The following is a 144,179-nucleotide window of genomic DNA, read 5'->3' as shown; positions in this document are numbered from 1 at the left end:
CCACAATGGAAGAGCGGGCCAAGGTGCCTTCTTCTTCTAGTGTAGCCTAGCTATCAATCCTGTCGAGATGTGATATGCTACTTCCTACATGGCGAGTATGTCCAAGGAAATTTTTGGTAGAACATGCAGAGGCTTATCCACGCTGAACATTTGTATGAAGGTGCCGGATAGTGAGGCATACCAATCATAAATGTCTATCAGTGCCTCCATTGCTTACTTTGACACGCAGGGTGGATTCTGTAAGAATATCATCTTATAAACTTGGGTGACAAAATGATTGGACAACCAAGTGATTACTCCTCTGAAGTTGCATTCGGACAACAACTTACAATATGTGTTCTCAACAGTCTTCGTCGGTGACCATGCCCACTCCAAGCTGGAGAACTCCTGTCGGGCACAAATTGCATATAAGATGTAGGTGTACATGTAGATCTCTACTTGCATACCTCCGGGTGACTGTCGAGCCTTCGGTACCTGTTCCTTCAGCTGATGAGCGAACATGTCAGACTAGTTACATGGTTTACCCTCTCTGGCCAGTTGGTCCAGCACGATCACCCAACTCTGTGGGAAGGTTTTCGTGCTTTCTTGGCCACATAGTCGACATGCAAATATGACCAAGTATTGATACGCCTTTCACAGTTTCTTCTTCTTATAGATCTGGTTGGGTGTCATCCTGAACCTAGTTGGCTCCTTTACCTTGTTCTTCAGAATGTCTCTGAAGTTGGCACTACTACTCGGTAAGCTGAAAGAAGTCTCCATGGTAGTCATGGGCTTTGACATTTGATAAATCTCATCATAATCCTGTGCCTAGAAGGTGGCAAGCTTTGTCCCACTGACACTGCTGAGAGCCATCGTCTCAGGATCAATGTGTGAGACGATCGAGTGTATCATGTCTGTGCATGGGAACACGGGGTATCTGCATGCAATCTGGTATAAGCCAGACTTGTGAATGTTCACATACACCTGACGGTCTTCGAGGTCTTCCCCAAAAGTGCCTGCAAATGCTTCATTGACCTCTTGCCATTTTAGCTTGATGTCCTTGTCTAGAAACAACTTGGTATCTTCATAGATCGGTAGACATGTGGACACCTACTCAACTGCTGCTCCAATTGCACTTCTATCAGTGTCCTTTGATCCTGCTCTCTTGGAGGCCATTAATCCTGTACTACTAAGAGGCATATGAAAACCTAAAATATCTGGAGACAAATCAACATGTATGGCAAGAAATTTGTCAGCGAAAACCAAAGAAAATTTGGGGAATGACATAACACATACCTGGGGAATGATAGGCAAAGATTGCACAATTTTCTCTTGGAGGCTGGCTGCCAGAACTGTGCAAAAGGCAACCTAGGCTATCTAGGAGGCAAGACTGGCTGCTAGATTTGCGCAATCCAAGCTGACTGCTGACTACTGGGATTGTGCAATGCGCAATTCCAGCTGGCAATGACTGTAGGCTCAGGGACTGCATTGCGCAATTTTCTAGGCAAACAGTCACTGTCCCTCAGAAATATGCAAAGCAGTCCTGGAGGATAGTGCATGGGCAGAAATGCACATTTTTGGAGAGGAAGACAGAGCCTTCCTTCTCCAGATTGCGAAATGTTTTCTAGGGAGGCAGAGTTTGAGCCAAGGCTTCCTAGATCCATTGACGAGCAACTGAAAAGAAAATATGAAAGTGAATGCATGGCGACACTAAGTGAAATCAGAAGTGATTGATCGTGCATGCAAACATCGAATGAAATATTTTGTGAACAGATCAACATGCATGTGGGTGAAGTGAGTCGTTGAATAGGTGACTGTTCGTGCAAAATAGTTTCATGCACGCAACAACAGTGAGATAGGAACGAAAATTGAAACGGTGCTAGTACAAGCTAGTATGCACGTAAATGATAGCAAGTGTTCAAAGAAATCAAGCAAACAACACTCACACAAGTGAAAACACAAAAAGCGATAGAAATGCTAAAAAAGAGAAGTTGAGACCACTTACCCATGAATAACGGAGCCAGATGTGTCGAAGAGTCCTGGATGTGCTGTGGGATGTCAGAGTGCCAAGATCGATGTTAAATAATGAGCTCTGATGCGTCGAATAAATAAGTTTGAGCTTATGATGCACATGCCACAAATCTAGGAAAAAGCAACACTTGGAGGAAAGTTTCTAAAACGAACTTTGCATGTAACCTCCAGCTGCTAAAAGTAGCTCCCTCAATCATGAGATGCTTTTTGCATGTTGCCTTTTGCTATTCTGGGAAAATTCAAGTCATGCATGCAAGTGAAGTTTCCTTGGTCTCGGGTGGAACTGGTCAACCCAATTGCTCATGCATGAGGTTGCTCAACTGCTGGGAGAAAATGCACATTTCTCGATGGGAGTTAGGCTGGCTACCCAGGAAATTTGTGGAATTTCTGGGCAGAGCAGCTGACTACTACCCAGGATTGTGCAATTCCTGGGCTGAGTAGGCATGCTGGGAAGGATTGCACAGTTTTCTGGGTGAAGCCTGACTGGCTGGATTACACAATTCTGGAGACCAGTAGGCTGCCAGACAGAATTCCGCAATTTTTGGAGAGAAGGCTAGTTTCCCTCCATAATTGTGCAATTTCTTGGGGGAGCTGCTCATCCTGCAGCTGGACCAAGTCTGGGTGAACAGCCTGTGAGGGGAATGCATCAAGCTTTGATCGACAAGCTATCTTTGTGCAAGAAAAATATTGAATCTTGTGTACTTGACAAAGCAAGACAAGGTGCTGTGAAAAGTTGGTAGGGAGGCTCCAAAATGAAGCTAAGGAAAAATTTTGGAGGGTGGTTGTAGCCACTACAACACACTTGCATCATCCATCTTGCTTACAAAAAACAGCTTTATAGCCAATGCAGGAATATGCAGAACACCAGGAAGTGTTCTAATCCTTCCATCTTGCAAGTTCAGTTTGACTTTTTTGCATCAGATAATTCTTTCTTTCTTGTCATCCCCTAAGAAGACGTCACCACCATCATCTTTCTCATACTTGTAGAACCACTCCCTATGGGGAGTGAAGTGAAAGGAAGCACCTGATTCAATCAACCATGACTCATGATCTACATGTGTACTTGAAGAAGAAGTCAAGTACACATCCCCGCCTTCATATGAGGTGGTTTTCGCCTTTATAGAAGGAGTATCATCGAATCCCTTTCCTTTCTTAGGAGCTTTAGATCTACAGTCCTATTTTTAGTACCCTTCCTTTTTGCATTTCCAACATATCTTTACAGGTTTTCCTAGAGATATATATCTCCCTCTAGATTTAGATCTCCCACTCGTGGACTTATTTTATTTTCTATTCTAGGACCATCCTTGTATAGACAAGGCATCTCCATTCTAGCTTGCCATATTTTTTCCATCTCATCTCCTCCGACAACAAGGATGAGACTATTTCATCAAACTTCAAGGTAGTTGTATTGCTACCTATAGCAACAACCAGACTATCCCACGAATCTGGTAGAGAACACATTAAACTAATGCACTTATCTTCATCTAAATTTTTTATATCAATAGATAACAATTGACTTACGATAGTAGTAAAGGCATTTAGATGCTCTTTCATCGAGTCTCCATCCTTCATCCTCAGGTTATATATCTTTTTTCGTAGGAATAGTTTGTTCACCATAGACTTAGACTAGTACAAAGTCGCTAACTTGTTCCAAAAATCCTTCATCGTAGCTTCCATTAATACATTCAACAGTACTGAATCTGAGATGCACAACCATATTGTTCTCTTTACCTTCTGATCCAACTTTTCCCAGTGTTCTACTGACATTGTCATTGGTTTAGTACTCGGATCTACTGCAATCCATTGATCTTTATCCACTAGTATATCCTCCATCTTGAGCTTCCACAACTCAAAAATTTGACCATTAAATTTCTTGATCTCTATCTTTCCACTGCACTCCATCTTCTTTCACCCCAAGAATCGATCCCGCATATCTCCCACTGAACAGGGTCTAGCACAAGCCTGATAAAAACCCCTCAGTGCAAAAGGCATCCCCTTGAAGCTGAAACAACTATGATACCAAATGTAGGTTTTAACCCTGTACATAAGTTACCTACAGATGAATTCTAAAAACAGAAAATAAATAATGATGAGAATATATAACAAATACATAGACATTTTCCCCTGGATCCCAAAACTGGGACTACTAGATTGATTTTTCATTATGTTCCTTTCAATGTTACAACACATATATATATATACATGTCGAAGAATTCATAAACCCCAATCCATTAACCCTATATTAGGAAATAATTGTAGTTCCCTTGACCGGAACAAAATACCATGGGAAGAAAACCATCATGCCGAAAACCATGTGCAAAACCCATGCACAAAACCATAGGTAGTTCCGCCCAACTAATATAGGGTCCATAACAAAATTCTTGGGGCGCTGCCTCGGACCTCGTACAGGGGGGCTACTGCCCCCCTGAAACCCCCCAATAGGGGGGGTTTGTGCCCCCCTGTTGCACCCAGTGCAACGAATAGTGGGGGTTGTCACCCCCTCGCTCGTGCGACTAGCCGTGTAAAGAATATAACACACACCCAACAAGCAGGTTGTTCTCTCTTTGGGTAAAATTTGATGTTGTCATGGATATGGTTGTCATGCATGGGGTCATGGTGTATAGTTGGTATGGTCATGCATGATGTTGTTATACTGATAATGATTATGATTATATATGTATCACCCTAATATGAGGTAAGGTTTTGATTTTGGTATCTATTTGGTTTATCTGACATGGTACACTTACAGGAAGAAGAGAAAGAAAAGATGATGTGCAAAATGATAGGCTACAATTCCCATGACTCTAACCTACAGATCAGTTAGGAAACAAGGAGGAGAGAATTCTCCTGGTATAGTAGATACATTGAGGATTTTGAGGGCAGAGATCAAAAGTTGCAAAGAGAACAATGACAGATTGGTTGAGGCTCAAGAAAGACTTGCAAGGGTGTAGGAGAAGCATGTAGAGGTCAATGCAAGGATTCTTCAGAGTTTGTCAAAGCTGCAGAGATGGGGACAATTGAGGATCAATCAAGAGAAGGAAGATAAAACTAATGGAGTCTATGGTAGCAGGTCAAGGTTTGGATACAAGTTGGATAGAGAGGATACACATAGAGGTGACAAAACACTGGATACACCTGACAGGAGGAAAGGTATGTATGGGCATCATTCTAGTTCCTCATCAAGGAGACATCATCATAGTCATCACCATCATCATCCTTATAAGAGGGGTGAGTACTTACATGAGGAGTTCAAGAAAATTCAAGCCACCTACATTTGATTGAGAGGTGAAGAATTCAGAAGATGCAAATACATTCTTGCTTGGGATGAAGAAATTATTTAGATTACACAGATATTTAGAGAACATGAAATCCAAGATAGCCACCTTCAGTCTCAAAGGGAAAGTAGATATTTGGTGGGAAGATGTGAAGAATGTCAAGGGAATTTTGGAAGAAGATTTGATTTGGGATAAGTTTGAGAGACTCTTCAAGAAGAAGTACTTGTCAGAGAGGTACTATGATGACAGAGCTAAGGAGTTTTATGAGTTGTATATGGATTCCATGATAGATTATTAGTACACTAGTAGATTCCTAGAGTTTTGAGGTATGTGCCTTATCTCAAGGATGAGAAGGCTAAGATCAAGAGATTCATCTGTGGGCTTCCAGCAGCATATAGAGACAAGATTGAGTTTGATAAGCCTAGATCATTGGAGGAGTCCATCAAGAAGTTAAAGCATTTTTATGATCAAGCAAAGCGCAAATCTGAGCCTAAGTGTGACTTGAAAGGAAATGACAAAGTTAAAGGGCAGTGGCCACCGAAGCAGGGAAGACCTCAGGATGAAATTGAGAAATAAAATATGGTTCCTTACGAAAAGTTCAATATAGTTAAGAAGGGACATGGTTCGCATCCTGGAGAGCAGAAGAACTGAGGTGATGGTAGTTGATCGTTGCAGTGTTGGATATTTGGCAAAGATCATCACAAGAAGGATTTTCCATTGTACCAGGGTGGTAGGCCGCATATCTATAATGCTCACGCCCACTCTTTTCAAAGATGCTAAGAAGTTTTTTTCCAACTGTGATGCTTGCTAGAGGACGGGAAAACCAGTTTCAAGTGATGAAATGCCACTTCAAACCCAAATATCAATTGAACCCTTTGAAAAATGGGCATCAGATTTTGTAGGGCATATTTCTCCTATGTCCAAAAAGAATAGCTTTATCCTAGTCTGTATTGATAATGTGACAAAGTGGGTGGAAGCCAAAGCTTTATATTCTTCCACTGAAAATTATATTGTGGATTTTCCCTTTGAAGATATATTTACTCGTTTTGGCGTACCTAGGGATATTGTCATTGATCAGGGGACACAATTTACTTCTGAACTAGTAAAATCCATCAATGAACAATACCAAATCAAGAACTAAAAGTCTACACCATACCATCCTCAAGAAAATGGTAAAATAGAATTTACCAATAAAGTCTTGGAGCCTATTCTTACTAAAACAATTCGGTTGCATCATGGAGACTGGGCTGATAGGTTACTAGAAGCATTATGGGCCTATAGAATAACATGGAGAAATGTGACTGGGTATACTCACTATGAACTAGTATATATGAAGCAAGTGATGCTACCCATTGAGTTTCATGTGAAAACATTTCGAACTATTGTTCAACTAGGGATGGATCTAGATGAAGCTCAAAAACAGAGAGTGCTATAGTTGAACGAACTTGATGAGACTAGGAAGGATGTTCTCCAAAATATTATGTTGGTACATGATTAGAGGGCTTGTTGGCATGACAAGTATATCAAAACGAAAACTTTTCAACCAGGAGACTGGGCATTATTGTATGACAACAAGTTCAAACATTTCAAAGGGAAAGTTTCAACTAAATGACTAGGACCCTATGAAGTGGAGGAAATTTTTGATAATGGCTCAATCAAAATTAATACCATTGATGATAATCAGAATCCATTTGTGGTAAATGGACACAGGTTGAAGATCTACCACCACCCACTTTCCAAACAAGATTTTTTACAAATTGTCCTACAAAACCTAGAGATGGTGTTGATTACTAAGGGAGATCTAACTCCTGTTGTTTCTTCAAATTGAATTATATATATATATATATATATATATAAGTGGGCTTAATTTTTGTTTTCCTCCATAGGCCCACATAGAATAAGGAGGAAATCTGTCAAGTGTAGGTTTATTCCTTTATCTGAACTTGATGGATTATTTACAGGAAAGGAAAACTTGGAGTCTACTTTGAGCATCTTCAAACTCTCTAAAATTGAATGCTTCTAGCACAAGTTGACCCAAGCTCATTAAATCTAATGGGATAACAATAGCTAGGGATCTTCCAAGTACATATTTGTTCTTTTCTGGGCTTGAAAAAATACTTATGGAAAGGAAGTCCCCCTAGAGTCTAATTTGAGCCTCTTCATATTCCCTAAAGATGAAGAATTCGAGCAAAGACTGACCCAGGCTCATTAAATTTGATGGGTCAGTAGTAGTTAAGGATCTACCAAGTAGAAAGTTGTTCTTTTTTGGGCTTGGTATAATATTTATGGGAAGGTGATCCACGTGGATATTGGTGGCCACCTGCCAAGTCCACTTGGACCCCCACCATTGTTTGTTTCAGCTTTTTAGTTTCCTTAATTGTAGCACAGTTTATTATTTTTAGCAGTTTTTCGGGTCCTGAACTTCCGGAGCCATTTTGACGCCCTAAACGACGTTTTTGGGAAAACTGGGAGAAACATGAATCCATGGACCAATGTTTCTCTTCCCAAAGTTGTATTTCTCGGATAGATCCTTCTAACGAGATATTGTGCTCGTCAAATGGAGATCGTATGCCAAAGTTACAACCCCGGGAAGTTGATGTACCAATTTACCCAAACGGGTCCCACAATTTGGCATTTCATCTTCTAGGGTTAGGTTTTTGGATGTTTAGGGTTTTCCATTGTTTCTCAACAATAAATAGGCCTTTGAGCCTCATTGTAACAGGGTTCAGAGGCATGTAGCGCCACATCTCTTCTCAGAGATAAGCTACCATCGCCCTAGCTGGTTTATTTCCATTGTTGTTTGTAAGCATATTTCATTATTTTACATTAATGAAATGAAGTATTATTTCCATTGCATCTCTGTGTTTATGGCTATCTCTGTAATTTGTTGCGTTCCTGTTTAAATATGGATCAATGGTATCAGAGCGGTATGCTTTTTCTATGTTTTTCTTTTCATGTCCCCAACAAGGTCGGGATATAAGGAGTTAGGGCTTGAACTGGTCGAACCTTTGCAAGACCAACCTCGCAAATCTTGACGGCCTCCCATGGCGGATGAAAAGAAAGACGAGGGGGCAGGAGATCCTATCAAAATCTTGTTCGAAGAAGCCCTCGAGTGACAAAGCAACGCAATGATGGACAACTTTGCCTAGATCCTTTAGTGGTTGCCAAGGGGCGAAGCATCGGCTTCCAACAGCTACTCTGGAAATGTCACACCATTTAAGGTACAAGTTAATTTTGAAATCCCCATATTCAAGGGTCAAAAATATGCAGATGTCGTCGATAAATGGTTAAATCTGCTAGAGGGTTATTTTTCTGTTCATGATTTTTCCAGTCGGGAAAAGATTATTTTCGCTCTTCTCAAAGCAGCCCCCCACGTCAAGGACTGGTGGGAAACCTACTGCGAGCAGAAGGATGAAAGTACAGAATCATTATTTTCAGCCACACCCACTTGGGATTCATTCCGGGATGCCATCAAGGAGTAGTACTACACTGTCGGAAGCTATGAGGATCAATACATAAAGTGGACCACGCTGCGGTAGGGTAGGGACCAAGACGCGCTGAAGTTTACCAATATTTTCCATAACCTTCGCAAAAAGTTGGGTATCAAGGATTCGGAGCAGGATTTGGTACTCAAATACCATGGCTACCCACACAAGTACATCCAGGAAGAAATAGAATTCCTGAACATCCCCTCGCTCGGCATGACATACCGATATGCCGTCAAGGTCGAGCAAAAGTTTAAACAGAAGAAGCGAGACTTTGGATCTGTGAATCCGAAGCAAGGGAAAGGTGCCCCCAAACCACAAAACAAAGGACAAAGCCAAGGTGGGGTGGCCCAAGACAACCCACCAAAGCTGCAAGTAAAGAACAATACCGTGAAGCTGAAAAAGGACACAGGAAAGTGGTGTGAGTTCCATAAGAGCTCCACTCACAACACAAGTGAGTGTTGGGCCAAGCAGTCACTAGTGGCCGAGCTAAAGGTTTCAGAATCAGATGCATGTTCCGACTCTGAGTCAGAACCCGACAAGGGGAATGATAAAGGGAAGTAGATTATCGATGCGGAGCCCAACGCCACCGTTGCCACCACGAAGATCCAGAAGGAGGAACCCGAAGATCCAGAGGAGGAGGAGCGTCTCTTCCACTCCTAGATGTGGGTAAAGGGATCCCCACTATAGTTCATTATCGACAGCGGGAGCCAAAAGAACCTCATTTCGGCAGAGGTCGTGAAGCGGCTGGGCTTACCGACCACAGCACATCCACAACCGTACACCATCAGGTGGCTTCACCAAGGACGAGATCTTCGCGTGAGCCAGCAGTGTCGCCTTCCATACAACATCAAGCCCTTCACGGATGAGGTATTGTGTGACATTGCTCCCCTTGAAGTTTGTGATGTATTATTAGGACAACCATACTTGTGGAAGCGACATGCTGTGTATGAATCAAGGCCCCGTGTTGTTATTGTTACTTTGGGAAATAAGTTGTACAGGATACTGGAGGTAGCACCACCTACTGCCATCTCTTTGATTACTGCAAAACAATGCAGTAAGCTCGTTTCCAAAATTAGGAAGTTTGTTTTCCTGATGATACACCCTCAAGGAAAGAAGAAGACGGTGGCCACAACCTCCAGATAGGGCCCCTTCGCACGACAACTACAGATGGACAAGGCCGTGGAGGAGTACGAGGACATCTTCACCTCCCCCGCAGGGGTTCCTCTGCACTGTCAGGTCAAGCACTCCATTGATCTGACCCCAGGTGTGCCGCTGCCCAATGGACCAATATATCAGCGCTCCGTTCTAGAGAATAATGAAATCAAGAGGCAGATTCAGGAGTTGCTGCAGAAAAGTCACATCCGTCTGAGTTCATCGCCCTGTGGGAGCTCGATCGTGTTGGTACAGAAGAAGGATGAGACTTGGAGACTCTGTATTGACTATCGGGCGCTGAACAAGATCATTGTCCGTAATAGGTACCCGATCCCATGGATTGATGATCTCTTGGACCAACTGAAGGGGGAAAAATATTTCAACAAGATTGATTTGAAGTCAGGATATCACCAGGTACCAATAAAACCCTCCGATGTGTGGAAGAATGCCTTCAAAGCCAAGGAGGGCCTTTTCGAATGGTTGGTTATGCCTTTCGGATTGACGAATGCTCCTGCAACCTTCATGAGGCTAATGAATGACATCTTGCGGCCATTCACCAACTCATTTGTAGTGGTATACTTGGATGACATCCTGATCTTCAGCCAGAGTTGGGAGGAGCACCTCCACCACATCCGACAGGTTCTCCAAACACTGCGGCAACACAAGTTATGTGCCAATTTGGAGAAATGCACTTTTGGCATGACCCAGGTTCAGTATCTGGGATACATTATTGATGAACGGGGGGTGCATGTGGATCTAGCTAAGATCCAAGTCATTCGAGATTGGCCATCTCCAACCACTCTGACAGAGCTCCGCAGATTTCTAGGTCTTGCCAACTTCTATCGCAGGTTCATGTTGGGATTTTCTCATATCACTTGGCCCTTGAGTCAAGTCAACAAGGGAGGAGCGAAAGCAAAATTCTTTTGGTTTGAATCTCAATAGAAAGCATTCATAGAGTTGAAATATTGCCTCTGCACGACACCAGTTCTTGCATTACCAGACTTGCAAAAACCATTTGAGGTCGAGAGAGATGCCTCTGACTATGCTATTGGGGCAGTCCTTACTCAACATGGGCATCCAGTGGCATATCACAGTGAGACACTTTCAAACACAGTCCGAAAGTATCCCATTTATGACAAATAGATGTATTCCATTATGCAGGCCTGCCGACAATGGAAGCATTACATTTTGGGGAAGGAAATGGTCATCCACACAGACCACCGACCCCTGTAGTTCATACAGACCCAAGGGAAATTGCAGAATGATTGCCATCAGAAGTGGTCCACATACCTACAACAGTTCCATTTGAATATCAAGTATAAGAAGGGTAGCACCAATAATGTTGCAGATTGCCTTAGTTGACCACCAATCATGGCGTTAACCACTGTGTTCAACTCTTGTGGGCACGAGACTTCTGATTGGCCACTTCTCTAAAAAAGTGACCCAGAATTTGGCCACACATACCAGACACTCTTGGAGGGTTAGCATGTTCCATATTTTCACCTCTAGTATGACCTATTATGCCACCTGGGTCACCTTTGTGTTCCTTCAAGTGAGCGTGCCAAGATGACTTGGGAAGCACACTACAGTCGGGCTGCTGGACATTTCAGGGTTGAGAAAACGGTGGCAGTATTGCAGAAGTATTTCAATTGGCCGAATCTTCGACAGGATGTCAAGAAGTACATCAGATCATGCACTGCCTGTGCCATTGCCAAACTGACCATCAAGAAGCAAGGCCTCTATACCCCGCTGCCTACGCCTAGTCGACCTTGGGAATCCATTTCCATGGATTACATGTCAGGCCTTCCTTCCACTAAGCATGGAAATGACTGTGTTTTTGTGGTTGTCGACAGGTTCTTAAAGATGGCCATTATGGCTGACTGCAAGAAGAATATCACATCAGAAGCCACTGCTAAACTCTTCTTTGAACGAGTGTGGGTACACTTTGGGAACCCACAGTCTATCATATCAGATTGGGACAACAGGTTCCTCAGTACATTTTGGTCCTGTCTCTGGTCGATGCTCAACACCAAACTCATTAAGTCCACATCCTTCCATCCTCAAACTGATGGCCAGACAGAGGTTGTCAATAGGATGATCGTACACATTTTGCACATGTACAACTCAAAGCATCCACTCACATGGGACGAGAGCCTCCCCTATGTTCAGCACAGCTACAACCGGGCTCTCCACAACTCGACTAGCCACAACCCTTTTTAGGTGGGCTTTGGATTCCAGCCACTATGTCCCATTGATGTGGCCATGCCATTTGCAGCTACTCACACAAATTCGGCTTAGGTCTAGTCCCAAACAGATAAGGAAAACAGCTTCATTGAACACATCCAACATATTTGCCAGCAGGTCCATGACATTATGGAGAAATCAAATGCCAAGTACAAGCAGTGACATGATCAACATCGGGTGCCACACAAGTTTCAGGTGGGCAACAAAGTCTGGTTGCATTTGCAAAAGGAACGCCTTATCAGAGCCTATCGGAAACTTAGACCACTCTGATATGATCCTTACACCATTACCAAGGCTATGGGAGACAATGCATTTGAGCTCAGCATTCCTCCATTCCTTGGCCTGCACCTAGTGTTCAATGTGTACTACCTTCGGCCATACTTTCCACCATGACTAGACACATCCAACATTGCAAAACAGCTCACACCCACAGAGTTAAATCTATATTGTATGGAACAAGCTACAATTGATCGGATCATGGACACACAGATCAAGCACACTCGCCAACAGAATATCCAACTGTATCGAGTTGTCAAAGCAGGCCAATTGCTTCACTAGGGCAAGTGGCTCACCAGGGACCAAGTTCAGCAGAAGTTTCCTCATCTCATGGAGGAACTCAATGCAATGGGGACCATTGCTTCCTAAGGGGGGAGGAATGATCCAGGTGGATATTGGTGGCTACCTACCAAGTCCACTTGGACCCCCACCATTGTTTGTTTCAACTTTTTAGTTTCCTTAATTTTAGCACAGTTTATTTTTAGCAGTTTTTCGGGTCCTGAATTTTCAGAGCCGTTTTGAGGCCCTAAATGACATTTTTTGGGAAAACTGGGAGCAACATGGGTCCAAGGACCGATGTTCCCCTTCCCAAAGTTGTATTTCTCGGATAGATCTTTCTAACGAGATACTGTGCGCGTCAAATAGAGGTCGTATGCCAAAGTTACGACCCCGGGAAGTTGATATACCAATTTACCCAAACGAGGCCCATAGTTTGGCGTTTCATCTTCTAGGGTTAGGTTTTTGGATGTTTAGGGTTTTCTATTGTTTCTCAACAATAAATAGACCTTCGAGCCTCATTGTAACATGGTTCAAAGGCATGTAGCTGCCACATCTCTTCTCAGAGATAAGCTACCATCATCCTAGCTGGTTTATTTCCATTGTTGTTTGTAAGCATATTTCAGTATTTTACCTTAATGAAATGAAGTATTATTTCCACTGCATCTCTGTGTTTATGGCTATCTTTGTAATTTTTTGCGTTCTTGTTTAAATCCAGATCAGAAGGAAACTTTTGAAGTCATATTTGGCACATTTCAGACTCTCTAAAATTGAAATGCCACCAGGCAACAACTATTCCAGGCCTATCCCAAAATCCATGGAATAGTAGTTCTAGCATTTGGTTTGAACAACAATTTTAAAGACGGTCATATTTCAGTTTAATTGATTCTTCTAGACCAGTTCCAAGCTAATTTGAGCGTAATTTTAATAAATTGTGCTCCGTAGTTGTTGTTCCAACACAATTTCAATGGTTCAATATTTTTGTTGTTTCTAGTCTTCACATAAAACACATGGAAAATTTCAGTATTTCAGTACTTAATTTAGTACTTAAACACTACCTAAAAGTTTTAGTACTGAACAGATTCGGTACTCTAGATCATGATCAGGATAATATTAAATTTAAAGTGTATTAGTATATTGAACACCAGTTTGACAACATCAAGTTCAGTGGTGGCACCAAATTCAGAGGCATTAGTTTGGAAACATCAAAATTTTATAATTAAAAGTAGAAGTCTATCTACATCAAATTCAACATTTGAAAAAGTATTAATATTAATTTTTTATAATGCTAAGGGTGTCATATCACTCATTTTTTCCGAATCTCTAGCCATCATTACATAGTCAAATAAAGGTATGGATAAACTTTCATTTATTTGGATTAATACAAAGAATGTGAGTAATGGAGTCTGATTGGTGGTATGTCCTCCATTAATTTGAATTATATGTTATCATGACTTAATGCATTCTTCCCTTATGCCATTGAAATATGCCATCATGAGTGATCTAAATTGTCTTATCTAATGGCGAAGTATGAATATTAGCCTTCTGTCATGATATATGCTTCGATACTTTCGCCATCATTATAGATCGACCCAATTCTTGTCATAATCCAAAAAAAAAACACAGTTTCCCTTCCTAATTGACCCCATTGTCTATTTGAAATATAAAAAGTTTGGAATGAGAAGTTTTTTGCTCCTGATTTCATAGCCTTTCCCAATTCCATAACTCTCTGTGGATCAGCTAGTGACCTCCTGATTCCTTTATTGGACTTGAAATGATTTCCATTGTCAGCATGGTGGCTGACAGACACAAACCCACATTCTCTCAGTTCCGCACTACCCCTGAATGTGCTGCATGTAAACCTAGGTTTGAAGAAAAGTAGTGGATGAATTTTCTCCATAATTTTTGAGGGCACAATGATAAGGTAGCCATGGAATTTGCTCAAAGTTTAAATGGGAAGTCAAAAAGTTGGAGATATTGAGATAGTGGTAACAAAAGAACTAATGAGTGAAGTGATGGGGTTACCTATAACTCGTAAGAAGTATTTCAAAGGGGGCCAACTGGACTAGGAAGAGTGTTTGAAGTTCCTAAACTCGGCGTATAAATTGATCAACTATTCCAAGGGTGTCCTCAAGAGCTTCATTGTAGAGGAATGATGGTCGCTTCTGAATGCGTTGGAGAGGTTTATAACTTTTGAAGGAAGGTATGCAGCCATATTTATTTACCATATAATGCTTCTTCTCCACTTTACAGATGGTCGTGATGCCATTTTTTTTTCTTCCTCTATCGAAGTCTACATAAAGTGGCTAGAAGTGTCCAACCAACTTCTAAAAGTGTTGAAACTAGTTTATGCCATTACAGTCTTGTTAAAATGATTATTTTTCATGAGCTGTAGTAGCAAAAGGAAACTTGGGAACCATTTATGGTTAAGAATTTTCATGGGGAGGAGGACCAAATAAAATACAAGAAGAGACTAATCAGTCTTAACTCAAAGAAGTTGATCAAGGAATTTGAAACCCCTGTGAAATCACCCCCTAAGCATGTGAAAAGGTCTATAAAAACACTAGAATCATAGGTAGGAGAGGGAAGTGCAGCAAAGTCCCCAGATGAAGTGTTCTCAATAAAACCTAGCCCTCCTCCAGAGAAATAAACCCTAATATCTCAAGCGAAGAAAAGAAAAGGAGTCTGCAGACAGAGTATAGATATGCATAGTCGTGAAGAGAAAGACCTGACGTCTGAGAAACCACAATAAGGTAAGGAGAAGAAACCAAAAATAGAGGTTACAGAACCAGTTGTCTTCACATCAAATAAACAAAAAGGGAAACAATCAAATGCATCTACTAAGGAAGGGTGGAGGACATTGTTTCAAGAGAAAGGGAAACAATGTCGACATCAACCTTGTACCTGTCCCCACAGTCAGAGGAGATTTTGAATACATCAAAAAATCCTGACCTCATAGTAGGCTAGGAGGTTTACCTGAAGTATGACACATCAACAATGCCCTCCACACAACATTCAATCTCTTGGGCAAGTGCCCATTTTGTCTTCTCCATAGGAAGAGGTTAACTTGAAGTGTTCCTCTCGATACCTATGAGAAAAAATAAGTCAGATAAATCTTTATCTACGGAAGAGGTACCTATTGATAACTTTGGTGACCTTCACATTAATTCCCCACATAATGATATATGTGAATAGGGGCCTGAAATAGGAAAAATATTGGCTAAAATGATGGTTAGCTAGATCCAAGAAAAGTGAGTTTATGAGGGGAGTAGTTCAAGGAAACATAGTTTGCCTCCTGAAGATGTGCATATTCCTGTTGAGAAGGATTTACAATACCAAGTTGATAAACTAAATTGGAGGAACCTGAGGTTAAAAGATAAGTATCATAACTACAAGAATTTGTACAAAAATTTTAGAAAATAAAATGAGATGTATAAGGCCCAGAAATTGGCCCTGACATTGAAGAATGAAAACCTGACATTGAAAAACAAGAAACTCCTTCACTGGAAAGTGAGACAGATGAGGCCTACCCAAGTATACATTGCTTATGAGAGGATTTTGAGACTTCAGTAGTAAGAAACAAAGAGTGATTGTGGCCTAGAAATTTTGGTTAACGTGGTCGGAATTTGAAAGGAAGGTTGGTCCCAATTTTGATGTCCAGATAGTTTTGTAAGACGGTAACTACATGAGGACATGCATCTTCTCTGGCATGGGGGGATGTTGGGGCCTACTTTTGTCAATTTTTGGAAACCTTATCCTGATACCTTTCGTAATATCTTGTTTCATTTTGATCCTTTTTGACACCTCAAAAGCCATTATGTCCTTGTAAAATGGTTCATGTTAATGAATGGAGGTAAAATTCACAATTAGGCCTATCTTCATATGTCTTTGGTTAGTCTAGATAGATGCCAACTGAGTTCATATTCTTTTGACTAATTTTGACTCTCATTTTACTAGGATTCTTAAGCATGAGGATAGAAACCTGATGGAATTGGCAGATCACTGGTGGTTCAACATTTAAGTTTGTGGTGCACTTGACAGTTGTTTGGTACTTGGTTCTGCACTTCATTCGATACCATGTTCTATAATTTGGTACGAGTAAACTTGATGGTGATTCCAAATAAGCTTCTCATGTTCTTTGACAACAGTGACAACGACTCCCACCTAAAGATAGTACCACCACTAGATCACTATGGATATGATAGACTGTATAGTGATCTTTGAGGATCTAACTTACCTTATTTAATTCCAGATCATATTTGTACTATTTTTCTTGTCAATTCAGTTAACCTATATTTAGGTCGTGATCTCTTTATAAGAACAACTAATAGTGCTACGAGGGCTGGCAAGCGAGAAGGAGAGAATAGTGATCTTCCACATTTTCAACAACTTAGTTTTAGTTAAGCTTGGAGCAATTTTTTATATGTATTGTTGAAAGACTGATTAATATATTAATCTCGACTTGTATTTTACAAGTTCATGTGTTATTAATTTGTAACTCTATTGATGTAGCTTAACTTGTCTAAGGTAGTGGTCAAGGCCCACCACCAACCTTAGTCAAGTTGTAATTAATTCGAGTTAGAGTAGGAATCGATGTGTGGTGATATAACATATCTGTAGTATGTGTATAAATTTTGAATAATATGACACTTATTCACAGAGATTATCTTGATTATAAACTATTGCGGAATACATGCATAATACATAACCTCCTCTACGTTGATCATCAATTTTGCAGTATTAAAAACAATGAAACATCAATGGCATGCGCACATTAACACAGTATGTAACCTGGGGAAAACATACATCTGAAAACCCCACACTATCTGTATATTATAATGATAGAGAACATGTAACAATACATAGTACAATACTCCTCACAAGTACTTAGTACTATCTCCACCTGTTACACACAAACTAGCTCAGATTTGATGCCTCAAATCTCCTCCACTGTTTGCATGCCTCTACTGCGCAATCCTGCATGAGAATAATGATGAATGGTTGAAGCAAATTCATATTTCCTTTGCTGAACCACGCAATCCTCATTGGCATTACTCAATCCCACTGATTGTGCAAATCACATGCACAACTATAGTCACAACTGATAGCAATCTCAACCTCTAACACCTGTCTCCACTGAACTCTCCATGCACTGAGTTAACTGATGTATTCTTTAGTTGCTTTATGAGTTAATAATTAGTGAATTAATTAATAATTAATTCACACAACTCATCACTAGTGTATTCTTTAGTTAGACTAAAACACAACTAGTTCAACCAAGTCAAACTGAACACAACTCCATCAACTCCTCAATCAACTCCACCAAACTCAACCACTTGATTTCTAACTGAAGTCCACCATGGAATAGCTCAACTGACTAATAAGAAAAGCGTATTTCCTTCTGACAGCTGCATGTGCCACATCTGTAGCTCAAACTGAAGTGCTCCAAGAGGATAAGATAATGCTTATAGTCCAAATATTATTAAGAGCAAATAATATTCGACTGTTCTATATTTAGACTTGGCAGTCTAAAAATAGACTCCGCCCATATGTCTAAAAATAGAAGTCCATCTATTTTTACCAACATGACCAATCATCCATAAATAGCATCCTGCAACTCATAGACCATGATCCATATGTCTAAAAATAGACATAGTCTAAAAATAGACTTTGTGCCAAAAATAGCCTGCGGGCCCACTTAGTGAAGGCGACTTCTTTTCACTAAGCTCCATCATCTTGTTGCATTTTCACCACTCCCTCTCAACAAGATATCTCCAACCCCTATCCTTTAACTCTGGAATGTTTTGCATGCAACACATCTACCCAGTCCACTTGCTCCAACAACACTTGGAACAAAAAACACTCCCAACTGACCCCTCTGTTGGGCTAGAAACATACTCTGATGCTGAGTCTCTACCTGCTGCTGACAAGTACTCCCTCTCTGGCATCTGCGCTACTACAACATCTCCATGCATCTCGCACCATTGCACACCTCTCTGTGCCACCTAGCACTGTGCAAAACACTTGTGCCTCTTGCATTGTTGCCGCCTGCTAGCTATGCGTTGTCCTGGGATTCCCTGCACTGTCGCTCTCTCTGCCGCTCCATCCGCATTTGTCTCTACCTAATCAGTCAGTTCCTACTACTCCACATCGGGGCTCCTGTAGCGAGGTCTCATCTAAGAGGTTGGGTACCTCAAGGATCCTGCCCCTCCTCCTTGGGACGATCACTCTATATTGCCCCACCTCCTACCTGGAGGTATGGCTACATGTGATCCCTCAACCCACCTGGCTCGAAGTTTCCCCCTACTGGAGGTCTCTGTATGAGTAGATGTCTCTACTCGATCTCCACTCAGCTTCCCCTATTGTGGCTGCTCCACAACCTCCTGAAGTTGCTGCACCAATCGTGGCTCCTCCACAGTTGTCTGAGACTTCTTCTGACTCTGCATGTTGAGAGGTAATATACCCTCCCTCTCAACCACCAAGTCTCCATCAGTTGCCTTGCTGCTCAAGGCTTTGCATGCATCTTGAACCTCAAGAGCATACAGGTTCTTGACCCGTGAACCAATCTGCTTCACCTGACTAGTGATGATGTGTCTAAGGAAAACCTTTCCCTTACTGAAGACTACATCATAGCCTCTGTCTTCCAGGATCGCACTCGACACCAAGTTTCTCTTCAGTCCTGGTACATACTTGACATCGGTTAAGGTAAAGCGAGATCCATGCTCCCTATGAAAAATAACCATGCCTACACCTGAGACACTATACTTCTCATCATTACCCATCGCTATGAGTATCTGGAGATCTTTCTCCTCCAAAGTACTGAACAAACCCTTGTCGCCTGTCATGTGGAAAGAAGCTCCACTATCAAGAAACTAACCACTTCCAACCATGGATGAAACCATGCATGTGAAGAGTGTGAAATCCAACTCAAACTGTGAAGCAAGTTCCTCATCTTTAGATCATTCCCCGGATCCCTTCTTGGATTTCCTCCGTGGACAATTTGAGGCATAATGGCCCACCTCATGACAACGAAAGCATCGCACTTTCAATTTATCAACCTTCTTCTCATCATTGGAAGAACTGGATTCAGAAAGAGAAACCTTCTCCTTTCCCTTCTTTGCCTTACTCGCTAAGGCACAGTTCTCCTCATCATGCATAGATGAAGAACTGTCTCTGGTGCTCCGTCTGATCTCCTCTTGCACAAGATCCGACCAAAGTCTCTCCCATCCTGGCAATTTCTACTGACCATTCATAGAGTCCTGATAGGAATGCCAACTCTTCGGAAGACCAAGGAGAGCCAAGCTCACCAAGTCCTCATCATCGACAGTCACCCCCACACTTCCCAGCTCATCCCTGCATTGGGTGAACTTCGTGAGATACTTGGGCATACTGTCTCCATTCTCACACTTAATGTTTCTGAGTTTATCCTTGAGCGCCAACTTCCTCTGGTCGCTCTTGCTTTGGAATAGATCTGTCAACACTTTCCACATCAAGTATGGAGAAGCCTCTCCATGCAGGCTAGACACAATGTGATCCTTCACGCCCTCCAACAGAATCCTTCGACACTTTGCTGTCTTCTTTTGCCAAGCCGCAACTTCAGCATCATCAGTAGGTTTTGGGACATCCGCATCTATGAACTCCTTCAACCCATTGTCATATAACACCACCTCCATCCTGTCTTTCCATGCAATATAATTCGAGCTGCCCTCAAGGGCATACTCCAATCGCAATCCGTTGAAAGACATGATAACTTCGACACCAAGAAAAACACTGCTGCAAATTCGAATTCCACTAGCTCAAAACTCAACCGCTTCTGATCTAAAATTCGTGAGAACAAAGTATTTCTTGTACAGAGATCGACTGTATGGGCATTCACCGGATATCTCACCTTCCAAAAGAAGGATGAATCCAGAGTCTACCTGACCCAATTACAGACTCTGCCTAAAGAAATAAAATGTAAACACTTTCTGAATAATAGATCCGATGATCAATTCTCCACTGATATCATGTAGAAATCTCTTCTACAAATCAACTACCTCTGATACCATGTAGAAATTTTGAATAATATGACACTTATTCACAGAGATTATCCTGATTATACACTATTGCGAAATACATGCATAATACATAACCTCCTCTACGTTGATCATAAATTTTGCAGTATTAAAAACAATGAAACATCAATCGCATGCGCACATTAACACAGTATGTAACCCGGGGAAAGCATACAGCTGAAAACCCCACACTATCTGTATATTATAATGATAGAGAACATGTAACAATACATAGTACAATACTCCTCACAAGTGCTTAGTACTATCTCCACCTGTTACACACAAACTAGCTCAGATCTGATGCCTCAAATCTCCTCCACTGTTTGCCTGCATCCGCTGCGCAATCCTGCATGAGAATAATGATGAATGGCTGAAGCAAATTCGTATTTCCTTGGCTAAACCACGCAATCCTCATTGGCATTACTCAATCCCACTGATTGTGCAAATCACATGCACAACTATAGTCACAACTGATAGCAATCTCAACCTCTAACACCTGTCTCCACTGAACTCTCCATGCACTGAGTTAACTGATGTATTCTTTAGTTGCTTTATGAGTTAATAATTAGTGAATTAATTAATAATTAATTCACACAACTCATCACTAGTGTATTCTTTAGTTAGACTAAAACACAACTAGTTCAACCAAGTCAAACTGAACACAACTCCATCAACTCCTCAATCAACTCCACCAAACTCAACCACTTGAGTTATAACTAAAGTCCACCATGCAATAGCTCAACTGAGTCATAAGAAAAGCGTATTTCCTTCTGACAGTTGCATGTGCCACATCTGCAGCTCAAACTGAAGTTCTCCAAGAGGATAAGATAATGTTTATAGTCCAAATATTATTAAGAGCTAATAATATTCTACTGTTCTATATTTAGACTTGGCAGTCTCAAAATAGACTCCGCCCATATGTCTAAAAATAGAAGTCCATCTATTTTTACCAACATGACCAATCATCCATAAATAGCATCCTGCAACTCATAGACCATGATCCATATGTCTAAAAATAGACATAGTCTAAAAATAGACTTTGCGCCAAAAATAGCCTGCGGGCCCACTTAGTGAAGGTGACTTCTTTTCACTAAGCTCCATCATCTTGTTGCATTTTCAACAGTATTATTGATGATATTCTGAGTGCGACTGTAGTTAATTGAATTTTCCATTTTTGAATATTTGATTCTCATATTTATGTTTCAAAATAATTTATGTTCCTTAGATTTATAATTTGCAGTTGAAGTATTGAATTTGTCGTTTGGAGGTTGAAGCACTCTTAATGAACAATTACTGAATTTGGAGCATTTTGGCTTGTACATTTTAAGATCTGAACTAAAGTATTCGAGTTATTCATGAATTAAATTTCTATTTTGCAATTTGAACAGGGTACCGTGCAATAAAAAATTATCAATTCATTGCTTATTGATTGGACAACAAATTAAATTGAGAATGGCTTCATTCTGATATTGGTTTGTTTAGCAGAAACAATAGAAAATGATTAGTATCACAGTTTTTATCTTTGTTGAATGATCTATTGCTTCTGAACTGAATGGCATTTCTTGTCTTCTGCATTATTGTTAGAGCCAAAAAATTTTACAAGTTGGTGTTGAGTGAGATTTGATTTAATTGATGACGCTGGGGTTAGAATTATGAGTGAATGAGTCTTTTGAGTCAAGTCATTGTGAGAATTGCTTGATTAGGGTATGTTATTAATAGACTTTCTTTGAATAAAATATACAACTTGGATTGATTTAAGCAATTATTTTAGTAACATGGTTCTTTGGTTTATGTTATTCAATACTCTTGAGTGAAAGTTAATAGGTTTCTTCACTTCAGTAAGTTTGATTAGAGTAGTGAATGATTTTGGAGTTTGGAGTTAAGACAAAGACTTGAGTTGAGTGTTTGGTACTTCATTCAGTACTAGGATGATCCTAGGATAAAAAATAGTGTGAAATAGATAGTGGATTTGTACCTAAACCGTGATATTTTGCAGCTCGAAGATTACGAACCTCATTTGATACTTTAAGTGAAGGGAATTAATATAAACATATAAAATGCCTAACAATAGATGCAAAAAAACCACCTCCTCTTGCAATATGAAATCAAAAAACCATCTTCACTAGAAACTAGAGTAGCAACATTCACACAATCATTTTTCCCTACATGAATTCATGTCACACCCACGAAATTAGACCCAAGAATAATGGGTTTTGTAATTGGAAACCTTTGCTAATTGTTATTCTTCCAAATTATTTTCTTCATTCCAACTTCCTTGAGATCGGATAGCTAAAAACTATGGCATGTGGTTGCTACAACTAAAAAAATTGAATAATTACAAACACGATTCTCAGTTGTGAGCATTGTATATTTTTCTTTTCTATATTATTAATTTAATTGAATGTTAACATTTAATGTAGACCTTAGTTCACGAGAAATCAATGCAATAATATTTATGGCATGAATATTGCAACTATATCCATAATCCATGGAAATAAATTTGCTATGTAGTTATCTACATGGTATTGTATTATGAAAAGGCTAAAATAAGACCTTTAAGTTATGGTCCAATCACATGTTTAAAAATAACTATTTTAATATATTGAAAAATAAATATTTTTTTTCAAAGCTAAACATTATATGTTGAACTAATAATGGTCACCAGGAAAATCAATTGCTATAATTCTACTTTCTTAGAGATGAATACTATCTAAGTTGGTTATTCAAGAAAGAGTTTCAAAAGGTCTTTAAGGTTAATATGTAGTGTTTATAAACATATGAAAATGTTGAGCAACATATGACAAACATGGGTTTCATGATGTTCCCAAAGAAAACAAGTGGCATATTATCCTCTATGTGAATTTTGTTTCACTCCAATAGCCCCTTTTATCTCAACTTCTCTCCACCTTCCAAATTCTCTCATTAAATCACCTTTTAACTATTATTCTTCATTTTTCCTTAAAAAAGGGTGAACATTTCAATATAACGTTCACTATTAATTACCATACTCACCAACTATGAATAATTATAATACCTCTATAGCATCTTTTAATTATCATTCTTCAATTTTCCTCTAAATTAAAAAAAGACTAGACTAACATTTCAATATTATATTTAATATTATTGACCATGCTCACCAGGGGTGAATAATTACAATAATTTTATATCTTTTAACATATAATATAATGAAAAAGAAGTGTGATATCAATCTTTTTAAATAAAATTAACGCCATAGTTTTTCTATTTAAAAATTTTAATATAATATTTATAATTAAAATCTAAAAATAATAAACAATAACAAATTAATTTAATATCAGACCCTTGTTCATTTTTTATAAGCAAAACAATATAAGATTCTGCTCTAATCACAACTCCGCATGAAGATAATTGAAGCTCACTACCTCATCCTACGTTCCCTCCCCCAAATCAAATCACTTAATAGATTGGGTTTTTTTCGTGAGTACATTAAACGCGTAGAACGAAATATCAATGTACCTAGATTAGTTTTCAATGTTCCTGTATCTTGAAAAATATATGTATTAGTTTTCAATGTTCGCGTATCTTGAAAAATATAACACTACGCCGTTGTTGAAACGGACGATCTGAGTCATCCACACGACTCTTGAGTCAACCAGAAAAAGAAAATCCACGTAATTCTCAAATCTATTTGATATCCACACTGCCAACATTGCTCAGAGAAATTTATGTAATTCCTTCATTTTATCGATCGCCGATCTGAAGAGCCGATGGCAACTTCCCGGGATTTCATCCTCATCACCACCACACTAATGCTCGTCATTGTCTGTGCAAACACCCATCTGATTGATAATTATCAGAAAAGTCGTGAACGAATACATGTCGATATAGCAGCCCTGCAAGTATTCAAAAGCTCTGTCACACATGATCCTTCCCAGGCCTTGGCCAACTGGGATGTTGCCAATCATGTCTGCAATTGGACTGGAGTCACCTGCCACCCTCAGAAACGGCGCGTATCTGGGCTAAATCTCTACAGCATGAGCCTTCAAGGGACTATACCTCCACATTTGGGCAATGTCTCGTTTCTTGGCGTGTTGAATCTCGCAAATAACAGTTTCTCTGGCACAATCCCAAAGGAATTGGGCAAGTTGAGTCGCTTAAAAGGTCTGTTACTTACGAAGAATGAGTTGACATCGTCCATTCCAGAGGCTTTGAAAGATTGCACAGCTCTCAGGCTGCTTAATCTGTCCGTCAATAGTTTGACAGGGAGTATTCCAAGTGGTGTCGGCCAATTGCAAAACCTGCGAAGTCTTTCACTGTACAGAAACGGATTGTCTGGAAAAGTGCCCGGATCCTTGGGAAATTGTTCTGCGCTGGAATTTCTGTTTCTCGGAAATAACTCTCTTAGCGGCACTATCCCTTCTCAGCTTGGCTTGCTCACTCGAATTAAAACTTTGTGTCTTGAAGAAAATCAGCTCAGTGGAGGAATCCCGCAGTCACTGCTTAATTGCACGCAATTACGCATCTTAAACTGGTTTGGCAACAGGCTTTCTGGTGAAATCCCGTCGGAGATTGGGACCAAGCTCTCCAATTTAGAGATCCTTTTACTGCTCACTAACAGATTGACAGGGAAAGTGCCAGAATCCTTGGGAAATTGTTCTGCTATGAAGTTTCTGTATCTCGGAAATAAGTCCCTTAGTGGCACTATCCCTTCTCAGCTTGGCTTGCTCACTCGAATTAACACTCTGTATCTTGGAGAAAACCAGCTCAGTGGAGGAATCCCGCCTTCACTGCTTAATTGCACGGAGTTAAGCTTCTTATACTTGTATGACAACAGGCTTGCTGGTGAAATCCCGTCGGAGATTGGAACCAAGCTCTCCAATTTACAAACCCTTTCAGTGTTCTGGAACGGATTAACAGGGAAAGTGCCAGAATCCTTGGGAAATTGTTCTGCGCTGGAGACTCTGGATCTGGGAAATAACTTTCTCAATGGTAAGATACCCCAGGAGATGACCAACCTCACTCGATTGTTCCTGTTAGATCTACACGACAATTTGCTCTCTGGAGAAGTTCCTTCTGCACTAGGAGGGCTATCTACTCTTCAACAGCTTCAACTCTCTGGAAACAAGTTGGAAGGTAATATTCCCTACGAATTCAGTCAATTAAAAGCTCTGTATGAACTGGACCTTTCCCGAAACGGGTTTTCTGGAGAAATTCATCAGGATTTTTCAAGTTTGCAGCAGCTAAGAAGATTAGATCTCAGCTATAACAAATTCAGTGGTAACATACCGGACAGTATCGGGAATTGTTCCCGTCTCGAGCTTCTGGACCTCAGTTACAACCAGCTAAGCGGCGTGATGCCATCGAAAGTGGCTAGCCTTCATAACCTGCAGTTGTACATTAATGTCTCACATAATGCACTCACAGGAAGGCTCCCTGCCGAACTGGGAGGAATGCCAATGGTTCAAGCAATTGATCTCTCTGCCAATAATTTTTCCGGGAGCATACCTGTCCAATTAGTGAATTGTGCTGAGCTTGAATACCTTAATCTTTCTTACAATTCATTGGAAGGCACCATTCCGACATCAATCGGTCAACTTGCAGGCCTTCAAGATATGGATTTTTCTTTCAATAACTTGACAGGAGAAATACCATCCTCCGGAGCATTCAGAAAACTGAATTTTACATCATTCTTAGGGAACGCTGCACTGTGTGGCAGATGGATAGAGTTGCCCCCTTGTAAATTGACGACAAAGCACTATCATGATTCCAAGAGAAGGGTAGTTTTGTTGGCCACTTCGGTTGGCTTAACATTGCTATCTTGTCTGGTCTTAATAGTTTTGAAAAAAGTTCGTAGTGCAAAGTCTACTTCGGCGAGATTAGGGACGATGCTCAGGAGCGAACTCCGCGAGACGAAGATTTTAAGTGAGGAAGAGGTGAAAAGAGCAACCAAAGGATTCAGCCCGGATAACCTAGTGGGATGTGGCGGCCATGGGTCAGTGTATAAGGGCGTATTAGACAATAGCACAATCGTTGCTGTGAAGGTTATACAGTCAGCCACATCAGGAGGTGCATACAAGAGACTTATAAAAGAATGCAAGACGTTGGGCAGAGTGCGACATCGGAATCTGGTGAGAATGGTGGGCGTATGCTCAAGTTTGCAGGTCAAATCTTTGATTATGGAGTTCATGTCGCAGGGGAGGTTGGATAAGCATTTGCATTGTAGGGATAATAATTGCAGGTTGGGTTTAAAAAGACGGCTGAGCATTCTCAAGGACGTGGCTCATGGAATGGCATATCTTCACCATCACTGCTCGCCAGCCATTGTTCATTGTGATCTGAAACCTTCCAACGTTTTATTGGATGAGATGATGACGGCCCATGTTGGAGATTTCGGTATTTCACGCCTCATGATCTCGCCGCAAGCGCGTGACGATTCAACAGCAGCAGCCTCAGGGGACACCTCCAGTCTTCTAGTAGGATCGATTGGTTACATTGCACCAGGTATATCAGATATATATATATGAGTCGTTAATAAAAGTTATATATATAAATTCATTGCAGAATATGGTATAGCACTTGATTGATTGAGCCATATTATATATCAGATATATATATGAGAGTCATTAATAAAAGTTTTATATATAAATTGATTGCAGAATATGGTACAGGAGGGCGCCCGTCCATGAAAGGGGACGTATACAGCTATGGCATCTTGTTGTTGGAAACGATGACGGGAAAGAAGCCCACAGATCCAGTTTTCTCAGAAGAAGGGCAATCATTGCAGAGTTGGGTGGGCAATGCATTCCCCGACAGATTGTTGGAGGTGATTGACACGACTTTGGTGGAGGAGATTAGGAAAGAAGGAGACAGATTGTTGGAGGTGACTGACGGGAATTTGGTCGAGGAGATTAGAAACGAAGAAGACGATGAAGAAGAGGAATCACATGATATAAGTGAAATTATGGGGCATGTAATTGCTGTGTGGTTGGCGAATATAGGTATGCTGTGTACCACAGGGGATCCCCATGAACGACCAACGCTTCGAGAGGTTGAGGCATCGCTGGAGCAGCTGGTCGCCAAAATCCATCATAGTGCAGAGAATGGGTTGAACCGCTTTGGACAGGTGAGCGACCAAAGCATTTCGGAATCTGATTAGGACATTTGTTGAAGAAAATGATTAGATTAGTACATCTATTTGGAGGAAAATGATTTATTAGATTTTTATTATAGATAGGGATTATATGTTAGAAGAGCACTATGTTAGTTTTTAAGGAGGTTGTTAGATTTACTTAGTTTGTTTCTAGTTAATTAGTTTTCTATATTAATATGGAACTGAAAAATATGTTTAATCAGTGGACTATGCAATCCAAATAATTTCTGTATTTTAAAATAACATAGATGTACTTATATGAATTTTTGTTTTTTAATAAATGTGAAACATGTTTTCTAAATTTCTAATTAAAATATATTAATTTGGTTAATCATTTTATTCAAATAATTTTTTTATGCTATTTTCTTTAATATAAGAAAAGGAAATATACATATCTTCAGTTGAAAATATCTATTTATAGACTTAGGTATTTTTTAGTCATTAAGAATAATGATTATTGATATAAGGTTATTTTTTTGTACTTTAGAATAATGATTATTGAATAAGATATTTTTTGGAATAATGATTATTGAATAAGATATTTTTTTAGTGGTTTGAGAGTAACATAATTTATAATACTAAGTGGAAAGGGATTTTGTTGAGAACAATTTTATGAATAGTTTAAATAAGTGCATTTTTTTTTTTTTTTTATATCGCATTTTTAATTATTCATACTCTTACATATTTAATATTACAATTCACAGACATCATCATACTTTACATCTCCACAAGTGAAATAATGAATAGTATTTCCTTGGATTAACATTTAATTCATTAAACATTAGAATATTGTGTATTCATTGTAAATATGTATCTTGATTCATTAATTTTTTTTTATTATTCTTAATAAGAATGTGCTTGCTCTAGACTTAAGGAGCTTTCAATCTTGTCTAATTGGATTTGTATTCTTAATATTTTTTAAAACTCGGAAAAAGTAAAGATAGCATGTTTCATTTACCTTACTGTTGGTAGGTTGTTTACAAGCTTACAACACTAATGAACATTGTCTACAAATTCTCACCTTTTGTTAATCTAATCATGATGGTTTGTCTATAATTATTGGTATTTGCATTATTTCTATGAAGATAAATTATAGAGTGACAACTAAATATGAAATTGATATTATATGAGAAATGCTCACACAATTGGCTCTCAATTTGCACGAAATTCCCTATATTGCTAATTTCATTAATGAAAATATTGTGAATATGTTTCATTTCTTCTTGGAATACTTCCAATGATTCCTCTTATAAATGATGCAATGTTTCCTTGATATCAATCTTAAGGGATGTATAGATAGTAGTTGCTTCTATGTTGAACATACAACTCCTATCAAGTCAAGGAGTAGCATTAATATACATCCATTGAGTGCTTGGACAAGTAATAAAACTCATAAGTTAGGATTTTCCAATTTTTTTATTCCTTGAATGATCATATTTAGGAGTAGTTATTTTCTCCTTGATGATAATGCTATATAAGTATGTCAATTTTTGTACTCCATTTTTGACTTGTTGGATCTACTCAATTAAATTACGTATAGTTTGTAAATAATTCTTTATGATGATGGAAGTTGAACCATATCATCTTAAATAAATGAACCCATGTCTAAGTCATGTAAATGTCTCATGTCAATTCCTAGTGTATAGCATGAGGCCAACACATAACTAGTGAGTGTTTAAGCATCTAATTGTGCTAAACATGTCTTCTATGTACCATGTGGTAGTGCTTCCATGGTGTACTCAAGATATGTAAATATTATTTCAAAATGTAATATAAAGGTCCAAAGTGGCTATGGAGAGAACATAAGAAGGGCTATGGTTTCACTAACGAGGAAGAGGAAAGTAAGCCCAAGGGTGATGGTATATAACAATGAGAATTAATCAACATGCATGCACTCAAGGATAGTTTCTTCTTTGATTTTATTGCATTGTGACCTATTGATCTCATCTAATCTAATGATTTTCGATTCTCATTGAGTTGTATTGTTAGCCTACAAAAATAACGTTAGAATGTATCAATCACCGTAAATTCATTCCTAATTTGGATATTGACTCAAGCCTCTATTGATTATTCATGGAGCATCCAAAAAGATAACCTCTTATCTTTGATAAATGTAACCATTTAGATTCACTTTGGGACTCCCTTTTCCATGTTGAGGGTATGCTACTTACACAATCTTGGCATTTGCAAAGTAGAACTAGACATTCTACTTTTTGAATTTTTGATGGGTACATTATCTCGATCACTTTTACCCAAAATCTAGCTAGAAATTTAGAAGATTGTTAGTTTTGCAATTATGAGTTATTAAGGTTGTACAAGTTGGGCATGAAAAGTTTTTTCAAGGTATTAAATCCCTTATTACATTAAAAAATGCAACTTAAGCAATGGAAATTGCAATTTAACCAACCACTACTTGATCAGATTTTGGTGATGATTACTAGAAAATGCTTATAAAGTAGAATGTGTAGACTTCTTCATTTATAAAGAGGCAATTATTCTCCAAATTTTCATAATTTGACAAATCCCTATGAAACATTTCCATGTGTCCTTTCTCTATACGGTATTACACCACACCACCTATCATCCATATGAAGCATTCACAATCACTTGATTGGTGGATGTTTGATGAAATATTTCATCATTATTTCCCACTTTCGACCTACTACACTCTCCTTGTATTTAGTGCAATATGTTTGATGTTTTTTCTATTTGAATATCTAGGATTTGCACCCATTGTTGGTGAATAATGGAAAATTGGGCATCCTAAAGCATTCCAAAAGTGAAAGATATTGGTGGGATTTATACTTTTCATATATAAATATTTATTTTCTAATTTCATAATTTTTCCTTCATGGAGTTTTATTTATTTATTTTTGATGTTGTAGAAGAAAAATCATACATACGATAAACTTATGTAATTAGAGGTGCTAAAGAGTTTTGTAATATTTTCAAGAGATAAGCCACAACCATTGATGATGCAGCATTAACTTAATTTATATAAGTTATTACTTTCCACATGACTTTTAACTTGAAGGTTATTCCTTGTTTTGTTATCTTATTAAGATTCTCTCTCTCTCTCTCTATCTCTATATATATATATATATATATATATATATATATATATATATATATATATATATATATATATATATATATATATATATATAATTTTGAATGACATTTAATATCAAAATTATTTTGATTTATAAATATTATAATACCATTAATAATTTGCAAACAATATGTGTAAATTATTATTACAATCATTAAAATATTAATCAATAGTATTAATATCAATAATAGTAGACGATCCCCTCAGATGGGGTGACAAGCTTGATAGAGGGGAGGAGAGAAACACTGCCACCCCACCTAGCAAACATGTGTGGAAACATCGCCTCAACCCCACAAGATGGTAGTGAAGATTAACCTCAAACCTGGTACTTGGGTGATGTGTGGATTATTGGCATCAAGTTTGGATCTATTTCTACGAGATGTGTATGGTGTTCAGAATTGGTGCCCTCGTGTGGAACAATAAAGGGGATTATCACAGATTTTCATTTTAAATTATAACAAGAGGTGGAAAGAGAGTTTTTATAACCCTATTTTCCACTCCATTATAGTGGGAGAAACCCAATATCAACTTACCTCAGTTGTTTGGCTTAAATGCATCCCCTTTCACCTTTTATTTTACTTATGTGAGGTTTATCCCATCATAAAAGGGCGAAATTACATAATTTAGCAATTTCTGATAATTATTTTGCCAAAATATTATAATTATGAGATAATATTTATTTCATAATTGAGATAATTGAGAAGAAACTCATAATTATGAAAAAGGTTTCTAGAGTATTCCATTCCCAATGAGATCAACTTGACCCACTTGTGTATGAGTTGGCTAAGGGTCCATTATCGTAGAAGTTTCCTAACTTCTCAAGCCCCTAGGTGTCTAGATACATTCTCTTGGAGAATGGAATAAGCCTTTATAATCTCACCAAGAGGGAAGGGCGAGAGTGTGAAAAAAATGATAGTGCGAGAGCTTTGCTGCCTTGGGAGAGGAGGCCATACTGAAAGTTGGAGGAGAGTATGTTCCTTGTGTTGATGGTATACATTTGATGTAGTTCCATTTATATGGTTAATAAAAATTTGTATTCCATTCCTTGAATTTGTATTCAATATATTATATGATCGTATCTATTGCTTTTGATCTAACGATCTTTTGAGGAAGATCAACTGTTTTCCTTATTTAGTTTTGTTTGTGTGCAGGGATAAAGATCTGGTGCAGATGTGTTGGATCGCTCGAGTGGAGTGCAAGATCTGCATCGAACTCAAAACACTTCCCGAGATGCGAGGATTCTAGGTGCGATCTCTTATCTATAGCATAGATTTGATTACTTGTTGCATGCATGACCATTTGGATTGAGGGGCCATTATTAGATCGCATTAACCATTATATTTTTTTGTCTGGTGATCTCAATTGGGAATGAGATCATGGAGCAATATCTCCTTGCAGATTTAGCTGCAACATGGCTGGTGCTTTCAATGAGAGCATTTTTATTTTGCCCTCTTTGTTTGAGATCTCCTCTTCTTATTTAAGTTTTTTGGTTTTCTCTTGTTCCCATTGAGTTATCTGTACTCTTTTGTATTAATTTTGATCTCCTTTTATTTTATTTTCTTTAGATCTAAGATGATCTTAGATCTAGAGTTTTATTTTTGTTTTTTTATGAGAGAATAACAGATCCGAGAATTGAAATGAAATTCTAAAATTTTCTGTACATAATTTGATTTAAATAACCATATATCTAAATTATTCTCATATTTCTACCAAAAAAAAATCACTGTAAACAGAGTCTGTATGAGGAAGTTATGGCCAATTGAAAATTGGGCAGTTTTTGCTTCTTCCGCTCTTGCGCACGGCCGTTTTTTAATGTTCTTTTATATAAATAATTAAGTGAAAATAATTATATATATGTAATATTCTTGATTTTTTACCTCAAAACAAAAAAACCACCTAAAACGAAGTCTGTATGAGGAAGATATGACTAATTGAAAAATCAGCTTGTTTTCGATCTGTTTTTCCCAGTTTTTGGATTTTCTTTCATCTTATTTTCTTGATTTTTCAAGTGTGTTCTTCAAAACCTGCTATCGTTTGTTGGATCTATTTATTTTTTTTGTTCATCGCTACTAATCTCTATCAGATCTGAGCCATTTCTTATTTATTAGTTTGGATCATCGATTACTTGTGTTCTTCAAGGTTTCTCTTGCAGAATCCTTTATGTGCTTTGGTTGAGTACTAGTGTTCTCATCTCTAGATCTTTGTTTCAGATCTATTTGGCTTCTTTTGGTGACTTCTTAGATCTCTTTGATATCCCACTTTGGTCTTTTGTTGCCTTTGTGTGGTTTGGTCGTTTTTTTTGAAGTTACTGATTCTCTCTTTTTTGGGTTATTTTGGTCACGTTTAGTGGTGTTATGACCAGTTGTGCATTTGTCATCTAAAAAGTTTCTTTTGAGTGTGTTTTCATTGCTTTGTATCACTCTCATTTGATATTTTTTAGGCCTTCCTACCTCTAGGGTTTGATTTTGTCCTTTGTAGAACATTGGCCTTGGTTGGGCCATTGTACTACAACCCTAGCTTGTTGACATTGCCCTTCCTCTTTCACTTTTGGCTTTCGATTTGATAGCTTCCATTATCTCTTTGATTGGGATTTTTTTTTTCCTAGTTGTGACACTTCTGCAATGCTTTGCGTTCTTGCTTGGGAGTCTTTTCCTTTGGTTTCTTGTCGGATTTCTCGTTTTCCTTCTTAGTTTGTTTTGGGTCATTAATTCACAAAATTTGGGATAATTTTCACTCAATAATATTTAGAGGTACATCATAATAGGCATTGGGTTGTTAGAAGGCTCTTACCCTCTTGTAGTTAAATTCATCGAATTGAAAATTGAAAATTGCATATAGCTACGCTAGGGTGACAAACTAAGAGTCATTCACACCATCTCAGTTTCACGCTGCATCTCGCTTGTGTAAACAATAGGCACTAAAATCAACGCGATAATAAAATTAACTAGATTCGTCTTTTATTTTCACTAGTAGTACACCAACACTAGCTTAGGCTAGTGTCTTGGAGATAGGAGTGTGAGTTAACTGCTCCAAGATTATAAAATTAACTTAGCAGCTTGTGGTAGGGGGTTAAATCCATTTGTAGTAGTACGATATCGGAAGCCCTCCTCACAAAAGGGTCAAGCACGAGGTCACACTTGGGCTAGGCGAATTGACAGAACCCCTTTTGCTTAGTTTCGGGTGGTGCGATATAGCGGAATCTCCACACGTATAAACGGTGTCATTATCACTTGGGGACCACTTGGGAGGTAACTCTCAAGGGGGTTTTGGTCTTAGCTCCTTTTGGGGTTAAGCTTCTTGCCCTTGCGTGTGGGATTTTCCTATGACTGTCCCCCCAGGTCATGTTATTGTACGTGGTTACCATAGTGGCCTATCTTCTTAGGGCTTATACATAGGTGTAGGGTCGGGTTCATCTTCTCTATACCTGGTACAAATATTATTCATACTCTCTCAGTCCTCTTTGAGGGTGCCCTGTGGCTAATAAGGGCACTTGCACCGAGTTTGCAGATAAAAGGGGTCGGAAGCAGGTCACTAGTATAATTGTTCCACCGCCAGCTTCTTTGTATTTTGGCTTGCGTGTGCTATCTTCTAGGACATTTCTAGTGTGTGTTGTTTGGTCCGAGTCAGTAGTTTTGGCCTTAAGGTGTTTGTACTAACATAATTATACTCAAATCATAGGTTACCACCTTGGCTGAATTTGTTCATCGACGGTCACATTGTGTTCATGGTTTGCCTCCTCAACGAAGTGGAATTCTTACCCCTGCATGGAGAGTACCCATAGGTGCTTAAGACTTAGACCACCACATTGACGTGGATTCTATACCTAGTCCTTCTGGTACTGATTTGGTTTTTATCGATGTTTTGGCAGACAACTCTAATGCTCCTTCCAACCCACCTTTGACTGATCCATTGGGACCTAAGTTATTGTAGTTGAACCCTGATGGTTCCACATCTCCCTACATTCACGTGCCTTTGTTCGTACTTTACCCTATGGTGGAGTCTGAGACGTCCTTACCTTCTGCATCAGCAGTATGAGCTGCCATGACATCATTTCCACCTCTTAGTGTGACTATACCCACTCCTCCGTCCACACCTCTTACTTATTCTTAGGGCATTCCACCAGTTTCTTCTATGACTCCTGCAAATTTCTCGAACATTTCCATGCCCACACCATCTCCTATGCCGACTATGGCACCCCATCTTAGTCAGTCGGTAGGTTTAGGAGTCTTTACCCAGCTTTTTACACAACTGATTGTTCATGTCCCTTAGTTAGTCATGGTTACGTCTAATAATATGTGTGGAGGGTCATCTGTTGTCCCTAGTCAGCCTGGGGACAACGTCTCTTCTAGTATTTCACACGCTTGGTACAGTTCGATTTTTGGAGGGGCACCACCTACCAGTACTTTTACTGGGGGGCTAGTTTACGTGGAGGAAACCCTGTTACTGGTACCATTTCTCACACAGGGTATCCTCCTTATGTTTGTCCCACTACACAGAGTGGTCCTTTTCCTATACCTGGGTACAACCCCATCAACAACCATGCTTTTGGGGGTCCTTTTCTCTCTGGTAGTACTTACCCTTGGGGGCAACCTCCATTTACCAATCATGCTGTTCCACATCAGTCCTATGCTGGGGTGAACCCTTTTCTTCACTAGCAGGTGCATATTTCCACTCTTCATATGGGGGGACCACATGGTTGGTTAGGGGCCTCTCCCTCCTATGACCCATTTAGTCAGCTCCAAAATCCTTTCTTATCTTCTCTCGATTTACCAGATTTAGAAAAACTTACTAATGACCCCATACATCATGATCCTTGATGGCCACCTATGCCCATCAAATTACCGTTTGATATTCCCAAGTTTGAAGGAAAGCCTGGGGAGAATCCATCCACACACATTACCACTTATCATTTTTGTTGTTCATCTAATTCTTTAGTGTATGATTTTGTTAAACTTCACTTATTCCAATGTACGTTGACCGGGGATGCCAAAAAGTGGTACATTGAGTTAGATACTGCATCCTACAGTGACTTTGCCTCCCTTGCTCAAACTTTCCTAACACACTTCCAATTACCCACTCAGTATGATATTGATTCTGACCTCTTGTCCAATTTCAAGTAAGATGATTCCACGTTAAATTTTTATCATAGTCATGAGTGGCGTCGTCACAAGAGGTTCGTGAGAACCAAGTTACCTGATGAGATCTTACATAAATGGTTCATTCGATCTCCCCAATCTCAGATTGCCAAGGATTTGTCTATGTTTCGAGCCCTTATTGAGGAACAAGCTATTTTAACTGCCCAACAGTTGGATCTTATCTATTCATAGTCAAGTACACTTTATGAAGCGCTGCTTAACGCCCCTAGGCTTTCCCTTGACCCTCCAAAACATATTCCTGGCCCACATGTCGATGGTGTGATTGGGTTTGTTTCCGATTCCATGAGCCAACTTGCATCCTAACTTGGGAAATTGATTGTTACATCTCAAGCCCCAGCAAGTGCCTCTAGTTCTGCTAAAGCACCCACTCTTAAGCTGTCCACCGATGTTCTCATGGTGAAGTCCACTCAACCGAAGAACAATCAACAATCTGGTGGTAAGAAGAATAATAAGCAAAATAAACAAAAGAATCAAAATGCTCAGGAGTCTCAACCCAACCCTCAGAGTCAGGGAGGGGGCACTAGTGAACATCACTGTAATGTCAAGTTCCCTTGTAAAATTTGTCAAGGTGACCATCTTACTCATGAATGCCCTCGAATGGATGAGGTCCATAGGCTTCTTTCACCACCGTCTACTCAACAGCCTGTTGTTTTAACCCATCCATTCCCTACGCAACCCCAACAACAAATGGTTTCTCAACCTTCTTGCCCTTCGCAAGGGGGCAACGAGGGGTCATCTTCTCATAATTCATCCATCTTCATGTGCAAGGAAGATGTTAATGTGACCACATGAGCCAAGTCTTATGATGTTCCTGAGTCGAGTCCCCCATCTAAGGACTCATCAACTCCACTACCCGCCACTGGACCTCTCACTTTGGATAAGCGTGTGGAACCCGTCTATCGCCCTCCTAAGGGTGTTCTTCAGAAGACAACACACAATCCTTCTACCAGGGTTGCTCAGCACTACAATATTGTTGAAGATCTAGCCCAGTCTCCTTGTGCCATGTATGCTTTAGAGGTCTTGCAATGTTGTCCTCAGCAACACAAAGCCTTATTGTCTTCCATTGATGGCATTGACCCATCTGACTCGAATATCATTGCTTTTAATGGTGATAAAGCTGCTCCTCGCCTTTCCCATCAAATTTCTTTCCAAATCACCATATGTGTTTCCCATTAGAATATTCATTGCACCTTGGTGGATGAAGGCTCTTCAACATGTGTCATGTCTATATCCTGCTGGAAGGCTATAGGCGCTCTAGTGCTCTCCATGTCCAACACGACTCTCCAAGCTTTTTACGAACACAACTTTGTTCCAAAGGGAGTTCTTCCAAATTTTTCCATCGAGTTAGGAGGGAAAATTTTCCATGTTGATGTCGAGGTTGTCAATGGCACATTAGATTACAACCTACTCCTTGGTTGTAGTTGGTTTTATGAAATGACCACAGTCATCTCATCTGTTTTTCCTGTACTTTGCTTTCCTCATGAAGGAAAAATTGTCGCTATCGATCAACTTGACTTATGGGTGCCATCAGTGTTGAAAATGCAACAAGATTATGGAGCTTAGTGGAAAGGAGTTGCCTTCACTAAGTGGGCCCGCAGGCTATTTTTGGCGCAAAGTCTATTTTTAGACTATGTTTATTTTTAGACATATGGATCATGGTCTATGAGTTGCAGGATGTTATTTGTGGATGATTGGTCATGTTGGTAAAAATATATGGACTTCTATTTTTAGACATATGGGCGGAGTCTATTTATAGACTGCCAAGTCTAAATATAGAACAGTCGAATATTATTTGCTCATAATAATATTTGGACTATAAACATTATCTTATCCTCTTGGAGCACTTCAGTTCAAGCTACAGATGTGGCACATGTAGCTAGAAGAAGGAAATACGAGGTTCCTATGGTTTAGTTGAGTTATTGCATGCAGGACTTCAGTTAGAACTCATGTGGTTGAGTTTGGTGGAGTTGATAGTGGAGTTGATGGAGTTGTGTTCAGTTTGACTTAGTTGAACTAGTTGTATTTAGTCTAACTGACAAATAGACTAATGTTGAGTGGTGTGAATTAGTTATTAATTAATTCACTAATTATTAACTCATAAAGAAACTGAAGAATACATTAGTTAACTCAGTGCAGGTACAGTTCAGTGGAGACAGGTGTTAGAGGTTGAGATTTCTATCAGTTGTGAGTATAGTTGTGCATGAAATCTTGCACAATCAATGGGATTGAGTTATGCCAATGAGGATTACGTAGTGTGGGCCAATAACAAGGAATTTGTAGCTTGTGCTTGTGTGATTGTCACTTTGTATTGTGTAGTGGAGGTAGGCAAAGCAGCGGAGGAGATTTGAACCTATGACTTGTTCGGATCTGAGCTAGTTTTGTGTGTAACAGGTGGATATAGTACTGAGTACTTGTGAGGAGTATTGTACTATGTATTGTTACATGTTCTCAATCATTATAATATACAGATAGTGTGGGGTTTTCAGTTGTATGCTTTCCCCGGGTTACATACTGTGTTAATGTGCGCATGCGATTGATGTTTCATTGTTTTTAATACTGCAAAATTGATGATCAACGTAGAGGAGGTTATGTATTATGCATGTATTCCACAATAGTGTATAATCAGGATAATCTCTGTGAATAAGTGTCATATTATTGAAAATTTCTACATGGTATCAAAGCTAGCTGATTTGTAGCAGAGATTTCTACATGATATCGGTGGAGAATTGATCATCAGATCTATTATTTAGAAAGTGTTTACATTTTCTTTCTTCAGACAGAGTTTGTAATCGGGCCAGGTAGCCTTTGGATTCATCCTTCCTTTGGAAGGTGATATATCCGGTGAATGTCCATACAGTCAATCTCTGTACGAGAAATACTTTGTTCTCACGAATTCTAGATCAGAGGCGGTTGATTTTTGAGCTGGTAGAATTCGAATTTGCAGCAGTGTTTTCTTGGTGTCAATGTTGCAATGTCGAATTATATTTCATGGAAAGATAGGATGGAGGCGGTGTTAGATGATAATGGGATGAAGGAGTTGATAGATAATGATGTCCCAAAACCCACTGATGCTGCTCAAGTTGATGCGTGGCAAAAGAAGACAGCAAAGTGTCAAAGGATTCTGTTGGAGGGCGTGAAGGATCACATTGTGTCGAGCCTGCATGGAAAGGCTTCTCCATACTTGATGTGGAAAGCGTTGAAAAAATCATTCCAAAGCAAGAGCGACCAGAGGAAGTTGGCGCTCAAGGATAAACTCAGAAACATCAAATGTGAGAAAGGCAATAGTATACCCAAGTATCTCATGAAGATCACCCAATGCTGGGATGAGCTGGGAAGTGTGGGGGTGACTGTCGATGATGAGGACTTGGTGATCTTGGCTCTCCTTGGTCTTTCGAAGAGTTGGCATTCCTATCATGACTCTGTCAATGGTCGGGAGAAATTTCCAGGATGGGAGAGACTTTGGTCGGATCTTGTGCAAGAGGAGATAAGGTGGAATACCAGGGACATATCTTCATCAAAGGCAACTGATGAAGAAAATTGCACTTTGGCTGCCAAAGAAAAGAAGGGGAAGAACAAGAAAGCTTCTCATTCTAGTGCGAAAGGCAAGAAGCAAGACATGTCTAAGGTGAAGTGCTTTCACTGTCACCAGCATGGACACTATGCCACAAATTGTCCGTAGAAGAAGAAAAATAAGCAAGCTGCTGGATCTGTAGCGGGAGAGGCCTTAACCTCGCAGTTTGAGCTTGATTTTCCATTGATCGCATGCTTGGTATCAAGTGTGATGGGTTCGGTATGGTTCTTGGACAGTGGTGCAACTTTTCACATGACAGGAGATCGAGATTTGTTTTCTGATCTGGAGGAGAAAAATCTTGGAGTGCACATCGAGATGGGCAATGATGGTAGATACAGTGCGACTGGTACCGGTACCATTTCCTTTGAGAGGGAGTCTGGTAAACCCTTCGTATTGAAGGAAGTGATGCATGTTCCAGGATTGAAGAAGAATCTTATCTCTATGGCGATGTTAGAAGACAAGGGATATGATGTTGTTTTTAGCGAGGGAAAGGCTTTCCTGCACAGTAAGACAACTGGAGAAACCCGGAAGATAGGGGTTTGAGTCAGGAACCTTTATCAGTTGCATGTAGATGGCTGCGCAGCAATGGCATGCAAGGCAGAAGGATTGGTGAGCCTGGATGATGGCGAGCTGTGGCACAGGAGATTGGGTCACCTTCACCATGGAGCCTTGAAGATACTGCAACAGATCACTACGGGGCTTCCTAAAGGCACTCTTGTGCAGTCAGATCAGTGCAAGGGGTGTACTTTGGGAAAGTTTGTGAAAGCCACCTTTCATGAGAAGGATAGTCGCGCCACGACGATCCTTGAGAGAATTCACACAGACGTGTGTGGACCTTTCTCAGTAGCTTCTACAGCAAAACACAGGTATTATGTGATCTTTGTTGATGATTTCTCTCGTAAGTGCTGGATCTTCTTCATGTAGAAGAAGAGAGAGACATACTCAAAGTTTTGCGAGTTCAAAGCACTAGTCGAGAAGGAGTCGGGGAAGAAGGTGAAGGATCTTAGGAGTGATAATGGTGGTGAATACATCTCTGACAAGTTCAAGGATTTCTGCAGTGCAGAAGGGATTCGAAGAGAGCTCATAGCTCCCCATAACCCACAGCAGAATGGGGTTGCTGAGTGGAAGAACAGAACGATCGTGGGTGCTGCACGGGCGATGTTGCATGATCAGGGCCTACCCCTTCACTTGTGGGTGGAAGCATGCAATACTGCAGTATATGTGCAGAACCGTTGTCCTCATAGGATACTTGGCATGAGTACACCTGAGGAGGCTTATTCTGGTAAGGAGCCTGATCTTTCTCATTTGAGGATTTTTGGTGCTAACGTTTACATGCATGTGACGAAGGATGCCAGGAAGAAGTTGGAGACGACCGCAGAGGTTGGGATATTTGTGGGGTACACTGATACGCCCCACAACTATCGTGTGTATTTGCCAGATAGTGGCAAGACTGTTGTGCGACGGGATATAAAATTTCAGGAGGAGAAAGCCATGAAGTGTTCTCTTGAGAGGGAGCCACACTTACATGCAGATGAGGAGCTATTAGTTCCTAAAGATGAGCTTCAAGACGTGGATCAGCCACAGGACAAACTTCGTGGAGTGGAAGAGACCACTCATGCAGCGCCAACCATCAGAGGGCGAAAGCACACTACAGAAGCTGAGTGACTGGCTCAAGATGCAGAGAAGGTTGTAGGACCACCTACAGCGCAACGCAGGCAGAGACAGTCACCTGATCGCTACACTGGATACATGGTTCTTATGAGCAAATGTGTTGTGACTGAGCCATCCTCTTTCGACGAAGCTGTGGAGGATCCCACATGGGTAGACGCCATGGTGGAAGAGTATGATTCGATTGTCAGAAACAGTGCATGGGAGATTGTCCCAAGACCGGAAGGGAAATCAGTGGTGGGTTCGAGATGGATCTACAAAGTGATGCAGATGGGGTGGCACATCCATCAGATGGATGTGAAGACTACATTCCTTCCTGGCGGTTGGAGGAAGGAGGATACTACTTCAGCGGAGGTAGTGGATGCCACTGTTTATCGACAGTTGGTGGAGTCGCATGTGTGCAGGCTCAAGAGAGGCACATCGGGATATGAATCTTGGTACAGATAGGAGGATGCAGATTGGGCAAGGAGCTCAACGGACAACATCAGGTACCATCATATCAGAGATTGTGTGTAGCAGAGAATCATGTTACTTTCATACATTCCAACGGAGGATCAGGATGTTGATATCTTGACGAAGGCGCTCACCAGGAGCAAATTCGAATACGACGGAGGGAGGATAGGGGTTGTTGATAATCCATATCTTGTTGAGAGGGAGTGTTGAAAATGCAACAAGATGATGGAGCTTTGTGGAAAGGAGTCGCCTTCACTAAGTGGGCCTGCAGGCTATTTTTGGCGCAAAGTCTATTTTTAGACATATGGATCATGGTCTATGAGTTGCAGGATGCTATTTGTGGATGATTGGTCATGTTGGTAAAAATATATGGACTTCTATTTTTAGACATATGGGCGGAGTCTATTTATAGACTGCCAAGTCTAAATATAAAACAGTCGAATATTATTAGCTCATAATAATATTTGGACTATAAACATTATCTTATCCTCTTGGAGCACTTCAGTTTGAGCTACAGATTTGGCACATGCAGTTGGAAGAAGGAAATATGAGTTTCCTATGGTTTAGTTGAGCTATTGCATGCAAGACTTCAGTTAGAACTCATGTGGTTGAGTTTGGTGGAGTTGATAGTGGAGTTGATGGAGTTGTGTTCAGTTTGACTTAGTTGAACTAGTTGTATTTAGTCTAACTGAAAAATAGACTAATGTTGAGTGGTGTGAATTAGTTATTAATTAATTCACTAATTATTAACTCATAAAGAAACTGAAGAATACATTAGTTAACTCAGTGCATGTACAGTTCAGTGGAGACAGGTGTTAGAGGTTGTGATTGCTATCAGTTGTGAGTATAGTTGTGCATGAGATCTTGCATAATCAATGGGATTGAGTTATGCCAATGAGGATTGCACAGTGTGGGCCAATAACAAGGCAATTGTATCTTGTGTTCACGTGATTTTCACTGTGTATTGTGTAGTGGAGGTAGGCAAAGCAGCAAAGGAGATTTGAACCTATGACTTGTTCGGATCTGAGCTAGTTTGGTGTGTAACAGGTGGAGATAGTACTGAGTACTTGTGAGGAGTATTGTACTATGTATTGTTACATGTTCTCAATCATTATAATATACAGATAGTGTGGGGTTTTCAGCTGTATGCTTTCCCTGGGTTACATACTGTGTTAATGTGCGCATGCGATTGATGTTTCATTTTTTTAATACTGCAAAATTGATGATCAACGTAGAGGAGGTTATGTATTATGCATGTATTCCGCAATAGTGTATAATCAGGATAATCTCTATGAATAAGTGTCATATTATTGAAAATTTCTACAATCACCTCATATGTCCACCACTGTAAATTTTATACCACTCATGGGAGATAACCCTGGTCAGTATGAGAGTGTTGGTGCAAGCTTGTTTAAAATCTCATCTCTTATGGGAGTCATTCCTAAACTCCCTCCACCCAACACTCCTTCTACTTCTACCACAACTCCTATACATATGATCTCTTTTGACACCCGCGAACCCCATAGACCTCCTGATCCTTAGGTGGTGTCCCCTGATTCTATGGAAGTTGATCAAGCTAGTGAGCACCCTTTACCACATGTTTTGGAAGTGATTGTCTCTCCGGTAGTCCCGTTAGTACCTCCTGAGGCTGGTCAAAAACTCCATCTCAATATGGAATATGATCAAAATATTTTTCCCACACGGGCCACCCCTCTATTTTTTCCACATGACTCCCTTGATGACGAGTCTCCCTGTTTAGTCAAAACGGAGGTCATGGATCTATCCATTGATAACCTTAGGGAGGTTACGCCTCTTCATGCCTCTAATCCCCCCGATATGGAACAAGTGGAACCTAGAACTTTAAGTCTTGAATTGACTCAGGAGGCATCGCCTCGGCCTTCGTTGGAATCCCCCCCATGGACCAAGTCAAGTCTTGGGATTCTAATGTTGAACTTGTCAATGAATTGTCGAACTCCTTATCACCTGTTGACAAGTGTCTTGTACCTTATTTATGTCTTGATCCTCCCTTATGTCCCGAGGTTGATTTTGAGAGTGTGGTTATGTTAGACTATGCCTAGCATGGTGAACCTTTCCGAATTGGGAAGTTTGACTTTCTTTGGCATGGCCCCACATTAATGAGCCATATGGTACCTTTACCGTCCATGCATTTGTGTATAGAAACCCTTGGCTTGTGCCCGGTTGTGAGCACACCTTAGTGTGACCTATTAGACTATGTTATGCTTGTACATATTATACATAGAAGTGTGATCCTTTATCTCTAAATTTTTGGTTTGTTGTGATATGTGAGTATTTGTCATGTCTTATTTATGCCAAAAATCCAAAAAATTATAAAATAAAAAATAAAAAAACAAATGATCTTTTTTTTACCTCCTCCATGTTTATTTCTTTCAGTATGTGATTCAACCATGGGTCTAGCCTTTTTGGATGGTTTTTACAGGATAGGGTGGTGTTTCTATTGGGACATCCATTGGGCCTGAGGTATGTTTCCTCTTCTTGGCATATAGGGGTAGGTCATATATCACCATAACTGTTGCATTTTGACCATTAGTGCCATCATTGTGCCTTAGGTCTAACCCTGTCAAGTTGCGACTTTAGCCAATCACCTTTATGCATGTCGTAGCTTGGTGCTAGAGCTTACCCGATCATGGATTCCATAGTTAGCACCTTTTTTCTGAGATGGTGTCCATGTAGTCTTTCTTTACTCCTTGGAATTCCTCCTTCTGACCCACCATGACCTAGAATTTGAGCCTCATGTCCTCTTCTTCATCATATTTCTGGATTTACCCCAGGAGGATTCCACCACTTTTATCCCTTGTGATTGCCATTTTTTATCAGCCTACTTTTGAACGATGAGTCTTGGTTTCTCTCTTCCATCGTCATCATCTGCTTGGCCTAACATCTTCTTTAACTCGGTTTTTACCCTTTCTTGGAGGAACTATTGCAATGAGTGGTCCTATTAGCCAACCTCTTGTCCTCATTATGTCATGAGAAGTTACAATGTTACTCGAACTAGTTGCTACCTTCTATACCACTTGTTCCTCCAAGAGGAATTTTCTTTAAGAACTTTCCAGACTCCTTAATTTAGAAAATATTACTGAGTGAACTTGTCTACTTCACGCTTGTTAAAGTACCTAAAGTGTTGTCCACCCAGTATAATTTTAACCCTTTTCTAGACTAGGATAGACTAGTTACAAAAAAGGAATACCCTAGTCTACTTTGGCTAGGAGGTTCCCCCTTGTATACTTTTATCTCTTTTTCGGGCTTGGGGGACAACTTTACGAAAAAGGAACTTATAAAAAGAGAAGGGGGGGAACATATTTTTCCATTAGTCATCAAAATGGCAGCGTTAGTTGCATCGCCCTTGAACACAACACCTGTCTATCCCATTATCTTACTGTTGGGTTTTAGCTTGCCTACGAGCCGTACCATCCATATGAGTCTCTTTACTCCTCTGACTGGTTACTCTTCCAGTCATATGGAGCGTGCTTCGATGCCACCTACATCATTTCATGATATCACCTGGTGCTCATTAGTCATGCTACCAAGTCACTCTTGTGTCATGGCTCTATGTGTTTAAGGGAAGTCTCAGCCTATGTTGGCCATCTGCAGTAGCCTCTTGAAATTTTTGAGTTGGCCATCCTTGTGTCAGTTTTACTTCACCGCTTCATGACTTCATCCATTCATCACATCATCCTAGTCTATTTTGTGTCCATTGATGGGGGAGACATTAAGGCCCTCCTTCGATGGATCTTCTCCTATCGATTTCAACTCATTATCCAAGAGCTTGATCTAGGAACCAGTAGTACCTTGGAGCTTGCAGACCTCAGTGGTAGACTTCTTCACGATCGACAATGGATTTTCATCATTGGCTCTTGATTTATCAAGTTCACTAGTGTTCGACATTAGCTCATCTATTCACACTTAGTGGATTGTACTAGGTACCTTGGGGTCCATTTTCCCCATTGGAGGATTAACTCACGTCTATTACTCGTTTACCTCAGTGGCTGGTAATCAGGCGGTTTCTACCATGCTCGACTTCATCTCATCTATTCGCACGGTGTACATGCGTACCATCGGGGTTATGTCGAAGACCCTTGATTATGGACATCTCACTCTTATATGGCATCCTTGCTAGGCTGCGTTGGAGTTATGTATCATTTATGTACTTTGAGGGCTATCTTGAGACACTTCTTTGTATGTCATGTGTCCATAGTCCTATTGATGTATACTGTGACATAGATCCATGATTATATTTGTTAGTGGCTATGCTCTATCTGTTGAGTCACATGGATCCACTATGTATGTCTTCGTGGCCATGTTCTAGCATTTCATTTCATGGATCCACAATGTATTTTTTGGTGGCCATGTTCCATATCTTTTTATGACCGAGAATGGGTATGCCTACCTCATGGATGTTATCAAGCACATATGATACTTTAGCACTTGAGTTCCTCTAGTCCAGCTTCATAGTCTTGGCTCCTTCCTCCCATTTTGAGCATTGAGTATTATTATAATGCATTTCGGCCATCAATATTTTTGCTGACCTCATGCATTAGGGGGCATCTTTTATAACCCTATTTTCCATTCCATTATAGTGAGAGAAACCAAATATCAACTTACCTCATTTGTTTGGCTTAAATGCATCCCCTTTCACCTTTTATTTTACTTATGTGACATTTATCCCATCATAAAAGGGTGAAATTATATAATCAAGCAATTTCTCATAATTATTTTGCAAAATATTATAATTATGAGATAATATTTATTTCATAATTGAGATAATTGAGAAAAAGCTCATAATTATGAAAAATGTTTCTATATTTTTCCATTCCCAATGCGATAAACTTGACCCACTTATGTATGAGTTGGCTAAGGGTCCATTTATTGTAGAAGTTTCCTAGCTTCTCAAGCCCCTATTTTTCTAGATAAATTCTCTTGGAGGATGGAATGAGCCTATATAATCTCACCAAGAGGGAAGGGGGAGAGTGTAAAAAAAACGATAGTGCAAGAGCTCTACTGCCTTGGGCGAGGAGGCCATAATGAAAGTTGGAGGAGAGGATCTTCTTTGTGTTGATGGTATACATTTGATGTAGTTCCATTTATATGGTGAATAAAAATTTGTGTTCCCTTCCTTACTTGAATGTGTATTCAGTATATTATATGATCGTATCTATTGCTTTTGATCTAATGATCTTCCAAGGAAGATCAATTGTTTTCCTTGTTTAGTTGTGCTTGTGTGTAGGGATAGAGATCTGGTGCAGATGTATTGGATCGCTCGAGTGGAGCGCAAGATCTGCATCGAACTCAAAACCCTTCCCCGACATGCGAGGATTCCAAGTGTGATCTCTTATCTATAGCATAGATCTGATTGCTTGTTGCATGCATGAACATTTGAATTAAGGGGCCATTATTAGATCACATTAGCCATTATATTTTGTTGTTTGGTGATCTCAATTGAGCATGAGATCATGGAGCAATAACTCCCTGCAAATTTAGCTGCAACAAGAGTTATATGGTAGATTTAATTAATTAAGAAAAAAATCAACTCCTCCATGTTAGTGGGGAAGTCAAGTATTTGAAAGCGTGAGCAGAGAGGGGTGAAAGTCTTTGAGACGCAGGAATTTTTTTATTTACAACTTGGAACGGGGAGTGTTTGTGGAAGCTGGCTGAAGAGATTGGGGAATTGTTCGTTTACAATTTCCTTAGTATCTTGGACCTCTGGGGAAAATTATATCCCAACGTTCAAGAAGATTAGAAATTGGTGGGAATTATTGAGACTTTTCTACTCTCGTGCTATAGAAAGTCCCCCCCTCCCCCATTTTGCAAAAATGTTGGGTTCAACTAGGTGATAGGTAGGCCCATGGTCTCCTTACAACCCCATGGAACACGAAAGTGATGGGTGCATGATTGTTGCATGGAAAGTTGATATTATGCTTTGGGACTACTAGGTATATTATTTCCCTTCATCTTTATCTCTGCTATTATTTCTTCTCGGGAGAACAGGGTTATTTTGGTGCTTGTTGGAAAAGCTCAGGTGCTACGACACTGTTGTGTAAGGATTTGGTTTGATTGGGATCCTAAGGAAAAAGGGTTTTGATTTTAGTTTCTACTATGCTAAATTGGGTGGGGCTGATTGTGTGTGGTATTTGAAGTTGTTTTCTATCAAAGAAATTTGTTTCTTTCTATTTGTGATTGAAGGGGGCAGTAAGTCCATTTGGGTTAGTACTTGTATCCTTATTTCCTGGTATCAAGAAGGGATGATGTCTCCAACATGTGGTGAGGGAATCTAGTTTTTATTATGTTACCTTGTTTTATATTCAGGTCATTGTAGTAGTTTGTCTTATTGGGTTGATAAGGGGACTAGATGGGAGCCCTCTATGTGCATAATTTCTATTGGGTCTTTCGGTTATCCAGTTGGGTCAAAGCCCAAGTCTCTAAGGAATTAGGTATACTCTGGTAGTGAATTCACAGGGTGATGGACAGACTTTATTCTAGGCTTGCCTACATTAACATTGGTATGAGTCTCTCTCTAGTAGTATGGGAAATAGTACATGGGTGATAGTCCAATCGGGGAAGTCCTAGTTTAGAATTGTCTATTCTCTTAGAATATTGTGGGATTATCTTGGGAGGTTTTTCTATTTGACATGGAAACTATATTGGAACCAACCAATTTTTTCCAAGATGCCACAACAACGGGTTAGAGTTAGTAGGGGAATGAATTATTATCAGGAAATGACCAAAAGGGGGAAAATTCACATGCAACAACAACTATAAGACTTTGCAGGTCGATATAGGGCACTTACTGTGGAGCTGATTCAGGAGAAAATTGCTAGAGCAAAGAGTGAGGCCCCTTCCATAGATCTTCCCTTTCAAAGGCTAAAGTGTTGGTTGAATGGGCCCACTGGATCCCAAATACATGGAAAACCAGAGGGTGTTCCACCCAATATTTGCAAACTATTGATTTATACTAGTAGATGAATTTTATTTTGGGGTGAACTTTGATGGATAGGAAGGAGCATAAAGATGATTTCCTTCACTCATTGGAGCACTTGCATAGCCACCTAAATATCATGGATCACATAATGGTGCATATCGAGCGGCACCTTGGACTTCCTCCTATGGGTAGCATGCCTTAAGAGAAAGTCAAAGCATTTGTTAGTATTGTAGTTTTTGACTCAGAGACCTCATAATTTTATCATAATAATAAACCTAACATATTATTATAAGAAAACTTATACTTCATAAATTATTTACTTTAATTTAATCTTTAATATTTTTAATTTCTATTAATTATTTAAATTATATTTTATTTAAATTTATAATTTTAAAACTTTTTATGGAGAAAATTGAAAAATATTTTAATAAAAAATATTACAAATATTTATTTACTTTTATATAATATAATATAGTTAAACTACACCATATCAATTTATTAACAAAATACTTATCATTTTTTTTATTTATTTATTTTAAAAAAATATCAAAATTTTAAAAATATTACAAATCTATAATAAAATTAGTGCAATTTTATTTCCCTGAAATAATATAAAAATCACTACAAATCCATTTTCTTGAAATGATATCAAAATTCGAAAAAGATAAAATCTATCTATAAAAAATTGCAAAAGAGTCATAATTTTGGTCAACACAAGTCTACAAGATTTTTTGAATCGAGTAATTACACCGAAGGTGTTTTCATTGCGGGCTTGGGGTGAGCAAACCCTGTTCACCCTATCCAATCCCATGCTTCGTTTTAGTCGTCCTCGCTCCAAAGAAAATATATACATGGTGTTATCACTCCTCCGGATCTCCAAGGCTGAGGAAGAGTCCAGCTGAGGTAACCACAGACCAATCTTTTGACTTGGTAGCTAGCCCTACCAAGCCGGAGAGGGCTCTCTCCAAAGGATCACAACCAAGAGGGATGGATAGATTAGGGTTTTAGGCTAGATACAACAGCTCAGGGTTTTGTTTGATTTGATTTGGTTGGGGTAGTCACTGGATGAGTGAATTAGGTCAAAGAGTGAACTAGGTCAGGGCAAAAGAGAATCAAAATTGTAGACATATAATGGGTCAAGGTAGGAAAGCTACTTTAACACTTTGTAGTATAGTGATGAAATGGTTTAGACTGATGAGGTGCTAAAAAGAGCATGAAAATCATGAATTCTTTTTAAACTAAAGAAATTAACACATTATGAAGATTTTCCCAAAACAGAGCATAGGAGATGTATTCTGCTTATCACACCTTGAAAATCAAACATACTTAGAGTGAAATGGATCATGAAAGGTACAAAACATTCATACATATGAAACTTAAGAAGAAACAATATCAAAATACCATGCCACGAGAATCCCACCAAAATAGCTGCAACTCATCTAATATATTCCATGCCAAAGTCTAAAACACTAATACAATATCCAATGAAGTCCAACCTTTGAAAAGAGTGAATAAAGGGAAGATATAGACCTCAAAAAAAACTCCTCCCAACCTCAGGGATCGAATCCATGAGAGGAGGAGCAGTTCCACCAAAAACTAAACTAATAGCTAGAGTGTAGGGTGGTCAAAGTGACTCATCCCTCACTTTTGGAAACTGATTCATTACATCATAAAAGGAGCTTTCACCTAATGTATTTACCCTAGGTAATAGTAAAAACATCATTATTACATTTACATCCATCAATTACATTGGTAAAACATGATTTGTAAAGGTAAAAATGTCAAAACTGAGAAAATTTACAAAATTGAGAAACTCAGAAAATTTGTGTCAAAAGCGCAGCGCCACTGTCCTAAGCGTAGTGCCAACTTCAGCTCCCCTTTTAAGGGGGTTCCCGGTGTCCAAATTGAGTCCAAGATATCTCATTGGAAATCTTGTCTTGTCTAATTTCCAGATCCACCCTTAGTTTCCAAAATGGTCAAGTTTGGACCCTCTAAAATTTCATTCGCCCAAGACTGGTCAAAAGCGCAATGCCAACCTCCAAAACAAGCCAGAAACATGATTATTTGGGTGTTTTTTGACCTTTTGACTATCCAGTTGACCCCAAAAATCTTAGAAAATTAGATTTCCTGACTTTAGTTGGCCTTCTGAATCCAATGGTGGTGGTCATTTTTTATTTGGAGGAACCTAGAAAAAGCGCAGCGCCCTAGGGCGCTGTGCTTTTGGTAGTGTTATTGGTGCACAAATTGCCAAAAATGCACAAAATTTCAAAATTCCAAAAATTTGGCCTGAGGAATGCTAATGATGTGTGTCAAGCCATGAGTGATGCCTCGACAAGAATTTCAAGCTTATCTTCTTCCCTTCAATTGGTTAGGGTTTCAATTTTCTCCTTTGACCTTTGAGTTTTGCCCTCGAAATCCTCTCTCTGTGGGCATAGTGTTTTTCAATCTTCTTCTGAATTTCATTATCCCTTTTGGCCTTAATTAGGAGCTTTTCAAGATGGATTTTTACCCTCTCAAGCCAATGCTCCCGGTTCCCATTGATCATCTTGGAAAACTATTCATTTAGGGTAAGATGATTGGCTACTTCAGCCTCTTTTTGTTTTCCTAGCTCCAATACTCTTTTTAGGCCTCTAGTCCTTGGCCTTCTCCTTGGAACCTATTCCTCCAGTTGTTCACCATATTCTCCATATGCTTCATCAAGTAAAGCCTTAGCCTTTTCAGCCTCCCTCTTTGCCTTGATGAGCTGAATCTCCATAAGCTCTTGTTTGGTCTCATACTATTTGTTCTCCTGCTCATAGTATGAAATGATGTATTTTTCACTCTACAAGTTGACCTGGAGCTCTCCTATGAGTGCATCCTTTTCTTTGATGACAATGCTTGTATTTTCAATATCATCATTCTCACTTAGGTAAACTAAATCAAAATCTTTCTCTGTCTCATGGAGGTCCTCCTCCTGCTACTGGATCTCAACCTCTATTATCTTCCCCTTGCCCTTCTATATCTCCTTTTCCGTTGAAGAAGGCAAGGCCCCTCCTACAATATATGGGGAAAACACCTGCCTGTGGCCTCTCTGATAAGTATGTGCCAATGTTCTCACAACTGTCCTCTTAGGTCTGATGACCTCAATTTTGCTAGGTGACCCTGCATGATCATGAAATGGTGATGATGGTGGTGATAATGAGGGTGGTTGATCAGATGGAGGAATAGAAGTAGTGGGTTGATATGAAGGGGGTATGGCTTTAGCATGATGATCAGCGTGATGAGATGAAGAAGGTATACCTTCAACAAGTGGAGCTAGTGGAGCAGTGAAAATTTCATTGGCAATGAAATTGTCCCATGAAATATGCAATTGATCAAGGTGATGAAGGACAATGATTTTGATCAATGAGTGATGGAAAAGGCTATTCCCCTGCTGGTCATAATCTCTCTTTTTCACAATGGAGGCCATTTTATCTATGCTTTTGAACAGATAATATGGGATATTGAGGAAGAAGTACTTCATGATGATTTTCATGAAGGGGGCATACCTATTTAGAAGGTAAGTGAAAGGGAACACCTTCCTCTTTTCATTCTTGTATATTGGTTTGATAAATGGTTCATAAAATTGGTCCTCCAAATCCTTTGATTTAAACCACTTCTCACCCATGTTTGGAATCCCTATGGCAGCAACAATGATAGAAGTAGAAAAAATGAAGGTCACTCCTACTAGGGTTACCTGGTTTCCTTTAAGCTGTGATGCAAAGAGTTTGGTCAAAACTGGGTGGTGCTGAACTCTTTCAATCAATTTGAAAATGTCAAGCCAACCCATGAGGCTACCATTGGTGAAGCCATAAGTTCTTTGATGCTAGTGGGCTCCAACCTTAGGATTCTGCCTCCTTTGTGTGGCCTCCTCTGTTCCATATATTCTTCTTCTTGTGTGTCTTCTTCTTCCATGTAATCCCTGTCTTCCTCCATAATGTTTGTTAAAGAGACCCTAGTGATAAGGTGGGTGAGAATGGGAGGTGGTAAATGGAACTGTGGGAGGTGATGGGGGGTGAAAATGTGAAGGGAGTTGGAAATGAGAATTCATTTGCAGGTTTAGGGTAGAGGCTACCTAGGGATTTTTTAGAAACCTAGGTATTAGGGTTTTTTAGGAAAAGTGTTTAGGGTCTAAGGATAGATAGTGTAAGGGTTGGGATGGTCCCAACAGTGACATAAGAAGGGGTTGTATGGTCTGTGGGCAACAATTTCTAAGATAGGAGTGAATTTAGGGTTGTGTCCCTTGCCTAGAGACCAATTTTTCTTAAGACTTCAAACACTAAGAAGAAATGTGATTTGGAAGAGCAAGTGAGTGGAAGAGAGGGTTTCTTACTTGGTAGAGGAGTAAAACTCACTATTGTGGAGCTTTGAGAAGAGTTGGAGGTGTTTTTGGCACTTTGGAGGCTTACTGGGAAAAAGCATAATGCATCAAGAAAAAGCACAATGCCTAACCCATAAGCGCACTGCCCTAATCTCCAAACGCAGTGCCTGGCTTATAAGCGTAGCGACAAGAAATTGTTCTTGTCTGAGCCTGCAAAACTAATTTTTTGAGCCAAGGGAGTGTGAGCTCGATCTTTGGGAGTGCAAATGGGTTTTATTTTGACGCCTTGGTGGCTTTTATATTTGATGGAATTGATGGTTTAGGCCTTGGGACCCACTTTCTTTCCTTTTTCATTCAATTTACCATTGGAAACTATATCTTTACATTTGACCCTTTCTTGTACAAATTGATCATTTGATATACATTGGCATACTTTGACCTTTGAATTTTGGTCCTTTGGCATTTTGGAAATGAGTTGATAGCTTGAGAAAAGTCACTTATTACATATAAGGACATGAAATTACATGAATATAAAAAAGTATTACATCTTTGCTTTTTGAAATAAAATTACAAACTGGAATGAAATTCTTACTTAAAGTCAAAATTGGAACTTTAGCAACCATGGTTACATGCTTGTAAATCTTTATTTAACTGGAAAAGGGATATTATTTGTTTCACTCACATACTTTACTGGCCTTATGCAGTGAAATGGTGTTTTATTGGACCTTGGAAAATGAAACCTAGAGACCTAATGGGACCTTGAATGGCAGGACTCCGGGTCGACTTGAATGACACAAAACATGATGAAATGAGCTTTTATAGTCAATGTATGCTCAACAAGACACATGAAGGTGGGCCAACAAATATCGATTTTTGAGAGGGGATGGGGTTTTAAATTGGGATACCATCTGTGAGTAAATTTTTACATGATGACCTAGGTGGAATGATAAAAATTTCAACATGGGACACTAATATGATATAAAAGAGGAGTTTTGATCACTGATGGTAGTATGCAAATACTGACTCTAACATCTGTCTTATTTGGGGATAGCAGCTCCTTGGAGGTGCCAAGAACAGCATAGACCAAGTGCCTAACAATATGGACCAATACGGTAAAAATCTCAAACTAGAATGCATGAGTAAATGTTGACAACTCAAATAACTCAAAGTGACTCAAAAATGACTTACATGACTAAGGATTGAATACTAAAAATGGCAGAAAATCAGTGAAGCTCCATGGCCTTCACTTCGGGCTCTGAACTCCAATGGTATTCTACTTCACACTTCCATAAAATTAAAATGTATGTACACTGAAACCAGGACATTTAAGAAAAGATAATGCTTCAGGAGCCTACCATTGAGTAGTCCTCCTAATCATGGTTCTCCATTCATCTCATCCAACAAGAAAGCATTTTGTCTTCGGAAAGCTGAAATTTGATAAGGGCCTTTCCATAGGTTTTCGAATTTACCATGCTTACCCTGTCTTCATTTCTGGCATCGCAACGAAGCACCACATCTCCAATTTTGAAATCATCTTCCTTTGTTTTCCAGTCATAGATTCTCTTTATCCTTTCATGAAGTTTAGAGGTGTTCTGAAATACCTCATCCCGTGTCTGCTCTAAGTGAATCATCTAATTGATCCTGTTAGCCTCCTATTGCAACAGGTTTCATATTTCATGATTGACAGTGGAAGTGCCAAAAATGTTCATCTTTTCCATATTGCAAAAGTTCCATTTTTGAAAGATTCCTCAATTGAGGGAATGCCAAACAGCTTAATCTTGGCTTCCTTAGGTTTAAATTGCTTGTTTTAGAATAGAAAAAGAAAATTTGTCCAAACAGTTTAAGCTTGGTAGATTAGTAGCTAGGTAGAGAATGAAGGAGCCCAACTGCTTAATCTGGGCCCTTGGAAGCAATAAGGGTAGTTTTTAGATAGGTGGGCAGTTAAAAAGAAAAAAGCAATCAGGGTTTGCAAGTATAAGTGCACCCTTCCTGAAGTAACAAAAAATGCTAGGTGTATTAAGCTGGGTAGGTAGCCTGGGGTTGCAGAAGCAAGATCATGTTCAGTTTTGGCCTGGACAAAGAAAGCTCATCTCATCAGTGGTAGAGGTACCAGAGCAGTGTTTTGATGGCAGGATTCTGGAAGCATGTCTAACTTCCCTTCACTCCCCCTAAAAAGTCTCTTACTAACATCCCCCTAAAGGACCTTGGGATCTGCCCAACAAGTCCTAAGTCTTACTTCATTTTTTTGAAACATCAAAGTAAATGTTGGCTCTCCTCAAAGAAAAGAAGCCACATTTCTTGTGTAAAATCAGCCCCCCACTCTCATTTACCCCTATGTCTAAGTTTTACTTCTGAAACTTAGCCTTTTTCTCTACTTTCACCTCATAAACTCATGTTAATTCCTAATTTTACTATGTAGCTCCCTATCTATCTCCCCTTCCCCTACTAAAACTATGTTAATAACTCCCCTATGTACATATTCCCATCTTCTGGCATTATATCCATATTTATCAAGTCCGGGAAATAGTAGTCCATCTGGGGCTACTACTAACCCTTCCGTGTCCTAACCTGGAGTTAGTCTGACATCTGGTCACCCTAACAACCATTTCCCCTAAGTCCTAACCCTACAATACTCATTTCCTGCCCTTATCCTAAGGTCACGCATATGAATATATTTCCCCCGCTTGTATAAAACCCAAAACCCACATTTCTAATGTTTAAACCCCCCCCCCCCCCCCCGCCGCATGAAAAAACAAATAAAAAATAGAGCGGGCCCCATCCCTAACCCTCCACCGCCTTGTCTGTCCCGTCGGCCGTCAGAACTCGTGCGCCATAGATCAACAGTGGGCGGGTCTTTCCATATGCCGATATGCCGATGGTTAGCGCCGGGAGATGGGCAGTTTTCCCGTCGTACTCCCGCCACGCGTCACCCTCCCGGCTGTGGCGGAGCCCCCTCCTCCAAAACCACCTGCGCACAAAAGCGATGCACCTGAAACCACATACCACCTTCCACCCTCCTACGTCAACACCACGTCACCACTGACGTCATCATCTTGCACCGGCCTCCTACCACCGTGTCCTTTCCACGTCACTTCCACCATACTGCCACGTCATCACCTCTATCGTACCGCCACGTCATCCGACTGTACTACTGATGTCACCCTGCCACGTCACCGCCGTATTGGGACCCACCGTTGATGTCATGCTAACGTGATCACACAAAAAAGGGTGCGAAAGCAAAAATTGCAGCACAGGAAGCCCGGAATGAAAATCTGAGGCAATTTTTTATGCGCGATCGCTAAGGAAAATAGGCTAAAATGGAAGCCCCCTTACGGCCCTGTGACCTGCAACGCCCAAAAACTCGAAAATTGGACAGGATTTCTTCATGAAGGTTCATATTTAATCGGCCAGCACAGACAGCGTTCCAGAGGCCACGAATAACAATAGCCATTTTTTCTTGGAAGGGTAGAAAGGAGAGATTTGACAGTTTCAAACACAGCAAGAGAGAGAAACAACCTAATTCAATTGTGAAAGAGTACCAGAGGAAAGATGAAGGGGCAAAGAGTATCAGTTTGGCAACATCAAAGTCAGCGAAGCAGTAAAGGCCATTTAAAAGCTTATCTGGTCGAGATTAGTGCACATTAAATGCCACCGAACAACAGCATAACCGACTTAGAGGTGGAGATAAAAGACAAAGCATAGTTATTACAGAAACACTGCGTCGAGCCACCAAGGACACAATATTAACTCATTTTGATACAACTGCCCTCAGCGCATCTCCAAAGATATTTTCTTGCATTAACTTCTGGACAAGATTAGGTTAAAGAAATCATTTCCATCAAACCTGTTTAGGTCGGCTGTAATAGATAATTTTGGATAATTTTCCCTATTTATACCACCCTCTGTATTGTTTAAAGGGTTGGTTAGTTGTATAGCTCCAAGAGAGACTCGCTCTGTATACCTGATGTTTTACTTAATCAAAGATTGCTGAAAAGCTTGGAGGAATGACTATCTGCTCTGTGTCTAATGGTTTGAAGAAGTGAATGTGGAATTCTTGTGCTGCAATCAATAAGTTTTCCTACCTCTGTTTTCCATTGATATACCATCTAAAATAGCAGAAAGAATGAATAGTTTAGACTTGGTTTAATTGCCCTCTATGCTCAATTTCTGTTGTTTCTTTATGTTTTCATTTGGATTAGTAATAAATATGAATTCCCTGTGGCTCATATTTTCCCTAATTCACTCATGTTTGACAGTTATCTAGGGATTCTTCACTGCTCCTAGATAGAGCTCATTCACCTTCCCTCTGTTAAGCTAAACGAGAGATTCTTAACTGCCTCTCATTCCTTAGCCCTCATTCCATCCTCTTAAGCTTGAATCATTGTTCCATGTGCAACTAGCTTGCTCCATATTCTTCCTTGTGACCAAGAAAACGCACTAGCAGTCCTACTCCTTGACTCCATGCCCAATGGTTCTAAAACTTTCATGCTATCCCTGCCTCTCTACTTGAAAGCATCATTCCTCCCACCAAAATCAAAACAAAACCCCTTGAACTCAATAACTAGCCTAAAATCATCATCAACAAAGCTAAATCATAAAGAGAGAGCCCTCTCTGATTGCAGGTGGGCTAGCACCTGTAGTCCAAAGATTGGTTTGTGGTTACCTCGGTCGTATCCCTTTTAGGAGCTTTAGGGACAACCTGAGTGATAACAGATCCAACGTTGAATGTCATTCTCTTCACTTCCTGCTTCTTGTAACAATTTCATGACCGGTACTACTAATGATGAAGAAAAAATAGTATCTACTCCATACACAATTTGAAAATGAGAAAGCCCAAGAGATTTCTTACTACTCACCCGATCTACCCATAATGCATTGATCAAATTTTTGTGCCAATTGTTTTTGTTAGCCTCCAATAGTTTCTTGATGATGTTGATTAAGGATTTATTAGAGGACTCTGCCAGACCATTTCCTTGCGGATAGTATGCTATAGAATGTCCCAACTTAATGTTGTATTTGTCACAAAACTCAGTCATATTTTTGGACTTGAATGTTGTTGCATTGTCTGTGATAATCTTATTAGGACAACCAAAATGGGACAAAATATTAGTTTCTAAAAACTGAATGATAACTGAATTTGTTGCTTGCCTGGTTGGGGTGGCTTCGATCCACTTAGTAAAGTAGTATGTAGCTATCAATATCCACTTATGTTGTGTCGATGATGATGGATTGATCTCACCTATGAAATCTAGGCCCCAGTGCTGAAAAGGTGCATTAACTGATATTGGTTGTCGAGGCAAAGGAAGAAGATTTATTTTACCTTGGAAAACTTGACACTCGTGACAACTCATTACTGCCTTATAAATATCTGTAAAAATTGTAGGCCAATAGTAACCCAGTCTCAGTACTTTGTTGGCCATGGTCTTCCAGCACAAGTGGCCCCCACAATCTCCTTTGTGGAAGTCATTTATTACTTCTTTGGACTCATCTTCGGTCAAACAGTTCAGCAACACACCTCCGGGATCTTTCCAATAAAGTGCATTGTCCATGATACAATATTTGGAAGCCTTCAACTTTAATGACCTTCTCTTAGCCTTAGACATGCCTGGAGGGGTATTTGGACGCTGAAGTACATAAATAATATTAGAATATCATGGAGATGATAGAAAGATTTCAGATACCTGAATGAGATCCACTTCTTCTTGATTGTCGGACAATGCTGCTACAAGGTTGATGTCTAGAGCATGAAGGTTTGACTTGGCCATGAGTTTGGCTAAGCCTTGACCCTTGATCAGCTTTGTAGGCTTGATCTCAAGATCATATTCTAATAATGTTGCTATCCATCTACCTCTTCTACCTTCCGGGTCATTCTGCACAAGAACTTCTTTTACCGCTGCATTAGGTACATAAGCAAGAGTATGCGAATGTAAAATGTAAACTTTGAAATATTTGATCGCCTTTACCAAAGCCAAGGCCTGTTTCTCAATGATGTTGTACTTAAGGGCTGCATCCCTGATGTTGCGATTGAAAAATGCTATTGGCAACTCGGTTTTATCCCTTTTTGCATTAGTACTGCTGCCATGGTATGCTCAGAAGCAAATGAAAATATAATAAAATCATCGATGTAATCAGGACTAATCAAAACAGGGGTAGTGGTTAAGGCAAGCTTTACTACATGAAAGGACTTGTGGACTTCTTTGGACCATTTCACCTCATTATCCTTTTTCAACATATTGGTCATTTCTCTAAGATGTTCAGCCAAATTAGGAATAAATTTGCGTAAGAAATTCATCTTACCATTAAATTCTTGGACTTCTTTCATGCTACGAGGGAAATCAATTTGCTGAATGGATTCTACTCGTGAAGGGTCAATACTAATGTCATCTTTCGAAATGATGTGGCTGAGGAGTTTGCCTTCCTCCATAGCAAGCAGACTTTTCTTTGGATTGAGAGAGATCCTACACTTTCTACACTTCTAAAAAATGACTCTTAAATTATGCAAATATTCATCATCGAAATGTGAAAATACAGTTACAACATCTAAGTATACAACCAAGAAAACATTTGTTTCATCTGAAAAGGCTATGTCCATGGCACGCTGAAAAGTGGCCCCTGCATTTTTGAGACCAAATGGCATCTTTGCATATTTGAATGTGCCCCAAGGTGTGGTGAATGTCGTATTGTCCTAATGATCTTCATGCATTGAAACTTGATTGTAACCAAAGTAGCCATCCAACAATGACAACCGAGAAGCGCCAACAACCGTTTGAAGGATATGGTCCATTTTTGGATGTGGGTAGTTATATTTCAGAGATACTTTGTTCAAGTTTCTGAAATCTATGCAGAGCCTTATTTCCCCAGTCTTCTTTCTCACCAGAACTAGATTTGATATGCAGTTGGAAAATCTGATAGGAGCAATGATGCCCGCCTTGTAAAGTATATTAACTTCTTTTTCTATGGATGGCAACAGTCTAGGATTAATTCTTCGTAGATTTTGTCTGAAGGGCTTTTGATTGGGCTTGATTGGGATGGTATGCTGAATTATTTTCTTATCATATTCCTTCAAATCTGCATAATCCCACTGTCTAGTCAATTTAACGTATTAAATTTCTCTACATAAATTATCAATCTGGGTATCGTAAACTGATGAAGTGTGGTGCACCATATGTGCTTAGTTAACATTTTTCTTACTTCGTTGTTTTATAGTTTATGTTGTTTTTGGGGTTTTGTTCTTGTTGGTTTCCTAACGTGTTTAATGAAAATGGAAATCCTATTCTAAGGTTTTAAGAATACTTTTAAAGGTCAAGTATGGATGTAGATTTCAAGACAAGGTTTATGTCCCTTATAGTAACTTCCAAAACTTAGCACTTCAAAAGATATCAAAACATGTTATTGATAAAATCAGTACTTGAACAAAAGTGTAAATATGAAGCTACTTAAATCAAGCAAAAGATGAAGTGTTGATCATGAAATCACTGTCTCTGCTGCCCATCTAATTACAGAAATAAAATCTAAACTATTGCACTCAAACAAACCAAAAATTGCAGACTAACGAAAGCGAGAACAATTTACTTCACTTATAATCCGATAGCTCGCCAAGTAGCTTTTCAGGGTTAAGCCATGGCTCCGGAGATAACATCAAATAACATGAAGAATTGATATCTAAATTACCTACTTGCAGATTAATGAAAGAAAAAACAAATTACTTCACTTATAATCCAGTAGCTTGCCAAGTAGCTTTTCGGGGTTAAGCCATGGCTCCGGAGATAACGTCAAATAACATGAAGAACTTGATATCTAAACTACCTACTTGCAGAATGAAAGTAAAATCAAATCACTTCACATATAATCTGATAGCTCGTCAAGTAGCTTTTCGGGGTTAAGCCATGGCTCTGGAGATAATGTCAAATAAAATGAAGAATTTAATATCTAAACTAGCTAACAACAACAAATAAATAAGGTTGGAATCAAAACATAATTGAAATTGAAAAGCTTAAGAAAAAGTTCAGCAGAGAGGCAAATCTCATGTCACTATTTGATGCAAAAAACGTGTAAAGAAAAACTAATGTACAATCAACCGGTTGAACACACTTGCATGAATTAAAATTACATGAATGAAAAATCTAAACTATCAAACTTGAAAGCAATAAAATGACATACATAAATGAAATCAAAGAAAAATTACAAAATAAAATATACTCTACCTTACATTCTAATATGATCCATGACATCTACTTCACATCTCCTTCCATGTTGAGAACATCAAAGATTTATTCAAATTCTTCAAAATTAAAAAGTACAACAAAGCTCTCTAAAGCTTTCCAAAGCCATCAAGGAAGAACTACAAACTCCAAGCTAAAGAACTAAAAATTCAAGCTAAGCTAAGACTAACAAATGAAGGAGAGAGATCTCCTATTTATACAAAAAGATGAGAAGCCATCTCATTAATGAGAGTCCATGAATCTCTCCCTCTACCTCTAGAGTCCTAATCAAAATAGGAACTGATAAGACACATGTCTTCTTAGAGTTTCAATACAATTAGGAGATGTGACACATATTCTCATGATCCCATGATTCTTTCCACTCAAATTCGAATTTGGCCTTAGAGTGCCACATAAAGGTCTTCTAGAAGTCTTCTTTTAACCTACACATGTCAACAATCTCAACCCACTTGTTAGGTATAAGCATATGCACATTATTTTCTAATTTTTAACCACAAATTCACTTAAAAAGGCTAAGAATTAATAAAGTTTGGAAAAACATAAATGTGGCTCAATGATAATGAAAGTGGGATGAATGTAGTGACATAGTAATAAAATGGAGGTGAAATGGAGGTGATATAATGGACATAATAGTGAACGTGTAATGGAAATGAATGACATTTTCAAGACCCAACATACCCCCCAACTGAAGCTATTGCATGTCCTCATGCAATATATATTACATTAATTCTTTTGATCCTTGAGCTTTGGCTTAACTTTGCATGATATCATTTGATAACTTCATATTTATGCAAAGTGTTTTACTTGAATTGCAGCATGGTTGGTTCTTGTGTTACAACCATTTTTTTGTTGTTGTTACATTCTATTTTGATATTTGAACTTTGCATAATGATATTTTGATTATTGTTGCAAAGTATATCTTTATTGGATTGCATGATGGTTGGTTCTTGTGTGACAACCATGATTTTGTTTGTATCCAATTTATCCTTTAAGCACTTTTTCGAAAGCCATTGTATGCTCATAATAACAATGTAATAGTTAATATATGTTGGAAGTATGTGGGCTCCTGAATATGATATGGACATGGAAAGATATGAATATGAATGTATTCCCCCCCCAACTGATGGTATTGGCAATTTTATGAAATTAGGAAGAGAAATGTTTTTCCAACAATTATCATTCTAGCTTTTTATGGAATTCTATGGTCAAAAGTTAGAAAATGACGTACCTTACTTACCCTTTGGAACGGACGAGTTGTATGTGTGGCGGCTGAAAAATTCTGATCATATTCTTCTTCAAGTGGCTGAACAAGAAGAGTCATGGATAAAAAGTTAAGATGACTTTTTATTGCTTCTACTAAAACTTACTAAATCTACTCCAAAATGCTGAAAATAATAGTCTTCATGTCTTCAAAACTCGTTGGCACAATTCGTACTATGTGAAAAGATGTTCTGATGTCGAACATAGTAGGAAATTGTTGACTTAGTGATCATTAATGGATGCCACTAGTCAACACGAGAACTCTCACCATTGATGACAATGAGAGTCAAGATGCCCAAACACATCTTGCTAGGTACGAATAAATTTGCCGATGTCGAGTCACCTAGAAGATCTGATGAACAAGGGACATTAATGTATTCCCATTGTTTGTCAGCACGAGGACTTGCCATTAAGGCATGCAAGCCTCAAGGTGTATTTACAAGGAACTTAGACTCAAAGGACTATGGACTCAATAATTTGCATTGAAGCAGGGCTTATTTGCGAAATGAAAATGACAAGAAATGGAAGATGAAAATGGAAGATGGCAATGGAGAGTAGAAATGGCAATGGGAAATAAGCATGTGAATGAGCCTCTTGCTTTTATTTGTGGGTTATGAATGGACAAAAAGAGATGGAAAGTGTATGTGAATGTAAATGGAAAATATGAAGTGAAATGAGGTGAATGGTTTATTATGAGTTATGAATGTGATGGAGACAATAGTATCTGAAAGTTTTTCAAGTTTTTGGAACTGATTTTGCATCAACATATTTCCTCTTTGTTGCTGATCATCCTCTTACAAAACAAATTGGTCTCTTAGAGAGACACCATTCACTTGTAGTCATTTGTCCTTCCTCCTGGAACCTGCAAAAAAAACTAATTCTTCTTCTGTAATGGAATGTAAGATTATCAAAGGAGAGAGGTGATCAATCTCTCTAGTTATGATATTTACACACAAAATTAAGAATTTGTATTAATGAAACAAGTTCTCAAAGGAAAAATCAAAAGAATTTATACATGTTTTGGAATTAGTGCCTCAAGTTGATGTTGCTTCTTTTCAGCAATTTATTTCATTATTTACCATTTCAAACTCTAATGATGGATTTCTCATTGTGTAGATCTTGTTGAGATCTTTCCAACGATACTTGAATCATCAAAATCTGATTTTGTATGAGAAAGTTAGGTTGATTTGAACAATGAGGTTTTTCAGCTGCAAATTGATGTTTAGCTGCGGAATTGGACTTTAGCTGTAGAATGTGCATAGTTTCTGTAGCTAAAAATCTTGAATAAAAAGTTAGCCATTCATCTTTCATCATCAGTCCAAAATTAATCAATACCTTCAGAAAAGTGAGCAAATAACTTATTCATTTCATTGATTCAAAATTATTATTTTTTTCTTGACATGCGACAACTTAGTGTGGCGACTTAGTGATAACACACACCTTGACTTCCCTTTGACCGGGGTCTTTTTCATCGACTTGAATCAAATGAATATGACTCCATCCATGTACTGACATTTTCCCAGCGACCCATGTGGTTTGTTTCGTCTCTTGACACCTATAACATATAGAAGTATGAAAATGGCTGCGGAATTGCCAGTTAGCTACAAAATCAGGCTGCATTCCATAGCTAAGAGATAGTCAACCGTCAGTTTTCTGATTTAAGTTATTAGAAAAGAGATTTTATGCAGCCAAGTACCAGGGGGAAAGTGAGAGAGCCTAAGATCACAGCTGGTGCACAAGACTAATTATTCATGATCTTCTCTGCTATTTTTCAAAAAAAAAAAAATCTTCACTGTCTGCCTGAAAAATAAAAATTTTGTAAATGGTATATGAAGCAAAATAGTTTTAATGATGAAAATATATCAGAGTAATGGAAATGTATGATCTTTTCAACAACTTTGATGACTCCTTCGGGCTTTTTCCTCACAATGAGACCCATTCTACCTTTTTTACTATGTAAACACCAATGAAGAAGACGGATATATGAAAACAGAGTGGTTATGTGGAAGGAAAATGGTTGTATGAACAGGAAATGAAAAATACCGTGGAGAAAACTGATGGGTATGGAACTGAAAAAATACTAAGTATGAAATGAAGAAATATTTTCGAAGCAAGAAGACTTGTATGAACAGAAATAGATGAAGGCTGTAAAACTTGGTGTACAGACAAAATGTGTGGAGGCAGTGAACTATCAGTTTTGAAATTCAGCACGCAATTCTCCAACCTCTGTATGATCAGTAGCAAGATCCATTGGTACCAAGGCATAGTTCTCAAGGCCGCTGATTAAAGGAATTCTAGAAACTAAATTCAGCTGTATGCTAATTGTTGATTTACTCAAATTGCTTAAAACCAAAGCATATAATCCAACCTAGTTGTAAGTGCAGTTTGACAAAGATGAGGTGGAAAATAGTCATGAGCTTGATCAGTGTTTTTTATGGGATTACAGTTTGACAGAGGTTGTTTCATTGCAGTGTTTTTTCACATCATAATAGAATCAAACATGTACACATCTGCGTTTCAGGTTGAAAGCATAACAAGTGATCGCTCACCCGACCATATTTCTGGGAAAGAGGCCAGTAAACTCACTCTACAACACCAGCTTAGGATCCCTTTCTTTTGACCCAGATCTTTGACCCAATTTAGCCACAAGTACCAACTCTTGTGCCACTGTTTTAGCAAGTAAAACGCCGAGCATAGGAATAGTTGTTAAACATATCAATCGGGAAGATTCGTATTTAATTGGGATATGTCATGTATCTTGGTATAAAACTGAAGTACAAGTCACAGAGATCGTTAGTCATTAAAGACAAGAGACACGACGTAAACAAGATTGAATGCTAGCATACAATAAGTTCCCAAATTGCATTTGTTCTCTCCAAGCACACAGAGTCAAAACAACAGACTGTTCATCAATTAAAATCTGTTTTTCTTCACGCGGCATGCAAAAAGAGGCTTTAGAGAACTAGTAAATTCTCCCAAACCACCGCGAATTTCTTAAAACCGTTTCTGGTTTATCTAACTGACCCTACTGCCGAAAAAAACCCATGTTTTATTTTTTCCAAATTAATTTTCATTTGGCCGAATTGTGCAGTTAAAGTTTGACGTTTTTATTGTTCTGTGTTTTTTTGTGAATTACAGCATTCGGTTGTAAAATAAATTTCGATTTTTTTTTTTTAGATGCAATCACAGCACAGGAAATGATGAATGAACCAGCCAACCTCAAGAAATTCTTGAAGAGATTTTACAATTGTGATAACTCCTGCAAAGACCTTAGAGAGTCCTTTGGATGATTGTTTGAAGCCCTATTGAATGCATACTTTGAAGTTTGCGTTTGATATCGGACGTGGTCAGAAATAAGAGATCAGAGCTAACAAACAAATCCAAAAAATTGAACATGGCATTTGGTAAATGATACTTTGCGAATTTGTTAAAATGCCACCGCACAAATGAAACTTGTCTTGCTTACACAAAAAATTGGATTTGTCTCTCACCATTCTTATTTACAAATCAACGTTTTCCTATTGAACTAAAGCTCAGATGATTTGCACAATTGGATTTTTCATTGACAGGTTTTGATGAAGTCCTAATCACAACAACAGATTGGAATCTAATGGCTCCCAATTTCAGGCAACAAAGGCTTCAAAGTAAATGTGCTAAAAACAAGACTTTGACTGAGGTCTTAAGCTGGTTTTTTTATCAATCTGGGCTGGGTGACTAGGATAGGATCCATGTCAGGACAATTCTGGAGATGCCCATGTGGTCGGTTTCTTCATTGGATGCCTGTAACCTGCTAAACCTTGAAATTAGCTGCAGAATTCACAGTTAGCTGCGGAATTAGACTGCATTCCGTAGCTAAGTTGTAGAATCTTATTAAAACATGACACAGTGTTTTGAGGACCACTACAAACCATAACCAGTCAATCTTGGACAATTAAACCTATCAAATAAGTTGGGTTTCATTTTATTTTTTTTATTGAATCAAATGAAATGATGAAGTTTATTTTGTCCCCTTTTTCTCTCTCTCTCTTTTTTTTTAACATAGCAATTATTTTTCTGATCCTCTAGATCACACAAAGTGCAGGAGGAGAGCATACTCAAGAATTATTAATTTTTTTTTAGATGTAAGAAATAAGGTCTCCTAATTACACTTCCCTGGAAACGGCGCCAAAATGTCTAGTCAATTTAACGTCTTAAATTGCTCTACATAAATTATCAATCTGGGTATCGTAAACTGATGAAGTGTGGTGCACCATATGTGCTTAGTTAACATTTTTCTTACTTCGTTGTTTTATAGTTTATGTTGTTTTTTGGGTTTTGTTGTTGTTGGTTTCCTAAAGTGTTTAATGCAAATGGAAATCCTATTCTAAGGTCTTAAGAATACTTTTAAAGGTCAAGTATGGATGTAGATTTCAAAACAAGTTTTATGTCCCTTATAGTAACTTCCAAAACTTAGCACTTCAAAAGATCTCAAAACATGCTATTGATAAAATCAATACTTGAACAAAAGTGTAAATATGGAGATACTTAAATCAAGCAAAAGATGAAGTGTTGATCATGAAATCACTATCTCTGCTACCCATCTAATTACAGAAATAAAATATAAACTATTGCACTCAAACAAACCAAAAATTGCAGACTAACGAAAGCAAGATCAATTTACTTCACTTATAATCCGATAGCTTGCCAAATAGCTTTTCGGGGTTAAGCCATGGCTCCGGAGATAACGTCAAATAACATGAAGAATTGATATCTAAATTACCTACTTAAAGATTAATGAAAGAAAAATAAAATTACTTCACTTATAATCCGATAGCTCGCCAAGTAGCTTTTCAGGGTTAAGCATGGCTCCGGAGATAACGTCAAATAACATGAAGAACTTTATATCTAAACTACCTACTTGCAGAATGAAATTAAAATCAAATCACTTCACTTATAATCCGATGGCTCACCAAGTAGCTTTTCGGGGTTAAGCCATGGCTTCGGAGATAACGTCAAATAACATGAAGAATTTGATATCTAAACTAGCTAACAACAACAAATAAATAAGACTGAAATCAAAGCATAATTGAAATTGAAAAGCTTAAGAAAAAGTTCAGCAGAGAGGCAAATCTCATGTCACTATTTGATGCAAAAAACATGTAAAGAAAAACTAATGTACAATCAACCGGTTGAACACACTTGCATGAATTAAAATTGCATGAATGAAAAATCTAAACTATCAAACTTGAAAGCAATAAAATGACATACATAAATGAAATCAAAGCAAAATTACAAAATAAAATCTACTCTACCTTACATTCTAATATGCTCCATGACATTTACTTCACATCTCCTTCCATGTTGAGAACATCAAAGCTTTATTCAAATTCTTCAAAAATTACAAAGTACAACAAAGCTCTCTAAAGCTTTCCAAAGCCATCAAGGAAGAACTACAAACTCCAAGCTAAAGAACTAAAAAGCGAAGCTAAGCTAAGACTAATAAATGAAGGAGAGAGATCCCCTATTTATACAAAAGGATGAGAAGCCATCTCATTAATGAGAGTCCATGAATCTCTCCCTCTACCTCTAGAGTCCTAATCAAAATAGGAATTGATAAGACACATGTCTTCTTAGAATTTCAATACAATTAGGAGATATGACACATATCCTCATGATCCCATGATTCTTTCCACTCAAATTAGAATTTGGCCTTAGAGTGCCACATAAAGGTCTTCTAGAAGCCTCCTTTTAACCTACACATTTCAACAATCTCAACCCACTTGTTAGGTATAAGCATATGCACATTATTTTCTAATTTTTAACCACAAATTCACTTAAAAAGGCTAAGATTAATAAATTTTGGAAAAACATAAATGTGGCCCAATCATAATGAAAGTGGGATGAATGTGGTGACATAGTAGTGAAATGGAGGTGAAATGGAGGTGATATAATGGACATAATAGTGAAAGTGTAATGGAAATGAATGACATTTTCAAGACCCAACACCCACGCAAAAACATCAGAAAATTCAGACAGTAAATGAATGTATTTATCTTTTACCTCGGAGATAATGATTTGGACAACTTGATCATTTTTGGTTTGTCTGTTGTTCTGATGTTCATGTCTTCAACACCTTTTTCTGTGGGGACCAACGTAGGCTTCCTTGCTACATCATCCTGATCAAACAAGTCTTCCAAAGGTATAAGACCTTTCGGAATATTGTTATCCTTCAACTGTAGTATGTCAACTTGAGCTGTCTCGATGACTTGATCATCTTCATCATAAACTTCATCCATAGAACAATTTTCAAACTCTCCTTCACTCTGAAGAAAGTTATTCACTTGTTTGTCATCCCAGAATACTTGCCAATATCGCAAGTTATCGGGAATAGAGGCCCGATGCTTCACATGAATCTCGAATTTCTTGTTTGAAAAAATGGGAATTTGGAAATTGCTTGCAGCTGTAGCTAATGAATCTGCCATAATATTCTGAGTCCTTGGTACAGCTAAAAGTGTATACTCAAGAAACATCCTAATAATATCTAAAACCACATTTCTATACTATTTCATTCACAGATGGTGAGCTTGATATTCACCTTTAACTTGCTTGATCACAATTCTGACACAATCTAACTTGTATGAGCACAATCTAACATGTTGAGGGAGCTCACCTTGCTGAAGATGTGGACTTCAAATCCAAATGCCAATACGTACTCCATCTTTCCTAAGAGCACCATCAAAGTCCATGGTCCAAAGGCCATTTTCCTCTTCCAAGTGTTGTTCATATTTTTTTTTTGTTTTGAGTAAATTTTCTTAAATTTCTCTTTAGACTGTTCTGAAGTTTCCATTACCTTCTTTGATGGTTGTTCTAGACCTTTTTATGCCTTGTATGATGGATGTTCAGATGAACTTGGCAGCTCTTCTTTTTCTTGAACCAAAACTCTCCTTATAGAGTTGAAAATCTCTGGTACATCTTTAATTTCCACAAGCTGACTATCTACATCGTTCAGCCCACTATCATTATATAAAATAAATGACTCTAAATCTGTATGTACAACATTTATAGGATGATTATTGGGCTTCTTCTTGTTAGTTATCATGAACTTCATTTTGGTTTCTCGGTACGACTTTCTCAATTGCCCAAAAACCGGGATGGTAGAATAGGAGAAGTCTAACTGCAGTGTGCCTCTTAGTTTTGCTCCCCAGGATCTCGAAAATAACATGCCAAACCATGGTGGTATATCAGCTACCACCACATACATTAAAACATTCTTTGCAGGGATTTGATCCAGAGATAATAACAAATCTTTTATTGGACCAAGACAATGGACCTTATCGGAATCAAAAGAATACAAGTCATGGTACTCACAAGTTATATCTAGACGCAACCTTTCCATGATGTCTTTTGGCATTAAATTATGAGAGGCTCCAGAGTGAAGCATGAAGTTGTGAAGAATGAATTGGTGGATTCTTAAACTGAGATAAAGTGGAGGAACATCACTATCTCTTGACTGACCATCTATCGCTCGACCAAAAATCAATTCAGGCTGGTCATCTTCAATATTAACCATGTCAAACATAGGATCAACTTTGAGCATTTTAATTATATCAGACTTGTAATGGCTATATTTGACTAGTTCAGTAAGAGGGATTGATGCTTTCAACTTTGAAATTTCAATTTCTAGATTGAAAGAACTAGATTTATCTACCTCTCTTTGGAGATTGTCTCTCTTCTCGGGTAGATCTCTTGGTGTTTGATCCTTCTTTTGATTGTCATGATATTTGTTTGGACTACTTGTAGATGGTTGTTTTCCTCTTCTTTGATCGACTATTTCCAGATCTTTACCTTTGCTCTAATTACCTTGAGGATTTGATTTTAGTTGGGCATCTTTCTACTGTGATCTCCTTTTTTGAATACGAGTGATAAGGACATCTCTATTCCTCAAATAATATTGCTTTTGTTGAGAACTGAGTGCGTTCAAATATCTTCTTTGATAATCATTGGTTTGGGTCTCCAATGCATTGTCACTTTCCAGTATGTAGTCCTCATCTTCAAGATCCTCCACCTTCTTGACATACTTCTCATTTTCATTCAAGAAAATGGGATGGTAATCTTCCCTAAAGAAGTGATTTTCCTCAACAACCGGGTATGTTTCATCATCAAATTCTCTTTGAGCATAATTCTGCTGCAAGGGTGTCCGAATTTGCTGCTAAGACGTCGATGCTTCAGAAGCTTTCTTCTCTCTTTGTTTTATCCTGTACTAAGGTTGCTGTTGATTTCCGAAATTAGGATTTCTAACTTGGGGCTCCTGAGGTCTATCCGAATTTATCATTGGGTCGGCCATTCTCTCCATGGTTTTGATCAGTGCATCTAGCTTAAGATTGGTGGAAGAAGAAGGTTCTTCTTTGATGGTTACTCTCTTTTCCGGTTTCTCATGTTTCAAATGAGACTTTTTAATCATTAAGTTTGCTTCCACACTTAACGCATTGTTCTACATGTCTTCCAGAGTTATGGGATCTCTTTCCCTCAATTGATAAGCCATCTCTGTATCAAAAACATCCAGGTAATGCTGAAGTGCCAAATCAGGTGGAGGTTTCATGTTATCCAGAATGGAATTGTAGATCTGATTGAACCTTATAGTGAATTCCTAAACTGTCTCATTAGGATTCATTTTCAATGTGTTGTATTCCGCTAAGATCTGCAATGGATTCTTCTTTTCTCGCCACCTGGCTAAGAAAAAATCATTCAACCTCTGAGAAGTATCAATGGAGCCAGCTGCCAAACCACGGAACCATTTCTTGACATCTCCATAAAAAATTTGAGCCATTAGTATCATTTTAGCATCATCTTCATCGACTTCCTCTAAGTTAATGAAATCAAACATATTATCAATATGTTTATGTGCTATGACTCTTGGGCTACCATCAAAAAGAGGAAGTCTCTGGCCATAGGTCTGAGGTAAAGCTGCCAACTGACTAGGTAATACTAAGGGTGCAAACCTCACCATAACTCCTGGAGAATGGTGAATGGAAACTGCAATGGGTTGTGTTGGTTGAGATGAATATGGAGGAGGTGATGTGGATGTTTACGGAGGTGTAGTAGAGGGTATAGTAGAAGATAAGATTTCAAGTTGATATTGAATATAGGACTTTTCAGCAGTGATTTGTAATTGATCAACTATGCTTTGAAGTTTCTCAAAATTAGACCAAATCTCGTGCTCAAGTTTTGAAGACTGAGAAGCAGCAGAAGGCTAATTAAAAAGAGACTTTAAGGCAGGAAGGTATGAGTAAAATTTTATGGGATCAAAAACTTCTTCTGTAAGACAAGACTCAGATTTTGAACAGAATAGGGATAACTCAAATTTAATGTCTAAAGGTATATCCTCAATACTAAGTATTTGATCTGGCAAGGAAGTGGTCCTTTCCAATTTTTTGGTTTCAATCTCGGGGAAAGGGACTTTAGGCTTTCTTAACAAGCTTTCAGTATTATCAACTGGAGAAGGGCGATTTTGGTCACATTTTTCCCCAGTATATCTTTCCGAAGCCAGTATCTTAACAGGGTCACAAGCTAGATGAGGTAAAAGACCTAAGACTTTGAGATTAACAGAGATATTTTCAAAGTAAAGTCTTCAATAGCGAAATTTAAAATTGGTAATGATTGAGAGATTACAAATGGAATGATGTCTTTCTGAACTTGTGATTTGTAACCTTTTGAACAATTTTTGATTGTCTTCGATTGAATCAACTAGATCAGGATGCAAAATTTGTCCTATTTGTCTCCTCAAAGCCAACTCTACAATCTTGACATTGCAATTACTGAATCAACCTTTATGAAGCTTAGTCCCATCATCCAGAGGACCAAACTCCAATGAGAACTAGTCATACACTCAGGAAAAATGAACCTTTCATTCCCCAGCAATGACACCAATATGTTATCACTCCTCCAGATCTCAAACACTGAGGAAGAGTCCAACTAGGTAACGACAGACCAATCTTTTGACTTGGTAGCTAGCCCTACCAAGCCGAAGAGGGCTCTCTCCAAAGGATCACAACCAAGAGGGCTAGATAGATTAGGGTTTTAGGCTAGATATAGTAGCTCAAGGTTTTGTTTGATTTGATTTGGTTGGGGTAGTCATTGGATGAGTGAATTAGGTCAGAGAGTGAACTAGGTCAGGGCAAAAGAGAATCAAAATTGCAAACATCTGATGGAGCAAGGTAGGCAAGTTACTTTAACACTTTGTAGTATAGCGATGAAATGGTTTAGACTGATGAGGTGCTAAAAAGATCATGAAAATCATGAATTCTTTTTAAACTGAAGAAATTAACACATTATGATGATTTTCCCAAAACAGAGCATAGGAGATGTATTCTGATTATCACACCTTGAAAATCAAACATACTTAGAGTGAAATGGATCATGAAAGGTACTAAGCATCCATACATATGAAAAATGAAGAAAAGACAATATCAAAATACCATGCCACAATAATCCCACCAAAATAGCTACAAGTCATCCAATATATTCCATGCCAAAGTCTGAAACACTAATACAATATCCAATGAAGTCCAACCTCTGAAAAGAGTGAATAAATGGAAGATATAGACCTAAAAACAAACTCCTCCCAACCTTAGCGGTCGAATCCATGAGAGGAGGAGCAGTTCCACCAAAAACTAAACTAATAGCTAGAGTGTAGGGTGGTCAAAGTGACTCATCCCTCACTTTTTGAACTTGATTCATTACATCATAAAAGGAGCTTTCACCTAAAGTATTTATCCTAGGTAACAATAAAAACATCATTATTACATTTACATCCATCAATTACATTGGTAAAACATGATTTTTCAAGGTGAAACTGTCAAAACTGAGAAAATTTACAAAACTCAGAAACTCAGAAAATTTGTGTCAAAAGCACAGTGCCAACTTCAGCTCCACTTTTGAGAGGGTTCCTAGTGTCCAAATTTAGCCCAGGATAGCACATTGGAAAGCATGTCCTGTCTAGTTTCTAGATATACACTTAGGTTCGAAAATTGTTAAGTTTTGACCCTCCAAACGTTTATTCTCCCATGATTGGTCAAAAGCGCAGCGCCAGCCTCCAAAACAAGGCAAAAGCATGATTTTTTGGGTGTTTTTTGACCTTTTAATGCCTAGTTGACCCCAAAAAACTTAGCAAAGTTGTTTTCCTAGTTGTAGTTTTCATTTTGAATCCAATGATGGTGGCCATTTTTCATTTGGAGGTCCATAGAAAAAGCACAGCGCCTAGGGTGTTGCGCTTTTGGTAGTGTGATTGGTGGTGTGATTAGTGCACAAATATCCAAAAATGCACAAAACTTCAAAATTTCCCAAAATTTGGCTTGAGGAATGTTGATGATGTGTGTCAAGCCATGAGTGATGCCTCAGAAAGAATTTCAATTTTATCTCCCTCCCTTTGCTTGGTTAGGGTTTCAATTTTCTCCTTTGCAGCTTTGAGTTTTGCCCTAGAAATCCTCTCTCTATAGGCATAGAGTTTTGCCATCTTCTTTTGAATTTTGTTATCCCTTTTGGCCTTGTCTAGGAGCTTTTCAATATTTTTGTTTACCCTCTCGATCCAATGCTCCCAGTTCTCATTGATCATCTTGGAAAACTGTTCATTTAGGGTAAGTTGATTGGCTAGTTCAGCCTCTTTTTGTTTTTCTAGCTCCAATGCTCTTTTTAGGCCTCTAGTCCTTGGCCTTCTCCTTGGCACCTATTTCTCCAACTGTTCACCATATTCTTCATATGCTTCATCAAGTAAAGCCTTAGCCTTTTCAGCCTCCCTCTTTGCCTTAATGAGTTGAATCTCCATGAGCTCTTGTTTGGTCTCATACTGCTTGTTCTACCGCTCATAGTATGAAATGATGTATTTTTCCCTCTGCAACTTGACCTGGAGCTATCCTATGAGTGCATACTTTTCTTTGATGAAAATACTTGTGTTTCACTATCATCATGCTCACGTAGGTCAACCAAATCAAAATCTTGCTCTGTCTCATGGAGGTCTTCCTCCTGCTGCTGGATCTCAGCCTCTGTTATCTTCTCCTTGCCCTTATGTATGCACTTTGCTGATGAAGAAGGCAAGGGCCCTACCACAATATGTGCGGAAAATAATTGCCTGTGGCCTCTCTGATAAGTATGTGCCAATGTGTTCACATCTGTCCTCTTAGGTCTGATGACCTCAACTCTACTGGGTGACCTTGCATGATCATGAAATGGTGATGATGGTGGTGATAATGAGGGTGGCTGATCAGATGGAGGAATAGAAGTAGTGGGATGAGATGAAGGGGGTATGGCTTCAGCATGATGATCAGTGGGATGAGATGAAGAAGGCATACCTTCAGCAAGTGGAGCTGGTGGAGCAGTGAAGATGTCATTGGCAATGAAATTGTCCCATGAAATATGCAACTGATCAAGGTGATGAAGGACAATGATTTTGATCAATGAGTGATGGAAAAGGTTGTTCCCCTATTGGTCATTATCCCTTTTTCTCACAATGAAGGCCATTTTATCTATGCTTCTGAATAGATACTATGGGATATTGAGGAATTTGACCCTTGTGAAGTGCATAAGTAGTCTAATATGGTAAGTATAGAGCCTAGAAAACCTACCTTCACAGGAGAAGTACTTCATGATGATTTTCATCAAGGGGGCATACCTATTTAGAAGGTAAGTGAAAGGGAACACCTTCCTCCTTTCATTGTTGTATACTCGTTTGATAAATGGTTCATAATACTGATCCTCCAAATCCTTTGATTTGGACCACTTCTCACCCATGTTTGGAATCCCCGTGGCAGCAGCAATGATAGAAGTAGAGAAAGTGAAGGTAACTCCTGCTAGGGTTACTTGATTGCCTTTAAGTTGTGATGCAAAGAGTCTGGTCAAAAATGGGTGATGCTGAACTCTTTCAATCAATTTACAAAAGTCAAGGCAACCCACATACTAAAAACATGAGGCTGCCATTCGTGAAGCCATAAGTTCTTTGATGCTAGTGGGCTCCAACCTTAGGATTCTGCCTCTGTGTGGCCTCCTCTGTCCCCTGTCTTCTTCTTATTGTGTGTCTTCTTCTTCCATATAATCCCTGTCTTCCTCCATAATGTTTGTTCATGATACCCTAGTGATAAGGTGGGTGAGAATGGGAGGTGGGAAATGGAACTGTGGGAGGTGATGGGGGGTGAAAATGTGAAGGGAGTTGGAAATGAGAATTAATTTACAGGTTTAGGGTAGAGGCTGCCTAGGGATTTTTTAGAAACCTAGGTCTTAGGGTTTTGTAGGAAAAGTGTTTAGGGTCTAAGGAAAGATAGTGTAAGGGTTGGGATGGTCTCAAAAGTGATGTAAGAAGGGGTTGTATGGTTGGTGGGCAACAATTTTTAAGATAGGAGTGAATTTAGGGTTTTGTCCCTTTCCTAGAGACCAATTTTGCTTAGGACTTCAAACACTAAGAAGAAATGTGATTTGGAAGAGTGAGTGGAAGAGAGGGTTACTTACTTGGTAGTGGAGGAAAACTCACTATTGTGGAGCTTTGAGAGGAGTTGGAGGTGTTTTTGGTACTTTGGAGGCTTACTGGGCAAAAGCGCAACACCTAACCCACAAGTGCAGTGCTAGTGTTGAAAAACGCAACGCCTAGCATCTAAGCACACCGCCAAGAAATTTTTCTCCTCTGAGCATGCAAAACCGATTTTTGAGCCAAGGGAGTGTGAGCTCGATCTTTGGGAGTGAAAATGGGTTTGATTTTGATGTCTTGGTGGCTTTTATACTTGATGAAATTGATGTTTTGGGCCTTGGGACCCACTTTCTTTCCTTTGTCATTCAATTTAACTTTGGAAACTATATCTTTACATTTGACCCTTTCTTGTACAAATTGATCATTTGATATACATTGGCATACTTTGACCTTTGAATTTTGGTCCTTTGGCATTTTGGAACTGATTTGATAGCTTGAAAAAAGTCACTTATTACATATAATGACATGAAATTATATGAATATAAAACAAAAGGATTATATCTATGTTTTTTGTAATAAAATTACAAACTGGAATGAAATTCTTACTTAAATTCAAAATTGGAACTTTAGCAACCATGTTTACATGCTTGTAAATCCTTATTTAACTAAAAAAGGGATATTATTTATTTCACTCTCATACTTTGCTGGCCTTATGCTATGAAATGGTGTTTTATTGGACCTTGGAAAATGAAACCTAGTGACCTAATGGGACCTTGAATGACTGGACTCCAGGTGGACTTGACTGAGACAAAACATGATGAAATGAGCTTTTATAGTCAATGTATGCTCAACAAGACACATGAAGGTGGGCCAACAAATATCGATTTTTGAGAGGGGATGGGGTTTTAACTTGGGCTACCATTAGTGAGCAAATTTTTACATCATGACCTAGGTGGAATGATAAAAATTTCAACATGGGACACTGATATGATATAAAAGAGGAGTTTTGATCACTGATGGCAGTATGCAAATATTGACTCTAAAACATGGCATAAATCCGTTGAACTCGCTTTTCCTGGTAAGGTGAAGGTATTCAACGGAAATAATCAATGAAGTGACCCACTTCATCTAAACATTGGCAACACCATTTCTGAGGCATCAGCATGGCCCTTCGTTGAAGACCCGGAAATATGAACCTTGACTGGGTCATGAATTTTCCATTTTCGAGCCGTCGTTCTGGCTTGAACTCATGACTGTCTTCACCCCAGATTCTCTCCATTCATGCCATGGAGTAGAAGATGCACAACATCATCGACCCCATTATCACTTTCGTTTTGTTTGGCAAGACGCCATCGTCCGCTACTTCTAATATCTCTGTGGGAATCAATGAGAATAATTACATAGACTAAACAGGTCTGGATCATTGTCGTCTTTTGATGTCTGCATTCTCCGACTTATGGTGCATTCAACTCCATCAAAACATCATGTTCCACATGCAGGTACTATTTCAAGATCCAGAAGAATGAGGCATGTGCAATAGCCATCGTGTCCCTGCCCGCCATTATTATGCTTGCACAGGTGCATCTCAACTCCTCCTGAGAGTACATGCCACCCTTCATTTCTTTCCCGACATTAAAAATGGAAACATTTATCTCGAGGAGGAGCTCATTATTCACTTGCATCACTTTATTCGCAATCGATATGTGGAGAATTACTGGATATGATCTACTCATGCACCATAATTACACCGTAAGGCGTTCCCTCTGAGAAAGACATCCCTAAAATGTGAAGTGTGCGATTCTGAGCCATTGATTCTGTGTGTTAGATGATTGGGTTGTTTTCTGCCGTTGATTTAATCTATTTTTTCTATAGAAAAATATTATTTTTTCCACCAGCTGGAAAACACAGAGAGGGAGGATCTGACAATGGGCCATGAAACGGCAGGCCATGAGACTCTTCGCAGTTCATTACCGTTACGCAACTCTGTCGGTTGCCCCAGCTGACACATCAGTCCATCGTCGTTCTCGAATGAATCTCGGCATCTGGATTTCCATGGTGGAGCGACGTCTGTTCATGATCAACACTCCATTTTAACAAAATCTGAGTGTGGCTTCAAGCACCTGGTTCTTTTCTTAGTAATGAGTCTATTGGTGGTGACAAATTATTATGCACCGTGACTTGTGATTTAATATTCTGTCATAGTCTGTTTCTTTTCAAAGTTTGAATTAGCATATACTTCCTATTTCTCCTATAAATAGATGCAGAAATTTCAACTAATGTGTGTGATTTTCTGACCTTTCGTCGTTGTTATACTTGCAGAGATTATTGTACTGCATCGGGCAGTGGGAGATGGAGATATGTTTCGTTCCTTCTCCTTCCATTAGAACGCCACCTCTGTTCTTCTTCTATTCTGCTCGGATTCATGTCTGCGGTGACTACCAGTTATCCATCCCAATCATTGCGCACTATTTGGAAACCCAATGTTTCCTTCTGCGAGTGGGAAGGAGTCCTTTGCAGTCCGCGCACACAGCGAGTGCTTTCGCTCAAAGTAAACAGCTTGGGATTACAAGGTACAATCCCTCCTCTTCTCGCTAATCTCGCGTTTCTTAGAATGCTCGACCTTCGAAATAACAGTTTTCAAGGCTACATTCCCTATCAACTGTTTCCTTTACCTCTTGATCACTCACTTAGAAACATTCCTTTTGCAGTTGACACATTGATGTCTAGGTGTTAAGGAATTGCAGTGTGGTTGTAATCCTCTATTTGGATGTGGGGGTTGTTTAAGGAGAGGGTTGGGATTGTGTCAAATAACAACCATTATGTGAAGCCTTTTCAGGCTATTAGATCAATCCCTTCTTTTTCAATCCTTTTTCTACTGTTTGGATTGACTTATATTACTTCTGAATTCAGAACCTTTTACCTTTGAATATCCCTTCTTTTTCAATCCTCTTTCTACTGATTGGATTGGCTTATATTACTTCTGAATTCAGAACCTTTTACCTGTGGATATGGATCCATAACATCAAACTAAGGTGTTTGACATTACTAGAACCCCATTTTCTTTTTTCCTGTACATGTAGATGTAATGATGCAGCACCACCGAGGGGATTGGAACTCATAACTTTTTACCCATGGATACGGATCCTTAACCAAAACACCAAACCAAGGAGGTGTTTGACAAGTAACCCATGTCATTGGAACATTATTTCTTTTTTCCTGTATATGAAGGTGTAGCAATGTAGGAACACAAAGGGTTTTTCTTGAACTTTTAATTGCTCTGACTTCATGAAAGTGTAACAATGCAGCATCACAGGGTTTTTTTTTTCCTTCTAACTGTTGTTTCTAATGGAGGTAGATTGTTTCTTGAACTTTTAATTGCTTTGATTTTTTTGGTATGTATAGACCATGAGACGGGTAAAAAGTGGACCATTTGACATATTTTCAATGTTTTTGAATCATGCTATGTTTGCACATTGTCCATACATCTCGAGACCACTTTCAGAGAATTGGGAAGGATCCTAAAGTGTGGATGTCTTTTTCCCACTTTCAGAGACTAATTGGGAATGATCCTAAAGTGTGGAAGTGTTTTTCCCATTATGAGAAACTTTTGTCTTCCACCTTACGGTGTTGATTTTGAAGGAGGTGTTACTGTACTATGTTGGAATTTTACTGTTTGAGAAAGTTTGACTACAACCTCATGCCTTTCCTATTCGTAATGTTTTGGTGAAACAGTTTATGCAAAGGTCACGCCAAAAAGAATAATCAGTGAAGAAAGAAGAAGAAGAAGCAACTTCCTCAAAGAGTGGAAGTCCCTTCTTTTTCAATCCTCTTTCTATTGATTGGATTGGCTTATATTACTCGTGAATTCAGAACCTTTTACCTGTGGATATGGATCCATAACATCAAACTAAGGTTTCTGACATCACTAGAACCCCATTTTTGTTTTTCCTGTACATGTAGATGTAATGATGTAGCACCATCGAGGGGATTGGATCTCATAACTTTTTACCCATGGATGCAGATCCTTAACCAAAACACCAAACCAAGGAGGTGTTTGACAAGTAACCCATGTCATTGGAACATTATTTCTTTTTTCAGGTATATGAAGGTGTAGCAATGCAGCATCACAGGGTTTTTTTTTCCTTCTAACTATTTTTTCTAATGGAGGCAAATTGTTTCTTGAACTTTTAATTGCTTTGACTTTTTTGGTATGTATAGACCATGAGACAGGTAAAGATGGACCATTTGACATATTTTCAATTTTTTTGAATCATGCTATGTTTGCACATTGTCCATACATCTCGGGACCACTTTCAAAGAATTGGGAAGGATCCTAAAGTGTGGATGCCTTTTTCCCACTTTCAGAGACTAACCGGGAAGGATCCTAAAGTGTGGAATTGTTTTTCCCATTATGAGAAACTTCTGTCTTCCACCTTACGGTGTTGATTGTGAAGGAGGTGTTACTGTACTATGTTGGAATTTTACTATTTTTGAAAGTTTGACTGCAATCTCATGCCTTTCCTATTCGTAATGTTTTGGTGAAACAGTTTATGCAAAGGTCACGCCAAAAAGAAGAATCAGTGAAGAAGAAGCAACTTCCTCAAAGAGTGGAAATTGGAAATGGTAGATCTGCTTAAGCCTTACATACTATAGTTTTGTCACCCACTCGTGTCACTTACCTGAAATTGTATAGCCTTTTCTTTTGCTTGCTAGATTATAATGGGATGTGAATTTCCTATTTCATATAGGAACTATTTGAATTTCTTATTTTCCCCAATCATATATACATTTATTTAATTAGAAATCACATGTTAGTGTTAGAATTCTATTGTAACTGTTGGACAGAGAAATTAACCCCAAGTTACATTGATTTTCCATTACTCAAACATTCATATATACAAGATTTCATGACTTTTGGTTTTGTCTTCCAAGGTGCTATGTCTCTTCCTATTCTAACTGTTCAGATTTCCCCTATTTTAAATATTTACAAATTACCAAATTCTTAAGGATTAGGTGTCTATCAACTCCCCCTTTAATCGGAAGGGGTGTTCGTAATGATTATGCAGAGAGATGAAGTATAACTTCCAATGGCTCAATCTGCTCTTTTAATCTAATGGTTTTGGGGATGACCATAAACTGAAAGGCCATTAAATTATTAACTGCCAAAAAGAAATAAATGAGTATGCCAGTACTAGATGACCAAGCTACCAGTTAACCTTACAGTAAATTTGGCACCTCAAGATATTACCAATGACCTTGATATAAGTGGCTACCATGTTTTCAATGTTCAGGACTAGAAACTCTCCAACTCTTATTTTGCACATAAATCAGTGTATTATATGATAAATGTGCATAGTGTATTATATGATAAATGATGGAACCTATCATAAAAGACAATTTGAATGAAAATAAAATTGTTGCAATGCCCTTTGCTACAGATGCCATGCTCATGACAGGTAGCTTGAGCCATTTCCCTATATAAATGGCCACCCAACCAAACCTAAAAACCTCTAAACATGGAGATATTTGTTAATTGCTTCAAGAATAGCCAAAACTATGTCAACTGTTGAAATATTATTGGAGGCCATTAGAATAGCCATCACCATTAATTCTTCAGATGCCTACACCTGTCATCAAGATTCCTATCAGTTTCAAATCTTGATATCCGTTGGTTAATACTAGTAGAAATACATTGAATATATAACCTGATTTCAATAGGTAAAAGAACACCACAACAGGACTTTCAAAATTCTTACATTTCGATATAGCGTGGACATAATTTTTCATTATAACCAAAAGAAAGAATATACAAATGAGGAATTTTGTTCTGATCTGATTTGTTTTTTGCACAACAATAAAAATGAGTAGAAAAAAAAGTTTGATAGTAGTTAACACTATCTTACAAAGTTTAGTCAGCTAATGTAAAAGAATGTGATTTTCTTACCCGCTCATGCTCCTGTTTTTTTAGAGCCTTCAATGCTTCATAGGCTTCTTGCCGAACAAAATCTGCATCATTCCATTCATCTTGCAATTGCCTCAAATCAGAGTTCAAGGCACCAAATTTTTTCTCAATGGACTTGATTGCCTCATGAAATGCCCTACCTTCCTACCTTACAGCTCTCAACCTCTCTATCATTTGTTCTTTGTTGGACTACACAAAAGCCCATATGAAATATAGCAGAGTAAGAAGAAGAAACAATTTTCAAAAGACTAAAGTAGATGTACTAGATGCTCAAAACAAAAAAGAATATTCAATTAAAAGACTTGCGAAGATATATAAGAATGTTACCCCCTTCATCTGTATGGCTGCTTTGATGACGTCCCTGATTTGGGTTTTCTCATCCAAATGTAGCTACACAAGTCGAATGTGAGTTCTAATTTTGTTGTCCAAGTGCCTTGGTATTTTCACTAAGCATGGGAGCTTCTTCTTAGTGACCTCTCCTTCAGGCTTTTGCTCATTCTATGAAACAGGAGTAAACAGACCATTTGAACTAGCAAGAACACCTATAGATACCAAATCAGAGGCACTAACAGCAACACCCTCTTGCATGTCTCGGTTGCACTGTGTGATTGTAGCCTCCAAAATTTTTATCTACCACATCAGAAGACCCACCACTGTTAGACACATTGCAGTCACTTGACTCTGGATCATATATTTCATCTTTCCCATGATGCACCTTGTCTACCTGTTGTCCATCCATGTCTTTAGGAAAAATCTTAAATGTAATCTTGCTTTACAAATTGTCTGTAAATAACTATTTGCAAGGAAGGAAGATCCTACCCTTTAAATTCTACTATACTATTTGCAAAGAAGGAAGATCCTACCCTTCAAATTCTACTTATTCCTGTAGTTTTGTAGAATAGAAGTAGCTTAAAAAAGCCACCTACGTTACCAATGGAGAAAAGTAAAATTTAGATATTACATCAAAATTTAGAAAGTCATACTTCTTAGACTGAAAAATGATTTTCTCAATTAGCCTATGATATTTTGAGGATATTAACATTGTTGTTATTGGACAGTTTGAAGTCCTTGATAAGCAACTGAGATTTTTTGTTCCATTTTGCTGATCAGGCAGTAAAAGTGGTTACAACAATGCTATCAAAAGGTTATACTTTAAGAAAAGATATTTAAAGCAAAGCCAAAGAGTTAGACGAGAAGTATCAAGTGATGGACAGTGCTGCAGAAATACCATTTTATACTTTATGTTTATTATTTTTGTTTTATTTTATTCCATTTTGCTCACCAGGCAGTAAAAGTGGTTACAACAATGCTATCAAAAGGTTATACCTTAGGAAAAAATACTTAAAGCAAAGCCAAAGAGTTAGACGAGAAGTATCAAATGATACTGCTACAGAAATACCATTTTATACTCTAATGTTTCTTATTTTTGTTTTATTATTATTACTTGAATTTCTTCTTAACAAGTGGTTGTGTTTCTTTTGGTTTTAGTGAAAGTATGGGCTCCAATGTTGGCTCTCTTATTATGGAGTATAATTCATCTTTGAGAATTTTTCAATTATTAAATTAGGTTAGTCAATTTCTTAAAATATTAAAATTATTTCAAAAAGTTTTTGTTACTTTATAGGTTAGACACTAGCTTGAAATATGAAACTTATTCCAAAATGTTTTTGTTACTTTATAGATAAGGCGTAGATTTCTTGGCTCTGTGATGAAAATAATGAAGGGAAAATACATGTTAATCTGTTACTTGTACTCTTTGTTTGAAAAATACACGGCGAGAGAAAAATCCATATTATGCTAATTGAAGAATATTTTTCGCTTGTCGAACTTATAGTATTGAATTTAGCACACTAACACTTTACAACAATGAACTAACAATATTCATGATGAAAATAGCAATATGGAAGATTTATCTACATAATGAAAAAGGCAATATGGGAGATTTCAATCACGTTCCAAGGCATTTTTTAAAATTTGGATCTGACAAAAGGTTGTTGTGGAAGGTGTTGTTTGTATATGGGAAATTTCTTGATCATTGTGTATAATCCTAATGATGATAGATATGTCTACTAAGTGGTTCCAGTTAATGGGGCATTAATTTGAGCGTTCAATATATTTTTATTCTTTATCAAAGTATTCTTTTGTTGTACTTGTGTTCTTCAATTTATGCCTTACGGCGTTTCCTTTGCAACATCTGGTGCAAATGCTAGTTAATCGATTCATCATTGGATTATTAATCCATTGCATCCACAAATGGTCTATGATAGCAGGATGCTTGCCTAGTTGGAGAGACAACAATATCAAGAATTGTTGGAATACTCATATGAGCAATAAGTTGTGCCTATTAATGAAAGAATCTCCATAGAAGATGTCACAAAATATCAGTCCAACCTCAAAATCTCATGTTCCTTTCCAAAATCGCGTGTTCAAAGTGACTGCGTTAAAAATAACATTGGTTGTGAGAAACTCTGAAGTAGTAAGACCAAATGGTTGTAACACTTATGGCTACATTAATCGTGTATCGGAAGAGACGTCAAGTTTGTGTAATGATAAATAAAATCTGAAGTATTCTTGGCATGATCTACTTGTGAACAATTCCATCGAAGACAAACAATCTGAACTCATTGGTTTTGTAATGGCATATATTCTTGTTGAAACGACACCTACAATTTCCACCTCTTCCATGTCATGTTTAGCAGACCAACATTTTTCTCATTACCATCATTTTGCAAAAGATGTAACTACTTTAGCTGATAATTTATTGTCTTCAAATGAGCTATTTCTTCCAGAGTGAAATCTGCTCTGTTCTTCGTCAAAATATTCAACAGATTTCGCATCAAAAGAATTGTACAGGGAATGGAAGAATTGTATGATAATGCACAACACGAAGGTTGGATTCCTGGATTCGATTATTTATAGAAATGAATCATGTAGGAATTACAAGAGTTGTAGAAAAACCTAAGTTGTAATCCTAAATAAATTGTATAAGAAGAAATATAAGCAATAAAATTACAGCCCTGAAAGCTTTGGGTTGTGATGCGATATTGCAATCGCAAATCACAACAGGGTGCAGAAGTCTTGCTTTATGATTTTCGTAGGTTCTCCGTCGATGGCGAAATGCGATAGGTTCCTCGGATGCAATGGAAATATAGGCTGAAATTTAATGGTCCATCGGGTCGGGTCCGCCATATTGCAATCGCACATTGTTGCCTTGTAAACAGACCATTAGCCCGCAAGACTCCGCCGATTGCGATAAAACAGTCGGTAATAAAAAAACATTATTTTTGAATTAATATTAATGCAAAGTTGAAATTTAAGTCATCTAACAAGTCATCTAATCTCGCTATCCTGGTCAATACATACAATCTGATGAAATAGCTTTGTCTCCCTCTGTCCAATAGACCAAGGTAACCTAACAGTGCTGCCAACACCATCTAATAATAACCCTGTTATTGATCTTCAAATACGGGTCACCAATTCTTCGAAGGATCACCATCCATGAAGGTCTAGTCCATTAATGCCAATGCACCACCATAATTCCTAACCATAATGCCAAACCATAGTAATATTATCCATATCTCAACCCCATTACAGGTTTGTTTCTTAATTCACGCACTTGCAGATATGTTGGATGTGATTTCAATAAGAAGCCTTTTTTTATTAACACACACTCTGCTTAATTACTAATATTAATCGTAAAGTGTTGACTAATCATTGCTGCCAACATTAACCATTTTGATTTGGTATATTGATTATTTCTATACCTATTCCTTGTTGATTACAAACCGACGGTCATGAGAGAACAATTGTACAATTGTGGAGGTATGATGTAATATTTCATTGCATCACAAGAATCATATTATTACATATTTACTTGAATGGAATTTCATAGTCTAACTCGCTGGAGGAATTGCCCGGAAAGTTATGGAAATTCTGGTCATACTTAGAGAAAATCCGGCAAGGATTTTTGTAAATCCAAGTTATAGTTGTTAAACTTCAAAATTTTAGGTGTCCTAGACGTTTTTCATGGTGTTGAATCCATTTCCAACATCAAAAACACGATTCAAACACTGCTTCTACATGATTTTTTGAAATTTTTTTGCCCGGATTTTGGCCACTTTTGGCCATCCAGGCAATTCCTCTGCGTCGGTAGACGACTCCGAATGGAATAAGCTCGACAACAGAGATAGGTAATTGATATGAAAGTGACATTAGATTGTATTTAAATATTATGATTTTATCCCTCTAAGTGTTGCTTGCAGTTTCTCTATCATTGCAGTTCTTGATTGTCCTAAAATTGCATGTAGAAAATTTATAAATTGAATTGCAATGAGAGGAAGGTGATTATTAAACTCTTAAAATATAATAGGAAGTTTGTAAAGTGAATCTCAAACAAAGTCTAAATTTTATAAATTGTGAAATATTAAGCTTCTTCTTTCAGATTTATTATATAAAAAAAATTGTTTTGATTTTTAGAAGCAATCATGGTGGCCAATAAAAAAATGTCGAAACTCCCTTCTCTTTGACTGGTTAACCAAAAGCTAATATTTTACAAATTTTTTGACTACATTTAAATTAATTTTAAAAACAAATTATTTTATTTTATTAGATTGATTAAATAAATTTCATCATGTTGATTCCTTAAATTTTAGGTTTCCTTCTTATTTATTCTCCTGGTTTAATTATATTTTAATTATCTATTTTTTTTAATGTAGCATGTTCAAATTACATTAGTCTTATTTGTAAAATATTTTTTGATTTTAACTTTTTTTTTATTTAATTTTTATTTATTTATTTTTTATTATTTATTTTTTATGTTTTTAAATTAAAATATATTGTATTATAATTTATTATTAGTATCAAATTAATTGAGATATTTTTCAAAATTTATATATTTTTAAATCTTAGTGAAAGATGTGAAAGAATTTTCTTTAAAAAATATTGTTATTTAACATGGTTTAATGATGATTTTTATTGTTTCTTGTGATTGATCATCTAAGAAAAATTTGCATTTATCATGTTTATTGAACAATATAATTATTTGACTATTTAAAAGTAAATATGCTAATCATACAAAATATTATATACATTTTAAATACAATTGTATTTCTTTTTTTGCTAAAGCAAGAGTCGTACCTTCATTGTCATTTAATCAAAAAATAATTTACATAGATTACAACCATCCAAGTGGATCCATGGACAAGGGAAAATCAACCACCCAACAACCAAGGGCAACAAGTTAAGGGTATAAACCTTGAACCCTCCCAATCAAAACAGCAAAAACCCTCAAGTGCCTGCCCGTACCAAGGCCAGTCATCCAACTCACCACTAACTGAAAGGGGGACTAACACTCAAACCAAAGAAATACCTAAATCAAAACTAAAATCAGCGTTGAAGCCTTTAATCGCCATCATCAAAACACCCTGCCCGATCCAACGGTGGAGGAAGAAATCGTAGTGCCAAGGAGCCTGACGGTTAACCGTATGGACCCACTGACAAGCACGAAGGATCTTGACCGTAGATCTCCCAAGTTTGATCCAACGACAGAGGAAGATATCGCATTGCCGAAAAGCCCGCCTCCTAACCACATGGACCCACTGACATGCACGATGAATCCTAGCTGTCGATCCTCCGTGCTTGATCCGACGGCCCAGGATCATATCACATGGGCCTAAAGCACTACAGGTTAGCGTGCGATGAGGGTGGTATTCGTACCCACCCCACCGCCACGTGTAGCGACTTGAGTGGGATCGCTCCCAAAACTTAAAAACCACTTTCTGCTCATAAGGTGCCCGATGACTAGAAAACCACTTTGCGGGCAGAATTACTTCCCCGTGAAGAGAAGCAAGGAAATCCCGACCATCACGAAAGCCCAAAATTCGGCTTCTCACTCCAACCCCTCTGCACCCATTGATGAACCCCTGTAAAGTACAGTCCCAACCCTCCGGCCAACTACCCAGGCAGTAGGATCTGCCAAGCAACCAAAGAAGGGTAAAAATGAGGAAAAAGCAGCAACTCATATCGAAACCAATCTATCTGGCCAAAGCCTCCATAGCTTTGTTGCGATACACCATCATATCTTCATCGGCTTGGCAGGCACACTGTTCCTTTAGTCTATTCTGAGACAACCCCTGCCAACCCATCACAACTCTACTAATGGAACAATTCACTCCTTGGTTGGCCAATAAATCCGCCAGTTTGTTAGCCTTCCTTCGAACATGATTAAAACTTACCGTGTGTAGGCTCATGAGGTGGAGCTGGATCCGTTGAAAGACCTAGATCAACCTCCAATGTTTTGAAACCTTCTCCGGCCCCGTGCCCCAGCTGATTCTTTTGACTGAGTTAATGATTAGCTCAGAGTCAACTTCGATAATCACATTTTTCCAATTATCCTTCACTAGGATTTCTAAGCATTGCTCCATAGCCATTAGTTCTGCCATGTTGTTAGTGGCTCTGCCTAAAGGGCAATGGAAGATGGAAATAATAGTGCCTGATTCATCCCTTAACGCCCTTCCAAAGCCAACAATAGCTGGGTTGCCTTTAGAGGCCCCATCAATGTTATACTTCAGAAAGCCTTGAGGGGGAGGATGCCAAAAGTCCTACTCAATTTCCATTATCCTAACCTTTTTGTCCAGGCCTTGAGGAAGAAGCCCCTGCATGCCCAACTGTCTGAGAATTCTCATTTTAGAATCTGAAGGTCGATTCTTATGGGGTTGCCTCACAGTCGTACTAACCGTCTCCCTAAGTTGTCTTAATGTCTGCTCAAAAACACATTGGAAATGTCTCTTTTCATTTTTAAAGATCCTGTTGTTCCTTTCTTTCCAGACATTCCAAATAATGAAGCTAAGCGTGAGAGCCCAAGCTGAGCACAAAATTTCAGAATCAAAAAAATTCGTCCTCCAGTTGTTTAGGGTATTGAAAATACTCCCTCTATCCCTGACTGTTTTTTGGAAGATGATGGCAAAAGAGCCCCACAATCTAGAGGTGAAGATGCAACTGTTGAGGAGGTGTTCCATAGTTTCCTCTTGGGCCTCACAGAGCTGGCATCTGGAAGGCCCCACGACTCCCCTTTTCCGAATGTTGTCCCAAGTCAGAATTCTCCTTTGGTAGACCAGCCACATGAAGAGTTTAATCTTCATCGAGCCTTGATGCCTTCATAGATTCTGCCACATTCTATCCGGAGCAATAGAATCCAGCTCAAGGAGTATGCATTTTACCTCCTTAAGATTGAAGGTGCCCTCTTTGTTGTTGCCCCATCTTAACTGATCATGCCCCCCTAGTACTAGAATATTCCTTTGTTCCAATATTTTCATAAGAGCTTCTCCTTTAGCTTTCAAGGGGCTATCCTCCCTGTGGACAATATTCCTCCAGTTTCTCACTTTCCTGCATTATTGGTTTGATACCTAAAATCTTTAACCTTAGATAGCCCTATGATGTATGTCTCTATCTTGAGGTCCTTAAAATCCTCTTTTAATAGAATCGGTTCCTCTTGCCATTTGTCTTCCCAAAATAGTGCCAGATCTCCCTCTCTGATTTCCTATAAGCTATTCTTTTGAACTAAGCCTCTATTCTCCCATGCCTTATTCCAGATATATGAGCCATTTATACTTCTAGACATCCTTATATGATCGTTAATTTGCCAAGTACTGGCATATTTCTCTTTCCAAATACTAGCCCACTAAGCCTTTGGTTCTTTTACCCAACGCCACCAAAGTTTAGCGCCAAGAGCCCTGCTCAGAACCTCTGGATCGTCCAAACCAATACCTCCATGATTTTTAGGTTTACAAATCTTGTCTCAGGCTACTAAGGCCCATTTATTTTTATTCTCCCCTTTTCCCTAGAGGAAATCTCTTTGAACGGATCTGAATTGTTGTAAGACTCCTTTTGGTGCAGGGAGAGTTGAAAGCATAAAAACTGGGATAGATTGAAGAAAAGCCTTCGTAAGTACCAATCTACCAGCCAAGTTTAAAGTTCTGATGGTCCAATTTCTGATTTTATCCTGCATCTTGTTAATCATTGGGCTCCCATATGCTCTTATGCAGAGATTTAGCAGTTAGAGGAACACCCAAATATTTTGAAGGAAGGAAATCCCTTTGAAACCACAGAATTCTGGAGATATTCCTTTAAATAACAATATTGGTATTAAAGAAAAAAAAATTGGATTTGGAAAGATTAATCTCCATACCTGAAGCCATGGCAAAGTTACTTAGAAGTTGTTTATATGCCAGAGCCTCTTTGACCGTAGGGATTCCTTGCAGCATGGTATCATCCACAAATTGTTGATGAGTTAAGGATTGTCCATTCTCAGAGAGCTGTAGACCCTTGATTTTGCTGTCTCTCTTTTCCTACTTGATGGACCGGCCCAGACCTTCCATCATGAGAATGAAGAGAAAGGGAGAGAGTGGATCACCCTGCCTAAGCCCTCTTGAAGGAATAAAAGTCTCGGAGGGAGAACCATTTACCAAAATAGAAAAACTGGGAGAAGTAACCAGGGCCATGACCCATCTGACCCAGTTGTGATCAAACCCAAAAGCAATAAGAACCCTCTTAATATAGGTCCAATTCAACTTGTCATAAGCTTTGGCTAGGTCCAGTTGCATGATCATTCCAGCCTTCCTGTTGCTAGTCAGTGAGTGCACCACCTCCTATGCTTGAATGATATTATTGAGAATTTGCCTGCCTTCCACATAGCCAGATTGTTCCCCAGACACAAGAGTGGGCAAAAGAGGTTTGAGTTTGTTGGCTATAACCTTGGATATTATCTTGTAAACCACATTGCACAATGCTATGGGTCTAAACTTATCTGGAGTGAGGGCATTATCCTGTTTAGGGATCAGAGAGATGAAAGAGGTGTTGAGTGCTTTCAGAATAGTTCTATTCCTCCTGGAATCTTCCACTACATTTAGAATGTCTTGTTTAACAATATTCCAACAAGCTTTGAAGAAATCAACATTGAAACCATCGAGGCCTGGCGCTTTACCATTCTGCATTTCCTTGAGGACCTCACTGATCTCCTCTTCAGTCACTGGCCTATTGAGGTTAAAGTTATCCTCTCTGGACACTAGTCTGGGTATATGTCTTGTTAAATCCTTGATGAAATGCTCTCTGTCCGAGATGGTTTCCTTTGCTATCCCACGAAAGTGCTGGACAAGCACAACTTCTATGTCTTCGTGGGAACTGAGAAGTTGTCCTCCCTCATCCTTGATCGAAGAGATTCTATTGTGGGCTCTGTTTGCCAAGGTGGATTTGTGGAAGAATCTGGTGTTTCGCTCTCCTTCTTTTAGCCATTGCACTCTAGATTTCTGTCTCCAAAATATTTCTTCTTGTTTACAAAAGTTCTCCCATTCTTGCTGGAGTTTGTTAGCTTTCTCATTTCTGACTTTGTCAAAGCCAGCCGAGATAAGGACTTGGTTTAGTTCCTGCAATTTGTTTTCCACAGCTTTTTTTCCTTCGAAAATATTACCAAATTCATTCTTGTTCCAATCTTTTAGCCTGCATTTGATATGTTTTAATATTGAGGAATTTAGACTTCTGTGATCCATAATATTGTAAGATAATCTTCGGCAAAATCACATAGCGAATATTTTGTCGACGCGTTTCGAACCAACTAGTGTGGTTCATCGTCAAGACAAGTTGAAGAACCAATCTAGCTTAGTGTGAATAAATAGAGTGTGCAGAGATCCCAACGGCTACATTTCTAACGGCTAATTTGACCAAGAGACCCTGGTCAAACTACTAAAAAATTATTATTCAATTAATATTTCTCTAAAAAGCTAAATATAGGTAAATATTTGGTAAATTTTAAAATAATTAGGTAAATCTACTGGTAAATTTAAAATAATTAGGTGTATTATTCTTATTATGTACCTATTTTAATTAAGATGGTTATTATATCCCTTAATATATCATATTTAAATATTATTCCAATGTAAAGGTACCAAACCCTATTTTTCTACTAGATAGTTGTGTGATAATTAATTCAAGGTCTTTGGTAAGTTAGATCTATACCAAATTTAATATTTTAATTAGATTGGTCATTAAGTCAATCAGCTAAATAACTAAATAATAATCTAAATCTTCTATTATTATTATTAGAGAATTAGCTATATTAGGTGAAAAATATAACTAATATTATGGTAAATCATAATTACCTAATAATAGTTATTCCAAGGTGAACTATTATTACTAATAATTTAAGGTCGATAGTTTATTATTAAAACTAATGTTATTGGTACCTAAAACATTAAAAATATTTTTATTCCAAATTTATTAAGGTTAATAGTGTCATTATTATCTAATATACGTTAGGTCTATATCATATTTATTATTTAAATAGATTGGTCAATAGATTAAAAGTTTATTACATAATCTAAATCATCTTGATAGATCTAAGCAGTTTGTTCAACTATAATTCCTAGAATCATAATCCAAATTCTATTCTTACTTATAATCCAAGGTTGATGAGTTTATTACTAAACTACTATTCTGGTATCTATTCCAAATTTTTATTAAGGATAATCATATCAATACTGATAATTATTGATATTTATAAGGTTTAAATTTTTTTTTTTTTTAATAAGAATTCGTTTAAGGGAAACTTAATTTTTAAGGTTAACCTAGGGATACTTAAATAATATAATACTAATAAGCCCCATATATACAATAATAGCTCGAAACAAACTCAACCGTTCCAAGATCATAGGACAAAACCGACAAAAGAAATTAAAGGAGGTGGAAGACAAAAACCCTAAGACCTAACGAAAGGAAAAGAGAAGGCTAAGAAGACAAGGCTGGGACCCAGCAACTGCTAATCTTCCAGCCATCATCCCTATTAAGGTTGATCGGCCTTTTTTCGATCTCCAGGGCCTCCCTAAATTTGCGATGGTGAAAGTGCGCAATTTTGGCAATGACTTGAGCCTCCTCTATACACACATGATGCATAGTCTTTCCCGCATGCTCAGCTAGGGCCGAGGACTTGGTCCTTCCATGTCTTAAGTCAGCCGAATGCTCGCTAATCCGTTGATTAATAGAGCGACCAGTCTCACCAATATAAGGGGTCCCACAGGAACAGGGAATGACATAGACGCCCTTCATGTCCTTAGGGTCAATCGGGTCTTTCATCGACCTGAGGGAACCACGGATAGTGTTGAGAGGTCTAAAGGTCGTGGCCACATCGTACTTCCTCAGAATCCTTGCAATCCTGTCCGTGGTTCCTTGGATGTACGGAAGGTTCACACCCATGATATGATCCTTGGAAACTTTACGAGTGGACGGCTCCTTCTTAGCCTTGAGGAAGGCTTTTTGACCGAGGCGTCTATCATAACCATTCTTCTCAAAGACATCCAGGAGGTGAGCCTTCTCCTTTTCTAGGAGAGCCTAGAAAAGGAGAAGGCTCACCTCCTGGATGTCTTTGAGAAGAATGGTTATGATAGACGCCTCGGTCAAAAAGCCTTCCTCAAGGCTAAGAAGGAGCCGTCCACTCGTAAAGTTTCCAAGGATCATATCATGGGTGTGAACCTTCCGTACATCCAAGGAACCACGGACAGGATTGCAAGGATTCTGAGGAAGTACGATGTGGCCGCGACCTTTAGACCTCTCAACACTATCCGTGGTTCCCTCAGGTTGGTGAAAGACCCGATTGACCCTAAGGACATGAAGGGCGTCTATGTCATTCCCTGTTCCTATGGGACCCCTTATATTGGTGAGACTGGTCGCTCTATTAATCAATGGATTAGCGAGCATTCGGCTGACTTAAGACATGGAAGGACCAAGTCCTCGGCCCTGGCTGAGCATGCGGGAAAGACTATGCATCATGTGTGTATAGAGGAGGCTCAAGTCATTGCCAAAATTGCGCACTTTCACCATCGCAAATTTAGGGAGGCCCTGGAGATCGAAAAAGGCCGATCAACCTTAATAGGGATGATGGCTGGAAGATTAGCAGTTGCTGGGTCCCAGCCTTGTCTTCTTAGCCTTCTCTTTTCCTTTCGTTAGGTCTTAGGGTTTTTGTCTTCCACCTCCTTTAATTCCTTTTGTCGGTTTTGTCCTATGATCTTGGAACGGTTGAGTTTGTTTCGAGCTATTATTGTATATATGGGGCTTATTAGTATTATATTATTTAAGTATCCCTAGGTTAACCTTAAAAATTAAGTTTCCCTTAAACGAATTCTTATTAAAATAAAAAATAAAAAAATTAAACCTTATAAATATCAATAATTATCAGTATTGATATGATTATCCTTAATAAAAATTTGGAATAGATACCAGAATAGTAGTTTAGTAATAAACTCATCAACCTTGGATTATAAGTAAGAATAGAATTTGGATTATGATTCTAGGAATTATAGTTGAACAAACTGTTTAAATCTATCAAGATGATTTAGATTATGTAATAAACTTTTAATCTATTGACCAATCTATTTAAATAATAAATATGATATAGACCTAACGTATATTAGATAATAATGACACTATTAACCTTAATAAATTTGGAATAAAAATATTTTTAATGTTTTAGGTACCAATAACATTAGTTTTAATAATAAACTATCGACCTTAAATTATTAGTAATAATAGTTCACCTTGGAATAACTATTATTAGGTAATTATGATTTACCATAATATTAGTTATATTTTTCACCTAATATAGCTAATTCTCTAATAATAATAATAGAAGATTTAGATTATTATTTAGTTATTTAGCTGATTGACTTAATGACCAATCTAATTAAAATATTAAATTTGGTATAGATCTAACTTACCAAGGACCTTGAATTAATTATCACACAACTATCTAGTAGAAAAATAGGGTTTGGTACCTTTACATTGGAATAATACTTAAATATGATATATTAAGGGATATAATAACCATCTTAATTAAAATAGGTACATAATAAGAATAATACACCTAATTATTTTAAATTTACCAGTAGATTTACCTAATTATTTTAAAATTTACCAAATATTTACCTATATTTAGCTTTTTAGAGAAATATTAATTGAATAATAATTTTTTAGTAGTTTGACCAGGGTCTCTTGGTCAAATTAGCCGTTAGAAATGTAGCCGTTGGGATCTCTGCACACTCTATTTATTCACGCTAAGCTAGATTGGTTCTTCAACTTGTCCTGACGATGAACCACACTAGTTGGTTCGAAACGCGTCGACAAAATATTCGCTATGTGATTTTGCCGAAGATTATCTTACAATGTTTTAATATTTTGTGAAGAAGGAACATACTTGTACCCTGAATGTGTAAATCATCAGACCACCAACCTGAAATGTTGTTGATGAAATCTGGATGGGAGAGCCAGATATTTTCAAATTTGAAAGGTCTATTCCTGGGGCTTCCTATGCCTTTGACCTCCAGTTGGACCGGCCAGTGATCTGATCCTCCAAAGGGGAGAATACTCGCTGCCATTTCCTTATTATTGAGCATAAGGTCCTCTGAGATGATGAATCTGTCTAACTTCGATGCTACTAGAGACTCTCCTCCTCTTTTATTGTTCCAAGTAAAGAGACCATTACTGGAAACAATGTCAACTAGCTTCATAGAATCCATGAAAGTTTGAAAGGCTAAGGAGTCTTTATTTAGGGATCTGGTACCCCCTTTTTTCTCCGAAAGTGATTTGATCATGTTGAAATCACCACCCAAAATCCAGGGTATATCTCCAAATCTTGCTCTGAGATCCACCAGAGAATCTATAAATTTGAGTTTATCATCCATTCTCTGAGGGCCATAAACATTCATGACCAGATAGATCTCCCTATCTCCCACAGGTTGAATAACCACTGATAAATAATTTCTAGAAGCCTCAGCATCTATTATCCCAATCTTTTGGGGGTTCCAAAGAGTAAGAATGCCACCTGCTGCATTTTCTGCCTTGACTTCTAAAAACTCAAAACGATTGAGCCATTTGTTGTATAATTCTTTAATTTTCTGAATGGAACATTTAGTTTCCTAGATAAAAATCATATCCGGAGCTTCTTGCTTCATTCTGTTACTAATTAATCTTTGCTTCCTTTTACTACCAAGACCCCTTATATTCCAAGAAGTGAACTTCATCATTAAATATTTGTGAAGGAGTAACTGGTTAGGTCTTTCATCTTACCTGAATCTATCATTAGCTTTCCACATTCCATCAACAACTCATTCTGCTTTTTTCTGCCTCTTTTCTTACCTGGGCCTCTAGGTGCTAATCCTGGTATGTTTTTCAAAGTTTTCACCCCTTCGTTACCCTATTTTGCAGTATTACATTGCCTGACCATCCCTGTATTCTGGGTTTTCCATAAGTACAGCTGTTGTACTCTAGTGAATTCCTCTTGAGGTAACGAGTCTACCCCTCCCATGGTTCCTTGTTTCAAGAACCCTTCCAAGTCTAGGTTTTCTCTCTCAAGAATATCCTATAACTCATGGTCCTCCATTTCCATCTCACTCTGGGTCATGTCCTAGTCCATATCCAGTTCTGCATCACTCATCATAGCCTCTTTCTATTTATTATCATCCTTTGTATGCTCCTTGTATTCCTCTTCCTCCTTCTCCTCTGAACTTACCTCTGTGCTCTGATCTGCTTCTTTTGTCTCTTCTTCTTCTTCGAGCACTTGGTACCTGTTCAGACTGACCTGAGGCCCTTCTGCTTGATGTTGCTTAAGTCCCCTTTTGCCCCCTTTTCCTTTATGGTTCACTTTATGAAAGCTTTCATTATCTTTCATGGTGGTAGATTTGCTCTTATTCCCTATTTTATTGAGAGGGAAATCCCTGAAATGGTGTCCATGCTCATGGCATCTGCGACATCTAAAAGGAATATGTTCATAATCCATTGTTTGAACCCATTCTTCATCATAAACCTCCAAAATAACCTCATCCAGTGAGACTCCTGATAGATCCATTTCCACACAAATTCGTGCAAAGGAAGTGTATTTTCCCCTTCTGGTGGCTTCAGATGCTTTGACAAAATGTCCTAATTTATTTCCTATGGCTGTTAACGACTCTGTTTGCCAATAGTCAAGAGGAAGGGAGTAAAGCCTTACCTAAACCAGAACCGAGGTAATTTTCTCTCACTCTGGGACAAAGTTCATCCTCAACGGCCTCATGTAGAGGCTAGCAGCCGTGAAGAAGTAGGGCCCCCCTTCAAACACTCTGTCTTTATCCTCAATATTTTTGAAGACCACAGTGAAGAATCCCTTTGACCCAAGATGTAGGTCAATGCTTCCTTTTGGTTTCCAATGATATTTAATCCATGTCTGTAATGCTTTTTCAGTGGGCCATACTCCCATGAATTTACAGATGATAGCATATGTCTGCATGTGGTCCCTGTGTGCCTGCAGAGTAGGATCATTCAAAACTACTCTGGGTCTGACTTCGGTTTTGGGTTTACATGGACCCTTCCATGCCTTGGTTTTTGCCCCTCGTTCCTTGTCGTCTTCTTCCTTGTCTTTTGTGCTATTATTCTTCGTTGTTGTATTTCCCTCCTGCTCTTCTTCCATGCTTTCTTTCCCTACTTCAACAATACCTTTGACCTCTTCTATTGGCTTCTTACCTCGACTGGCTACAACCTGCTTGTAGGAGGGATTGGAGCTCCCTCCTTTCCACCCTTCCATGTAGTTCAACATTTGCTAACGCCTGTAAACCCTCACACCAGAGCCAGCACCGCCCTTCCTCACCATGTGAGACGAAATCTCGCTAAACCTTGGGTCCGAATTTCAGATCTTGTCTCACTATATTTTCAGCCCATCTTCTATATTTCTTACCTAGCCATTATTCTAAAAATTCAATCAAATACAATTGTATTTCAATATAGCTACAATAATGAAAAAAATTACATTTATTTATATGAGAAGGTAGTATAATTCAAAATCATGACGTCCAAGTATTTGTCAAGTTCATTTTATAGCAAATATAATAGTGTATATTTTATAGAAATTTTAATAGTAAGTACACGTGCGTAAAAAGTGGATGGAAAATATGGTTCCCACATAAATAAATTAATTTAGAAAATTAACGAATTGAATAAAATTTGGGTTTGGTACAAATTCAAGAAAAAAATTATATAATTGAAATTGTATTTCAAACTAAACTATTAATTAATTTTTATTAATAACAAAATATATTTATTTTTTATTTACAATAAAATCACTATTAAATATTTATTCTATATCGGATAATAACAAATTAATTATAAATTTTATATAAATTAAAACAAAAAATATAAAATTTAATTCTAAATTATTTATTACCTTATATTTTAGAAATTATAATTATTTATATATATAAAAGATTCTCATAACTTCTCATACCCTTGTCGCTCACATCTTCTCATACCCTTCTCATAAATTGTAACTTTCTATTTATATGACAATTCATATGCATTCTACACATTGTCTAATATGAGAAGAAATTTCTTCTTTTATAGAGTTGCATACAATCTCATCTTCCTTTTTTCATTAGTATAATTTTCCTCTATATTTAATCCTAGCTCCTTAGCAATAGAAACTTGCAACTCCTTCATTAAAGTTCTAAGAAACATGAACCAAAGAACAACATCAAAGATACCACTAACTACTCCTTGTAGGTGTTGTACATGAATTTCAACAACTATGTCTTTCCAACGCCCCCCATGACGTACACGCCAATCATAGTAGCTTGGAAATGAGGATCATTGAGCCATGTCTATAGTTGATCACAAACAGTTCGTATGCTTACCCCTTTGAAACCAAATTCTAACACAGGTTGAAGCAACAAGTCTGCCTGAGGTGTTGCAACAGACATAATTTCTGGAGTCATGACATTTATTAAGTAGACCATATGAAACTCTTGAAGGAGGGCATCACATGTGGCCTTCCAAACTCTAATTTGCATGGGAAGGTTGAGATTTCATTGGAGGCAACATTAATTCTCATACCACGCTCTCTCTCTTTCATGTCAATTAGCCTACTTGATCAAATCTTCAACCTCTTGAAGGGCATTATCCTTCTTTGTTAACCATTTTTCAATGGATTTTGCAACCTCTTCCATTGGTCTTGAAGCTGGTTGTGAATATTGTTCAACATGTCCTACATAGTGCTAAAGTTGGTTTCCAAATTTTTGTTGTTTCTCTCCAACATCTTAACATCTTCTAATTTTTGGAAAATCACTATAAAACAATTGTTTGGGAGATTAGCCTCCGCTACCCCCATAAAACCTTTTATTATAGCTAATAGAGATATTACAAGTTGTAATAGAGAAAGAATTATAATGGGAATTGTTGGAACAAATGAAAGGGGTGTAAAAAATTGAACAGTGTGGAGAAAAGTTATGTCCTCAGAAACGAATAAGTGTGATTTATAATTATTTTATTTATTGTGATTTAATTGATTTTAATCCAATATAAGTCCAAAAAAATGAATAAATAAACTACTCCATCCAAATACATTACATTCACCTTTTTCTTTCTTCTGTATGAGAGAAGAAGACACACTAATTAAATTAGGTAGCCATTATTGTACCACTTCGACCCTAATTTCCAAACATGTTTCTACAGTTTTCTATTTATTCATAGGCCGAGTCAATAAAATATCACCCTTATAGCAAGGGAATCTCAAAATTATTATTACACCAAAGGTGTCTCCCTACGAGGTTGCACTAAGCAGACATTGTTCTTCCCAACCAATAACGTCCATAGTCTTTCATCTCCCTCCACCAAACCATTTCTGACCACGGGGCACTCTAAACAATGCAATACAACAACCTTACTTCCAACAACTCTTGGAACTATGAATTGTGTAAATTGTCAACCTCACCACTAACAACTCTGACCTAGTCAGTGTAGAGCTTTCCAAGAATGTCTGAAGAAGGCATGCGGGAAGAAGCCTCACACACCATATCTAAAGATCCTGATTATAATTTGAATCGACACTCACTCCTATAATCCTCAAAGGCGCGATTCTCTTATACTCTTGCGAAGTATCCATAAAAGTGGGATGAGGTCCTCCAAATGCCATCAAAACCCCAAACCTCTGAGCAAATCCAATAGCCATATCTACTTTGAACTCCCCTGGAGACTTCGATATCATCTAAGCCAACAGATGTGGCCATGACAACCTTATCACCATTGGCATGTGCATTCCCCACAAAATCAAAGTAATTCCGGACCTCCCCTTGGATTCTAGGATATTGGACTAGAACCCCAAAAACATCCTTGGAATTACTGTAATCAAAATCCTTCAAAACAACCTTCAATACCTTCATATCAAGGGCACGTACTAGAATCAACATGGCTTTTGCTGCAACAATCCTTTCTTCGTGAATAGAAGTGTTGGACATGGGAAATCTAGTGAGATTTGTAATCATTATTTGGAAACTCAAGAGTGGCTTCATCATCTCATAGACAATCTTTTCCTATTCAATTTTTTGTCTAGGTCTTTGAATTTCTCATGCTGTATTAACCTGACTGATAAAAGCAACACTGTCAAAACTGATTTATTTTTTTTTCATAATTTTCCTTAACCAACATGGCAACATAATAAACCAATAACTTCCTCAATACTCAAAGAATAAATAAGGAATTATATAACTTTTGTGATCATTTAGCTATTTATTTGTGTAATTTTTCATTAGTCATCTTACTTTGGACATAACCAAATGCTGCAACGAAAAATTTCCATCATCAAGTAAGCAACCATTGAAATAGAAGGTTTCTCTTTGTAATCCAAATATTTTTGTACTTTCCTTGTAAAAAGAACACTAGCCTCATTCCTGAAGTAATGTCAAATAGATTATTGGAATCTCGTAGGAGGACCCATTATTTGGCGTCGAGAATGAGTCGATGGGCTCTAGGACTTCACCGAGGATCACTCTCATGACCTGGTAAAACTATAGTCTTGGTGGCACCATGTGGCGGAGAAAAGATAGCTAGCAAGGTGTGACACACCTGTGGCAAGGTTTGTCAACACTTTGTGCTCATGCATAGGTTGTGAACAGTGGGTTCACCTCATGGCACTTGCATTAGAGAGTTTGTAAGACCTTATGTGCATTCATTCAATAGTGGAATCTAGTCATGGCACTTGGAATGGAAAGTTTTTCACTAATTAATATTGTAAACAATTTTATTAAATTAAAAAATACTCTCTCTACAAATTTAAATGACGTGTCAGTGATGTTGTTGGCAATTTGGAAGTCATATAAATTTGACGCCCTTTCTTAAAAATGCCCCCATTTTTGTTCTTTTACTTCAGCTTTGGAACAACTAAACGTCAGCTGGTGTAAAGAAACAGAGCTAAGAATCATTGCCATTTTCGAAGCCTATGTATTCACCAATGCAATGAGATATTAGTGTTTCTAGGTGTGGGACATCTAATGTTTTTGGAGAGGCTCGATGCATCTAGCTATCCCAAAATTGAGTGGGCTGTGGGAGTAGCAGAGCATAATAAATCTAGGATTAAGTCCATCCATTATTAAATATACACTATATGAAGAAAATCCTTGGCATGGGTGAAAACAAAAATCATCATCCTCACTAAATTTGTTGTCGCTACACATCTATGACACTTGGTTGATTATTTAGTTTCCACTTTGCAATAATGTTTGCATTATCTACTAGAGATATTTTTCATTCATTGAATCCATTTTATCTCAATGTAATACATACTACACCAAGTTGATTTGTCAAATGTACATGAAGTCATACATTTTATATATCTCAATTTTTTTCCAAATAATATTTATTCTATTATAAATAAGAGTTTTTATATTTAGTGATTAAATTTTTCAAGACAGTCTTCCTAAATCTTCTATTCCTTTAGTGTAACTTTTCACCTTTAGAGGCAATTGCTAGTATATTGATTTTATTCATATACAACATATTGTTGGCTCCGATGATTTTTCAAAAATTTTGGCAAGGGGGTTCGATGCCAGACCTAGGTTTTTCTCTAGTTTAGTTTTCAATAGCTCAAGGTTTGAATAAGGGTTCCTATGGGGAATGGACTGGTGCCTCTGTGCAGACATGGGTTCTCATCAGGGTATCCGTAAAGAGTGGGAAATATTTTCAAAGGTTCTGTCGGTTAGCCTTTGGCTTATTTTTACTTGCACCGGTCATCATTTTTCTCTTGCTCTGGTTTATCCTTTTCCTTAACAGTTGGTGCAACATCCTCAGTTTGTCTTGGGGTTTTCGTGGATCTCGTGGCGGTCTCGACGAAGTAATGAAGGCTGTGCAGGGTTATATCACCGTTTTAAGGGTTTTGACTAGGGTTTCTCGACACTTACCAAGACTCAATGTTGTTTTACCATTGTTTATTGTGTGTTAATGAATGGAGGAGGAATTAATTGATTATTCCTTGGAAAGTTTAATGCCTTCGAACATCTAGGTGGAATCATGACCCATGTTGCGCATTGGGCATAGACCGGAGTCAACCTCTTTAGCGGAAGAGCAAGTGAATGACTTAGTGTCAGGGATGGATGATATGGAGGAGTCTCTGCAGGGTCTGGGCCTTTCTCAATCGACTGAGGCGGTGGTTGAAGGGTTTATTCACCTAGGAGAATGCATGATCTCGCCTTTTCTTTCAATCAGGTCGTCGTCGGAGCTACAAAATTAGATAGCTCAAAACCACCGTGCCGATATTTTTCAGAGTAGAGTGGGGGTTTCGTTGGAAGGGTCCTATGGTTTGGGGCATGGTTCAACCGGACCAGCAAACATTTACAATGTGGCGAACATTCCTGTATGCAGTCAGGATTTTTCTTAGAAGTTTTTCCAAGCTTAGCTTCCCCAGGTAACACTCTACCTTCCGGTTATTTTGACGACATTGAAAGAAAGGACTCCGAGGTGGAAGAGGCCCGTGCGTCGGACTTGGATGAAAACCCCTAGGGGGTCGAGCGACAACAAAATACATCCTAGGGTTAAAGGGAAAAGGTTGACAAGAAATACAAATTGTCAAAATAAAGAGAGAGGGGTGATTTGCTAGTGTTTGGGGAAGGTACAGGTATGGACAAAGTAGCACTGACAGAAAGCATAGTGTTGGTGGGCAGGGCCCGTGGTAGGAACTACTCCCCGTGACGATTGAAGAAATGGATTGTGGAGGTGTGGGGCAATGTTATGGAGAAACTTCCTGTGGTTTTGATGATGTCCAGGGGTTGGCTTTCCCTTTCTTTTTCGGAGCCATAGCAAGTGAATTGGGTGTTGACGTGTTATTGGCATCTTGAAATGACCCCTGTCCTGCTAAAATGTTGGTCACCTCTCTTTGATCCCGAAAAGGAAAATCTTGGGGATGGGTCAATTTGGGTTCAACTGTCGGGGCTTCCGCTGCAGTTCTGGTGAGGAGACATCTTCAGATGTATAGAGGCTGATTTCGAGACTTACCTTGAACATGACATAACTTATCTAGATTCTAGTAGTTTGGCAATGGCCAGAGTTCTTGTCCATTTGGATACCCGCCAAGGACTTGTGGAGAGCTACTGATTTCAAATGGGGTAGATTATCAGATGGAAGGAGTTGGAATATGAGGGCATCCTTTTTAGGTGTCAGAGGTTCCATGAGGTTGTCGATCTCTACAAATCTTATCCCTTGATAATCGAGCATAGGCCGAGTCCTCCGAATTTCTTTTCCTCTGCGAGTACTCAAACAGAGTTGAGGATGGAAGGTTATCAAGATGCTCTACAGGGGGAGTCGATGTAGGAATAGGGGTTGGCTGGAGTGGGGTAGTCTGAGATGGACACTTGGACCTTTGCTGCACCGATTACCAGAGCATGTGCCATAGATATTACATTGTTTTCGGGTACTTCCTCTCCTCCCCAACCTTTGTTTACAAAATATTATATGTTATCTGTTTCTTCATCTTTTGTATGTATAGTGAGTCTTGTTTCCGAGGTCGGCAAGCTGAGCCCCGTTATCTATCTTGTGGCTTCTGCCCCTTCACCTTCCCTCTATACCCCTTTCCCTATTGATCAGGATGTTCTTTCTCAAGATTCCAAGGGGAACTCGGCCTTTGGTGCCTCCCACCAGTATAACCTGCGCTCTTTACCTCCCACCCTACACTCTTTCAAATTGGATGAGGACCCTCACCCATGCTTACCCCCAAAGTCCCCCTGGGGCAGACAATCTCGTATGTCTAAGTTATAAAAAGGTCCAGCATTTTAGTGGATTCAGGTATTTAGTCTCCCATAGATCAGGTCCTTAGAGAAAAGGGGAAACCTGCGAAAAAAATAAAAAATTGACGTTGAGAAGACTGTGTATGTCGGAAAAGCTGGATGTTCTCTTACTACAAGAAACCCTAGACGATGGTTACCTTATCAACAAAGCCCTAAAATCCTTCTTGACGGATTGGGTTTTCTTTTTTTTAGATGTGAGAGGGAGATCAGGGGGTTGTGCCTTCGGTTTCAATAACAAATTGATTAAGGTTACAAATGCTTGGGGTGGTAATGGTTTTTTGGGAGCAAATATCTCCTCCATCTCGCTCAATATTCCCCTTAGGGTCATAAACATCTATAGGCCCTTCCAGAATGGGGAGGAGTACTAGGAGAACCTGCTCCAGGTGGATTTTAAGCAAGCTAAGAACCTTCTTATCGGTGGTGACCTCAATTTCTCACGTGGGCTCGCGGAATCCTGAGGGCATAGAGCTCAGTTAGAATTTTTAACATGTTTTTTTGAGAATTTGTTGGATGTCCATGACCTGATAGACATTGACATGGCACGTATCATGCCAACCTGGTGGAACTGCAAAATGAGGGTGGATGCCCTTGCTAGAAGGCTCGATGGCTTCCTAATCAAGACCCCCTTACTTAATTTCCTTGCACACGTTCGACAATGGGTGGGTTTGGGGGGATACTCAAATTATTCACCAATTTTCCCACAAATTCAGGATGATAATTTCAAACCTGGATCGCCTTTTAAATTTAATGCTTCTTGGCTAAGTGAGGAATATTTCCTTGTTATCGTCAAATAAAATTGGATCCACTACAATCTGGGTTCTAGACCCCCTCCAACAGTGGTTATATCAAACAACCTATCCTATTTAAAAGAGAAAACTATTATATGGGCAAAGGACAAGCAAAAATGGGAAGGCGAGGAGTTAAATAAGATTGAAAGGGAGTTAAAATAACTTGAGTCATCGGGGCTCTCAAAATATGCCTATCTTCAAGCAAAATACCATCTAATTAAACCAGAGAAAGAGAAGATTAGGCTACTGCGAAGGAATGAGGAAACATGGCATCTAAAAAGCAGAGCACTATGGTCAAAGGCAGGTGACGAGAACACAAAATTTTTTCAACATTTTTCCAGAGGTAGAAAATCTATTAATACGATCTGGGAGCTGAAGGACCATACAGGCATAGAGGGCAGTTATTTCTTTCAGTTGGCTAACATGGGAGTTCGATGTTTTTCAAACATCTATAAGGACCCAAGGGGGACCTCCATTGCCGAAATCCTCCGAGTTGCGGAGGCTATGCCAAGGTTTGTTGAGGTGGAGGAAGAGAAGACTCTAAATCAGCCAGTCACTTTGGGGGAATTGGAAGTAGCTATGAAATGCTTCAGCAAATACAAGAGCTGGGGGCCAAGTGGTTGGCCAAAGGAATTTTACAATTTATTTTTTGAGCTTATTGGGTATTACCTTCTGCTTGCCATTGAGGAATGCCTGTTATCAAGTAGGATGTCGGAGTTTTTCAACTCTACTTTCCTAGCCCTCATTCATAAGGTGGACAAACCCCTTACCTTTGATGACTTTAGGCCCATTTCCCTCTGCAATTGTGTCTACAAGATTATATCCAAAATTATAGCCCTCCGCATCAAGCCAATCCTTTCCAGGATGATTTCCAAGGAACAATTTTCCTTTCTCAGTCACCGCCAGATACATGAAGCAATTGGCACTGCTCAAGAAGTGCTTCACTCTATCAAAACTATCTCAAAAAAGTTTGCTATCCTCAAGATTGACCTGTCTAAATATTTTGATCGTGTGAGTTGGTCCTACATTCAGCTCATTCTTACACACATTGGTTTCCCTCGTCCATTTATCAATTGGATTATGTGCTGCTTCACCTCTTCGTCATTTAGTGTCCTTATTAATGGGGTGGCTTCGGGCTTCTTCCATGTTGAAAGAGGGCTTAGGCAGGGATGTCCTCTTTCTCCTTTGTTGTTTCTTCTCATTAACAAAGGTTTAACTAGACTGTTAAAAAATGCGCGCTCAGCGGGAGACATGGGAGGGGTTCCAATCACTGACAGCATTGTACTCTCCCATATTTTATTTGTAGATGATGTACTTATTTTCTTAAATGGCTCTTTCTGTGATTCCTCATGTTTCATGTCCATCCTATCTCTATTTTGTAGAGCGAAAGGTATGCAGCCGAATTATCGCAAATCAACTATCATTTTCAATTCATGTCTACAAAATGAACAAAGATTTGCTACCCAATACTTTGCATTTGTCAGGTAGGAGCTAGATTCAGTTCTTAAGTACTTGGGATTCAGGCTAAAGCCGAATGCATACCGTATCGTTGGCTGGTCGTGGCTATTAGAAAAAATTGAAAGTCGTATCAACATTTGGCAGCAAAAATGGCTGTCTTGAGTCAGAAGGCCCACCATGATAAAATCTGTCCTGGAGGTAATTCCTGTATACTGGATGTCCCTTGCTTGGATTCCTAAAGGAATTATATGAAAAATTCAGCAGATCTGTCGCAAAATTTCTTTGGCGGGGAAAAAACATGGGACATACCTTTGCATGGGTCAGCTGGTACAAGATCGCCAAACCTAAAAAGTGGGGTGGATGGGGGCTGAAGGAACCCCAAGATATTGTAAAATCCCATGGGGCAAAGTTGGCATGGAAAATTATAAACTCTAATAGCCTCTGGAAGGAGGTGGTTTACAACAAGTATATCTTCCGTTTATCTATTGTTGAATGGATCTGCAGCCCCTGTCAAAGCATCACAGCAGCCTCGATTATTTTGAATGTCATTGCCCACTCTTTCGGCATTATCAAGGATGGTTTGGCTTAGAATCTTGGAGATGGATCGCAGGTTATATTTGGCTTGGATGCATGGGATGGTAGTGGGAATGCACACATCCTACCTAGATAAATGTGTCTGGCCTTGATGGAGGCAGGCTTCACTCGGCTTGCTCACATTGTGGCGGTAGGGCGGCTAGCTTGGCCAAGGCTGCATTGGTTGGATTTCAAGAATTTGGGAATTGAGGGAAGATAGAGGAGGGTTTGTTTCCGATTTGTGGGGGCTTTGGAGGAAGCCAACATCCAAATTTCAGATAGGGTTGATGATATTACTTGGGCAAAAGCCCCAAATGGAAGATACTCCCCAAAAGATGTTTTTTCTATGATCATGGAGGCTGGGATCTTGGGTGGGGTATGCTGGTGGTGGCGAAACCTTTGGAAACTGAAGGCCCCCAACAAATCTCGCCTTTTCATGTGGTGCATCCTCACTAATAAAATTCCTATTGAAGTAAACTTGAGAAAACGTAAGCTACAGGGCCCCTCCCGCTATTGCATATGTAAATCTGATTCAGAGGATACTGACCACCTTTTCCTCCATTGTCTAGCCTTGATTGAAATATGGACACTCATTACTACCACGCTCTCTATTGATATTCATTGGGCAGGCCAGAATGTTAATGATGCCTGATATAATTGGTGGTCGAATGTTGCCACCCAGAAAGTCAGGGACCTTCCCCTCATTGTTTGTTGGGGTATTTGGCTGTTTAGAAACCACCTGATATTTCAGGAGATGCCATTCCATTGGGTTGTCTCTTGCAATCACATGTTGTCTATTTTCAATATGATTCCTGAGGATCTAGTTCAACATTCTATCAGGGTCATCAGCCTTGAGATCATAGATAGAAGTTTGCCTTAGGTCTACTTCGATGGCTCGGCACAGGCTAAGGGTTGTGGTGGGGGGGAAATCCTTCATTTAAATGATTATGTGTACTTCAAAAACAAAGTGGGTCTTGGGAGAGGAATAAACAACTTTGCAAAATTAAACAGCCTTAGACACCTCCTCCTTTTTGTTGGAAATAATACTGAGAGGGGGGGGGGGGTGTATCAGTATTATACTTTAATTAATTTTTATGTCAGTGCCATATAAAAATGAACAAGAACAAGAAAAGCACACCAAAGAACACCAGATATAAGGTGGAAACCCAATGTGGGTGAAAATACCACCTGCTGCAATATGTCTCTATCTTCTTTCAATTAGAAACTTCTTTTACAAGGATTTTATACTGGTGCAGTCCTTTACCAATACGCAGGCTGCAACCTGCAGAGAGCTACAACTCTCTCTTGTTTTCCAGTCTCTCCTGGAAGGGAGCTACAACCCCCTTTTCTCTTATGCTTCTTTAAGGACCACGTTTCATTAATTTTTAGACTAGATCCAAGAAGATCAAATAATCATCAAGTACATGCAAATCACCCAATATCCTTATACAATCAACCAATGAATCACCCAACTTCTTAGAATGTTGTAAACAGGAAAGTAATACCAGAAATCTAAACCCAGAACTCTGCAGCAATAGATAAAAGACAGCCAACAAATGTTTCAAGATAGGTCCGCAACTTCACCGATATAAACCTGCGGATATCCGCAGTCTTTCTGTGCCTGAACTGCACAGATCCACACAGTATCCTTCTGCTGCTCTGCGTACCACCGCACCTTCTCCTTTTGCTGAGTTGCGAACCTCAACTTAGATACGCACTGCACTGTCTGTCTGACCGCATACCTCCGCATTGTTCCTTTTGTGCCTCTGCGTATCTCCACACTCTGCTTTCTTCTGCGCTGCGTACCTCGCACTGCACCTTCTGTTGCGCTGCGTACCCCCGCACTGCGTCTTCTCCTGCACTGCGTACCCCCGCACCTACGCAGTGGATCACCTGCGAACCTCTGATTAGGGCCAAATTAATCTGATCCACAGATCATGCCAAATTAGTCAGTCAGATCCACAGATCTGATCATGTGCCCGAGAGATCACGGCTTATCAATAGATTCGCCTTAAGTTTTCTCCTTGAATTAGATCTAGCTTTGTAAAACCAAACACCCGAAATTTCAGATCTTAAGATATTCAAATTTCGCAAGTGATGCGTCAAGTGATCTCTTTCCCCTTTTTATAGTCAATCCCTTATGCACACCATGGGACAAAACCATCAAACACCAATACAAGGGATCCAAACCGGGGTTCAACAATTTAGATCATATATGACGGGCCAAAACCATAGGATCATGAATCGACGGGATAAATACCAAGGACCAAACATAAGAAACCCCACGTGAGCGCGCTTCTCTACATTGGAGTGAGTGAACTGGGGGACCGCACCTTATGAACGGAGAACCTGCAGGTATATCTGCACTTCCTGAACGGCGAACCTATGGGTCCGCACCTTTTGAACGATGCACCAGCGAACCTCTTATTTTCCATCATTTTGAGAGCCAGAATAGAATTTTGCCACTTGAGTGAGTTGCCATCAAGTACAACACATGTATCATGGAGTCGAACCAGAATCATAATGCCAACAATCTCCCCCTTTGGACTTGATGGCAACCTCAAGATCCTCAGTGTCATTCTCCCCCTTTGACATCAAGGGCAAAGGGTTATGCTTGCCCTGAGATCATGCTCCCCTTAACTATAAACCAGATCTGCAAAAGGAAAGAAATTTCTTCAAGAAGAACCATAATCCACCATAATTGACCATGAAAGAGATAGAGACATATTGCAGCACTATTCAGATCAACATCCATGATCTCCCTCTGTACTTCCTCCAAGATCTTCTACCATAATGCCAACAATGCATTATTAGAAGAATATATGCTCCCCCTGAACCTGTGCCATTCAATCTTCGACCAATGTACGCGTATACCCCATATGAAACTTGTGTACAACCAACAATCTCTGAAACAGATGAGATTCAACAACAGGATGATGCATCAACAACCCCCAGCTTTTGCCTGAGGTATTCAAAGGTCTCCCTGGGCAATGGTTTGGTGAGTATATCAGCAACTTGTTCCTTAGAAGGAACATACTCCAACTTGACCTTTTGTTCAAGCACTTGTTCCTAGAGAAAGTGATACTTGATCGGTATATGCTTGGTCTTTGAATGCATGACTGGGTTCTTTGAAATGTTGATTGCACTTGTATTATCACATAAGATGGAGATAGGTGGAGTACAAGTGATTTGAAAATCCTGCAAGGTTTGCATCATCCAAAGGAGTTGAGTGCAACAAGATGCAGCAGCCACATATTTCGCTTCAGCTATAGATAAAGCAATTGAACTCTGTTTCTTGCTAAACCAAGATACTAGTCTAGAACCCATAAAGAATACACCACCACTTGTTCTCTTCCTGTCATCCACGCTTCCGGCCCAATCTGCATATGTATAAGCATGAAGTGTGAGACCTGTATCTCTAGGATACCATAAGCCATAGTTTTGAGTTCCTTGAAGGTACTTGAAAATTCTCTTCACTGCCTGAAGATGAGTTTCCTTTGGATTTGCCTGAAATCTTCCAACTATTCCCACTGCATGCATGATGTCTGGTCGGGTACCTGTTAAATAAAGTAGACTTCCAATCATAGATCTATAGGTTGGTTGGTGCACTGCTGCTGATTCATCATTTGCACTAAGGCTACATCCTGTGACCATGGGGGTACATACTGGTTTTGCATCTTCCATGCCATATTTCTTCAAAATATTCTTGAGATACTTGGCTTGAGACAAAAATATCCTGCCTTTATTTTGTTGGATTTGCAATCCAAGAAAATATGTTAGTTCTCCAAGCAAAGACATTTCGAATTCTTTCTGCATCACCAAGGCAAAGCTTTGACTCATACCTTCTTCATTGCTGCCAAATATAATATCATCTACATACACAACAAGTATTAGTAATTTGTCATTTTCAATTTTTATGTAAAGATTGCTATCTGCTGATCCCTTTGAAAAACCTTGTTGATGAAGATATTTGTCTAAACGGTAGTACCAAGCCCTTGGAGCCTGTTTAAGACCATAGAGAGCCTTCTTTAATCTGCATACAAGATTTGGATCATTCCCAAGGATGAACCAATCTGGTTGCTCAATGTACACTTCTTCTTCTAAGTCCCCATTCAGAAAGGCTGATTTCACGTCCATTTGAAAAACTTTGAACTTCTGAAAGCTTGAGAGAGCAAGGAACATTCGGATGGCCTCAAGTCTAGCAATGGGAGAAAAAGTTTCTTCAAAGTCTATTCCTTCTTGTTGAGCATACCCTTTACACACAAGTCTGGCCTTGTTTCTAATTACTTCTCCATTTTCATTCAACTTATTTTTGAAGATCCATTGTTTCCCTATGACATTCTTATCTTTTGGTCTAGGAACCAACTCCCAAGTGTTGTTCTTTTCAATCTGCTCAAGTTCTTCATCCATCGCCTTGACCCAACATTCATATTTGCATGCCTCTCTTACATTTTGTGGTTCAGTGGAGGAGAGCAATGCTAAATAGCTTCAGGCTTCTGCAATTGGTCTTCTTGTTTGTACACCTGCTTCTTTCTGCCCCAAAATCTGAGATTCTGGATGATTCTTTTGAACGTACCTGGATGGAGTCTTCTCTTCTATCCTTGTTTGCTCCTTAGGTGCCTTTTGAGGTACTTCTTCATCATTTTTCTGATTTGGAGAGTAGTCTTCATCTTCTTCAATATTTTCATGATTTACTTGCCTAGGGATGTATCCTTTTTCATCAACCACTACATCAATGTTGTCAACAATTCTTCCAAGTTTTTTATTATAACACTTATATGCTTTGCTGTGGGGAGAATAACCAAGGAGAATGCCTTCATCTGCTCTAGGTTCAAGTTTTCCAAGTTGTTCATCAGTGTTCTTGATATAGCATTTTCTCCCAAAAATTTTGAAATGCTTTACCGAAGGAGTCTCACCATACCAGAGCTCATGAGGAGTTTGAGTGCTGTTCACTCAGACATTTGTTTTGTTGAGAATAACAACTGCAGCAAATGTAGCTTCACCCCAGAAGGTTGCGGGAGTCCCATATTCATCAAGCATAGCACGAGCATTTGTTGGACCGTTCGGTTCATCCTTTCCACCACTCCATTTTGCTGAGGAGTCCTAGCTGTAGAGAATTCCCTTCTTATTCCATGTTCCTGACAGAAATCGAAAAATTCATTTGAGGTAAACTCCCCACCTCTGTCGGACCTGAGGCACTTAATTTTGTGATCTGATTCGTTTTCAGCCAAGGCTTTGAAAGATTTGAATTTTTCGAATGCTTTATCCTTGTGTTTCATAAGTCCCAACCAAACCATCCTGGAGAAGTCGTCAATGAATAATATAAAGTATTCTTCTCCTCGAGGTGACCTTGTCTTAAATGGACCACATACATCTGTATGGACTAGATCAAGAGGCCTGTTGGCTGATCCTTCCATCTCAGGGAAGTTAGTTCTGGTTTGCTTACCAAACTGGCATGATTTACATATGGTGTTGTTTGGAATTTTGATATCTGGAAGACCACGAACTACCTGGTATTTGCATGCTTTCCTTATTTGTGAAAATCTTAGATGCCCCAACCTCCAGTGCCATAACCAATGTTCATCATCCTTGCTCAAATAACATTGTTTTTGTCCTTCTTCAAATATGTATAGATTATTTGGAGTTCTTCTGCCTTTGATAACTGTTTTTCCTGTATCAAGATCACGAATGCTACATCCATTTGATCGAAATATTACCTCGGTTCCTTGATCGCACATCTGACTGACACTCAGTATATTATGCTTCAAACCATCAACATACAAAACATTTCCAGCTTTGACCATTTCCTTCAAATGAGCAGTGCCTTTTCCTTTTATGGCTGCAGATGTATCATTTCCAAAAGAAACTTTCTTACCCTTTTCTAAAGCAGTATATGATTCAAGTATTTCTTTATCACTTGTCATATGCTTCGAACATCCACTGTCGATATACCACAGATTTTCCTGTCCTTCTGCATAAAAATCTATCCCACATCTTTCTGGTTGTGGTTCCTTTATTCTCCATGTTCTGGTGCTTGAGGCTTGTTCCTTTATCTGCCGAAACCTGCTCCTGCATTCAGAATCGTCATGACCGAAGTCATTACAAATAGAACATTCAGTTTCATTTTCAAGTGCCGAAAAGTTGTTATAGGTCCTTTTCGTAATCCCAGTCATACTTTTTTGTTTTTGAGCTTCTCTAGTAATCATTGTCTTATAAGCAACACATTGAGCTACTTTGTGACCGAAGTTATGGCAAGAGAAACATTGGCCATTGAAGAAGCTTCTGCAATTATCAAATCTACCAGCCATATGATTGTAATTTCTATTGTCATCCATTCTTGAAGCAAATTGAGAAGTTTTTACCTATGGTTGGTTGTAGCTTTTGTTCACCCTTAAGATGGATTGCCCCTGGTTTATCTGGTAGTCTTTGTTTGTTCTTGATGTAATTCGTCCCTGCCTTACCTGGTGACCTTCATTGGGTTTTTGCTCATTCCTCCTTGCTGCATCAAGATAGCTCTTTGAGGTGGATGCTTGAGATGTTTCTCCATTATAACCCAGACCTATCTTGATTAGTGGAGAACGCTGTACATTGATAATATCATCCAGAGTTTCAGATCCTTTAACAAACTTAAGATTAAGAACCTTTGTTTTCTCAATTTATTTTCTAAGGGCAACAATTTCACATTATAACTTCTCAAGAGATTTTTCCTTTTCATCAAGTTGGAATTGCAAAGTATCAATGATCATATCTTTTTCTTCTAAACATATTTTGAGTCGAGAAATCTCTTCATAAAAACCATCTACATATATAGCATCCATGTAATCATCATCTTCAAAGGCCATTAAACATTTATAATCATTACCTCGTTCATCTTTGTCACTATTTGATACACCATCACTGTCTTCATGAGTGTAGTAACTTTTCTTAGTTGCATTCTATTTCTTGTTCCATCTAACAGGTTCCTTCCCTGTGTCGATCTTATTCTTATGAGGACATTTGGCAGCATAGTGACTGACTCTTCCACAAGCAAAGCATTTGAAAGGTAACTTACCTCGGAAACGACCAGTACCCCGTTGAAGATTTCTGACAAAATTTGATTCTTCTTCCTCCTCTGACACGTGTCCTGACTCATAGTACTCTCCTTTGCCTGAAGCCTTGAAGGCAGCTTCTCTCCTGTCTAATGGACCTCCTTTCCTCATTTGATAAGAAGTTAGAATTCCGTGTAGCTGTGACATTTTAAGGCTTTGTAGATTCTCCTTTTCTTCTATTGCAGAAACTTTAGATTCAAACCTAGGGGACAAAGATCTTAGAACTTTTTCAACCACAACTGCCTCTTTTATTTCTTCACCCAAAATTTTCATACAATTAAGAATCTCATCTACACGAAGAAAATAGTTAGCCACACTTTCATCATTATACATCCTGAGATTTTCATACTGAATTCTGAGGGTTTGAAGTTTTGCTCATTTTACCTGGTCATCTCCTTCATAGCTCAGAACAATCTTGTCCCATATCTCTTTTCCGGATTTAAACTGCATTACCTTAACAAATTCTGATTGAGATAGGCATCCTAATAGAGTATTAACCACCTTTGCATTTGCTTCATATTTCTTCTTCTCAGCCGGATTTGTAGGAGTTGCTGATGGAAAAGTATACCCTGTATCTATGATATCCTAGACTTCTGTACCAAGAGATTGAAGATAGGCAGTAACTCTTACCTTCCAATAAACAAAGTTTGTCCCATCAAAAATCGGTGGCCTGATTGATGCTTCCCTCTCGTAGTTGCTCATGATGGAAGATCTTTCTTCAAGCGATCAAGCTTCTTCTGAAGAACTTGGCTCTGATACCAATTGTTGGAAATAATACTAAGAGGGGGGGTGAATTAGTATTATCAAATTCTTTTCAATATGCCTTCCAGATTTATATTTTAATTAATTTGTATGTCAGTGCCATATAAAAATGAACAAGAACAAGAAAAGCACACCAAAGAACACTAGATATAAGGTGGAAACCCAATGTGGGTGAAAACCACCTACTGCAATATGTCTCTATCTTCTTTAATTAGAAACTTCTTTTACAAGGATTTTGTACTGGTGCAGTCCTTTACTAGTACGCAGGCTGCAACCTGCAGAGAGCTACAACTCTCTCTCATTTTCCAGTCTCTCCTGGAAGGGAGCTACAACCCCCTTTTCTCTTCTGCTTCTTTAAGGACCACATTTCATTAATTTTCAGACTGGATCCAAGAAGATCAAATAATCATCAAGTACATGCAAATCACCCAATCTCCTTATACAATCAACCAATGAATCACCCAACTTCTTAGAATGATGTAAACAGGAAAGTAATACCAGAAATCTAAACCCAGAACTCTGCAGCAATAGATAAAAGATAGCCAACAAATGTTTCAAGACAGGTCCGCAACTTCACCGATATAAACCTGTGGATATCCGCAGTCTTTCTGTGCCTGAACTGCGTAGATCCACATCGTATCCTTCTGTTGCTCTGTGTACCACCGCACCTTCTCCTTCTGCTGAGCTGCGAACCTCAACTCAGATATGCACTGCACTTTCTGTCTGACCACGTACCTTTGCACTGTTCCTTCTGTGCCTCTGCGTATCTCCGCACTCTGCTTTCTTCTGCGCTGTGTACCTCGCACTGCACCTTCTGTTGCACTGCGTACCCCCGCACTGCGTCTTCTCCTGCACTGCGTACCCCCGCACCTACGCAGTGGATCACCTGCGAACCTCTGATTAGGGCCAAATTAACAGTCCTCCAATGTGCCACAGTCAGTCAGATCCACAGATCTGATCATGCGCCCGAGAGATCACGACTTATCAATAGATTCGCCTTAAGTTTTCTCCTTGATTTAGATCTAGCTTTGTAAAACCAAACACCCAAAATTTTAGATCTTAAGATATTCAAATTTCACAAGTGATTCGTCAAGTGATCTCTTTCCCCTTTTTATAGTCAATCCCTTATTCACACCATGGGACAAAACCATCAAACACCAATACAAGGGATCCAAACCAGGGTTCAACAATTTAGATCATATACCACGGGCCAAAACCATAGGATCATGAATCGACGGGCTAAATACCAAGGGCCAAACATAAGAAACCCCACGTGAGTGTGCTTCTCTGCATTGGAGTGAGTGAACTGGGGGACCGCACCTTATGAACGGAGAACCTGCGGGTATGTCCGCACTTCCTGAATGGCGAACCTGCGGGTCCACACCTTTTGAACGATGCACCAACGAACCTCTTATTTTCCATCATTTTGAGAGCCAGAACAGAATTTTGCCACTTGAGTGAGTTGCCATCAAGTACAACACCTGTATCATAGAGCCAAACCAGAATCATAATGCCAACACTTTTCGCCAGGGAGAAAAATTGCCACAGGATTCAGATTTTCAAGGACACTCAGCTTATCATTAATTGGATCAATGGATCCATCTCTGTCACTTCCACACACTCAAGGATTTGTTCGAGGATGCTTTATATTTAAAATATCAGTTTGAGTTTTTTGTCTGCTCTCATATTTACGGGGAAAGGAATGAAGTCACTAATATTCTTTCCAAAGAGGTTCCGCAGCTGATTAGAGGACACTGGTTGATTCATGAGTACAGGGTTGGGGTTTTCTTCCAGATCTACCATCGGTCGTTCATTGAAGGATAAGGAAACCACTTGGAATGATCTATAGGATCATTCTTTTTTTGCTTTTTGCAGATATTAGTTTTTGAGTTGGGCTTTTAGACTTATGGCTTCTGTAGCCATTTATTTTATTGTCTTACAAGGCTGTTATGTAAATATTTTGCTTATGAATTTTGGACTATCACTGGTTAATATTGAAAGCATTTCATACATGCTGGTTTGCAAAATGTTATTTTCTTAAAATTTTACTGAAAATTACGCTTTTTTCGTTGTAAAAAAGCATATTGTTGTTTCCAATGAATACTTGGAATTCAAAGAAAAATTGAAAAAATCATACTACATTATTTTAACCATGGATATTTTATATCACATTATACTGTGATTGAATAAGATGCAACATATTTTCTTAAGACTTCGTTAATATGAGTTTAAAAGACTTATGGAATTGACTATTATAATAATTCACTAAGAGACAACATAAAAAATTGGAATCCACTGAGAAATGAATAGTACATGGTATGAAATATGGATATTAAATATTGATATTCATTTATTTTTAAATAATGATATTTTTTAATAGATAAATTTAGTTATATAATTAATAGTTTATTTATAATAAGTATCAAAATATTTGACCATACATTTTAAGTTGCTAAAATTAAAAAAATCATAAAAATTAATTAAATTATAACTTTATATATATATATATATATATATATATATATATATATATATATATATATATATATATATATATATATATATATATATATATATATATATATATATATATATATATATATATATATATATTAAAAAAAATTGTAACAAGATTCCTAACCATGGAGATTCAACCTAATTTTATCATTGAGATTCTTAATTCTTAAATAGTCTTTGTTACAATATCATTGGCCAATACCATGACGTACGAAAACTACATGGCAAAAAAACTATAACTCATTTAATATGAATATTGTTTTATACTTGGTTTTTAACTCATTTAATATGAAATATTATTTTATATTTTATAGACTCGCTTAAAAGTGCGACATAGTTACTGTATTCCAAAGCATCAACATGTCAACTTATGAGACTTTAACTTGGGTGGGGAGGCCCAGAACTATTTCCTCAACCACCCAAGCTAAACTCAATTGAGTATTTCAAATGATACTTATTCATATGAAATTTTTTTAAAATAATGAATTTAATTAAAATGACAAAAAAGCATAGCTACTTTAGAAAAAAAATTGTGTATACTACTAAAAATATTCTAGAATATTTTATGGAGATTAAATATCTACTATCCACTTAATAATTATTGATAACTAAATTAAAATTTTAAAAGCGTTATCCAAAAATAAATATACCTATTGGCATAATAATAATTATAATATAACTTTAATTTATTTCTCAATACTTAATGCTTCATAATTTTTTTCGATGTGTCAGATTTTTCAAATCTGGCCCCGCTTAATCACAAACTTGCAATTTTACAAATAGAGTAATAGAGTGCCAAATCATATTTGGTTCACACATGTGACAAAAAAATATGGTGCGGGTTTACAAGACCCCCTCATGCTTGATAATGAAGGTGGAGAATTTTGATTCACCAAATATCTTGGCATGTGACTAGTTCCGCAAATGGAAATATAACGTTCCACATTAGGAAAGAGTATAATATTGACTTGCCAATTCATTGTTGACTTTTCATTTAATGAACACAAAAGAGCACGATGCTTGTAGAAAATTTGACCATTGGTGGGTGGCAGGGTTGGAATTTGATGGGAAAAATGGTTGTCATTGGGCATTTTGGTTGTTAAATATGTTTAAATATTTTACATGAACGTATCTTGTGATGTGTCTTAAATTTTGCAAAACGTATTTTTGACGGTCAAATATTTTCCTAAAATGTTATTAATACCCTATGGCACTTGCATAGATAACATAAATAAATTGAATTCGCAGACCTTGAACTTGGCAAGAAGTTTATCACTGATAGTGGTTAGATAATCGCTGGCAGCCTGGCACTGTGATTTTTCATGATTAAAATCTTATGGAGGATATTTTTAGGAAGCTTCCCTAACAAATCTAAGTGTAAGGACACACTTGGACTGCAACTATGTGCAGTAATTAAAGAATAATCACATGCATCATGGAATTGAGAGCTAGCACCACCAATACCGGTAGGCTAGGGTAACTTGTAAAATAGAAAAAGCCTTTCAGTTTTGCTAATGGAGTATAGCATTAGGCTAGGGTAACTCATAAAATAGAAAAAGCCTTTATGTTTTGTTAATGGAGTATAACTTGTAAAAATAGAAAATTCCTTTTGGTTTTATTAATGGAGGATTTGGTTTCTATATTTTTTTCTATGTTTTTAAAAGAGGGATATTTATCTCAATTCGATGGTAACTTTTACTACAATAGATAAAAGTCATTTTACTAGGTCTCAGAGAAAACGAGGTGTTGAAAACTTTCACCATCTCTTGATAAATAAACATGTGTATAAATCCGTTGTCTATGGAGAATAGGTGGACATATAAAACCATGGAGGAGTACAAGTGGAGGTGAAAAAATCAATTTACTTTGGTACACCTCTCCCACTTTATTAATATCATTTGGATGATGCTCTATATATAGGTTCGATTCCCTTACCCTCTTGAATACATTGAAGGGAAAATTATGGGTGGTCTGTATCCAAATTATTTTTCTATAGAAATTTACAGACACTTTAACAAGTTATAGGTGAGTAATGAGTTTATTTTTTTCATTTATACAATTTAGGAATACCACTTCCCCGTGATTTGGATTTCATTTACCAATGGATCTATTCAGGGAAAGTCGATATGTTATGCACTTGTTCCTTGTAATATTATTGTGTTTGTTCAGATGGTTGTGGGGTCTTGCAATTGGAAAATTGGATGAAGCTTTTACAAGTTATGTTAATTTTCCAGATATAGAAATCACATGTATGGGAAATTTAGCTACTTTTAATACAGTTATTTTACGAGTCCAAATTTCAATAATGGATCATTCCCTTTTTGCACCAACGTTAAGATATGAGAAATTGAAGAAAGTAAAAGGGTTAGAAAAATTAACAACTTGTTCTAAAGAACTCCGGACATGTGATGTCATAATATTGTCAAAGCATAATCCTAGTTATTTTATGCATAAATTATTAAAGTTTCTATCCGATGTTCATCAATTATAGTCCATATTTATGGAATTTCACCCTTTACAATATGTAGAAAAAGTCAGTGTGAAAAAAGTTTTGTTACTGGCCTATGTTGTTCAGTTTGGCTTGGTTTGGATTTTCTGTTAATTATTTTGGTGTGAGGAGGAAGAATGAGCAGCACCAATGGGATGCCGGTGGAAAGACAGGCACAAATTCAGATCGAGGATGGAGAAATGGGCATGGGGCTTGGGATTAATTCTAGTAACATGGGTGGGCCTCTAGTTTCCCACTCTAGAATTCTTGATGGAGGTTAACTCTAGAATCTTTGATGGGGATTGTGAGAGGAAGCCAATAAGATGTAGATATCGTTTGATCTTGCTAATGTTTCTCTCCATGTACTGAGCCTAGCTTGCTCAATTGTAGCTCTAGTGGCCATGGCCAACAATCGGGAGTTTGGGGTTGTTACTGTGTTTGGGTTCAAGCTTGTTGTGTATTCCAAGTGGTCTTATTCTGATTCATTTGAGTGAGCTTCAAGCTATTTTTGTAGTCTTTCATGGTTTGGCTTTGGAATTTGAGGAAGTGATTGTGTGCTATTTTGTGTTTTTGTAGTGTCTATGCATATTTAGTAACATGGAGAGTGTTTTGTTGTTTTAATAGTTTTAATTGTTTGTACGTTTATGAGCATTTTGATCTTAGTGTTTTTGTGCAGATTTTTGGTGGGAGCTTTAGCTATAGTTGTTTCTCATTCATTTCTTCAACTTATGCTATGTGGGTTGAAAATGGTGAAGAAGAAATCTACTATTCATAGTAGGAATTCATGCCTAGTTGTTGTTTGCAGGCGATGGAGTATCCCTCAAGAGTTGTATTCTTAGTTTTGAAAATTAATGTCATTAGATATATGGTTTAAACATAGTAAGTAAACACACATGAATGTCATTGAAGGCGTCTTTCTCATGAAGGAAAGGGATAACCTTCCTTCACACATATAAGTATCATTGAAGGCCTGTTATTTAGCAAGGAAGGGGATAACCTTCATGTCTTTCAAAAATATATTATTGAAGGTTTGTTCCTAAACAAAGAAAGAGAGAACCTTCGGTAATTTAGCTACCTAAACTTTTGAGTGAAAGGATGGACTTATTCGTTCCAGATAAGTAAAGTACCAATGCAAGCAATTTATTCTTCTATCTTGGAATTGACATGTTTTTGGTGTGAGTAATGTGTTTCTGACATGAAATTGATAGGATTGTGGTGTGATTTATGTGTTAGAGACTATTTGTTTTTTAGAATTGTTCATAATAATTGCTATTTCTGAACTTATTCCATCCAGTGAGATAAAATATCAATGTAATAAGTCTCTTCTTCTAGCTTGAAATTAACACGTTTTTGGTGAGAGCAATGTGTAATGTGTTTTTAACTTGGAGTTGACAATTTTTTGGTGTGATTAATGTGTTTTTACCTTGGAATTACCAAGTTTTTGGTGTGAGTTATGTGTTAGAGACTATTTTTGTTTTAGAATTGTTTATAATAATTCTTATTTTTGGATTTATGCCATCCACGGAGAAAATATATCAATGCAATAAATCTCTTCTTCTACCTTTGAATTGACAAGTTTTTGGTGTGAATTATGTATAAGAGACTTTTGTTTTAGAATTGTTAAAAACAATGGTTATTTCTAGACCTATTCCTTTCAGGGAGATAAAATCATCAATGTAATGTGTCTTTTTGTCTAGCTTGGAATTGACAAATATTTGGTGTGAGTAATGTGTTTCTAGCTTGGAATTGATGAATTTTTGGTTTGAGTAGTGTGTTTCTATCATGGAATTGACAACTGTTTTGAGTTAGTGTTATGAGACTATTTCTATCACATGTATAGAGATAGAAACTTTTGTGACATTATCATAACATAATCCTATAACATGATGTTATTAGATCCACATTGTCCATTTATTATAAGTTTAGTCTTTTAATTTTTAAAAGGTTCAGATACTATGCATTCAGTCTTGTTAATGCTAGTGTATATCCTATGATCCAAAGAAATGCTAAAATATATACGGTGAAATGCATATTTTATTTTTAAATCCAATAATATTTCTTAGATTATGAAAATCATAACATAAACCATATTAATGAATCTAGTTTTGAGTTTTTATTGATAAAATTCAATAGTTTTACTATGTTGATCATCTTATTGTCCGATAAGATCTCTTTATTGATATCTCATATATATACATGCTATGGCATGTCCAGGTCAAGGACATTTGATTTCAGGTTCCTAATATTTTATTGTTAGTGTTCCATGAAATTTCAAACCAACATTCAAGATTTAATGAGTCATTTTCTTTTTTTCCGAGGAAAAAATCGTAACTTTTTTATTAAAAAGATAATGAAAATGTTACATCTGCTTATGCAATGAGAGCATGCTGTGGTCTGCCACAAGGGCTCGGATGATTTCGCACCCCACGCATCGTTAGTAATCTAGCTTGCAAAAAGAAAAAAGAAAAAATAGAAAAGAGAAGAGAGAATGTGAAGGGGCCGAAAAACTGAAGATAGTTATGTTTTTCGCCCCTTTTTCTTTTCGACCTTACGCCATTCTCCTTGAGTGGGTTCGGTCGAAGCAATAATCAGCTGTGTTTCTGCATTCTGTGATCCAATTTCTTTGTCTGAATCTGAGGTGTCTGAGAGGTGATGATGCTTTGTGCCTCCTATGCTGTGGTCCACGCTTGTCATCTCTGCCTTGTTGTCTATTGTGGTTCCTTTCTGTTTCTCTGTTTCTTGAGCTGCCTCGGTCTTCTCTGCAGGGATCTCTTCCTCCTCTGCTTCTGATTCTCCGTCCTCTGAATCGGGTGGTGAGAATTGCCATCCTTTCCTCTGCTTCCATTTCTGTTTCTTTTTACTCTTGGCTTCTGGGCAAGAGCTTTGTAAGTGTCCTGTCTGCCTGCAGAGTCTACATCTGAAGGCGGTATTTTCGTAATCTAGCACTTGCAGCCAGTTTTGTTGTTTGTAGATCAGCCTTATATTGTCCGGCAGCCCCTTACTTAGGTCTACTTCCACACAGATACGTGCGTAAGTGTAGATCCTTTCATCAATCCTTTCCAGATCTGTTTTGATATATTTCCCTAAGCTGTTCCCAATGCCTTCCAGGACTCGTTCATTCCAAAAATGCAGAGGTAGATTATATAGTCTAACCCAAACCGACATTTTGGTTACAGTCATTTTGTTTGGGTCAAAATCTGGAAACCATGGGGTCATAAATAGCCCCGATGTTCCCCAGAACCATGGTCCTACACTGATGACTGTATCCCTGACTTCCTTGGATGTAAATCTAACTATGAAGAACCCCTTTGAATAGAGATGAATATCACATTCCATGGTCCAGCTGGTGAAGATCCAATGGTATAGATCCACGGGTTTTGGCCAAAAACTGTTAAAACGACAAATGAGAGCTTGCGTTTCATAGGACTTTACAAAATCATCCAGCCCAGAAGAATCTAAGTTTAAGGCAGGGGTTTGCTCTGCCTGATCTACTATGTATGGCCTGGGAATATGGCTGCCTTGATCTGGAGAGGACCCTGAAGTTCTACTGCCCTGTAAAATATTTTTGTAAGATAACCCTCCCTTGGGTTGAGACTGGGGTGCAGTTGTTTTTCCTTTGTCTCCACTTTGCTGTCCCTTAGACGGGGCCCCTCCTTTCAATCTGAGGTTTAAAGAAATGAGTGACCCTGGCCCAATCTCGTAGCTTTCCATCGATCTACAGTCCTGTAGAGACTGCCTTCCACTGACCAGATGTTGGATCTGGACTGGGTATCCCATTTCTGCCCATATTTGTTGTTTCAGTTGCAGAGAGGTGTTACCTGGATGGACCCATACTAACCGAGTTTTCCCTTGTGGAGGTTTTATCAAAATCTAAAAACAATTGTTTGTTACCTGCTCTGGCTGTAGGCCAAGCTCCAGATCTGGCCCTGATTTTGTTTGTTTTTCCTTTTGCATGTCGAAATCTGCGCGAACTCTGCTCAGAATATGAATGGTACCTTCGGCCTGCTGCTTGGGATCAAACTGTGCATGCATGGATGCTAGATCGAGTAGATCTGAACCTAGACTGCCGTGTTTGGGCCCGTATGTTTCAGAAAGGGCCGGATCTGCGCCTTGCAGTCCCCCCCTGTCGATTCTCCATGCGATCTGGATTGATCGAGGCCTTGCGTCCAACCGCCATGCTCCTCGCCGGTTTCTTTGTTCAGTGGCGCGATTTGGGATCTCTGCCTTTCGTGTGATAGCAACCCCCTCGAAATACCATGCAGAACTGGGGGTTTCCGTCAAAGTCTTCGCCCTTAATGAGTCATTTTCTTGTCATGGTCATTTTGTTTTTTTACGTATGATAAATATGTGAAAAAATTAACATAATTATGTTATTGAGGGGAAATTTATTTAATCAGATTTTATTGTTGAATGGTTAATTTATTATGAAAACATCACTCTTGAAGGGAAAAATTTTAAACATCACGTTTCTTGACACGAAGAATAAGAACCCAAAACATGAAACAAAATTTGCATGAAGGTAAAAATAAATCCAAATTCCAACCCTCATGCATAGAAGCAACATTGACATTGGAACCCAAAACATTCCCTCCTACTCATGGCAAATAATGAAGTGTTCGCGTTTCATAACATAAAATCAAAGTTGACCGTAGATTAAATATTTTTGATGTAAACCCCTCAAGGTTTATCATTAATGTGGTCGTTATAGTTTAGAGTAATGGATCCAATCCTTATTAATACGTTAGTTAGAAAGTGGTTTAGCGCTATATAATTATTAGGTCGTAAGGAATTTCCCTTTGGGAAGAACTCCCTTCTATGCCACTTGTGTTATTTTGGACCATTGATTTTGATGTTAGACGATTCAAATAATATCTGCGATACGATTGAAAACAGGTATTAGTTAACAGGTATAAAATAGATATTAGTTAGTTACTGAAACATGTATTAGATAGTTACAATCTCGAGACTCTGTGTGATCTAACTAATCCGAGACAACTATTTTTGTGTGCTCTTTCTAATGAAAACCTAACATTTATACCTCCAATGATAATAGTGCATCACAACCAAGGAGAGATCGCTTTCTTTAATGGAAGCCTTGATGCAGGTTTCGGCTCAGGCTTCGCCCTGGTCCTGGTGGCCTTGCTCTTCTGCGTCCTATGCACATTGGGGGTAGGCTTCGTTCTATGCTGTAGTAGACAGTGGCGAGCTATGTCCAAACCACCACTTGAAGCCAGTGCCAAAATTTTGCGTCCTATACACATTGGGGGTAGCCGTCATTCTATGTTGTAGTAGACAGTGGCGAGCTGTGTCCAAGCCACCACTTGAAGCCAGTGTCGAAAGAAGTAAAGCTGGTATTAAGAAAATGAAAATGCATCTAAAATAACGTCTGGCATCGGTTTACAATAAAAAGATCCCCAATCAGAACCCTCGATTTCCTTATTTGCTTGGCAGAATTAAGGGAAGGAGAAAGGGTAGGAGTATTACCAAAATGCCACCACACTCTACACGCGGATGGTATAAATGGATTTTATAGATGCATGGATCATTTCCAAACACTCGTGTCCTTCATGAAGACAGGCTCTGATTTATGTGGGGCTGAAGAAACCAGTAGAGGTGGCTTTGCCTGCTGCTAAGGCGGCCAAAGCGGCAAAATGGATGTTACAAAAAGAAACGACTTCATTACAATAAATGCAGTTCTTGAGATGTTCCACAGCTCCATAGACGACCTGACAATGGAATTTTCTTCATCTTAGGAATGCATCGACTTGGAAACATTCTATTACCGCTAACAAACCTCCCCAATTTCATGTCAAGGAGTTCGATGGTTGATATTTTCTTTGGTGTTGAATTGCAAGGCCAAGACCATAGAAAGAGAGGACAAGATTGAAAATTTTTGCTTCGGACCTCACTGGGCATTATCTTTGCTTCGGACACCACTCGCCATTACTTCTTTCTTGAATACTCATTTTTGGTATGTTCTTACCCTATATGGACATTTCTTTTTCTTATTTTAAAGGCAACCGAAAATAGGGCAGTGTCAGTTCTCTGGAGCAGGCATTTCTGTTGTTTTTCTAAAGAAGAATGTCATTGTACATTCAATAGTTGCTCTTACATTGTTTGTTTATGCAAGGAGATTGTTCCCAAATCAGAACACAGTGCAATCATTGGCTCCTGTCGTCGGCCCTTTCCTGGAGAAGCCAGGTGAATTGACGCAATTTCTATCCGTAGCCAAGGCAAGTTTCAACTCAGGTTTCGCCATTTTAGAAAAGTCCGCTTCCCATTAAATAGTTCTTTTTTATTTCTTATTTTACCATGCAATAATTTTAGAAAAGTCTGCTTCCCTTTCGACTCAGGCTCAACCATTTTAGAAAAGTCCGCTTCCCAATCAGTTCATAATATGTCAAAATTCATATTAAATAGTTTTTCTTTTTTCCAATAAAGCGTTGCTCGTGTACAATGTACAAAGACTCCTTCCTCTTTAGCTTTTGTACAGTGTACAAAAACTCCTTCCTCTTTTTTTTCTCAAACTTGCAAAACAATAAAGAATTTCAATTTCAGTAACAAAATCTCATAAATATTATAGAACATTTCACCTACGATGATGTGTTTAATTATAATTTTTTAATATTGTTTTAAGAATTTGGATTTGAAACCACCTAGTGTTCAGGGAGGCCTAGGATTTGAAACCACCCAGTGTTCAGGGAATGTCAAATCTTCCCACTTGATTGTTTGGTGTTCTATTTTTTGATTTCTAGAGTCTGTTAACACCACAAGGCTAGCTTTAGAATCTTTACTGGGGGCATGCATGACAGCAGGATACAGGATATTTGTGTGCCTGAAGCAACCTATGATTTGGATTGCTATATTATGTCTTTTCTTATTCATATCAAATCTAGTTGTCTGGATTTGGAGATGGAGAATACTCTCAATGGTTTCATCAAAGACATAAACTGAAAAATTTGGATAGCAATCAAAATAAACTAGACCATTTGAAAGAGGTGCAACTATCCCTCCTATTAATGAATCTGTATATTTGTTGTGTGTAAGATCTCAGACAGTGGCTAACACAAAAGTATTCAAACCCTGATGAGTTAATTCATGTATTCCAATTCCGATATAACCCAAATGAAGGTACTGAGTTTTTAGACGCTTAGCCTCTGTTTGTAATTGTTTGGGGCTAAGTAAAGGAATAGATTGTACACAGTCAAAAATTTCCTGGATCTGACTGATAGACTCCTTTATACTTTCCTAGTAGCGGAAATTAAATGGAAGGTAGATAGATCTGCATAGACTTCTGAAGCATTAATTGAAGGTAAGTGCCATCTAGCAGAGGGTTGGCTTTCTTCGTATTCAAGTTCAACAGAATTTAAAACCTTACTAGATGCAATGGGGAACATATCTCGAAGGGGATTTTCTTGAGTGGATGACTCTTGCTCTTCTATATCACGGTATGAAACAAAATTTCTAATTGGATCCATTTTATATAGAGTGATGAAAGAAAATGAGTACTGAACCGACGAACCAGATGAACCTGGATCTGATACCAATTTGAAGCAGGGACTTTCAACCAAGCTTTCAATTTGAGCTACAGTGCAACTATAGTAGTGCTACAGTAGTGTGCTTTGCTGAGTCTCCTCCCTCTTGGCTTTGCTGAGCCTCTTCTTTCTTGCAGTTATGAACTCAAAACAACCAGTAACCTTCCGTCTTTGACCAAATGAAATATTCCAGTAGAAGTTCTTCAAAGAAGCCACTCTTCATTGACGCCTCTTATGAAAATAATCAAAAATCATTCCAAAGGCATAAACAACAAGATAAGGTTTGTGCGCTTGCCTTAGGGGAGGTGAGTCATGAAATTCACAATCTCAAACCCGAAATTTCTATTCTTAAATCTCTGATTGTGAGGTTAGAAAAAGGAAAATCCATTGATGGAGCAGATCCCATAGAATAATATGATACAAAAGAATTTTACAAACCAAATGTATAGATTTATGAAGGAAGAAAAGATATTGCTTCAGGTTTTCAGGAGATGAGGATACTCGCCATCGAATACCAGCGACATCATGTGCAAATAAATATTTGCATACAGGGACATATGTTCAATTTGACTGCTCTCATTGATTCTGGAGCAGACATGAATATTCTAAATACAAAAGTGATCCCTGCTAAATATTGGATGACATCAGAAAGAAAAGTTATTGGTTTGGGAAGTAAAACGCTGAAGTATGAAATTCCCAAAGCATCTATCTTCTTTGATAATCACAACATAAAATTAAAATTTGTAGTTGCTAATATCCCGGTTGATTGTATTTTAGGTAACATATTTTTGGCTGCTGTTGAACCACATGGTTCATTTAGAACAAAAAATAATAAGGGTGGATATTTTATTACTCTTCCTACCTCCTCGGATGGCCTGAGAAAGATTAAATTACCATATGTCTCAGCTCCACAAGTCTCGACAATGGTCCAGACTATGGAAGAGCTAAAGAAAGCTGAATCTAAACTGACAAATCTAAAGGATCTGAAATCCACCATTCATATCTCACAACAGCTAAGCTTACCAACAATAAAAAAGAAGATTTCAGAATTAAAGGCACAAATTGAGAAAGAGTGTTGTGCAGAAGATCCAAATGATTTTTGGCACAGAAAGCAATATTGTGTAGAATTGCCTTATAAAACAAAATATAAAGGTAAGACATGTAAAGTAAGGCAATTCCGATGAAAAAGGAATATCGTGAGCTCTACGAAAAAGAAATCAAGAATCTGTTGAATAAGAAATTGATCAGAGAATCAGAGAGCCCGTGGAATTGTTATGGGTTCTATGTAAATAAAAGAGCAGAACAAATCAGAGGCATCCCAAGGCTAGTCATCAATTATAAGCCTTTGAAACTCAGTACTAGTAGATAATACATATCCGATTCCCCACAAAGGAGATCTGATAAGCAGAATAGCAGGAGCAAAAATATTTTCCAAGTTCGATCTGAAATCAGGATTTTGGCAAGTTGCTATATCAGAGAACGATAAATTCAAAATAGCTTTCAGTGTCCCAGCCGGACATTATGAATGGAATGTGATGCCTTTCGGCCTCAAGCATGCACCATCCAAGTTTCAGAAGGTGATGGACTCTATATTCAAACCCTTCTTCGATTGGCTAATTGTGTATATAGATGATATACTTATTTTTCCAAAAAATTTGCAAGATCATTTAAAACATATGCAAACCTTTGTAAATACAATAAAGAGGAATGGTCTTGTATTAAGAAAAAAGAAAATCGAAGTCTTTCAGACTTCCATTAAATTTCTTGGGCATACTATATTCAATGGCCAAATCTCTTTGCAAAACATGCTCTAGAATTCTCTAACAAATTTCTAGACATCATTACAGACAAGACGCAGCTACAAATATTTCTTGGTTGTTTAAATTAAGTAAGTAATTTCTATCAAGACTGCGCTAAGGACAAAAGCTTATTAAATCAGAGGTTGCGCAAAAATCCTGAACCTTGGACTCCAATCCATACCAAAGTAGTTCAAAAGATTAAAGCCAAAGTTACAAACCTTTCCATACTGTATATATATGATGATGCAGCTTATAAGATTGTAGAATTCGATGCCAGCAATATCAGATGGGGGGGTATATTAAAACAGAAAAATGATAATGAAGAATAGGTTATCCAATTCGCTTTAGGAACATGGAACCCCACTGAGAAAAGATATTCTACTATAGAAAAAGAGGTGAAAGCAGCATGGAATAGCATCGACAAATTCGAGATCCATCTGGTCAATAAACCATTTCTTCTCAGGACAGATGCATCTGCCCTTAAAAAAGTGCTTAATAAAGATATCAAGAAGCCTAGAGAAGCCAAATTCGCCAGATGGCAAGCCCTCTTTGCCAATTTTGATTTCGAAGTAGAACACATCAAAGGAGTCGACAACTATATACCTGATTTTCTCAGTCGAGAATACATACAAACCCAGGCACAAGAACAAGAACATGTTTTTGTTATTGTTACTGAATGGGACCCAGATAAACAACAAGAAGTTCTCAGAACTATCAAAGAAGACGAAAGTTGGGAAGGCTACAAGAAGAATTGGAAGCCAACCTGGTAGCTAAGACAAACAAAAGTCTTAGATCCAGATCTACAGCGACATACAGATATTTTACACCTAGTGCCTAAAAGAAGAGTATTTCCCAAGGGAAATCGTTGGATTCATGATATGGTGTATACCAGCAGTATGGCTACAGCTCACCAAGAAGAAGAGGCATTACAAAATAATTTCCATGACATCGCAATGATCTGGTCTGAAGGAGGAAGACAAAGAAATATTTGTTATAGATATTTTGTCATCAACAGAACCAGAAACACAGATTGGACAATCACCAGAAATTCTCCTATCTTATGGCCACAAAATAATCCTAATCTTATTTTTCTTGACGCTGTCTTTAATTTTGCAGGTTACAAAAAATTATGGTGGGATCTCCTAAATGTTGATGGAAAGAAAGAGACCCATTTTACAAAATTAAAATTTGGATCAATTAGGACCATGCAAAGAAATAAATTTTGAGGATGGTTAGGTGACTGGTGGAAATATTTTGGAGTAAATTGCATTGCTATAGATCCAATCTTTTATGAAAGTTATTTTTAGATGTCATGTGACAAATGCTTCCACAAAAATGTCGTTGAGTGTTTTCATATTCCTTGTATGACAGTGAGTGACTTGCTGAATTATCAAGACCACCATATACTACAACAATTTATGGCTAGGCATGATTAATGGCTAGTCATGATTAAAATAAAGCATCAATATATGCTGAATAAGCCTATGATAGTTTTCGGATCTATAAAAAGGCATGGGACAAGTTAATTTATCCTAGAAATAGGTTTCTGGGAATTACAGCTCTTGGTGAATCGTCCTACAGTGCTAGTCCTTCTTCATAAAAAGGTTTCCGTGGGTTTATCCAGAAAGCTCCACTGTGTAATTATGTTGTCCAATCATGAGGACTATTCATGGCCAGTTTCCTCATGGGCCTTAACTGGTTAAAACGCATCCACATTGTAGATAATATGCTTTCCATAGGATTGATTGTAATCCTGTAATAGGAAAAAGATTCTTTAGTCACGAGACTCAGAGCACTTCTCCAAATTTTGGTGGATATTGAACCACATCTCTGTGATTGATAGAATCTTTCGTACTCAACTTGTTGGTCCGATGGTCGGATGTTTTTCCCCTCTTCTTCCTATAAAACGAAGGGATTCAGGCTCATTCGGGGCATCGAGAGTTGGAGTTATTGTGTCTTTTGGAGTTGAGTGTCGAGAGCTTCTCCTACTCTGCAACTGCGGACATTAAGTCTAAATCTACTTGCATCATGAGAAGAACTTAAGTCTTTAGGTGATCTGAGAAGCCTGCGCATCAGTGTGAGAGCACTGGTGAGAACCTAAAGTGGCTAGATCATTAGTGTGTCAATCTATATGTGTGTTTTGAGTGTATGTTCAAAGACAGAGTCTGTGTAATCGCCAGGTAGCCTCCAATAAGCTATCTTAGTATTGAGTAGAAACTATCTGGTAAATGCGAACACAGTCCATCTCTGGTATGAATAGACTATAAATCCAGTGTAATCCATATCTGAAAAAATTTAATAAAAGAGTGTTATTTCATTTTCCGCTTCCGAGTATTGTGTGATTTAATTTGTGCTGCTGAGATAGCAATTCTTGCATAAAAGTTCGTCACTACATCATCTAGTTGAAGGGACGCCAAAGGTCGTGGAAGGCCAAGGGTGCCGTTGTGAAGGTCACAGAGTGCGTGAAAGGTTACTGGTAGTTTTGAGTTCATAACAACAAGAAAGAAGAGGCTCAGCAAGGCCAAGAGGGAGGAGACTCAACAAAGCGCACTACTGTAGCACTACTGTAGTTGCGCTGTAGCTCAAATTGCAAGCTTGGTTGAAAGCCCCTGCTTCAAAAGTGTAAAATTTGGGTTTGGTACAAATTCAAGAAAAAAATTATATAATTGAAATTGTATTTCAAACTAAACTATTAATTATTTTTTATTAATAACAAAATATATTTATTTTTTATTTACAATAAAATCATTATTAAATATTTCTTCTATATCGGATAATAACAAATTCATTATAAATTTTATATAAATTAAAACAAAAAATATAAAATTTAATTCTAAATTATTTATTACCTTATATTTTAGAAATTATAATTATATATATATATAAAATATTCTCATACCTTCTCATACCCTTGTCGCTCACATCTTCTCATACCCTTCTCATAAATTGTATTTTTCTATTTATATGACAATGCATATGCATTCTACACATTGTCTAATATGAGAAGAAATTTCTTCTTTTATAGAGTTGCATACAATCTCATCTTCGTTTTTTCATTAGTATAATTTTCCTCTATATTTAATCCTAGCTCCTTAGCAATAGAAACTTGCAACTCCTTCATTAAAGTTTTAAGAAATAGTGAACCAAAGAACGACATCAAAGATGCCACTAACTACTCCTTGTAGGTGTTGTACATGAATTTCAGCAATGATGTCTTGCCAACGCCCCCCATGTCATACACGCCAATCATAGTAGCTTGGAAACGAGGATCATTGAGCCATGTCTATAGTTGATCATAAGTAGTTCGTATGCTTACCCCTTTGAAACCAAAGTCTAACACAGGTTGAAGCAACAATTCTTCCTGAGGTGTTGTAACAGACATAATTTCTGGAGTCATGACATTTATTAAGTAGAACATATGAAACTCTTGAAGGAGGGCATCACATGTGGCCTTCCAAACTCTAATTTGCATGGGAAGGTTGAGATTTCATTGGAGGCAACATTAATGCTCGTACCACGCTCTCTCTCTTTCATGTCGATTAGCCTACTTGATCAAATCCTCAACCTCTTGAAGGGAATTATCCATCTTTGTTAACCATTTTTCAATGATTTTGCAACCTCTTCCATTGGTCTTGAAGCTAGTTGTGAATATTGTTCAACATGTTCTACATTGTGCTAAAGTTGGTTTCCAAATTTTTGTTGTTTCTCTCCGACATCTTAACATCTTCTAGTTTTTGGAAAATCACTGTAAAACAATTGTTTGGGACATTGGCCTCTGCTACCCCCGTAAAAAATTTTATTATAGCTGATAGAGATATTGCAAGTTGTAGTAGAGAAAGAATTATAATGGGAATTGTTGGAACAAATGAAAGGGGTGCAAAAAATTGAACGGTGTGGAGAAAAGTTATGTCCTCGGAAACTAATAAGTGTGATTTATAATTATTTTATTTATTGTGATTTAATTGATTTTAATCCAATATAAGTCCAAAAAAATGAATAACTAAACTACTCCATCCAAATACATTGCATTCACCTTTTTCTTTCTTCTGTATGAGAGAAGAAGACACACTAATTAAATTAGGTAGCCATTATTGTACCACTTCGACCCTAATTTCCAACCATGTTTCTACATTTTTCTATTTATTCATAGGCTGAGTCAATAAAGTATCAACCCTTATAGTAAGGGAATATCAAAATTATTATTACACCAAAGGTGTCTCCCTACGAGGTTGCACTAAGAAGACATTGTTCTTCCGAACCAATAACATTCATAATCTTTCGTCTCCCTCCACCAAACCATTTCTGACCACGTGGCACTCTAAAAAATGTAATACATCAACCTTACTTCCAATAACTCTTGGAACTATGAATTATGTAAATTGTCAACCTCACCACTAACAACTCTGACCTAGTTAGTGTAGAGCTTTCCAAGAATGTTTGAAGAAGGTAGGCGGGAAGAAGCCTCACCATATCTAAAGATCCTAATTATAATTCAAAACTACACTCACCCTTATAATCCTCAAAGGCACAATTCTCTTATACTCTTGCGAAGTATCCAGAAAAGTGGGATGAGGTCCTCCAAATGCCATCAAAACCCCAAACCTCTGAGCAGATCCAAAAGCCATATCTACTTTGAACTCCCCTGGAGACTTTCATATCATCTAAGCCAACAGATGTGGCCATGACAACCTTATCACCATTCGCATGTTCATTCCCCACAAAATCAAAGTAATCCCAAACCTCCCCTTGGATTCTAGGATATTGGACTAGAATCCCGAAAACATCCTTGGAATTACTGTAATCAAAATCCTTCAAAACAACCTTCAATACCTTCATATCAAGGACACGTACCAAAATCGACATAGCTTTTGCTGAAACAATCCTTTCTTCGTGAATAGAAGTGTTGGACATGGGAAATCTGGTGAGATTTGTAATCATTATTTGGAAACTCAAGAGTGGCTCCATCATCTCATAGACAATCTTTTCCTAGTCAATTTTTTGTCTAGGTCTTTGAGTTTCTCCTCTCTGTTGTATTAACATGACAGATAAAAGCAACACTGTCAAAACTAATTCAATTTTTTTTCATAATTTTCCTTGACCAACATGGCAACATAATAAACCAATAATTTTCTCAATACTGAAAGAATAAATAAGGAATTATATAAATTTTGTGATCATTTAGCTATCTATTTGTGTAATTTTTCATTAGTCATCTTACTTTGGACATAACCAAATGTTGCAACGAAAAATTTCCATCAATAAATAAGGAACCATTGAAATAGAAGGTTTCTCTTTGTAATCCAATTTTTTTTGTACTTTCCTTGTAAAAAGAACACTAGCCTTATTCTTGAAGTAATGTCAAATAGATTATTGGAATATTGCAGGAGGATCCATTGTTTGGCATCGAGAATGAGTTGATGGGCTCTAGGACCTCACCGAGGATCACTCTCATGCTCTGGTAAAAGTATAGGCTTGGCGGCACCATGTGGCAGAGAAAAGATAGCTAGCAATGTGTGACACACCTGTGGCAAGGTTTGTCAACACTTTGTGCTCATGCCTAGGTTGTGAACAGTGGGCTCACCTCATGGCACTTGCATTAGAGAGTTTGGAAGACCTTATGTGCATTCATTCAATAGTGGAATCTATTCATGGCACTTGGAATGGAATGTTTTTCATTAATTAATATTGTAAACAATTTTATTAAATTAAAAAATGCTCTACAAATTGAAATGACGTGTTAGTGATGTTGTTGGCAATTTGGAAGTCATATAAATTTGACGCCCTTTCTTGAAAATACCCCCATTTTTGTTCTTTTACTTGAGTTTTGGAACAACTAAATGTCAACTGATGTAAAGAAACAGAGCTAAGAATCGCTGCCATTTTCGAAGACTATGTATTCACCAATGCAATGAGATATTAGTGTTTCTAGGTGTGGAACATCTAATGTTTTTGGAGAGGCTCGAAGCACCTAGCTATCCCAAAATTGATTGGGGTGTGGGAGCAGCAGAGCATAATAAATCTAGGATTAAGTCGATCCATTATTAAATATACACTTTATGAAGAAAATCCTTGGCATGGGTGAAAACAAAAATCATCATCCTCGCTAAACTTGTTGTCGCTACACATCTATGACACTTGGTTGATTCTTTAGTTTCCACTTTGCAATAATGTTTGCATTATCTACTAGAGATATTTTTCATTCATTGAATCCATTTTATCTCAATGTAATACATACTACACCAAGTTGATTTGTAAAATGTACATGAAGTCATACATTTTATATATCTCAATTTTGTTCCAAATAATATTTTTATAATATTTATTCTATTATAAGTAAGAGTTTTTATATTTAGTGATTAACTTTTTCAAGACAATCTTCCCAAATCTTCTATTCCTTTAGTGTAACTTTGCACCTTTAGAGGCAATTGCTAGTATATTGATTTTATTCATATACAACATATTGTTGTTTCGGGGGGCCAAATGAAAAGGGCTCAGATGATTTTTCAAAAATTTTGGCAAGGTGGTTTGATGCCAGACCTAGGTTTTTCTCTGGTTTAGTTTTCAACAACTCAAGGTTTGGATAGGGGTTCCCATGAGGAATGGACTGGTGCCTCTGTGCGCACATGGGTTCTCATCGGGGCAGTCGTAAAGAGTGGGAAATATTTTTCAAAGGTTCTGCCAGTTAGCCTTTGGTTTGTTTTTACTTGCACCGGTCATCGTTTTTCTCTTACTCTGGTTTATCCTTTTCCTTAATATTTGGCGCAACATCCTCAGTTTGTCTTGGGGTTTTTGTGGATCCCGTGGAGGTCTCGGCGAAGTGACGAAGGCTGTGCAGGGTTACATCGCAGTTTTAAGGGTTTTGACCAGGGTTTCTCGCCACTTCCCAATACTCAATATCGTTTTACCATTGTTTATTGTGTGTTAATGAATGGAGGAGGAATTAATTGATTATTCCTTGGATAGTTTAATGCCTTCAGACATCTAGGTGGAATCACGACCCATGTTGTGCGCTGGGCATAGACCGGAGTCAACCTCTTTACCGGAAGAGCAGGTGAATGACTCAGTGTCAGGGATGGCTGATATGGAGGAGTCTCTGCAGGGTCTGGGCCTTTCTCAACCGACTGAGGCAGTGGTTGAAGGGTTATTCACCTAGGAGAAGGCACGATCTCACCTTTTCTTTCAATCCGGTCACCGTCGGAGATACAAAATTGGACAGATCAAAACCACCGTGCCGATATTTTTTAGTGTAGAGTGGGGGTTTCGTTGGAAGGGTCCTATGGTTTGGGGCATGGTTCAACAGGACCAGCGAACATTCAGGATGTGGTGAACATTCCCGTATGCAGTTAAGAGTTTTTCTCAGAAGGTTTTCCAAGCTTAGCTTCCTCAGGTAATACTCCTCCTTCCGATTATTTTGACGGCATTGCAAGCAAGGACTCCGAGGTGGAAGAGGCCCATGCCTTGGACTCAGATGAAAACCAAGAGGGGGCCGAATGACAACAAAATACATCCTAGGGTTAAAGGGCAAAGGCCGACAAGAAATCCAAATTGTCGAAATCAAGAGAGAGGGGTCATTTGCTGTTGTTTGGGGAAGGTATAGGTATGGACAACGAAGCACTAACAGAAAGCACAGTGCTGGTGGGCAGGGTCTGTGGTAGGAACTACTCCCCGGGATGATTGAAGAAATGGATTGTGGAGGTGTTGGGCAATGTGATGGAGAAACTTCCTGTAGTCTTGATGATTTCTAGGGGTTGGTTTTCCCTTAATTTTTCGGATCTAGACTAGGTGAATTGGGTGTTGACGTGTTATTGGCATCTTGAAATGACCCCCGTCCTTCTAAAATGTTGGTCACCTCTCTTTGATTCGGAAAAGGAAAATCTGGGGGCTAGGTCGATTTGGATTCGACTTTCGAGGCTTCTGCTGCAGTTCTGGTCAAGAGACATCTTCAGATATATAGAGGACGATTTGGAGACTTACCTTGAACATGACATAACTTATCTGGATTTCGGTAGTCTGGCAATGGCCAGAATTCTCGTCCATTTGCATACCTGCGAAGGACTTGTGGAGAGCTACTGATTTCAAATGGGGTACTTTATCAGATGGAAGGAGTTGGAATATGAGGGCATCCTTTTCAGGTGTCGTAGATGCCATGAGGTTGTCCATATCTACAAATCTTACCCCTTGATAATCGGGCGTAGGCCAAGTACTCATACTGAGTCGAGGATGGAAGGTTCTCAAGATGCTCTACAGGGGGAGTTGATGCAGGAATAGGGGGTGGCTGGAGCACGGTAGTCTGAGATGGACACTTGGACCTTTGCTACACCGATTACCAGAGCACATGCCATAGATATTGCATTGTTTTCGGGTAATTCTCCTCCTCCCCAACCTCTGTTTACAAAATATTGTATGTTATTTGTTTCTTCATCTTCTGTATGTATGGTGAGTCTTGTTTATGAGGTCGACAAGTTGAGCCCCATTATTTGTCTTATGGATTTTTCCCCTTCACCTTTCCTCTATAACCCTTTCCTTATTGATTAGGATGTTCTTTCTCAAGATTCCAAGGGGAACTTGGCCTCTAGTGCCTCCCATCGGTATAACTTGTGCCCTTTTGCCTCCCACCCTACACTCTTTCAGTATGGATGAGGACCCTCACGCATGCTTACCCCTAAAGGCCCCCTGGGGCAGACAATCCCGTCTGTCTAAAGTTATCAAAAGGGCCAGCATTGAAGTGGATTCAGGTATTCAGTCTCCAATAGATCAGGTCCTTAGAGAAAAGAGGAACCTCGCAAAGGTTTCCCCATGAAGTGCCTTTCTTTTAACACCAGGGGTTTGGCCAGCCCAAATGAAAAATTGGCATTGAGAAGACTGTGTATGTCGTAAAAGCTGGATGTTCTCTTACTGCAAGAAACCCTAGGCGATGGTTACCTTATAAACAAAGCCCTAAAATCCTTCTTAACGAATTGGGTTTTCTTTTTTTTCTGGATGTCAGAGGGAGATGAGGGGGTTGTGCCTTGGCTTTCAATAAAAAATCGATTAAGGTTACAAATGCTTGGGGTGGTGTTGAGGCCCCGAAAATCGGGTCAACAACAAGGGGGATACCCGCCCGGTCTAGACCTTGGTTGGCAGCTCCTTATCCGTTTGGTATAGCGGGTCCGACTGGGGATAATGGGACCAGTTTCCCAATCTATGAGTGTGTGTGTGTACAATTCGATGTTGCTGATGTGACAATTTCTATTTAAGATATTCTAATTCTATGCTATTGTAATCTAATAAACAATAACATCTAAATCTGTACTAACCCGGGATGTAATTCTTTTATTATGCGATCTAAAGAGATTTCAAATAACAACTGGTAATAAAGATCATTCAACGATTATAAGAAAGGAAATCAATAAAGATGAACCACTTCGCATAAAATGTTAGACGAAACAGCTGTGAAAAACATATCGCATAATGAGCTATTCATACGTTAGGCATAAATAAATAGCTATCACCGTACAAAAGTGCCAAATGATAACCCAAGCATTCATGCAATAATACATAAACAACTAAAAACTGTATATCACTTTAACATATAAGCAGAAATGGTCAAGAGATAAAAGTACCATTTATGACTAGTCCTACTCATAAGCTTCAAGCGACATTGATTTATCTCTCCTTTCTCTAACATCCACTAAGAGTACAGAAGTGCAACATCAGTAGTAGATATCAAATGCAAACATCAAAAAATCTTGATCCATTCATTCACCAAAACCTCCTCTGAGGGTGCAAAAGTGCATGTTCTGAGGACAAGTTTTTGATAAATTTCTGGACCCTTCTCTAAATGCATGAGAAGGGTTTAAATACTACTAACTAAATAACTTAATTACACAGATTCAGGATACAGTTCAAATGGCCGCCCTTTTTCTAAGCAAAACTATTTCTAAAAATTAAATCTAATATCTAGCTATTTCTGCATTTGCTCCTTAATGTTGCAAGCATTCAGTATTTGCCTGGGAGAGTCGGCTGACTGCCTTCCGCTTTTGGTTGAGCTAAGCAAACAGAAATGGTAAGAGCTGGCACTATCTTTTCAGCAAAATCGATGATATACTAGAGAGTCATCCTCTAACTATTTGGATTTACTATGTAAGCCCAGTAATAATCCAAGTTCAACTTGGTTAACCCTTGAATTGCTTCTGCCTTTTTCTCTAGCTTTTTGTTTCCAGTTTGTTCTTTACTGTTGCTTTCTTGCATTTTTCGAGCTTACAAGTGACTGAGCAGTTAGAGGCTTTCCTTCTCGCACAATTTTCTCAGTGATATCGCCTCCGTTCCTTGATCTGGGCTTCTCTGATGCATTTTTTTCCTTTAGCGCCTTTTTCTTCACTGGGTATAAGCTTCGAAATTTGTAAAAATAATGCTTTCGTGAGCTCTTGACCTTGAGTGTTAAACCACCTGTTGATATCAGCATCGTTCAATTACTCATTCAATCGTGGTTGTAAATGAAAGATCTGTAATGGATGGCTCAGCAGCGTTCTTGTGAATCTGCGGCTCTGTTGCATGCATGCGTCTTTTCCCTGTCTTTGAACATTGGAGCGTTACCCTTTTTTCCTCATAGTTTCCTGCACATTGCTTTGCGTAACTTCTGTTCTTCGTTCCTGCAGTTCACAAGTGAGGGAAGAGTAATGACAATAAAAATCGACAGGAAAGCTTTAAACTCTACGGATGTACAAAAACATGCCACTTGATGTAACCTGGCTCTTTGAAAAACACAAAACCGTCTTTCATTAACAACTAGCGTATAATTCATTAATTATCATTAAAGCACGTATCCAGTTCTTGGTTTATGGAAAACTTTTCTTGAACATTGAACCAGGAAAATTTCCGATGGACTATTTCTGCGATTCACATCGCAACACCACGTTATCGCAGTATCGCATTACCACAATTTCATTGTGTTGTGTTATCGCAAGGTCACTTGACCACGCTATCGCAAGATCGCTGATCGCAGTATCACGCTATCGCGAAATCGCAGATCGCTGCAATTGTTAAATCGTTATGTGTTTTTTATGCAACTTTGCGATATGCGATATTGCGATATCGCATATCGGCGATTTTAAGGTTTTCCAATGTGAGCGTTTCTTAAAGCATGCGATGTGATGGAGATCACGTCGCAATCTCACAGTTTATCATTTTACTCATAAGGAAATATCCTATCATTCTTTCCGTGATGTGATGTTTCTTAAGGAGTAAAAATACATGAGCCTTAATTGATTTTTTGAATTTTTTACTAAGGGTCCCCACTTATCTAGTGTTATTACTAATACTAAGGAGGGGGGTTGTTGGTGGCCACAACAGGTGGTAATGGCATTCTGGGAGCAAATATCTCCTCCATCTCGCTCAATATCCCCCTGAGAGTCATAAACATCTATGGGCCCTTCCAGAATGGGGAGGATTACTAGGGGAACTTGCTCTAGGTGGATTTTAAGCAAGGTGAGAACCTGCTTATCGGTGGTGACCTCAATTTCTCACTTGAGCTCATGGAATCCTGGGAGCATAGAGCTCAGTCGAACTGTTTAGCATGTTTTTTTTAGGATTTATTGGATTTCCATGACCTGATAGACATTGACATGGCACGTATCATGTCGACCTGGTGGAACTGCAGAACGGGGGTGGATGCCCTAGCTAGAAGGCTCGATGGCTTCCTAATCAAGACCACCTTACTTAATTTCCTTACTCATGTTTAACAATGGGTGGGTTTGGGGGGATACTCCGATCATTCACCGGTTTTCCCACAAATTGAGGATGATAATTTCAAACCTGGATTGCCTTTCAAATTTAATGCTTCTTGGCTAAATGAGGAATATTTCCTTGTTATCGTCAGGGAAAATTGGATCCGCTACAATCTGGGTTCTGGACCCCCTCCAGCGGTGGTTATATCAAACAACCTATCCTATTTAAAAGAGAAAACTATTAGATGGGCAAAGGAAAAGCAAAAAAGGGAAGGCGAGGAGTTAAATAAGATTGAAAGGGATAACTTGAGTCATTAGGGCTATCCAGATATGCCTCTCTTCAAGCAAAAGACCAGCTAATTAAACTAGAGAAAGAGAAGATCAGGCTACTGCGAAGGAATGAGGAAACATGGCATCTAAAAAGTAGAGTGCTATGGTTAAAGGCAGGTGATGAGAACAAAAAAAAATTCAACAGTTCGCTAGAGGTAGAAAATATATTAATACGATTTGGGAGCTGAAGGACCATACAGGCAGAAAGGCCAGTTATTTCTTTCAGTTGGCTGACATGGGAGTTCAGCATTTTTCAAACATCTATAAGGACCAAAGGGGGACCTCCATCACCGAAATCCTCTGAGTTGTGGAGACTATGCTAGGTTTTGTTGAGAAGGAGGAAGATGAGACTCTAAATCAGCCAGTCACTTTGTGGAAATTAGAAGCAGCTATGAAATGCTTCAGAAAAGAAAAGAGCCAGGGGCCAAATGGTTGGCCAAAGGAACTTTAAAATTTCTTTTTTGAGCTCATTGGGTACGAACTTCTACTTTCCATTGAGGAATGCCAATTATCAAGTAGGATGTCAGAGGTTTTCAACTCTACTTTCCTAGTCCTCATTCCTAAGGTGGAAAAACCCCTTACCTTTGATGACTTTAGGCCCATTTCCCTCTACAATTGTGTCTACAAGATTATCTCCAAAATTATAGCCCTCCGCATCAAGCCAATCCTTTCCAGGATGATTTCCAAGGAACAATTTTCCTTTCTCAGTCACCGCCAGATACATGAAGCAATTGGTATTGCTCAATAAGTGCTTCACTCTATCAAAACTCTCTCAAAAAAGGCTTCTATCCTCAAGATTGACCTGTCCAAATCTTTTGATCGTGTGAGTTGGTCCTGCATTTAGCTCATTCTTACACACATTGGTTTCCCTCATCCTTTTATCAATTGGATTATGTGTTGCTTCACCTCTCTGTCATTTAGTGTGCTTATTAATGGGGCAGCTTCAGGCTTCTTCCATGTTGAAAGAGGGCTTAGGCAGGGATGTCCTCTTTCTTCTTTGTTGTTTCTTCTCATTAATGAAGGTTTAACTAGACTGTTAAAAAATGTGTGCTCAGCGAGAGACATGGGAAGGGTTTCAATCACTGACAGGATTGTACTCTCCCATCTTTTGTTTGTAGATGATGTACTTATTTTCTTAAATGGCTCTTTCTGTGATTCCTCATGTTTCAAGTCCATCCTATCTTTGTTTTGTAAAGCGGCAAGTATGTAGCCGAATTATGGAAAATCAACTATCATTTTCAATTCATGTCTACAAAATGAACAAATATTTTCTACCCAATACTTTTCATTCATCAAGTAGGAGCTAGATTCAGGTCTTAAGTACTTGGGATTTAGGCTGAAGCTGAATGGATACCGTATTGTTGGCTGGTCGTGGCTATTAGCAAAAATTGAAAGTCGTATCAAAATTTGGTAGCAAAAATGGCTCTCTCGAGTCGGAAGGTTCACCATGATAAAACTGTCCTGGAGGAAATTCCTGTATACTGGATGTCCCTTGCTTGGATTCCTAAAGGAATTATACACAGAATTCAGCAGATCTGTTGAAGATTTCTTTGGGAGGGATAAAACTTGGGACATGCTCTTGCATGGGTCAGCTGGTACAAGATCGCAAAACCTAAAAAGTGGGGTGGATGGGGGCTGAAGGAACCCCAGGATTTTGCAAAAAGCCCTTGGGGAAAAGTTGGGATGGGAAATTATAACCTCTGATAGCCTCTGGAAGGAGGTGGTTTACAACAAGTATATCTTCCCTTTATCTATTGCTGAATGGATCTGCAGCCCCTGTTAAAGCATCATGGGAGCCTCGATTATTTGAAAAGTCATTGCCCACTCTTTTGGCATTATCAAGGATGGTTTGGCATAGAAACTTGGCAATGGATCACAGGTTAGATTTGGCTTCGATGCATGGGCTAGTAGTGGGAATGCACACATCCTACCTAGAGAAATGTGTCTGGCCTTGAGGGAGGCAGGCTTCACTCAGCTTGCTCACATTGCGGCGATGGGGCGACTAGCTTGTCCAACGCTGCATTGGCTAGATTTCAAGAATTTTGGAATTGAGGAAAGATGGAGGAGGGTTTGGTTCCAATTTGTGGGGCTTTGAAGGAAGCCAACATCCAAATTTTAGATAGGGTTGATGATATTATTTGGGCAAAGGCCCCAAATGGCATATACTCCCTAAAAGATGTTTTTCTATGATCATGGATGCTCGAGTCTTGGGTGGGGTATGCTGGTGGTGGTGACACCTTTGGAAACTGAAGGCCCCCAAAAAATCTTACCTTTTCATGTGGTGCATCCTCACTAATAAAATTCCTATTGAAGTAAACTTGAGAAAATGTATGCTACAGGGCCCCTCCTGCTGTTGCATGTGTAAAGTTGATTCAGAGGATACTAACCACCTTTTCCTCCATTGTCTGGCCTCGACTGAAATATGGACACTCATTACTACCGCGCTCTCTATTGATATTCATTGGGAAGGCCAGAATGCTAACGATGTCTGACATAGTTGGTGGTCGAATGTTGCCACTCAGAAAGTCAGGAATCCTCCCCTCATTGTTTGCTGGGGTATGTGGCTGTTTAGAAACCACCTAATATTTTAGGAGACGCCTTTCCATTGGTTTGTCTCTTGCAATCACATGTTGTCTATTTTCAATATGATTCCTGAGGATCTGGTTCAACATTCTATCTGGGTCATCAGCCCTGAGATCATAGACAGAAGTTTGCCTTGGGTCTACTTCATTGGCTCGGCGTAGGCTGATGGTTGTGGTGGGGGGGGCAATCCTTCATTTAAACGATTATGTGTACTTCAAAATCAAAGTGGGTCTTGGGAGAGGAACAAACAACTTTGCAGAATTAAACAGCCTTAGACACCTCCTCCTTTTCGCCAGGGAGAAAAATTGCCACAGGATTCAAATTTTTGAGGACACTCAGCTTATCATTAATTGGATCAATGGGATCTATCTCTATCACTTCCACACACTCAAGGATTTGTTTGAGGATGA

The sequence above is a fragment of the Pinus tabuliformis genome, chromosome 5_2, assembly GCF_031772625.1.
Source record: "Pinus tabuliformis cultivar Carrire ecotype Pingquan chromosome 5_2, CPIR1, whole genome shotgun sequence".
Classification (NCBI taxonomy): Eukaryota; Viridiplantae; Streptophyta; class Pinopsida; order Pinales; family Pinaceae; genus Pinus; species Pinus tabuliformis.
The sequence above is the reverse complement of the archived record's forward strand: the minus strand, read 5'-3'. Positions refer to the sequence as shown.